The sequence below is a fragment of the Podarcis cretensis genome (assembly GCF_951804945.1).
Source record: "Podarcis cretensis genome assembly, chromosome: 3".
Taxonomy (NCBI): domain Eukaryota; kingdom Metazoa; phylum Chordata; class Lepidosauria; order Squamata; family Lacertidae; genus Podarcis; species Podarcis cretensis.
This window is the reverse complement of record NC_137172.1, coordinates 56,995,150-57,139,328: the sequence shown is the minus strand read 5'-3', so window position 1 is coordinate 57,139,328 and position 144,179 is coordinate 56,995,150. Positions and strand designations below refer to the sequence as shown.

Below are 144,179 nucleotides of genomic sequence, written 5' to 3'. Positions count from 1 at the left end.
ATAAAGGAAATAATGTATGCCATATTTGCAGTACCGATACTCAATATTTTAAACAATTTCATGCTATGCCTCTTTAAGGTTGAGCTATATATGTTTGTGCACTGCGCTAGAATAAAGTAAAACAAGCCAAGGGTGTCACTAACCACTGGAAACTGACCAATTCAATCCCACATCTGTCAACCTAAGCCCCACATTCACACAAGTTCTCTTCTGGTAGGCTACCCACCAAAATACCTTCTTTTTAACTTGGGTTGAATATATGTATTGCTTGGGATTGGCTGGATATGAGGAAAGTATAATTAGATGACTAAGGCTCCCTCACTGAGAATCTTGAAAACTGGTAATACAAACATCTTAGGACTCCAGTATCACAACCTGGGCAAGGCCCTTTGAAATTTCAAGTTTAGGTCTCCCACTCAGGCACGAGACAGGTTCCACCCACTCCTTTCATAGACCTGTTGGCAGCTAACTGATCAACAGATCTCCAGTCTAGCACATCAGGTAAAGGAGGAGAGCAAATGACCGGCCCATGGAGGAAGAATAATAGAACTGTATTATTGTTTATTAAATTTGTATACCACCCTTCATCTGTAGATCTCAGGGTGGTTCATATTACAATTTGAATAGAGTTGGAAGAGTGTTAGTAGTCAAAGCTATCTGTGACTCCCAACACTCTTCCAACACTACAATGTGAACCATCCTGAGATCTAAAGATGAAGGGCAGTATACCAATCTCACCTGCTATAGTGGGGAATTTTATGGACTAGAATATCCGTTTGGTGTCACTCAGCTCTTGTTTTATCATTTTTAGGGGAGATATTACTGGTTGATATTTTAGTGGCACTTGTTGCTTGACTACAACTGCCATCATCCCTGGCCATTGGCCATGTTGGCTGAGGCTGATGAGAGGCTATAGAAAATACAAAGCAAACCGAGATGGACCCATGACCTGACTCAATATGCGGTTAAGTGCATGCACACACATAGTGCCATATGCAGAGATCAGGCTACTCAGTCCTCATTCAAGTCACAAGCACCGCCCAGGCATTATAAATTAATTTTGTTGTCGAAAACATAGTACCTGGCAGGAAAAAGGAGATTACAAGATCACGGAATTCCACAAAACATCAACAACAATGTGGCTCACATCATTGCTAGTTATTGCATTACTCATGCCCTATTTCATGTGATTCTGGGTGTGTAAGGAGAACATACCTGGGCAGCATTCCACGTGTCCAACATTTCATTTAAACTGTGTAGGTGGTCACATCTACATGTGGAAGCAGACCAGGAAGGTTATTTATTTAGGTATTTAAAAGACTGGTGCCTCACCTTTTCATTTACCAGGATCCACAGGGCAGCTAAGCAATGAAACAAGACACGCCAATAAAAATTAGCATAAATAATAACCCTCACAGCAGAACTGGCAACAAAATAACAGGATTAAATGGGGGAAGTTAATGGTCTGTTATCCCCAAGTCCCCTCTCAAATGACAATCTTAATTTTCTACCTTAAAACCACACAGTGAAAGATGCAGGCAAACCTCTTTCTGGATTAGAAGTAAATGAGCTCTCTTTGGACTAACACAGAAATTACCCAATTTTTCTGATGGTTTCTTCATGAGGTTAAAAAGCACAGCTGGACAGCTATGGTGCTGTTCCTACCACCACCACCCAGGGCCCTGAACCTCAGCAAGACCCACTGGAGTACACGATTCCACAGCAGATGGTAGCATACCATCTGGCAAGCGAACACGTCCAAAGTTCCAGTCAGACCAGGTTCCAGCTTCTGCAGCCAATCCAAGGGTCAGGGCACCTGGAGGTCAACCCCACACCAGCAGTCCTGAAGAGCATGCTGGAACATCCAAGCCACATTCCAACCAGCTTGGAAGTTGAGCAGACACAGCACATCAGCTCTGCTTCCCTTTTATACTTTGCATGCTGACTGCAGCATCTGGGCTTGATGAGGCGTGTGACCCTCACCTGTTCCAAGCCTACTTCAGCTGAGGAATCACACACCTCCTCCTAGAGCTAGCACGCAAGCTAGTGAGCTGGACTGGGGGCCCTTGAGTGCCTCAGTCTCCTACAGTGTCCCTTCCACTTCTCCCTCCACCTCAGAGCCTGCTGTGTTTGTGGGTACAGGGGCAACTCTGGTTCTGGTGATGGGTCCTGCTGCTCTGGTTTTTGTGCAATGACCTCCATCCCCTTGCCATCCTCTGTCACCCTGTGACTACATCCTACACCAACCTCTCCTTCCCCATCCCCAGCTTGCCTCGGTGTGTCCCAGACCCTGCTACACCCCTTGCGAGGTTCCTCTTCCTCCTCCCTGTCATCCTGCCAGTTAATGACACCTACCAGTTCATGGCAATGATACTGATTTGAATGGTGCGTTTATCCAGATGTCTCTCCAAGCCTGATCATCTATTTACAACCAAGTACTCAGTGGCTTACAACAACCTTACAACTAGCCCAGTATCAACTACACCAGGCAGCTTTCATCAACTTGGTTCTCTCTGGATGTTACTAGACTCCCGTCATCCCTGACCCTTGGCCATATTGGTTGAGGTTGACTGGAGACCAAAACATGTGGAAGGCACCAGATTGAGGAAGGCTTGTCTCTATTGATTGGTAGCAATTCTCCAGAATATTGAGAGGGTATCTAAGTGGGAAGCCAGAATTGAATCTATCATTTTCTGAATGTATTCTACCACTGGCCCAGGGGCCTTCCCCTGATTGAGCAATAATTCCTTAGTGGCCCTATCAGGGGAAGAACTCTAGACAGCTACCATTCTATTTTTATTTTGTAGCCACTGTTGTAACAAGCCAGTTTGACCTGAAGCTGTATTTGGTACAGTTAATGAAAAACAAATCCTTATCCATCAACCAAACTCTAAATTCGGTCAAGTAGGTTTGTTTTTTTTAATTGTTACCAGGAATGTATGTCAAAGGGGAATCATTCCAAAAAAGAAAAAGAATAAGCAATTAAAAAAGCATTGGATACAAGAATTAATAAATAAAAGTCAAGTTTGAAATAGTTCCTGTTATAACTAAATACAGATGTTTACTTGGCGGCAATAAGAGAAGATACATTTGAACTCCTTTAAAAAATGTGGATGATGGCCAGCTAAGTTTTACTCAGAGTAGCCCATCAAAATTAATGGACCCAGGTTAGTGCATTGATTTCAATGGTTCTACTCTGAGTAAAACTTAATTGAATACCACCCTGTGCATATGAGATGAGATTCTGATACAGCACAAGCCAGGAAGTTTGTTGATCTTCTTCCAGAACCCTGTATTAGTTTGATTCTCGTATTATTATGATGAATATGCCCCTTTGTGCCAGTTTTCTTTTATTCAACTAGATTTGACAATAACAAAGCAAAGAGATTTCAGAAACCTTGGCTGCTATCCAGTGCACACTCACCTGGCTTCCTTTGTACTTAGAATGTGTATATATTACCTAGGCATGTATGCTCACATGTTAATTCATTTGTAGAAATAATACCTTTAGCCTCCCTGGCAAAGTGAAAAGTTTTCATGCAAGTTTAACATGTATTCTTTTAGCCTTTTTCAAGCAGTGCCACGAGAGGCCATTTTGCATGCTTTTCTAAGCACTTAATAGTCCTAGTATGAACATTTCCACCTCTTACTATTCCCCAAAGGCAAAATTAATAGGAAGCAGTGGAATACTGACAGCGTAATTCTGTGCAGTGGGTAAGTGTTTTTCTTGCAGGTAAAGGAAAAGTCTGGTTGAAGGCATTGCAATAATAATAATAATAATAATAATAATAATAATAATAATAATCTGATTTCAGATTTGCTGACCATATGAATAACCAGTAAAACAGCCAGTACACCCCAGCAAATAAAGGTGTTGATACCACACACCTGCAGCCAACACCCACCCCTGCCACCAATTGTGTGTATTGTCTTGGGCAAGACACCTCTAGCATCTGAAAATAGCAAGAATAGTGGCCTGCCAGACTCCAGTCCTTGTGATGAGGACCAACACAGTAACAGCACCATCCCAACCACATTTATTCAGAAATTACATTGTGTCCTACTGAACCCATTGCTTGCTTTTATTGCCTTCTAAGCCTTTTTAGGATTGGGCTGTAACAAACCACTTTACACACTGAAAGTCATATTGAAATGAAATCGACTAGCAGACACTGAATGCAAGTTGTGATTGTTCAGAGTCTGTGCAAATGAAGTTCAGCCTAACGGGGGAAAATTAAGCTTCCTTTCTGTCTGACCGGTACTGCACGACAACTGTCATCCTCGTGATCAGCAATATCGGAGCAATGATGATGCAATTATTTAAAAATATCCACTGCGTCCCTATGCTTATTCAGGATCCTTTCCAAGTTTTTTTGTTTTTTGTTTTATTTGTATGTTTGGGTGGTCTCTTAAAAAAAAATCTTATTGTGGATGTGTGGAAGACCCTTAAGCAATGGGAACATTTGCTCCAACAGCTGTCGCATCCACCCTCAGCCAGAAAACTGTTTGCTTTTGATGACTAGGGCTCTCTCTACCATCCACAAAATGCACAGCCATTGTTTTCAAAAGGCCTCTATTTACCTTGTTCGCATGGACTTGGCAAGGGTGTGTGCTGTACATTAGAAAACATCTGCCTTCTGTTTTACCGCCGAAAGCTCTTTACTATGAGGCATAATGATTCTGGGTGGGAGGAGATAGCTTGCTTCAAAGCAATTTTCTATGGGAGGGGGCCAGCTGTGGTTGGTTGGCTCGTTAGAATAAAAGAACGTAGAGTATGCACGAGAATTAGGAGCATTGTAAAATGTATACCCTGAGAGACCAGGAAATAATAACTTAAATTACAGTATCCATTTCCCCAGTTATAGCCTATTGACACATTGCTTAAAAGCTGAGGGGTGCCAGCTCCTTTTCTAAAGAGGATCCCGTTTAACACACTAAATATTAATCATAGAATCATAAAATTGTACAGTTGAAAGAGATTCTGAGGGTCATCGAGTGGTAGCCCCCTGCAAGGAATCTCAGCTAAAGCATCCATGACAGATATCCATCCAACCTCTGCTTATAAGCCTCCAAGGAAGGAAAGTCCCCCACCTCCCTAGGGAGTCTGTTCCACTGTTCCGTAGCTCTTAACACCAGAAAGTTCTTTCTGATGTTTAGTTGGAACCTCTTTTCTTATAACTGGAATCCATTGGTTTGGGTCCTAACCTCTGGAGCAGGAAAAAACAAGTCCATGTGACAGCCCTTTAGATATTTTAAGATAGCTATCATATCTCCTCTGTCTCCACTTTAGCAGGCTAAACATACCAAACTCCCTCAACTGTTCCTCATAAGGCTTGGCTTCCAGACCCTTGATCATCTTGGTTGCCCTCCTCTGCACATGTTCCAGCGGGACTATTACTTCCCTTGATCTATACTTCTGTTGATGCAGCCTAGAACAGCATTAGCTTTCTTTGCTGCTGCATCACACTGTTGACTCATGTTAAGCTTAGATGTACTACTGGCAAGCCAGGTGTCCCCCCCCCCCCATCTTATATTTGTGCAGCTGGTTCTTCTTGCCTAAGTGTAAAACCTTGCATTAGTCCCTATTTGTCCCTATTGACATTCTTTTTGTTAGTTTTGGCCCATTTCTCTAATCTGCCTCTTGATCCTCTCCATCTCTTCAACCCACCCTCTCCAAAGCAGGACTCACATTTCCTGTGGAAGTGATCGCACACTGTGCTTTGCATACTGTCAGTCCAGCTACTGGGGTGTATAAAACACGATGCTTGACATACAGCGGTGTGCCCAGCACAGTAACATCCTGCTTTGCTGTGGGCTAGTATATGTATGGGGAAGATCTTGTACATGGATCCCCCATGAATGTTATGTTTTGCAAAGTGAAATACAGTGTTTGTTTTAAAGCCGACTGCTTGCTTCTGTAGAGAGCCTGAACCCTCTTTCATATGTTTAATAGCCATAGGGTATACAAATTTAAACAAAAACTGTTGTACAGAAGGAAAAGGAAGAAAGAGAATAGATATATCCAGTAAGATGGGTTTCTCAGTGATATAATTGCATCAGGATGTGAATTAATATCAGTTTTGCTGAGACAGCAGAGGAAATTTGATTACTGTAAGAATAGCCTAACAAGATGTACCATGACTAAATAGTCCTGAACTAAATATACAATAGTAAATTGTCTTGCCAAGAAGTTAGAGTAATGTTTTCCACCCACTTTTATTTCTTTTTATGCATTACTTAAGCAAAAACCTTTGACAAAATGATTAATTTAAACTTTCTAATTAGTCCACCTTTATTCATGATTTCCTGCCCTGGCTCAGGGGTGCACATATATACCTAACATAAAAATCATTTCATCTAACCAAGGCTAGATATGCGCGCGCCCCCGCACCTCCGGTATCACATCCACAATGAATACGAAATGTCTCTGCTAATAGGCTGCCACTGTAATGCAAGCCAAGAGCAAATTGCTTCATGATTATTGTTCAACATCTAGTGATTCATTGAAAGCTCTCATCAAAGCCATTTAAAATTTCCCATTCAGTTTGAGGGGCGTGTGCAGGAGCTTGCATGAGTGTCATTACTCATGGAGGGCGAACTATGGTGTAGCTCACTAGTCTTCAGCTGGTGGATTGGGACCCACTAGTACAGTGCTTCTCAAATTACGGTTCACTGCTGTTATTGGACTACAACTCCCCATCACCAGTAACTAACAGGACCAGTGGTCAAGGATGATAGGAGTTGTAGTCCAACAACAGTAGGGGACCCAAATCTGAGAAACATCACACTAGTGGGTTGTGGCATGATCCAAGGGGGGTTGCAACAGGAGCACTACTACCATGCAAACATATGGTAAAAGATTAAGAAATGGGTCCCCAAATGCATGTTTGGGTTAAAGTGGGTCTGAGTCTGAAAATGTTGAAGATATGTGGTGTAGTTAAAGCTATACCTCAAGGCCAAAGTCCAGAGCCTCATAACTAGAGTTGCCAGACCTGAAGCCTCCAGATTTGCCTGCTATCTGCCAGGTGGTAGGGGAACAGCTTGAGGTCTCTAGGTATCCTAAGAAGATGAAAAGGAATTACCCCCTCACTTCAGCTGGACCTGGGAACACCCCCTTTTAGCTAAGGATTCTGTCTTCATTTCCAACCACTGGCATATTTGCTTGTTTCCTAAACTTTGTGTTTCTTATTTGAATGACATGCTCTGAGTGACTGTGGTCAATGCTTAATGCATCACATTTAATGACATCAGTGGGGCCCATCCTCTGTGACATTGCTAGGTCCCACACCCATGGCATCTCCCATGGTTTGAGCCCTGAAATATCAGGGTCCAGGATGCTCCTGACCAATCTAATAACAGCTTCAATCTCCACCAATCTAATAACAACTTGATTCAGGAAATGAATCAAGCTGGGGATCAACAAGCAGTACTTTAATTTCAGATATAGAGGGCATTAATTGTATCTGCTGTTAATTGACCTGTACAACATCTGTGTAGGTGGAAGAAATGGCAAAATTAGAGCAAACATTTGCCTCAATCCTGTTGCTTCCTCTTCTACTCCCACTTAGTAATATTAACCAATGAACTTCTCCCATCACACAGGAATAACTGGGTTAGCAGGGCCTGGGCAGCAAGCAGAAGTAGCAATTTAAAATTACTACCTTTTTTTTTTTTTTTTTTTTTTTTACTTCTACAGATAGTTTCAGTTAAACTGATTGCCAAGCTGTTTTCTTTTCTTTATTTCAAGGCCAACCGTTTTGCGTTTAACATTGTTGGAATCTGATTTTAAAAATGTTGCATAATCCTATCTCCCATGCATCCTTTCTTGTGGTGGAGAATCAGTAAGCTCAATGAAAAATGGGGTAACCAGTCCTGTGCAATAAACCCAGAACAGACTGTGAATCTACTTCCAGCATCTTAAATCATCATCATCACATCATCTCAGAGCATTACTAGAATGGAGGTGATATTCTTACAGCAGAGGCTTGAACTACTGATTATATTGATTCATTAATTTAGAAGCATTTCTAAGCTGCTTACTATTTAAAAATCCATAAGCAGCATGCAAAATTCTACCTGGAACATCTTTCTCTATCTTGCAGGAGGTGAGAGTTTCTTCCTTAGAAACCATTGAAGCTTTCTTGTAGGCACTGCGTGCCAGCCCTGTGTTACCCAGTAATAAAAATGTGTTGACAATAATGATTCTAATCAGAGCTTTTTTTTAATCTGGAACTCACTGGAACTCAGTTCCGGCAACGGTCAGGTGGGTGCCATTGCCATTATAAGAGGATAAGGGAGGAGTTCATTGTGAGTTCTGGCACCTCTTTTTCTAGAAAAACAGCATTGATTCTAATCATATAATAATTAAAATGAAACCAAGGAAAGTGGAACAGTCAGATGGCAAACACTCTATCTCCTAATGTAGATTTATTTATTGCCTCTGCATTGGATGGCTTATTGGAGCAGTGCTTGAGATTTAACTTGGGAGCTCCAGCTGGACCCAGTAAAGCTTATCAATTATGGAAAAATACTGACTATGGGTAGCACATCATAGCTGCACCATGTGTAGTCTTCTGGTTTCTATCCAAGTGTGATTCAAACATTGACTTTTATCTAAGCATGGAATAGTTTATAAGCATGTTATTTTGTGACCCGCCCCCCCCTTAAAAATAAAGATCAACTGAGGCAACCTTGTCATCGGTCTGAGTCTGTGTCTTTGAATGTAGCTTGATTATGACCTGATCTGATATCTCAAAATAGCTTCTGCAAGCATTTTCAGTGGGGGATCTCTTGTGATGTTATCTCATAAGCTTGCTCAACTGTTTATTACCTTCATCAGCCATTTTTGTGTTCAAGACCTACCAATCTCATGCTGGCCAGGGCAAAAGCAGAGGGGCAGAAGTTTTCTTCTTGCTGGTCTTTCTTTCTTTCTTTCTTTCTTTCTTTCTTTCAAAAAAGAAAATCTTCTTCATTGGATTCAAATAGGCAGGAAAATACATATGCAAGCTGGCATGGTCCCCCCCTTTCCATTCCAGGAGCATGTCTGGGGAACAATGCAGATTTGAATCTGGTTGATCCAAAGTCTCCCCCAGCTTGCCCTAAAACACCTTTGGAAGACCCCATTTTATCCCCATTATCAAACGAAGATCATGGCCACTGGTCCCATCACCTCCTGGCAAATAGAAGGGGAAGAAATGGAGGCAGTGAGAGATTTTACTTTCTTGGGCTCCATGATTACTGCAGATGGTGAAAGCAGTCACAAAATTAAAAGACGCCTGCTTCTTGGGAGAAAAGCAATGACAAACGTAGACAGCATCTTAAAAAGCAGAGACATCACCTTGCCAACAAAGGTCTGTATAGTTAAAGCCATGGTTTTCCCAGTAGTGATGTATGGAAGTGAGAGCTGGACCATAAAGAAGGCTGATCGCCAAAGAATAGATGCTTTTGAATTATGGTGCTGGAGGAGACTCTTGAAAGTCCCATGGACTGCAAGAAGATCAAACCTCTCCATTCTTAAGGAAATCAGCCCTGAGTGCTCACTGGAAGGACAGATCCTGAAGCTAAGACTCCAATATTTTGGCCACCTCATGAGAAGAGAAGACTCCCTGGAAAAGACCTTGTCTTTGGGAAAGATGGAGGGCACAAGGAGAAGGAGATGACAGAGGACGAGATGGTTGGACAGTGTTCTCGAAGCTACCAGCATGAATTTGACTAAACTGCGGGAGGCAGTGGAAGACAGAAGTGCCTGGCGTGCTTTTGTCCATGGGGTCACGAAGAGTCGGACACGACTAAACGGCTAAACAACAACAACATTTTATCCACACACCACCCTTAGAATACTAAAGATGGGTCAGCAATGACACAGTGGAGACTCTGACTGTGGACCACCACCATCACCACCACTGACTTATTTCTCCAACTCTTGAGAAGTGGACCCACAGCACTCTCACCCTCTCCGTTCCTTTCAAAGGGAGCATAACAGTGTTTGTGTGTAGGGGGGAAGCATTAACAATATGTATTTTAAATGGCTGAGGGGCCCTAACTCTTAAAAGAATTATGCTGATATTAAGTTTATATTAGTTTGATTTTATGGCATGTGCTTACTAGACTGCTAAATCAACTCCAGTGAGGACAGCCTAGAATGCAAGGAATTCTCATGCGGACACTTGCGCAAATAAATTTAAACTAGAGATTCAATGTTTGTGTTTCCAAGCAAGAAAAAGAATATCCAAAATATGTGTGCTGGAGATGGACAATATGCAAAACTTCAAAATTTTGAGTGTTAGCATTTGTGATAGAAACTGTGTTGTTTTTTAGATTGCATTCTTATGTGCTGTGGCCAAGAGAGATGAAGAGGAATAGTTGTGGAGGGTCATTTAATACTCAAATGTGACACCTAGGACTGTGCATTGAAAAGTAGATGAAAAATGGGGGGTGGGGAGTACTTGCGAATTGTAACAACATTTTAATTTTAAAATCTGACACACAGAGAGAAAGCAAAATAATTCACTAGCCTCTGAGCTGGTATGTAGTACAAATCTGAAACAGCTCTATAAATCTGAACAACACTTCATTCTATGGAATACAGAGCACAAATACAAATCTGATAGCTGGTATGGAAATCCTGAAAACATGCAGGCATTATCTGCACAAGTATTTAGAAGAGGAAGGGCTATGAACGCAAATCTAACTTCTGCAATACACACATGGCCTTGCTAGCAACATAACGTCCATCTACAGGTTCCTGCTCTAGCCTCCCTGAGTGCTTTTGCCTGGCTGAAAGTGTCCTTGAACTTCGATAATAATGCTTCTTGCTTGTCTGGATAGGGGAAATATATGTAGAAACCTGGGGCATTCATGTCATGGAATGTACCCTATTGTGTAAAAGTAAGAGTTGCACCTGCTGCTCCAACCACTTTGCCTCTAGCACTGCCTACCACTGCCATGTGGCCCCCAGAATGTTCCCATGAGCCAATGTGGCCCTCTGGCTGAAAAATACTCCCTGTCCCTGATCTGACAAATGGCAAAGTCTACCTTTTTACTGTGTCTTTTAACCTGCTGTGGATTCTTTCTAATACGAATTTCCCTGATTGTTTCTTTGACCACGTGTTTGGCCCAATTTGGCCAGATGCCACGATGCTAATAACCCTATCACAAAGCCGACCCTCCCTTGCCACATTAGTGAAGCAAATGAAAATCTTGCACACTCTCAGAATGTTGCAAGAACATCATCCAGGCCCAACATTGTACTGTACATATTCAAAAATGAAATGGTTCGAGTAGCTGAGATAAGATCAAATTCATTGCATGAATCAGTAGTTTAGCTGTGGGAATTTAGATCAGGTGGGGAATGGGATTTGGAAAGAGAGAGGATGGAGAAAGAAAGAAACAGTCTGGACAATGCATGATGACACCAATTTACTGTGACACAAACTTCCCACAGATTGGAACAGAGCTTCTCAGACATTGTATTGCCAAATGCAGCAAAGAAAATCCAGCTGATACTTATGTCAGCAGAAGAAAGGCTGTAGCTCAGTGCTGGAGCATCTGCCTTGTGTGAAAAAGGTCTCAAGTTCAATCCCTGGAATCTCCAAGGTCTTGCTTGGAGAGACACTGGCTGCAATCCTGGGAAGCTGGCACCAGTAACTGCAGACAGAGAAGCCCATACTGAGATAGTTCGGCATGGCCAAACTCAGCCCTCCAGATGTTTTGGGACTACAAATCCCATCATCCCTGACCACTGGTCCTGTTAGCTAGGGATGAGGGGAGTTGTAGGCCAACAACATCTGGAGGGCCAAGTTTGACCATGCCTGAAGATGAACCAATGGCCTGACTCAATAAAAGGCAGCTTACATTTTTCTATGAAAAAGAGAGCCAGCATGGTTTCTTCCAGATGTTGTTGGGCTACAACTCCCCACCCAGCATGGCCCAATGGTCAAGGGTGATGGGAGTTGTACCACAACAGTATTCTAATATTTCAATTAGTACCAACGTAAATGTCACAAAGCTGTGGGCAAATGTTCATGTTTTTCAGAACTCATTATCAGGCTGGATATTCAGCAAAACAGAGGAGCAGGCAGGTGAGAATAGTGTGTGATGCAGTTTCCCCAAAATCTGCAGTTTACAATAGTGTTAAAATGGAATCCAAGAGAAGTTATGCAGATATTTTTGTATTAGTCTCCCTGGATGCAGGGCAGGTTGCATATTGTGTGTGTGTGTGCGTGTGTGCGCGCACACACAGACATGCACACACACGCACACACATTTACAGATCCCATCTTTCTCCTGCTTGTGAAAAAATAAAATCTAATTTTTACTCATTTTCTGGTTGTAAACAGGAAATACATCTTATCTTTTCAAAATATAATCTTTCATTTAACTGGGGCATGTGCATTACATAATATACTTAAGCAGGTTATAAATGGGACATCTTTGGTATCTTCTATTAGTGTTTGTCTAATTCCTCTCTTCTATTATATTCTAATAGGATTAAGACATGTGGCCTTCAGGGACAGAAACCCATCCCTTTCATCCACCCTTGCACATGAAAGGTATCAATCAGAATAAATAAGTTTGGTTTTATATAAAAGAGAAATCCCATTCTATTATTACATTATCCATGCCCTTTCACTGGAACAAAAAAAAGGGGCACACACAGGAGCTTCTTCTCAACTTGTTGAAATGATAAAACTTAATTGACATGTAGTTCCCACTGCCTACATGGAACATGGCAAATGCTGCCTGATTTGGAAGAAGGGCTCAGCTCAAGGAGGGGAAGGGGAGTGGACTAGGAGAAAGTTTGGCAGAGGACTTAAGCCAAGACTGGGGTGACCCCAGTTCAAATATTTGCTCAGCCATAAAGTTAACTGGGAATAAACCAACCATCTTTAGTCAGCCTAGCTTACCGCACACAATTGTGGTGAGGATAAAAGGGGTTCACATGTAGAGAAAAGGCAGAGTATGATTGTTTATTACCTTTCCATTATGTTTACAGCTTTATGCTGCAATTCTTTGAGAATAAGCCCCCCTTCCTGCGTAATCCAGAAGGAATTCCTTCTGTGTAACCACACATAGGACTGGAATTCTTAACTAAACATCTTACTTATCTGAATTCACAAAACATCCCCATGATCTGCCAACATAATTCTTTTTAACACGACAGCTTTAATTCAGGCTTGTAATCTCCCAGCTGTTTGGGATGCACCTTTTTCTTCTTTCCTGATAATTCCATAAAAGAAGTAGGATTGCATTTGGGGGGGAAATCCAAAGTAATTACAGTGTTGAATTGTGAGAAGCAACTGTAGCATGCTGTATTCCGCACCACCACCCCAAAGCTTTGCCCACATAGTGAAGTTTAAAAGGACAACCTTCAAAGGAAAGTTATATAAGATGTAATCAACAGTTCCCCTTCCCATTTTATATTTTATCAGTGTGTGGACACATTCTTTCAGGACTGGCCCAAGATATTTTGGCACCTGAGGCACACCACCAAATGGTGTCCCTTCCTGCTAGGGAAGAAGTGGTGAAAGAAGATCTACATTAGGAGCAAGAGAGGAATAAAGATCTACATTGGGATCTGCTGCCCGTGGATCTGGTGGTCGGCTCACCCGGCCTCATGGGTGGGCCAGCCCTGCATTCGTTTTTGGTAGTATAAAAATCCAGGTTCACAGATGTATTGGCTAATTACCTGTGGCAATTTTTTCAGAAGAGATTCCAACATCTGTGAGTAACTGACCACACCTGATGCTCCACCCCTTGTGCTCTTTCTTTTCACACAAGGGCTGCCCAGGACCCACCTACTTACCACAGGGCTCTGCCCAATTAGTCAAGTGCTTCATAGCATTTTGAAAATACTTGAAAGGGGAAGCTCCTCCCTTAATTTATTCAACCCCAGTTCAGCCCCTCCCTTAATTTATTCCTCTGTCAGAAGGTGCCAACCCAATCCCGGCTTATGACATCATCCTCTCCTTCCCCACCCTTGCTTAATGTATACAATTGTATACACATTTGGATCCCAGTGCCTAAATTGAAAATGTTGTCTAATTTGGAGAAAGGGCCATTAACTCTGTGGTAGAGCACAGACATTGCATGCAAAATGTTCCAGGTTCTTATCTGCAAATCTAGAGAGCTATTGTCAACTTAGTGTGGATCAGAAATGGGAGCCTCCAGGTAGAAGTGGCCTCCAACCCCCCCCAGCCCCAGTCAGCATGGCCAATGGCCAGTTCTCCAACCAATATTTACACACACACACACACACACAGAGAGAGAGAGAGAGAGAGAGAGAGAGAGAAACAGAGATGCGGATAAAACACAGTGATGGAAATATCATACAAAAATATATTGTTAGGAGAAATTGCTTGCAGTAATGTGTGCATTAGTCAAAATTGTACACCAAAAGTTTTTGTTAGGAGAAGCTCACACTAAAATACTGAACAATTTCCATGACGGTTTTTAAAAAATCGCAAATTGCTGCAAAAATTTGGAGAAATAACTTTAAGACAGGAAAAAATGAGAAACGGAGAGAATCGAAGTTGACAGGTCCTGCCACCCCTACGGACTACTGATGTAGACTGAGTACTGAGCTAGACTGAAAGGTAGAAGGGCACCACTCTGAAGTCATTCTGCCTTCATTGTTTGTGTCTGCCGATGACTTTAGCCCTACACAGGGCTGGCCTGCTCATGAAGTGAGCTGAGAGCATCTCAGGTGGCAGATCCAGCCTCTGGCTGCTTGCTGCTGTCACCCACCACAGACTTCTGCTGCCACCACCTGTCACCTGCTCCTCTCTGGCCTCCTTTTACTCCCTGTGGAGAAGGTGATAGTGGCAGCAAGGGGGCTACAGAGGAGCAGGGAGCAGGAGGGGAGTTCTATGGAAGAAGACGTGGCAGCTGGGCTGTGGAGAAAGAGGAAGCACTTTCTCTTTTGCCTCAAGCAGCAAAATGTTCTGGCCCTACAGTCACTTTGCTAAGGAACACAACACCTTATTAAACACTGTTGAAACAAGGTTTGCTTTAAGAGAAACAGTACAAGCACTACACCTATTCAAAACAGGATCCATTTACATACCTGCCAATTTGGGAATGTTTCCATTCATCACTCCTGTTATTCATGTACATGTCGCCACATTAGATCAAGTACATTTTCCTTGCCCATCCCATCACTTTCTATTATGCATGAATCTGAAGTCAGCATATCTCATCACAAGATCACTGAAAGGCTTGGGGACATCCTGGGTACTTCATCTGCCCAGCCTACTTCCGAAATGCTTCCTGATACCATCTTAGCTGTAGCAATCAGCGCACAGATATCCTAGATAAGGCTTGTAGTGACACATCCAATTGTGCTTTACAGCTTGCCGTGCCCTCGCCAGTTATGTCCTTACTTCATATACAGATGAAAACTTGTGGGAACTGAAAGCTGAAGCTGAGTGTGGGATTCCATACCGGGTCAGGGCCAAATTACATGGGGTTTGATGAATCAGGGGAGGAAGGGTTAGCCTATGTTCCCTTCTGGGGTCCCAATCTGGTTAAGGGCATCCTGCACCTGCTCTTTGCTTGGGCAAAAGCTCCCATTAGAGCAAAGATCCATATTTACCTAAGCATGCAACCCAGTCATCTGTGGAATGTTGTTGTTGTTTAGTCGTTTAGTTGTGTCCGATTCTTCGTGACCCCATGGACCAGAGCACGCCAGGCACTCCTGTCTTCCACTGCCTCCCGCAGTTTGGTCAGACTCATGCTGGTAGCTTCGACAACACTATCCAACCATCTCATCCTCTGTCATCCCCTTCTCCTTGTGCCCCCCATCTTTCCCAACATCAGGGTCTTTTCCAGGGAGTCTTCTCTTCTCATGAGGTGGCCAAAGTACTGGAGTCTCAACTTCAGGATCTGTCCTTCCAGTGAGCACTCAGGGCTGATTTCCTTAAGAATGGATAGGTTTGATCTTCTTGCAGTCCATGGGACTCTCAAGAGTCTCTCCAGCACCATAATTCAAAAGCATCAATTCTTCGGCGATCAGCCTTCTTTATGGTCCAGCTCTCACTTCCATACATCACTACTGGGAAAACCATGGCTTTAACTATACGGACCTTTGTTGACAATGTGATGTCTCTGCTTTTTAAGATGCTGTCTACGTTTGTCATTGCTTTTCTCCCAAGAAGCAGGCGTCTTTTAATTTCGTGGCTGCTGTCACCATCTGCAGTGATCGTGGAGCCCAAAAAAGCAAAATCTTTCACTGCCTCCATTTCTTCCCTTTCTATTTGCCAGAACATATGTTTGTGTGTTTTATTCTGCTTTTTTAATTGTGCATACCACTTCAATGGCTTCATGTTGTGAAGCGGTCTATAAAATTATCATCATCATCATCATTTACATCATTATCATCGTCATCATCATCATTATGTTGTTCTTACCGACATAACAACACAACATATTGCAACTCCCTCTAACCTCTGTTTGGTACATTCTTATTGTTCAATGGCATGGATGTGTTTTTCTTTAATTTTCCACTTATCAGAAGAGCCTTGTCTAGCAGTGGGATGAAATTTATATTAATAAATAAAAATGCTCCCATAATTGAACTGGCAAAAAACAGGTAGGTATATGAGTGAGCAGCATTGGACAAGTCCCAAAATAGTATCAGTAAGTTCTTTTTTAAAAAAAATATGCACCCTGGAATGTATTTATTATAAATCTTTCCGGCCCATCTTTCCCAGTGACTATCTTCAAAGAATTTCATAAGACAGTGGCTTGATTTTAAAACTGTAATAAAAAAACCCAAATCAGAAATGGAAATAGAACATCTTTTTAAAATGTTAAATTCTGACCAGCACATTTTCAAATGTAGCACTTCAGATTCTGATGGTGAAAACTGAGCACAAATTTTGACATTTGCATTTCAAAATCAAACTTTGACATCAGTATGACTAATCCATGTAATACTTTTTCATTAGTTCCAAGGGACATTCCCTGATTTAAGTAACGATGAGAAGCTAACACAGCACTTATGAAGTACTGTTGCAACTCAGTTGTCAGAATCTATTAAATATTTCCTGATATTATCATATATTATAAAGATTAGAAAAAAGAACAAATGACATGAAATGAAATTGAAGCAGGACTTGTCAGCTTGGTCACTGGTGATGTCATAAACAAGAAGAAAAAGGTCTTCATTAGATTCAATCAAGCTCTGATAGAAGCTATGCTCACAAAGGAAGTGCTAAAATAGGTATGTATTTGCATTTACCAGGAACAAAATATGACAGTTCCCTGATCTAGCAACTGTGTGCTCCCCTTCACAAAGGATGACTGGGCCTCAACCCTTCTGAGTTAACAGCTGCACAGTGTTTGCATTAAAACACAATTGCTTGAAAAGGCCCCCATTCTTCATCCAGGAGGAGAAAGTATTTGAAGTCTTCAAAGCATTCTGGAAAATAGACAGATTTCCTCCAAATAAATGAGATTTTCACATCTTGTTTGCTCTATGTCAGAGCAGATCGGAGATACAAATGTGTCTGTTGCTGAGGTCACTGGTCATACTTTATGAGAAGAGTAAGCAGAGGTATTTCCTGTCTGAAAGAAGAAATGAGACTTATAAAATAGTTATTGCCTGTTGTGTAAATAATAATTGAGAGATTATGACATTAAGATATAAAATACTTCAGCCCTTTTCCCATGAAGCATCAGGAACTGGCACAATTAAGGCAGATGTTCCGAGTTTGAATGGTCATAATATTTGGCGCCAAGAGGTATAGACAGACATAGCCTCTGAGTAACCAATGGGGCATATTGCTAACAATTATTTTTTTGTGTTCATTATTACAAAGTATTTGGCTACTTGTTTCTTTTAGGGCAGAATGAACACCACCCATAACAAATGCTGTCCACTGAATCTTCATAATGAAGATTTTATTTATGTTATTAATTTATCTAACAGAATTTATATACTGCTTGATCATAATAAAACCTCAGAATGGTTTACAAAAAGAAATAAATAAAAGAAATTTAAAAGCAGGTATTTTAAAACTATCAACAACTAATTAAAATTAGCAATACGGTAGATTAAAGCACATGTAAATTCTGCACGCCTCGATAGGGTTGCTGAAACAAAAATGTTTTAAAGACGTACTGGAAAGAGTATAAGTGTTAGTGCTGCCACACTAAGAGATTAGTGTGAATTCTCTGAAATGCTCCAGAAAAGAGCCATGCCAAATTCACACAACTGGTCAGAATAGGCAAACCTCATCTCCTTCCATTTACATCTCATTTCTCATCTTCAAAGCATAGCTTTCCCCATTACATAATGGAGGTTAAGTCACTAACTTATTCTAGTACTTTTTAGCACCTCTATGCATGAGCTCCAGGGCCCTCCCACAGAAAACCTACTGGATCCAGAAGGCAACTGTTCATATCCCAAACTGGTAACATAGGCCACTATTGGTTGAGATATTAGTGATAATAGTATAACACCACACATTACCTTACTAGGGCTGTTGTGGTGATCACTGAAGTAATATTTGTGAAGGAGCTGTTGTCCTTAAGCCCATTTCCAAGGAAATAATTATCTGCATGGCAACCTTGCATCAAAAGTTGGAGAAGGCTCTCCATAATTCATTCAATGGGATGCCCTCTAGATCTTTGTTGGACTACAATTCCCATCAGCCCCAGCCAGCATGGCCAATGGCCAGAAAGATGGAAGATGTCATCCAACATCACCTGGAGGGTGCCATATTGGCTACCCCATTCTGTTTCCAGTTTTGTAGAATAGTTCAGAGAAGATCAGATTATGCTGGGAAAATCGATGCCTACAAGATGCTGGGAAAATAGATGCCTACAAGAATATGCTGAAGTGTTCCATTACTGCCATCACTACAAGGATTGTGGTACTGTGGATCAGGGAGGGAGGGAGTTGTCTCTTTCTTGTTTCTCCTCATCTTTGAGCAGTGACTTAGATAGTATCTTAGAATATCACTGGCTATTAGGCAGCGCAGTTTGTGAAATCAAGATCTGAGTCACCCCGTTTTAGCCATTGGCCATTTAGTCGTTAGTTCTGCCACTCAGCCTGCTGTGTCATCAAGACAAGGATTGGTGGATGCTTCATATTAAAGGATAGGGCATTTCCTCTTCCCCATGTGCTCTACACCAGGGATGTCCAACTTCCAAGAGACTGCAATCTACTCCCACTAAAAAGACCCCGGCAGTGATCTACCCATTGTATTGATGAAAGTTGTTGAGCTTTTTGGTCGGAGGAAGACCCAAAGTTGTTGATCGAACTGTTGGACATTCCTGCACTACACAATCACCCTCCGCAACCTTTACAGGTTTGAAGGTTTCACAAAACTGACCTCTCCTTCCTTCAGAGTGAATGTTTACTTTGAATCACAAACTTTGACCCACCAACCCCTTACTGGGTAGCTCAGAGCTTTCCGAACTTTTCATGCTGGTGACATACTTCTTAGACATGCATCATTTCGTGACACAGTAATTCAGTTTTACTAGGAAACCAGAGGTTAAACAAACCTCTTTCCAGGCCCAGGAGGAGTGCGAGGAGAGTTCGTGCAAAACACCTACGCACTGCAGCCGACACACTAAAGTGTCGCAACACACAATTTGGAAAGCCCTGGTGTAGCTGTTGGATGTATTCAGAGCAGGATTAGTGGTACCTTCGTCCTCTTTCAGACTTCATTTCTTCATGTGGAGGAGAAAACCATGCAGGCTGTGGAATGTTTTCTTTGAACGACTGCAATGCTGTGTACTGTAATTAATTTTCTTTCTATTATCGTTATAGAAAGCACTGCATGCTTTCTATATGCTTATCTATGCTTGTTTAAAATGTTTTACTGATTGTATCTATGCTTTACTGATAATTACCTTACGTATTCTAGTTGGGTTTTTTTTTAACAGTTTGATGTGTTTTAACAATAATTTTATTTAGGGAGTCTTGTGATTTAGTGGTTGATAAATATTTTTAAATAAAATCATAAATTCTTTCTACTTCATGTGTATTGTATGGGCCCAGGCCAAACCCTTTGGGATCTGAGGGCTTTTTAGGTTTTGGTCCATTTTTTATTTTACCATCTTTCTGAAGGTGCTCTGTACCTGGAAGGTGCTCTGTATGGTTCTCTTACAGCCCCGTACAATAGGTGCAGCATCCACCTGTTGCTCATAGGTTGGATGTGCTTGTGAAGTGAACTCTGTTCCTGCCATTCAGAGACATAAAGAACTGCATGGTGTGTGTGTTGACCACAGAGCCCTATTTGCTCAAAAGGACTGCATGTGTGGTGCCAAAGTGGGCTCTGGGGTCTATAGTCCATATGCACAGAGTTTCCACAGCTTTGCCTCAGAAGGAAAGAGACTTGCTTTTGCCAAAGACAGTTCCTGCTTGGATGGCCAACCTGCCCTTAGTAATGATGCACTCAGGGCAAGAGTTCAGGGTGCCATTTAGTAGCATAAGCTGGAGGAAACTACCTCCCCCAAACCAAATACAGGAAGGGTGCCTTACCACTGAAATAAGTGAATCAATATACATTGCCCACCAACCCACCCCAAGCAAGGGTAAAATGTTCGTCCTAGGCTCATATATCCAAAGAACATTTCCAACACCAACCACTTCCTTCAGTACGGCCACATTATTTGTTTGGGCAGATTAAAATTTATCCCTCCAGATTCTGTAAACAGACAATAGTCAAGTTTCAAACAAATCAGCTCATTAAATGAAGGTTGCAAATGAGACAGAAATTGCCTGCAAACATATGTAACCCAGGCACAAACAGACAAAATGAAAAGCTAACAAGGCTACAATTAGTTGCTAGGTGTAGGCAAGCATATGGTGAAGTGGGTGCATGTAAGACATGAATAGGAATAGGTCAAAGACCCCACAGCAGAGAAATAAGGTTTGCGATTGTTTATAATTTGAGTGATGCCAAATGGCTCTTTCTATATTTTTGTAACAGGGTTGAAGGTGGAAATGTTAAATTACGTGTCTTTTAATAAAAATATGCAAGCATATGATGAACATCAGCTCCCTTATCAGAGGACTGCAAACCAGTGAATCCAATTTTTAACAAGGAGGACAGCTGGGAAATTACAGACAGAGCCTAACTTCTATCCAAGGAAATTTAGTAGAAGCATGATTAAAGCTAGAATTGTCAAACATTTAGAAGAACAAGACTTGCTGAGGATGAATTGGAATGGCTTCAGCCAAGTGAGGTGTTGCTAAACTTTTATGATATTTGGGAGCCTCAACACGCACAGAAATGGGTGCACTGCAGCTTTCAAAAAAACTGTTGACAAAAGTCCTATTTGGGCATTTCTCCTGTGAGGATAAGCATGCATGGAAGATGTACTGGCAGGACCACCCACTCTGATGTGTCACCTTCCCCATTTTTACAGCTGTTTGTAAATTGAACAGCAGACTTCTGAAATGGGGACCCTCCTGCACTTGTGGTGGCACCACCAGGGGGGAGAGGGCATTGCCTCTAATAAGCTTTTGCATGTCTGAGGGAGAGAAACCAGCCATGTCAAAGGCCAAAGAGAGCAAGCTCTGGGACTCCAACCCAACTGTTAATAGCACAGAGCATTCAAGCACTTAGCTTTCAGTATGACTTGAAATATTTGGCCTTGATTCAGGTATGTTGGAACTCCAAGGTTTTGTTATCCAAAACTTTGAATCACTTTCATATTTATCTGATTATTAGTCTTGGCTGGCCATCAGTCAGGTTCCCCATGTGTGATTTAAGACCCTGACTATGCAGGATTTAGCACTTTGAATGAGGGAAATCTATAAAGACAGGGAAAGTGACATGTCAGAGGGTGCATGGTTTGCCAGTGCTTCCCTGCTCTTCTTTACATGATTGTCAGGGCTTACAGTCCCTCATCAAAGCATTCTGAATAAGCTTAATGGCTCTGTGAAAAGAGGACAGATCCTGCTTTGGATTCATGACTGTTTAAAGGGCAGAAAGCAAGCAGTGGAAATGAACCGCACACCCAAGTATGTGTATTTGGGACCAATATTCTTTAACATTCATGAAAGAACTAGTGTAAGACTGAGCAAGCAAGGTAGCTAAGTTTACAGACGCCAGTTAATTGTTCTAGATGCTGAAAACTTAGGTTGCTGAAAACTCATTGTTGAACAAACAACACCAGAAAAATCTCTCAAAATTGGGTGAATGGGGCAACAAACTGGCAAATGAGATTTGGTGAGTGTGCAAAGGGATGCATGTATTGGGGGCAAAAGAATCCCAGCTTCATATATGCGCTGATGGGGCATGAATTGGAGATGGCTACCTACCTACCTCTATAGCTCCATTAAACTCAGTGGGTCTCATTTTTTAGTACACATAGATAGGATTGTGCTGTAAGAGTTTTCTGGTCAAAGCAACAATACAGCCTCTGCTCTGCCTAAAGTTCACCTTGCATTTTCTAAGTCTCTGTGATCCACCTCTTGCATTCTTTTCACTGCCAAAATTTTTATTCCCTGACTGATTAGGGTAGCCAAGACTAATCAGACAAATATGAACATGATTCAAATATGAATGTATTTCAAAGCTTTGGATAACCAAACCTTGGCATTCCTACATACCTGAACCTAGGTCAAATAATTTAAGTCATGATGAAAACTGAGTGGCTGGATGCTCTGTGGTATTTGCAGTGTGGATCTGAACCTTTGGATTGACATGACTGATTCTGCCTCCTGCCTCAAGATATGCAAAAGATCATTGGAAGCATTCCCCCACTTTATTGCTAGTGTAAACTCCTGAATCCAAACCACATGCCTTACCCAGGGAGCCTCTGGAGGCCATTGCTGTCAGCGGTCTGGCTTGAACATTACTTAAACCAAAGTTTAAAGTAAACTATGGTTTAAAGTAAATGACCGATATGCTGCTGCATGCGGCTCAAAGGCCACCACAGTACTCCTCCCAGCTTCCTTTATTCAATACACCAGGAAGGAAGCATACCAAAGGCTGCCTTTTCATTTGTTCGTTCTTCATATTCCTCTGGTGGGGGAGAAGCAAAGCAAGGTTTTTGAAGCAGTATGGAGTAGCACCCTGCTGCTTCACATTACCATAAACTATGGTTTAATGAAGGGACGTGGGTGACGCTGTGGGTTAAACCACAGAGCCTAGGACTTGCCGATCAGAAGGTCGCAGTTCGAATCCCTGCAACGGGGTGAGCTCCCGTTGCTCAGTCCCTCCTCCTGCCAACCTAGCAGTTCGAAAGCACGTCAAGTAGTGCAAGTAGATAAACAGGTACCGCTCTGGCGGGAAGGTAAACGGTGTTTCCATGCACTGCTCTGGTTTGCAACATGACCCAGAAGCTGTACGCCGGCTCCCTCAGCCAATAAAGTGAGATGAGTGCCGCAACCCCAGAGTTGGTCACAACTGGACCTAATGGTCAGGGGTCCCTTTACCTTTACCTTTATGATTTAATGGGATGCACGCAACACTGTGTGTATGTGGCCGCTGTTGCTGTGTGTCCTAGTCCCTTCATTTCGCTGGTTATCTTTCCTTCAGACAGAGTTGTGTGAACTCTGTGCCCAGGGCATTATGTGGTTGCTGTGTTGATTAGCTTCCTTTCCTTGCCTTTGTGTGCTGTGCTCATAAAACAGTGGTTGTGAGAAGCATATGGGGATTTGATCCCCGTCTACAGAAATACCTGGGGACTAGTGGTATTGGGGTCACTGCAGGCTGTGCCACTAGAGCTGGCAGATGAGGGGCATTGTGTGTATGAATATAACATGCTTGCTACGTCATTGGAATTACAGTACTTCTGTTTAGAACAAAGCAGTTTGGAAGCTGCAGCTGGTACAGAATGCAGCAGCCAAATTACTGGGGGGGGGGTATCTGGCCAACAACATGTGACATCTGCACTGGCAGCCCATCTACTACTAAGCCAAGTTCAAGGTCCTTCTGCTACAAAATCGTGAACAACTTAGGCCCAGGGTACGTCAGGGGTGGCCTGGCCCCCCCTTTTTTTAAAATAATTTTTATTAACTGGCCAATCACATCAAATTAAATCACATCATATAAATTCCGAATTACAAAGCCAAATTTTTAAATTTTGTTGGGGGAACCCATACTTCAAGATCCAAAGGGGAATTCAGATCATCTTCTTATTACTGCGTTAATGTCCAAATCAGTCCCAATCAGTCCAAACAAAGTTCATAATTCTATCCAGTCTTATCTTGGTGTTGCCACATCATATCTTGTTCGTATAATTTCTCTTTTTCCTTTACGATCTCTTCTGTTAGTCTCCTTAAGCCGATAGCAAGTGTAATAATCCTGTGTGGATTTCCCGTTCCTCCACTAAGTCCAGATGGTTTCCATATATCTCCTTCGTAGATAACATCACTTTTTCCATCGTAAATTTTGGCATTTGTCGCTCTTAAGTCCCACCGAGGAGTTGATTCACGATATGTAAACAACTCTATTTCTCTCTTTCTCCTCCCAGACCCAAGAGCTCCCACAATGCCTCGGGTGGCCTGGCCCCTTATCCCAGCTCAGCCATGGAGATCATCTGCAGGAGCATCCTTGGTCATTCCTTGAACTGGTGAGGCTCATCTGACAACAAGAAGAAACAGATCCCTTAGTGTCATCTGCCCAGTATTGTGGAATACTCTGCCAATAGCAATTCTGCAGGCACTTTATGAAAAATTTTCTATTCCGTCAGGCCTATGCAGGCAATTATTTCCATAAGACTTGGCTGATTTCTGATTTTAACATTTTTATATGGTTTTTATCATATGGCTTTCTGTATAATTGTTGTAAACCACTCTGATTTTTTTTTAAGAATACTGGTATATGAATGTTTAAATAAATAAATAACTGTGTGAAATACTAGTGGCAATAACTACACAGTCTACATTCTTTAAAAGGTCAACCCTGATAGTTAAAGCCCTGTTGGGAAGCAAGAGTGTTAAACATGTGTTTCCAATGTGTCTGTATCAGGAGAGGTTAAAAGAAAAGAAAAAAGTTGTAAAAGCCTAAGGCATTTCCCCGCCCCCAAATGTTTTTCTAAATCATACAGTCTGTCACAAACTATACCAAGCCCCTTTGTGGGAGAGGGATTATTAGAGGTGGTTAGCAGAACAAGAAAGCACGTAGATTCAAGGTAATTAACCCTTACTGTTGCTGTGTCAGTGTTGCCAGCAAAGCAGAAAAATGTTTAAAGAAGTAATATAGATTGACACGAGAGTATTTTCATTGCTTTTAGCCAAAGGCTATAGCAACAGAAACATGCAACAAAACAGATGGGAGTAGCAACAGAAGATAAAACATTTGACACCAGCAATTCCACATTTGACGCCTCATTTTAAAAGCTGCAATGGCATGTAATTTTCATATTTTTAAATCTTCTGTTCCTACTCAATGCTTAAAACAAAGTGATGCATCAATACGGGGAAGTGCCATGCCCTCTGACCATCACCTGACCTTTTGGGATCCTCTTAGCTCCCACAAAGGCACATCAACTGGCTACCAATGCTATTTCATCAAGGCTGAACTGCTGGCCAGATCTGCTTCCAGGGCACCCCACAATGAAAGCCCCACCTAGGAATCTGATCGGGAACCCATAAGAAAAGGAAGCAATGGAGGCTTGGCCATTAGGGTGAATGGGGCACTGCCCTACTAACCTCATCCTGCCCTTGGCCAGACCCCACCTGCCTGACTTCTTACTTGCAACCAGTACAGGCGGAGCACTGCCTATCGGTTTCTTCTTTCTTAGCCTCAGTGTTGCTCTTGTGGAAGGAGGATGCAGACAAAACTAGATCGGCTTTGCTTGTCATTGCCTCTACTGTTGGTCTTCCTGGTTTCCGTTCTACCAGTCCCAATGGGCAGTGGAAGTAGAGAAAAGGTATGACAAGAATGAGAAACCAACTAGTATAGATGTGGGGCATTCTTTACTTATTGACAGTGATTGCCATTCTGGAGGGCGCCCCTCGCTGCAATGTGTCCTCAGCATGGGAATCGTCAGTGACCTCCGAGCTTGCAAGCATCAGCTGTGCTGAACTGCTAAATGTCTCATACTAAGATCGCTTGATATTTGGGTTTGCAAGGTTGTAACCCAGAGACAAATCCTTTAAATTCTCCGCTGACACAGGGAGTCCCCTGTCCATTTCTTGCTGTCAGGTTCTCTCATGCCAAACAGCAGTCAAGGGGTCTGGGGAGAAATGAGAAGCAGAGGCTACAGCCAGGGCCGGTCTACTCATTAACCTGAATGAGCCAGTTGCTTTAGGTCAGGCACCCCCAAACTCGGCCCTCCAGATGTTTTGGGACTACAATTCCCATCATCCCTGACCACTGGTCCTGTTAGCTAGGGATGGTGGGCGTTGTAGTCCCAAAACATCTGGATGGCCGAGTTTGGGGATGCCTGCTTTAGGGGGACAGCTGGAGGGGCAGTAGATCTGGACCCCAGAGAAGCACGCTGCTTGCCACCTCCTGTGACTTCCACTTCCTTGGAGAGTTTCAAGGTGTTGCAGGATTGCAAGCAGGCAACTTGATTTGTTATGAATACTGTGCCTCCACATGCATCCCTCTCTAAGACAACTGGGACCTGTAATTACAGTGAGAACTTGTGTCTTATTAGAGCAATAAGATTGCTTTGGAGTATATGAGGGCTGTGCTCTGAAGAAAGCAGTTAAGGCTGCAATCCTAGGCACACTTACATTAGCATCACTGTAGATGGTGTACATGCAGAGAGCAGCCATTGGGCTACATGTGCTTTGCAAGCTGGCCTCAATTTTGTTAACTATCTATTTCTTCTGCTTAGTGTTCCGTGAGAACTGATGGGAAAATGTGTCCCAATGTGCAGAAGATCTGGGAAGAGGTTAAATCAATTTGCTGCTTTCCTTTGAAATGATTAAACCTTAAAAAAATATTATTTGATATTTAATAAAGCAGCTTGAACTGAGATAGAGGGGAAGCTGAGATCCCACAGAAGATCTTTGGAAAAAGGACAGTTGGATGCTTTTTATCTCTCAAATAGCTTTATTGATCCCCAGCCAGGAAATCTTTCATCTTCTTTTCCCTTTTCAACAAATGTTAACTGTATCGCTGAAAAATATGCATGTTACAGCTTAGTAAGATATCTCATTATAAAACTTGGTGAGCCTTCATCATCGTCACTGAAAACATTCATGACACCCTTTTAAACAAGAAAAAAAATGCAGACAATCCATAAGGAATTAAGCCATGATCCCATCACCCAGTTAAATTCAGTCTGCATTAGGATCTAGATCAGCGGTAGTTAACGTGTAAACACCCCCCCCCCCCGATGTTTCTGGACTCCAACTCCCATCAGCCCCTGCCAGCATGGCCAATCATTAAGGATGGTAGTTTTAGCAACATCCAGAGAGCCATGGGTTCCCTCACTTCAGATCAAGATGTTAGCTGAAATATGAGTCAGAGGGAGCACCAGAGCTGCCCATGGCCCATGGATCCAGGCCGGCAAACCAGGTAAGTCTAAGGCAACTCATCAAAGGGCTAGTCCCCAATAATAAGGCAGAGCCTGTAGCCATAGTGTTAATGTGAAGACAGGCAGAGGCAGGCAAAATGAAGTCAAGATCAGACATCTGGTCTGAGCCAGATGAAAGAGCACAACAGAAGATAAGGTATCCATGCTTCTTCCTGTCCATTCTTCCCAGGACCATTTGTCCACCCAACCTCTCCTTCCTGGCAAGTAGTAGGACAAACACTCGCCAATAATAATAATAATAATAATAATAATAATAATAATACTTTATTATTTGTACCCCGCCCATCTGGATGGGTTTCCCCAGCCACTCTGGGCGGCTTCCATAAAAACCAAAAATACACTAAAATATCACAGATTAAAAACTTCCCTGAACAGGGCTGCCTTAAGATGTCTTCTGAATGTCAGGTAGTTGTTTATCGCTTTGACATCTGATGGGAGAGCGTTCCACAGGGCGGGCGCCACTACCGAGAAGGCCCTCTGCCTGGTTCCCTGTAGCTTTGCTTCTCACAATGAGGGAACCGCCAGAAGGCCCTCGGCGCTGGACCTCAGTGTCCGGGCAGAACGATGGGGGTGGAGACGCTCCTTCAGGTATACTGGGCCGAGGCCGTTTAGGGCTTTAAAGGTCAACACCAGCACTTTGAATTGTGCTCAGAAACGTACTGAGAGCCAATGTAGGTCTTTCAAGACCGGTGTTATGTGGTCTCGGCGGCCGCCCCCAGTCACCAGTCTAGCTGCCGCATTCTGGATTAGTAGTAGTTTCCGAGTCACCTTCAAAGGTAGCCCCACGTAGAGCGCATTGCAGTAGTCTAAGCGGGAGATAACTAGAGCATGCACCACTCTGGCGAGACAGTCTGTGGGCAGGTAGGGTCTCAGCCTGCGTACCAGGTGGAGTTGGTAGACAGCTGCCCTGGATACAGAATTGACCTGCGCCTCCATGGACAGCTGTGAGTCCAAAATGACTCCCAGGCTGAGCACCTGGTCCTTCAGGGGCACCATTACGCTATTCAGGACCAGGGAGTCCTCCACACCTGCCCACCCCCTGTCCCCCAAAAACAGTACTTCTGTCTTGTCAGGATTCAACTTCAATCCATTAGCTGCCATCCATCCTCCAACCGCCTCCAGGCACTCACACAGGACCTTCACCGCCTTCACTGGTTCTGATTTGAAAGAGAGGTAGAGCTTGGTATCATCTGCATATTGATGGACACCCAGTCCAAACCCCCTGATGATCTCTCCCAGCGGCTTCATATAGATGTTAAAAAGCATGGGGGAGAGGACGGAACCCTGAGGCACCCCACAAGTGAGGGCCCAGGGGTCTGAACACTCATCCCCCCCCACCACCACTTTCTGAACACGGCCCAGGAGGAAGAAGCGAAACCACTGTATAACAGTGCCCCCAGCTCCCAGCCCCTCTAGACGGTCCAGAAGGATGTTATGGTCGATTGTATCAAAGGCCGCTGAGAGATCCAGCAGAACTAGGAAACAATCCACTTCAGGTGGATAAAAGCACAAACTGTGGTCCAGCCCAAGTTACAGTGGTACCTCGGGTTACATACGCTTCAGGTTACAGACGCTTCAGGTTACAGACTCCGCTAACCCAGAAATAGTACCTCGGGTTAAGAACTTTGCTTCAGTATGAGAACAGAAATTGTGCTCTGGCGGCACGGCGGCAGCGGGAGGCCCCATTAACTAAAGTAGTACTTCAGGTTAAGAACAGTTTCAGGTTAAGAACGAACCTCCGGAATGAATTAAGTTCTTAACCCGAGGTACCACTGTATTTTGCTGTGTGAGACAAAGGATGAGGTGGCGCCTCTCCCCATTCCATGTACAAAAGCCACCCATACAGGCATTTCAACATGAGCGATAGGATAACATTTCCCACTGAACCTGAGTAACTCCCTGAACCTTAGGGAGTTCAATGCAAGTTGCACAGCACACACAGATCAGTCTGGTCTCCACCCCTCAGCATCTGCTGCCTGAGGCAGCCACCTCACTCTGCCTAATGGTAGGGCTGGCCTTGGCACCAAGAGCAGGATGAAATCTCAGCTGCTTTGTCTCCCATTTCATCAGTTTATCTGCTGATTCTGAAATCAATGGGCTATGGCATGCTTAATTCAGTGAAAGGGCATACATTGTGCTCTAGAGCAGTGTTTCCCAACCTTGTGCCTCCAGCTGTTTTTGGACTACAATTCCCATCATCCCTTGCCACTGGTCTTGCTAGTCAGGGATGATGGGAGTTGTAGTTCAAAAACAGCTGGAGGCACAAGGTTGGGAAACACTGCTCTAGAGACCCATATGCCTTCCTGGAAAATTGGTGGTATTGGGTGGAATTAAACATTGCTCTCCCTCCACCACGCACTGTTCTGAGCTCCTTTGGGAGGAAGGGTGGGATATAAATTTAATTAATAAACAATCCCTGACTTTTGCAAGGCTGGCATGTTACATAATGTTCAAAAGTAAGAATAACATTCATTTACTCTGCCTCCTTTTGCATCTGGCCCTGCACACCACTGGGAAACAGCCTCCAGAAGTTGCCAACAAATTGAATGCGGCCGTCAGACTCCAAAAGGTCATCTGCTCCTGCTATAGTACATAGGGCAGGGCATTGGCCAAAGGAACAATGGAAGAGATGGGCAAAAGAAACTGTGGGTCTATCATGTCTTCTGGTTTTGTGACTTTTAATGAGAAAAGCATTGCTGGGTATACAGGCATAGAGGAAGGGCTGAGTGCTGTAAAATGGGCCAAGCGGTTAAAAAAATGCATTAGAAAGGGTGGTGTACTTGAAAAATATGACTCCAATTGCATGCATGCAAATTGGGATTTGACAAGCATAGGTTAACAAGTTGGAAAAGTTTTTAAAATGCAATGGCATTAATATCCTCCTTAAATATCATTGTTTACTGAAACTAAATAAGGAAAGGAGACAGAGACTTGGGGATGTTTCCCTTTCTTTGCAAGGATGCCCTTGCTCCTATGTGCATGCGTACATGTTGTACTTGGGCTCTCTCACGTACAGGGGAGAATGTTTCTGGGACCCTTTCATAAAAAATTGGCAGCCAAACAGCACTGATACAACCATGGCTTCCTGAATCCACTGCCAGCTTCCCTGTACAGTGAATCATCCTTTGAGGGAGGTGGGAAAGGACTAGGGATTCCCTCTGCTAGCATTCTAAGAACAGTTTGAATGCTTTTGTAGACTAGATTATAACCCTAATGTGATTTTATCTTTTTAATTGACCAGCCTTAAAATGAGCGCTCACTTCCCAGGAAAGTGAAAAGAAAAGAATCAATCTGTCCATAGCCCTATTTTCTATTGTAGCATAACAAAGCAATGCTTGAAAAACTGCTTTCAAAGCTAAGCCGACTGCCACTCAGCACATTCTTTTCAGGTGTTCTTGCAGGGAATTACGCCTATATGTGCACACAGTCTTTTGCTGATCTCTGTTGCAACTGGGGCTGCTGTAAGGTCATGAAGAAACAGCAGTCTCGCCCTTGGAAGGGGTGTGAGTTGCCTGTAGGTAGTGATGTATGGAAGTAAGAGCTGGACCATAAAGAAGGCTGGTTGCCAAAGAATTGGTGCTTTTGAATTATGGTGCTGGAGGAGACTCTTGAGAGTCCCATGGGCTGCAAGAAGATCAAACCTATCTATTCTTAAGGAAATCAGCCCTGAGTGCTCACTGGAAGGACAGATCCTGAAGCTGAGGCTCCAATACTTTGGCCACCACATGAGAAGAGAAGACTCCCTGGAAAAGACCCTGATGTTGGGAAAGATGGAGGGCACAAGGAGAAGGGGACGACAGAGGACAAGATGGTTGGACAGTGTTGTCGAAGCTACCAGCATGAGTTAGACCAAACTGCGGGAGGCAGTGGAAGACAGGAGTGCCTGGCATGCTCTGGTCCATGGGGTCATGAAGAGTCGGACATGACTAAACGACTTAACAACAACAACAATATCTGTGGGCAAAGAAGGCACAACATTAGGGTTTTTCCCAATGCAAATTATAGCTGTGGTGTGGGGAGCAGCAAGGGTACTATATGGGGACAGAGAATGAGAGTTTAATCCCCATCCCACTGTAGTACTGACAAGAAGTCCCCACTACACCCAAAGCTATTTGCATCAGAAGACAAGCCTTCATGGGCACTAAGGGGGTGCTTGGCTCCAGGGGCAAATAGCTGCTTAAGGTAGGTGAGTCTCATTGGGATCATGGTGGGTGGGAAAGGGTTAAACTTTTCCTCCTGACACCCCCCCCCCCGGCTGTTGCTGCACATGCTGTTTGCACTTAAAGCAGCAGCAATTACTTTTACCTATGCAATTAACATAATGTCTAGTTTGGTCCTTAGGGACATTAATATCTGCAGATGTGCTCCACCATACAATGGAGTCTTCCTATTGTATATACTTTTCCTTTCCCCCATACAAATCATTGGAGTTGTATTTACTACACTGACATGACCAGAGAAAGAGGAAGGGTCTGCACTCTTGGAAAACAATTACATGACAGTTGCCCTTTTGTTGTCTTCAGTCCCACCAGCCAGAGTCAACTGGGGCACCATCTAATCCGTCTGCTTTTGGAACAAAACAAAATCCTCTAGTGCTAATCCATCACCCCATCAGCTGACATCCTGCATCTTTTTCCAACTGTTTGCAACTGCACTCCCAGAAGCCCTGTTCTCAGAATGCATTTAATTAAGGCTGGAGATTTCTGCAAGTACATAGATAGTATTTCAGCCCAAGCCCTGGAAAGGTCTGCAGAAGCCCAGACTACAGTCTTCATGTTGGAAATTTAACCTAATTCTGTGCATTCTGTGGCAATTTCAGACTGTTCAATTTAAACAGAACTAGGTTCACTTTGAGAAGAAGTGCATATTGAGCAATTCCCCTGATTTGTTCATACAAAAATTGCACAGAGGTTATACAATGTTGACACCAAGTGGTTGTTATTCTGCAAGCTCCATGGCATCACTTTTCTCACTGTACGATTTTTTAAGGCATTTCCAAAAAGCAGAAAAGTACTAGTTAATAATTGTTGTTTATTGCAGTGTACCCACTTGTTTGAAGGCTTATGAAGATGCACACTTCTTGCACTAAGCACATCTACCCAAATGTGTGAAAGATCTGTGCATAGACTGGAAACATCCATAGATATCCTAAGAGGACAACCGAGTGTTGGAAAAACACTCTGCATGCCTTTAGCAGAAGTGCCTGCTGTGTCCTATGATTGGTCCTGTTGACGGCAGTTGATGGACCACTGTGGATCACTCTGCATTTTAGCACATATGGACTGCATCTGCTTCACACCCTCTAAATGGCTGGTGTTGAGGTATCGTAGATTCTGTCAACATCCACAGGAGTTTCTCCTGAAGGTTGACTTTATCTGGATCAACAGAGACCGAAAATCATTTGAAGGGTTTGTAAGCCTGCTGACCCAGCTGGAAATCAGTCAGATTGAAGAAGACCCTAGCAACCGCTTCTTGGAAATGCACTTGGCAAGAATGACATGAAGGCTATTGGCCTGCAGATGGCGTTAGATCTTCTAGCCAAAAAGGAGAAGAAAGACTCCATCACAGGCTTCAAGACAAGAACCCAGCTGTGGTTCCTAGATTGGAACAAGATTTCAGAGCATAGCTGTCAACTTACAGATTTGAAAATAAGGGACCAGCAGCCTTGAAAATAAGGGACCAGCAGCCAAAATAAGGGACCTGCAGCCTCACCTGTTCCAGGCACTCCAGTCTTCCTGTCCTCCTGCAGTCTGGTCAAACTCGTGCTGGTAGCTTCGAGAACACTGTCCAACCAACTTTGTAACCAGAGGTTCAACTGAATAGAATCTGAATCACATGCACCACAAGGCCTATGCAGCCTCAACTTAAGATGGCTCCCCGGCCTGGCTTTGCACTGCAAAGTTTGCAGCAGCACATCCAACATTCAAAAAACCCCTCAGCTTGCATTAACTAGCCACACACAAGGCATGCAAGCTCCACTCCCCAGTCGTTCTTAGACTTCTTATTGGGTGAGCAACACAGCCAAGCAACACAGTTGAAGCCTCCCTCCTCCCTGGCCAGCAGGGAGGGAGGGAGAGGAGCTGCTTCCTTTGAAATTTAAGGGACATCATTTAAGGGACATTTAAGGGACATCCATCAATAAGGGACAGCAGCAGAATAAGGGAATAAGGGACATGGCGCTGGAATAAGGGACTGTCCCTTCAAATAAGGGACACTTGACAGCTATGTTTCAGAGACTAGCAAAAGAAAATAAAGGGAAGATCCATGTCTTCTTCTGTGGTTCTTCAGCTCTTGCCAAAGTCACCAAAGCTCATTGTGAGAAGTGCAACTTCCAATTCTTCAAGGAGCACTCGTAAGTAACATCCCCAGGCCATCCTGGACTGGGAGGTAAGGCTGCAAGTTATGTATGAGCTATGTATGATTTTTGATTTGTGGAACAAAACATGTGTTGAATAGTTCAACAAGACCCCCAGCAATTTTCAAGTGGTCCTTAGAAATGTTTTTGATAACTGCCGTTCTAGCAATACTTTGTGAATCAACCCTTTATCTGTGTTTGTATGGGCCACATTATGGAATCCTACCCCCAGCCATCCTTGGGTGGGCTCAAACCAACAACCTTCTGGTTAACAGCCAGGTGCACTGACTCTTTGCACCACTACATTTTTATGTGCTTTTCCCCAAACCAGCTTTGATGCACTTTGATAATAAAAAGAGAGAGTGACATAGCTGCTTTTAAAGCCACTCAATAAAGATTGTATGCTGGGTCCACACCTTGTGGGTTATTCTGCAGGAACTGGGTTGCCCTCAGCCAAAATCATTTTCTCTGGTTCCTGCCTCTTTTTAGGTTAATAGAGAAGATGTCGCTCTCTGTACTTTATCCCTTTATGTGCCTCTCGCACGTGGTCTCTCCATTCTCCTTTTTGTGTTGATCCTTGTGGAGGAAATTGGCTGGATTTTGAAAGTCTGTCAGCTTAATCAAACAAGCGCCAGTTTTCTACAGTCACAAAGCCTTCTCCTTTTCCCAGTCTCACAACAGTTTCTTTGATTGTCTTATTTATTTTCCTATGAGAAGATTCCACATCTGATCTCATGTAGGTGTCAGATGTAGATTGCATGTCATATAACCAGATGAAGTTGCCGCCTTGAGCTTTTGTACACTGTGCAAGATTCGGAAAACTCCTTTGCATTCTTTGCCATGATGAATAAGTTGCAATCTTCTCCTGCATTCAGTCCTTGTATTGGCTTAAAACACACGTATGACAATGTTCTGCAGGCCAATGGTTGGAGGTGTTTTCAATCCCGCTGAAATATTCAAATAAAGGAGGTGGTTCTTTCATCTATGGAACATAGGAAGCTGCCTTGTTCCCAGTCTGACTAGTAGTTCATATGGCTCAGTATTGTCCACAATAAGTGGCCGGAGACTCTTCAGGGTTTCTGGTAGGGGACATTCCCAGTCCTACCTGAAAATGCCAGTGATTGAAACAGATGTTCTACCACTGAGCTACAGCCCTTCTAGATGATGTAGCAAGATCAAATTGCTGTTTCGTCCATGTGGATAGAAATGACTTGCAAACAAAGCACTTATTTCTTGAAACAGAGTAGTTTTGGGACCCTCCTGACCAGGCAACTTAGAAAGCTTGTACGCTTTGATGCCTTTTGTATTTATTTTTTTTTTTAGATTCCCATCCATTTTACCTTTTAAATGCCACATAAATTCTGATTTGCTTTTTTATTATAGTCCTAGTCTTGACTTGTTCACTGCCCACGCACGATTGCCCCAGCTCTGTGCTACTAGAATTGCTCCCCAGGCAATTGATGCATATTTAATTTATTAGTTTTTATCCTTCCTTTGTACTTTTTTAAAAGCATGCAAGGGAGCTATCAATCCAGATCAAGTAAACAATTAAAAACAATCAAAACCACATTTTTTAAATTAAAAAAGTAAAAGAGAATTAAACACAGACGGATAGCAGATCAGGAACTAAAACAAGCTTTAAGCAGACAAGTTCTTGCCGAAATAAAAATGTCTTAAGGAGGTGATAGATGGACATTGAGGAGGGAGGAGGGAGCTCAGCAACCTGGCAGAGCCACGGAGAAGGACATCTTACCAGTCCCCACTAAACCAAATGCACCTTGAACACAGGCAGGGTGCACAAATAAGCTGATCTGACTGATCTGAGAGCATGGACAGGAACAATATTAGGGTCCATTCACTAATTTTTAAAGAAGATTATAATCCAATGTGGAGGGTCACAGCATAAGGCTCCCAGGACCATTTCCTGGTGTACAACTGGGAGAGACAGCTGTCTGAAAGCCTGGAGAGCTGCCACCAGACAGTGTACACAACACTAAGCTAGAGGGACAAAAGGTCTTATGGTTTATCCACACTTACCTTTTGCACCACTTTCTCCAGGCACAGGTTCGTACCTAAAAGCTCTGTGGAGTTTTTGGTTTTGGTTTTTTTGCTCCAGAGCTTTCCACGCAAAAACACACTCTTTAGCACTCAAGCGGAGCAAATGTCAATTTGGTTTTTTCACAGATTGAAGTTTGCTCTGATTGAACTTTAAAGAACAGGTTGTTGCCTGAAAGAGCAGAGGAAAAGTGTGGATTAATTTTATTCACCATAAAGCAGCTTCCTACATTCTTAAGAATTCAAATGGATTGAATGATGCTATACTGAGATATATATATATATTTAAAAAATGAGTTTTAGGCTCCGCGGAAGCCCAGAAATGAACTAGGCAGTAGACCATTAGGTTAAGGAGCAATGCAGTTGCCACCCCATTCTCCACAGATTTCCAAATGCAGATTTCCAAATCCATGAAGTTCTTTTATTAGATTTACTAGCAGCAGAGGCTAATGTGGGGAAGTGGAATTGACAGAAACAAGTTCCATTTTTGTGTGTTCCACCATTCTCTCATGGTAAACCATACCTGTACACCTGGGGCAAACTGTTTCACATGATTGAGTTGCCTGTTACTGCCACCCACAGGATAGCAAAGAGCACGGGTGCTTATGAGAACATTTTGGACATGTAAAAATAGAAGCACAATATATTGAAGTTTTTTTAAAAAATAATTTTTATTAATTTACAACAAAAACAAAAACACACAATAATTTCACATCCTATTTTTCACAAAGTATTTCTTTTCTGGACTTCCTTCAGCTTTTCTGTAAATCATCCATAAAGGTAAAGGTAAAGGTCTTGCGAGTTCCTGCGGGTTTTTTTCCCTTTCCCCCCCTTTTCTAAGCCGCTAAGCCGCTTATCCGCTAAGCCGATAAGCCGATAAGTTGCTAAAAGCCACTAAAAGCCGCTAAAAGCCGCTAAACCGCTAATAGCGCTAATCCACTAAGCCGTCAATGGGCTTGCTTCGCAAGACGAAAAAACCGCTAGACGAAGAGAATCGCGGAACGGATTCTTTTCGTCTTGCGAGGCACCACTGTATCTTGAAATCGCTCTTTGCCACTCTTTGAAAATCCTGTTCCCCTTAATTATGGGGATCGCCTGAAATAAGAATAACATCCTTGGAAGCACATTCATCTTAATTGTAGATATTCTACCCCAGAAGGACAGTTTCATTCTTCCCCACACCTCCAAGTCCTTTCTTATTCCATTCCACACCAGTTCATAGTTGTTCTTAAATAGGTCTATATTTTTAGAGGTTAACCATATTCCTAAATATTTCACCTTTTTAACCACCTCTATCTCTGTTTGCTGTTGCATTATTTCTATTACACTTTGGTCCATATTTTTCGCAATCATGATTTGGTAATAACAATAGAAGATCCAATAAGTACTGCAAAAGAAGTACTGGAGGAAATTGAACAGTTCCTCCAAACTGTTCGATTTCCTCAAGTACTTCTTTTGCAGTACTTATTGGATCTTCTATTGTTATTACCAAATCATCTGCAAACGCTTTGATGTTATATTCATTTTGACCAATTGTCACTCCTTTTATTTTTCCATTTTGTCTAATTGAATTTAAAAGGACTTCTAGCACCGTTATAAATAATAATGGCGAAAGTGGACATCCCTGTCTTGTTCCTTTTGATATCTTTACTTCTTCTGTAATTACATTGTTTATAATCAGTTTGGCTTTTTGTTCTGTATAAATTGCCTTTATTCCGTTGAAGAATTCTTTACCAACATCCATATGTTCTAGATTTTTCAACATAAAATCCCATGCTATGTTGTCAAAGGACTTTTCTGCATCCACAAACATCATTATGGCTTGTTTCTCATTCCTGGCAGACAGATATTCCACAATATTGATTATATTCCTTATATTATCCTTCATCTGCCTGCCTGGAAGGAAACCCGCCTGATCCTTATGAATAATTTCTAATAGTATGCTTTTCATTCTTTTCGCAAGAATCCCTGCTAATATTTTATACTCTGTGTTTAGCAGCGAAATCGGCCTATAATTTTTAACTTGTGTTAAGTCCGAATCCTGTCTTGGAATAAACGTAATATATGCTTCTTTCCATGTTTCCGGAATGTCTCTTTCCCTTAAAATGTTATTCATTACTTCTTTCTGTGGCGTCATCAAAACAGATTTCATTTCTTTATAATAGCTTGCGGTGAATCCATCTGGGCCTGGAGCCTTTCCCCTCTTTAAATCTTTTATTGCTTCTTTTATCTCCTCAATTTCTATTGGGGCATTCAACTTCTCTTTTTTTATCTGTCGGGATCTTCTGCACCTCTTTCTCCTTCAAAAATCTCTCTATTTTCCTCAAATTGTTTCTTTCTCTATTTTTGTATAATCTTCTGTAGTAGTCCAAGAACCCCTTTCTAATTTCCTTCAGATTGACTATCTCTTCTCCTTCCACTATGATTTTATTTATTGTATTCTGCTCTTTTCTTTTTTTGATTTGCCATGCAAGCCATTTTCTTGATTTATTCGCAAATTCGAAACTTCTCTGTCTTAGTTTTTTGATATTCCATTCCACTTCTCTATTTATTATCATTGCAAACTGAGTTTGTAGAACTTTAATGTTTTCTTTTATTTTTTGACTGTTTGGTTGCTTAATTAATTTTTGTTCATTGTCCATTATCTGCTTCAAAATCTCTTTTTTACCTTTTTCTCTGTTTTTATTCTTAATTGAATTCTGCTGGATGAAGAATCCTCTCATCACTGCCTTGCTTGCATCCCAAACCACATTTATCCTTGTGCCCTTGTTGCAATTGTCAACAAAGTATTCCATTAACCTCTTTTGAGCTTTTTCTGTAATTTTTTTATCATCTAAGAGATAGTCATTCATTTTCCATCTGAAAGTTATTTCCTCAAAACCTTTTAGTTCGAATTTTATTGGACTATGGTCGGAAATCACTTTCGGTTGAATTTCTATTTGTTGGGTTCTTGGAGTCAATTCATTCGAGATCCAAATCTGATCTATCCTTGACCTTGACTGGTTCGGTTCTGAGTAGTAAGTAAACTGTTTATCCAATGGGTGTCTGAGTCGCCGAATATCTATCAAGTTGCAATTCTTTATCATTGAGAAAAAGGATTTGGGTAGTTTCCCTTCTTTACTTGTTCCCTCTCTAAGTCTATCCATTTCTAGTGAAACCACTCCATTCATATCACCCATTAGTATAATTTTCTGATCCATGTGCTCAAATAGTTTTTCTTCCAAAGTTTTATAGAACTCAGTCTTATTGCCATTAGGTGCGTAGATCCCGACTATAATCAAGTTTTCTCCTTGCCATTTGATCCGAACCACTATTATCCTTCCTTCTTCATCTTTAAAGATTTGTTGAGCTTCAATTTTGTTTTTTATATACATAACCACTCCTCTTTTTTTCTCCTTGTCTGAAGATATAAATTCATTTCCTAATCTTTTGTTAATCAGTATTTTTTTGTGTCTTCTTGCCACATGTGTCTCTTGTAAACAAATGATATCTAAATTTTTCTTTTTTAGAAATGGTTCAATTTTATTCCTCTTTTTTATCATTCATCCCATTAATGTTCCAATTCCAAATTTTTAACGCCATGATGTCCTGATTTTAAATAAATTTTATTTATATTTCTGTAATTTATCTGTTTCTTCTTCTTCTCCTTCTCCTTCCTCTTCTATTTTCTTTCCATTCTCTCCCTCTTCTTCTTCTGGTTCTGACCCCCCTGGTGCTCCTCCGTCTGCTCCTTTGGTTTTATCCTTTTCTGTTCTTAATTCCTTATATTTTCTCAGAAATTTCCCAGTCTCCTCTGGGCTTGTCAATCTGTGCCTCTTACTTCTATACGCAAATGAGATTCCTTCCGGGAACTCCCATCCAAATTCAATGTTGTTTTTCTTCAGCGTCTGTACCAATGGTTTGTATGGGTCTCTTCGTTTGAGTAATCTGATTGGCATATCTTTGAAAATGATTATGAAGTTCCCATCTATACTCAATCTCTTTTCTCTATTCTTTTGTAGAATCATATTTCTCATTTCTCTATCTTTAAATGTAATCAAACAGTCTCCTGCAAATCTTCTTGCTTTGGTTGTTCTTACTCTCATTCTAAATGCATTTTGCACTGTTTTTGCCATTTCTTCTACTGGTAATTCCATCCATTGTGCTAATTCTGTTATCAATTTCTCTTTACTATTTTCTCCTTGTGTCTCTGGCACGGCTCTGAACCTCAGATTCACCTCCCTCTGCCTCAGTTCATTCATGGCTATTACATCCTTCATCTCTTCTTGCGCTTTACTCAATTCCATCATCTCTACTTTAATCTTTTCCTCCTCCCGTTTAACATCTTTCATTTCCAATCTTGTCTTCTTCATCCCCTCATCTAAAGATTGCGTTCTCCTAGACACATCTTTTATTTACCCCTTCAACTCATTGACTGTTTCATCAATTCTTTTATCCATTTTTCCAATCTTGTTATCAACCTGCTCTAATTTTGACTCCAATTTTTTTTCTCTGTTTAATTTCTGCAAACATTCTTAAAATCTCTGCTTTGAAATCTGCTTCTTGCTTAGACCTTTTCCTGTCTGTTGGTGTCCCCCCCCCCATCCATCCCTTTCTTTGGTGGATTTGACATTTTAATCTAACTAACCCAACAAAAAAATTTTTACGCAATAACCTTTTATGTCCACTAGTCTCCTATAACAAAATTGACACCTCTTCAAAATACCATAGACCCCTCCAATATTATTAAATATTTGTCAAATAGAGCAGTCTTTTATATACCTCAATATTTATCAATCCAATCTTCAAATTTTAAATTTACCCAATTTTCTAATTTATAACTTTTTTTAAAAAAAAAAAATTAACAATCAATAAATTGTATATGCAACCAAATGTCAATGCAGAGTCATCTTCTTGTCACCAATCAGGCTATTCCTCCTTTTGATTTATTTTGTTCTGCAAATTATGTCTTTAAGCTCAAATTCTATTTCAGTTAAATCACTCCAAATTTAAATTCTTCTGCGGTAATCCAACAGGGGATCTAAATCAATTTCCAAAAAGATAAACTTAGTATAACTTAGATCCCTCTTCTTTCAAAGCCGGACAACGTAAATGTTAAAGTAGAAAAAAATAAGATCCATCCCGTAGATGAAGAAGACAAAGTAATTAAGCCCTTATTGTCAGATTTGTATCCAGTTTTGTATCCAGTTTTCACCATAAAGTTCGGGAGAAATATAAGTGGCATGAAAATATAAGAAAATAAAATCCCAATTCCAATCCCACGAAGGGAAGAAGACAAAACAGTTGTAGATCCAAAATATCAAATTTACGTCCAATTTTATATCCAACTTTCAATGACCATCAATGAAGAAGTAGAAAAAAACAAGTTGTACCATCTCATTCCAACCACTAGAGGTCCTAAATCCGTGTTGGTGTGGCGTAGTTATAAAAGTTATAAAAGTTGTGAAAATGTCCCAATTAGTTGAAATCTCTTACATACTTTTTTCCTTCTTTATGACAAAGATTCAAAAGGAAAAAAGAAAGAAAATTAAAGCAACAAATAAAGCCAATCCAAAATGTGCTTGTTCATTTATACATCCTCTGGCTATTAACTCTGCTTAAAAGTTCTCAATGCAGTCGAAGGCTTCCCTTTCGTTTCACTGTCCTTTGTTCTTAAAAGTGAAAGTAGAGAAGCACTTCCTTCTTCTATTTGCCTCCTCCGTTACATCAAAGACTTCAATTTTTAAACAAAAAGTTACTTTTCTGTTTCCCCTTTCACTTTAGTATTGTCCTTAATATAGTGTATCTTCTTAAAAAGTTACTTTTTAGAAGAATTAATGGGGAAAAGAAACAGTAGCCGCTAGAGCAACTCACTTTCCTTTCTTCTGTTCTGCGTGCAGCGCTGCGTCTAAGCTGATTTTGGCTGACAGCTGAACTCCGTAAAAATTTCTTTCTCTCCGGAGCCTCCTTGTTGTTTCAGACTTCAGATTTATAATTAATTTGGAGCCGGATTTCTTTAATTTGAGAGTGAGGCGCTTCCTCTGCAAGCTCAGGGCTTCGCTATTCGGAGGTAGATAATGGCTTCCCTCGACCCGCTGATCCGCTCCGCCGTTCTCTTCGCTCCTTTTTGAAGCTACCTGACGGCTGGGCGAACCGCTTCTGGTACCGCCGGGAACCTGACCTTCTGGTCACCCACCAGAGGTATTTTAGGGGGCCACCACGCCCTGTAGCACCCCCTATTCCTCCGAAATAGCCCGGGATTTTCCTTGTGGTAAAATCCCCGCTTGCAGCGAGATCGCGCTCCACCGGAAGTCTTCCAATATATTGAAGTTTAAATGAAGTAGTTGGCACACTTAGTACCTTGGTTTTCTGTGAGGAAGAGTGTAAATACCATTAAGAATATATGTTCTTATTGGCTACTGGACATGATGGCTATGCTCTACCTCCATTGTGGGAGGCAATATGCCTCTGAATACCAGTTGCTGGGAATGACAAGTGAGTAGAGGGCCATTGAGCTCATGTCATGCTTGCAGGCTTCCCAGAGACCATCTGGATGGCCATTGTGAGTACAGGATGCTGGACTAGATGGGCCACGGGCCTGATCCAGCAGAGCTTTTCTTATGTTTATGCTATTTTGCTCTCGAGCACAGTTTCTATCAGTAGGAAACACTTTGTATGTAAGCTGTACCTTTTGATCACTGAGCATGACTTAAGAGCAATACAGATCAACTCAAAAGTAAGTGTGTATAGGATTGGGGCCTAAAGTTAATTATTCTTACGTGCAGGCAGATCTTTGCATCAAGATCCCCTGTAGTCCTACTTTAGAAGCACAACGATAGTAACAAGGAGGCCATACCGATCATGGTCTGGAGAGAAGAAACTGTTGACATCTTTGTAAGAAACAGCTCCAGCAATTCATTTGTAAAAGAATGAATTGCACAATCTGGAAAACCCTACAATGGAACACTCGGTTCTAAACACATCTTATTCTCTTCCAGTTACTCAAAACAAGAAAACCTAACAAGTATTTATTTCTCGAGGCAAAAATACCTTCACCATAGATGAAGCAGGAATTGAATCTGAGTATGTTTGATCATGTTATCTAAAGATTTCTAACAATAATTAGATGATGATGGAACTACATGAATTATTCATCCCCCGCTCTTTGGATCTTTGTGTGGTTCCTCCACACCCCACACTTGATCTTTCATGGAGCACTCTAAATGAAGGAAATCATTGTAGGAACTCAAGAGCCAAACTCAATGTGGACATTTGGTTCCAGTGCTTAACAAAGTCCACCTATGTAACACAAAAGTTTCAGGCAGGGCAGGAGGGCAGGATAGACATAGGTAGAAAGGGACTTTAACCCTTTGCTTCCTGTGTGACCCCAAACGGAATCTCTCTCTCTCTCTCTCTCACTCTCTCTCTTTCTCTCTCTCTCACACACACACGGCACCGGCTAATCACAATGAGAGGAAAGTTCCAATTGGGAGCTTTCTTCCTACTGTGAATAGCAGATGTGAGGGATGTGTAAGCGCTTATTCCAGTCAGGACCACAGCAGTAGCAAGGGAATAATCCCCACCCCGCCATGGTCCCAATCCAACTCTGGCCTCCTACACCAGATTTTAAAAAAAAATTAAAAAAACCCAGACACCTATGTTATGATTCCAATCCCTCCCTGACCCCAATGTTGGTTATTGGCAACACAGGATGGGAGGAAAATGTTAACCCACACACCCACTTTGTCAATGTGCCACAACCCTGCTGCTCATCCCTCTCTTTATGACTGTTACTTAAATTTTAAAAGACTAAACATGTTAATTTCATTCATCCAATGAACATCATGCATAATCTGGCCCCAGGAGAAGCAGGTTTGGAAGGGAAATTGAAAGTGTTCACCAGTGGTTTCTTTTAACTGGATAGGTATCGTCCTTAGACTCAAAACCTACTTTTGTAATTTGCAGCCCCAACAAAGTAAGGAGCAATAGAAAACAAAACCTCTAATTTTGAAATGTTCTTTCTCTTCCTCCTCCTCCTTTGAATGATCAAACATTTGGAGTTTTCTTATTGTCCTAAATAACAGACAATGACGACTCACCAGTTGCGTGCATGTCTTGGGTAATTTGTGGTCTATAGAGGTTGAAATGTAGGAGCTAGAGTAACCACTGTGCATACTTGACCTTTGATGGGCTGAGAAAAAAATCCCCAAAGCAATTGTTCAGAAGACATACACAGCTCTTTATGCTTCTATTTTGAAAAGAGAAATTGGCAGGTAACAGTGATTGTTTTGCTATGGTTTTAAAACTGCACCCATGATGGACTGACATCAGCATATGACATTGCATAAAGGCATACTGGGATTTTATAAACAAGAGCAAACAAGACAAAGCATATAATAGTGGATGATGCTGAAGCATCCTTTGAAGTGTGTCTTTTTAATGTGCATCTTTCAATCTGAATCAAAAGTTGGCAGCAATTCCTTAGCATCTCAACATAGCTATTCCTGGAGCCCCATAAATGGGTCACTGAAAACTAGGATTGCCGGGTTACAATCTAGTGCCTCTCTTACTCAAATGGCTCTCTTTGCAGTCACAGAAATAGGATCTGGACATGCCCAGGCCAATTCACTGAAGCTTCTAGAGGACAGATGGAGAACCTCTGGACCATGGGTCAAATGTGGTTGGCATGGCCTCACAATCTGGCCCAATAGCTTTCCCTAGTCCTCTCTCTGAGGCATCTCCTTCCCACAATCTCCCTGCTATACACTGACCATCCAATCTCATTCAAATAAACTGCCTTGAGCGTTTTTTGTTGAAAAAACAAGAGAATATCTTTTGGCCCTTAAAGCCTAACAGATCTGATTATGGCATAAACTGTCATAGATTAGAGTCTACTTCATCAGATACATGGTGTGTGTGTGTGTGTGTGTGTGTGTGTGTGTGTGTGTGTGTGAGTGTGTGTACACACACACACACTCGCTGGATCATCACCTTGTTGTGGTGAGTGGGCTCGCATGTTCCTATGAGCCTTGTGAGCGAAGCCGTCAGTAGTCACGTACTCCCAGCAGGGTCACCCAAGGAAGTAAGGTCAAAGGGGAGGAGCAGAACAGGTGGAAGAGAACAAGTGGCATGTTACAACAGCTGTGAAGGTGGATGAAGGCTGCAGTAGATAAGAATCTACCGGTCCGTCGTGATACTCATGCCATTGGAATAGAGCCTTACTGCAAAGACTGTGCGTTGGTCAGTGTGCACTGATCTATACACATAAAACAAATTCATGCACAGGCGTCTTCCCAAAACCCATCCCAAACCCAAACCTCAAAGAGTCCCATGGCAATTGGCAAATGGTAACGGAGGCAGGAGAGGAAGGCATGTTTGGCAAACCCTCACTGTGATCAACTCCTGCCCGGAAACCTATGTCCCCACTGTGGAAGGACTTGTGGATCCAGAATTGGCCTCCACAATCACTTATGGACTCACTGTTACAAAGTTGAAAACATTTGGAGAGCACCAAGATGGGGAACAACTGAATTAGAGGCAGAGTATATGCAAAATATTTACTTATTTATGTATTATTTATACTCATAGTCCATCCTTCGCTGGACAGTCCCAGGGCAGGTTACAACAATATTGCAGTTAAAAAACTGCATATTATATTAAAACCATAAAATAAATCAACAAAACTAACCAACAACAAAATAAACAAAGCAGAGCACAGAACAGCAATGAAGGAGGGGGGGGGGGACTCAGCCAGGCAACCAGTGACATGGGTTGAAAGGTGTGCATTGACCAAATGTTGAAAAGTATACGATGGTGGCAAGATGCATCTCAGAAAGGAGGTCACTTCACAACCTGAGGTCCACCACAGAGAAGACCCTCACATTTAGTACAAGCCCTCAAACCACAGAAGGTGGCAGCACTATTCACAGAGCCACCCCTGCTGATCTTTTTATGATTTTTATATTTTATTGCCTGTTTTATGTTTTTATATTGTTGCAAACCTCTGTGATATATTTTTTATGATACAGTGGTATACAATCAATCAATCAATGGTTTGTGCAGTGCTTTTTTTCTGGGGGATGCAGGGGGATGCATACCCCTAAACATTTTGTGAACCTTTGTACTTTTGTCCATTTACTGTATTTATTTTTTCCCATTTGAACTATAAAATGGTGATTTTCTTGAGTCAAAATGAGAGTATCCCTGAACATTTTTTTTTTTAGAAAAAAGGCACTGGGTTTATGAATACTGTCATTTCTGCTGTCAGATTTCTGTCCATTGATTTTTTTGCATATGTACTGACCAGTTAGTCCTATGTAGAATGCAGAAGAGCACTGCTGGCAGAGAAGCAAGTGAACAATCATCTGATGTCTTGGCTGACATTGTTAGGCCCTATAGTGGTTTCGCTTAGGTCGATATGAAGGTAAAGCTGGCATCTGGCTGCAAGATCTTGTTCCTATGTTTGCATCCCTGTGATGTGGCCTATGGTTGGGGAAACGACTGCATAGTGTCATAGTTAGTAATACACCTTATTTCAAAGGTGGGTGGAAGCTGTACACAGTTTAGCAGGAGCAAAAGGTGCTATCAGGAGTACTCCATTTTTCAACAGTTGCTTCCAAAGGACATCTTGGACAAACTAAGCAGCGTTATAATCACACCACCATGTTGAAATCACTGTTGTCACTGATTTAAAACTGACTATCCCAAATAACATCGAAGAGTAAACCATCTTAGCACTGGTCCCCATTTGAGACATTAAATATTTTCCCCTTTACTATAGCAGGTAATTTAGGACTGCTTGATTGATTTTTTTGCCAGTACTAGTGCTGCCACCTAGTGCATGAAAGTAGTGTATGAAATCAGTTGAAGGAACTAGGTACAGTATACTTAAACCTGAAGAAGAGAAGACTGAAGCAGGGGACAAGATAGCACTCTTCAAATAAATAAAGGGATTGTCACACAGAAGAGGGCAAAGTCTTGTTCTCTGCAGGTTGAGACCTAATGTGCTTAATTTGTATGAGTGCTGAGCAGCAGAAGAAATCTACTGATGATATAGAGCAGTTTGACAATGGGACCAATTACTGGCATATAGAGGGGTTGTGGGCGTCTCATTGCTGAAGGCCTTCAAGCAGGGACTGGAGAACCATTTGCCATGGAAGCTCCAGCTCCGGATTTCCAGAATTCACCATGGGGTTGGATTCAAAGCCAGATTCAGAGCCGGCTCCAGGTTTTTGAGGGCCCTTGCGTTGCCAAGTATCAATGGACTTTGGCCATTTGTGCCTGTCATGAGGACTGCCCACTCCCACCAAGCCTATAGATGATATACAAGGCCACTTTCAACTTTCTATGTAGTATGGGGTAGAGCAGATTCCAAAACAAATGCTTTGCTTACTTGACTTGAGATTTGACGAAAACACAACCCTGTAACTTCTCACTTTGCTGGGTGTGAAGCACTAACGTTCTTCCAAGGTGGGAGCCACAGCTGAAGGCTCCTCATATGTGTGATTGCCTTGGACCACTGCAATCAGTTTAATGCTATCTCCTTGCTTATCTTGTATATTTTATTCTCACACAGTTTTATTATATAGCAGAAAGGATTATCGGTGTCGTTTTATATTTCTCTCATATAAATTATACAAAAGAAACTACCCAGTCTGTGTTGTGTCTTTCAGAAACACTCCTAAACTATCAAAGATTGTCAAATGGGATGAGTTTAAAACAAGTGGCATTGGTAACATCTGCTCATTTCCTGCCAATAGCTCACAGAACCACCTATGGTTTTCCCTACTTTATTCTCTTCTCCTGTCTTTTCTTCATTTTCAAGCCTCCACCACTCATCACTTCCTGTTTTAGGCCACTGCCTTCTCTGTTCTTTCCCTTTTAACAATTTTCCAACCTTTCAGCCTGCCAGAATTCACTATTCCCTCAGCGATCTAACCCACCATCAATATAAAGCTTCTCCTGTTCTTATTGGACTCCAAATGTCCTTATTATAACCTCTCCTTTCATGAGCTCCTCCACATGCAGCTGCTAGGTGACCTTGGGCTAGTCACACTTCTTTGAAGTCTCTTAGCCCCACTCACCTCACAGAGTCTTTGTTGTGGGGGATGAAGGGAAAGGAAAATTTAGTCGCTTTGAGACTCCTTTGGTTAGTGATAAAGCAGGATATCAAATCCAAACTCTTCTTCTTCTTCTTTTTCTGTGCTCCATCTTGCGCATATGTTCCCCCCAGATTCTAATTTCTTGCTCCTTCACACCTCCAGCAGCCTCCATCCCTTAGCTTCCTTACCTCCCGGAATCAATTTCCAGTCAGCTTTTAAGTAATAAACCTCTCTACAAGCTGCCTCACCCAGGCTGATGTTCTCATTCCAGGGGCTGTGTAAGATTTCCCCCCAAACAAAACTGCCCAGAACTTGCTTCCCTCACATAAATTATAATAGTTGCAAACATTTTATTACTGAAAGCTTCCTTTCATCACCATTCCATAACATCCCAGCACACAAAAAATGTAACCACAGAATTTGCAACTCGGCAAGTCTCCAGGCCCAGATGGGCTTTCCTCCAAATATTATAAAGTCATGAAAGACTATTTAATTCAACCACTAATGGAGGTTTGCAATGAAATTATGGAGGGGAAAAGAGCGCCGGAGTCGTGGAAAGATGCTTACATCACTCTTATACCGAAAAATGAAGCGGAAAAGACACAGCTTAAGAACTACCGCCCCATTTCCCTACTTAATGTGGATTATAAAATTTTTGCAGATATTTTAGCTAAAAGATTGAAAAAAGTTTTGGCAGGAATTATACATAAAGACCAAGCAGGCTTTCTTCCAGGAAGACATATGTCAAATAATACAAGGAATTTAATTGATATTTTGGAAAAATTACAAGTTAATATCAATACGAAAGCAGTATTGATATTTATTGATGCTGAGAAAGCCTTCGATAATATCTCTTGGAGTTTTATGAAGAAAAATTTGCAAGGGATGGGGGTGGGAGAAAGGTTTGGGAACGGTATAGGGGCGATTTATTCTGAACAAAAGGCAAAGTTAATTGTGAATAATGCGGTTACAGAAGAAGTTAAGATAGAGAAAGGGACACGACAAGGCTGCCCAATTTCCCCTCTACTTTTTATTTCAGTCCTGGAGATATTGCTGAACATGATTAGAAGGGACCAACAGATTCAGGGTATACAGGTCGGAGTGAAACATTATAAATTAAAAGCCTATGCAGATGACCTAGTTTTGACATTACAGGAGCCAATCCCTAGTACTAGTAGAGCCTTGGAATTAATACAAGAGTTTGGTCAAGTGGCAGGGTTTAAACTCAACAAATCAAAAACTATGGTTTTAGAGAAGAACCTAACACAAATGGAGAAGGACAGGTTTCAGAGAGAAACAGGTTTAACAGTGGTGAAAAAAACAAAGTACCTAGGGGTGAATATGACTTCAAAGAATGTTAATTTATTTAAGGATAATTATGAAAAATGTTGGTCTGAAGTGAAAAAAGATCTTGAAATATGGACAAATTTAAAATTATCCTTATTGGGTAGAATAGCAGTAATTAAAATGAATGTATTGCCAAGACTATTGTTTTTGTTCCAATCACTACAGATAATTGACAAGATGGATTGTTTCAAGAAGTGGCAAAAAGAAATTTCTAGATTTGTCTGGCAGCGCAAAAAGCCCAGAATTAAATATAAAATTCTTACTGACGTGAAGGAGAGAGGGGGGTTTGCCCTGCCGGACTTTAAACTATATTATGAGGCGGCAGCTTTTTGCTGGCTGAAGGAATGGCTACTTCTTGAGAACACAGACATTCTTGATTTGGAAGGGTATGATAATGCTTTTGGATGGCATGCATATTTGTGGTATGGCAAGGATAAAGTACAAAGGTCGTTTAAAAACCATATTGTCAGGAAAGCGCTGTTTAATGTTTGGATCAGATACAAAGATCTTTTGGAGAATAAAACCCCAAGGTGGCTTTCTCCAATGGAGGCTAAGGCCTTAAAAAAACTTAACATGGAATCTAAATGGCCAAAATATTGTGAAATTTTGGAGCAGGAGGGAGATAAATGGAAATTGCAGAGTTATGAGAAACTTAAAGATAAGGTGCGTGACTGGTTACATTATTTTCAAATAAGAGAGGCCTATAATATGGACAGGAAAATTGGCTTCCAGGTGGAAAAATTGAAGTTGGAAACTGAATTATTAGAACCCAGGGTTAAGGTATTGTCGAGAATGTATAACTTGCTGCTGAAATGGAATACTGAGGATGAAACGGTTAAATCTGTTATGATAAAATGGGCACAAGATATTGGTCATAACATTATGTTTGCTGACTGGGAATGGTTGTGGACCACCGGTTTGAAATTTACGGCATGTAATGCCTTAAGAGAGAATATTATGAAAATGATGTATAGGTGGTACATGACCCCAGTCAAGCTTGCAAAAATCTATCACTTGCCCGACAATAAATGTTGGAAATGTAAAGAGGTTGAAGGTACATTTTTTCACCTTTGGTGGACGTGCCCAAGGATTAAGGCTTTCTGGGAGATGATTTATAATGAAATGAAAAAGATATTTAAATACACTTTCCTAAAGAAACCAGAGGCCTTTCTCCTGGGCATGGTCGGTCAACTGGTGCCAAAGAAGGATAGAACCTTTTTTATGTATGCTACTGCAGCAGCAAGAATACTCATCGCAAAACACTGGAAGACACAGGATCTACCCACCTTGGAAGAATGGCAGATACAAGTAATAGACTATATGGAACTGGCAGAAATGACCGGCAGAATCCGAGATCAAGGAGAAGAGTTGGTGGAAGAAGACTGGAAGAAGTTCAAAGTTTATCTACAAAATCATTGTAAAATTTATGAGTGCTAAGGGCAGTGTAAATGAAATGATGGGGATCCAGTGATTAGGATAAGGAAGTGTATAAAGGGAAAGAGAAAGGATAAAACGAATTTGAATGAGCTTGCTGAAAAAAAAAAACTTTTAAAGTGGAATACAAGAAGGGAAGGCGGGAGGAAGCAAGGAAAATAAGGTTTTGAAGACCATTAGAATGAACCAGAGTTGTCTTTTAATGCTTTTTTTACTATTATGTTGAATTTTCTGCATGTTTCTTTTTGTTTCTATGCTTTTTTTTTTGATATCGTTTGTATTTCTGATGTCTGTTGTTTGTTGTTCTGATTATATTTTGTGAAACTTAATAAATATCATTTAAAAAAAAAAAACAAAAAATGTAACCACAAATAAAAAATAACCATTAATTAAAAACAACAACAACTAATACAATGTTTCTTACCACCTAATGCTACACACTGTTTGGTCACTTCTCTAAGTGGAAAGAGTTGCCAAGTTTGCAGGGCAGCCTCCAAATAATGTTCTTGTCACAATTTTCTGTGCAAAGCAGTTCTGTGCAGCATGTACCAACTGTGAACAGCAAGAATCTATAACACTGAAGTGCTGTAGTGCTATATAACAGCTGAGGGGCTGCAGCATTGAAATTCCCTTTCCTAGGCAACTGTAGAAGGCAGTTTTACAGAAAAAGTTAAAGCTTCTCTCTCCTCAGTCCTCACTACTTGCCCTGACTCCAGGCCACCACCAACAGAAAGGCCCGTTGCTAATACATTCCCTTATGAGGAGCTGGCTTTTAACATCACAGCACTCTTTTAAAGCTGCAAAGGAATGTAAAATATAGCAGTCATTTGCTTGGCCTTGCGTTTAAAGATAGGCACTTGCTGATCTTTCCCCACACCCTTAAATACTGACTGTATGGAATCACTGACATTAAAAGAAATGTCAACAAACCTTTGCCAGACTCTCCCATAAATGTGAAGGCAGGTCAAGCTGTCTGGTAATGGAAGGAGCAGTGGAGAGGAAATAAAAGGAGGCCTTCCTGTGCCTGCCAAACCATTCATTCCTGAGTTATCTTAACAGTGTTTCCTGCCAACAAGGCAATGGCACATTCAGGGAGGGTTAAAAGGCCAGATTCTCTTCAATAGGGCCTGAGCTGATTAGAGCTATGATGTCAGAAGCCCTTTTCAGATCACCAACAGAGCACAGTGATACTGTGCAAGACTTATTTGGGATACACAGCAGTTTAAAGCAGGGGTGGGGAAGCTTGCTCAGTCCAAGGGCTGCATTGCCTTCTGGGCAGCTTCCAAGGGCTATGTGCCAGTGGGGTGTCAGGCCAGAGACAAAAGTGGTTAGAGCAACGAATGTGAATATGTGACCCTACCTGCCCGCAGACTGTCTCGCCAGAGTGGTGCATGCTGTAGTTATCTCCCGCTTGGACTACTGCAATGCTTTCTACGTGGGGCTGCCTTTGAAGGTGACCCGGAAACTAATCCAGGATGCGGCAGTGAGACTGGTGACTGGGAGTGGCTGCCGAGACCATATAACACCAGTTCTGAAAGACCTACATTGGCTCCCAGTACGTTTCTGAGCACAATTCAAAGTGTTGGTGCTGACCTTTAAAGCTCTAAACAGCCTCGGCCCAGTGTATCTGAAGGAACCCCATCTTTTAGCCCGGACACTGAGGTCCAGCTCCAAGGGCCTTCTGGCCATTCCCTCACTGAGAGAAATGGAGTTACAGGGAACCAGGCAGAGGGCCTTCTTGGTAGTGGTGCCCGCCCTGTGGAACACCCTCCTATGAAATGTCAAGGAAATAAACAACTATGTGACTTTTAGAAGACATCTGAAGGCAGCCTGTTTAGGGAAGTTTTTTATGTTTGATGTCTTATCATGGTTTTAATATTCTGTTGGGAGCAGCCCAGAGTGGCTGGAAAGACCCAGCCAGATGGGCGGGGTTATAAATAAAAGAAGAAGAAGAAGAAGAAGAAGAAGAAGAAGAAGAAGAAGAAGAAGGCTAGTTTCTGCACACATTCACACACACCTTTCTATCTTCCATTTTTCTGGGCATTATTAGAGTTCAAGGACAACATTCCAGTCAGGTAAAACCACCTGGAGTTCTGAGGAACAGGTATAGAGGCCTCACATTTGCTCCCTGAGCCTGAGGTTCTCCACCTCTTGTCTAAAGCATAATTCCAAGATGGGCTTGGTGCTCTACCCAGAACATTCCCATTCAAGTTCAGAAGACAGAGTCTGAATTAACACTTATGCTTTGTTTTCATACCCCAAGGAGCAGGACTGAACTCCAGGTGTATTACACACTGTTTTATGATGAGCCAAGCAGGACATTTATAATGCTTTACTGGGTCTGTGACTTCTATCACAGTGTGAAAAAGCACCTCGTTCCAGTTCCTTTGGGCAGCTGGCAGTCTTACTTGTTTGGAGAGTGTTAAGTTAAAGGTGTTGCAGAGTTGATCATGGTATAAGTTTCCAAACCTGGGCAGAAGTGCCTGAATGTTTGTAACTCACTCGGTTTTATGGCAGCAAGATGTAACCATGCCATTTCATGCAATCCAAGAGTGGATGGGGCTGCAGAGGCAGCTGTTTTATGCATCTAGCTCAGTATCGTCGGTTCTTCCCTGACTGGCAGTCTCTCTCTAGTTTCAAACAGGAGTCCTTCTCAGGCCTCACAGAAAGGGTTCGGTTTCTTCTGAGAGATAAACATAGCTTCATAACACACAGAGTGGCCCTGTATGCATAGGCTGGGGGGGGGGGTGGAGTCAGGAAAAAATATACAAAATCACTATAATTTTTGGTGATTCAGAGATTTAAACTGAAATCAAGTTGGATTTAAGTTTGTTAGTGTCTCTGGTAACTTCTCTCTCTTACATCATGGATCTTGACAAATTGGATTTTAAAAGGCAAAATAATATTAGAATTGGAGTTGTCAGAGATGCACAAGGAAAATTGTGCTTTTACGCTCAGGCACTTGGCAAAGTCTTTGCAGATTTTTATATGATGGATGGATGCTCTGTATTATTTTATTAATACTATTGCTTAACACAAGTTTGTCATGGTCTTTGGCTAGAACAGTAAACCTATGAACTGAATAGACCTACCTGGATAGGAGAACCTGGGACCTTGGATGTGCAAAGCATGGGCAGATGTAGCTCAGCCTCCTCTGGCAGAATATTCACCAACCTGGGCAATGCTGCTGCTGGAACCCACCACTAACCTCCCCAAAACAGTGCCCCAGGCCTCTTTTCAAGCACGGATGGCTGGATCTGTCTGTTTCAGTTCTCTGTGCTGCTCATTTCTTCACAGTTCACTTCTCCACATTTCAGCCACAATTTGAAATTAAAAACAAAATCCACATGGAAATACATCAACATTTTAGTACATATTTCTCCTAATACACATGTTTTTGTATGCAGTTCTGACTAATGTACCGGTACATATTTTTTTGCAAGCAACGTGCCCTAATGCATTGTTGTATAATATAATGCATTGTCCCTGGCTATTGACCGTGCTGTTTATGGTTAATATTTTCAGATAGCTTCACTGAGGACATTTCACCTTCAAGGGTGTACACAGGTGTAGATGTGCTTAGGCTTGCTCCAAAGGGCAAACACTGTTCATGCTGTCATGGGAACTGAGAAGGCTCTCCCCCTCCCACATTTCACTATACATCCAGATGCCAAAGCACCGGCGGCTAAATTCAAAGATACATATTTACACTAGGATGGGTGCAAAACTGGCTGCTTCCCTACATCAGAATGCAGCCTTTCCCACAGTGTTGGCTGGGAATGATGGGAGTCATGGTCCAAACTGTCTGGAGGGTATCTTCAATTGAAAAGACAACACTGGATATTCTTTAAAAATAACTTTTGACCCTCAAATCCATTGGGTAGTTCTCTGGTCCTTGCAGAACTAAGACACATTAATGTGACATGAGGTCCACCCGTCCACCCCACGCCACCCCTGCATTGTATCCTCACAACAACCCTATTAGTCTGAGAGATATGCTGTGTAAGCACTATAATATATACCTTGGAAGTCAAACAGCTTAGTTCCCAAATGTTTTGGCTCCAGAATGTTGCAAACCTGGAAGTGACTGTTCCAGTTTGTGAACTATTTTTGGAAGCCGAACGTCTGACAGGGCTTCCGCAGTTTCTGCACTTTGGTTTTCAAATGTTTTGGAAGTTGAACAGACTTCCGGAACGAATTCCGATAGACTTCCAAGGTACAACTGTACTTTGAAAGCACAGTCTTTTCCTCAAATAATTCTGGGCACTGTAGTTTACCCCTCACAGACTTACATTTCCAAGCAACCCCTGAGCAAAACAACAGAGCCCAGAATTCTTTGCATAAAAGAGTATGCTTCAAATGCACTCCCTGCCCTCCTTCTCTCATGGTCTGGGTACCATGTACCTAAATGTCCTCAGTCCAGCATACCTGAAGGAGCGTCCCCACCCCCATCGTTCTGCCCGGACACTGAGGTCCAGCACCGAGGGCCTTCAGGCAGTTCCCTGACTGTGAGAAGCCAAGTTACAGGGAACAGGCAGAGGACCTTCTTGGTAGTGGCGCCTGCCCTGTGGAACACCCTCCCAACAGATGTCAAAGAGAAGAACTACCAGACTTTTAGAAGACATCTGAAGGCAGCCCTCTTTAGGGAAGCGTTTAATGTTTAACAGACCACTGTATTTTACTATTTTGTTGGAAGCCGCCCAGAGTGGCTGGGGAAACCCAGCCAGATTGGCGTGGTATAAATAATAAATAATAATAATAATAATAATAATAATAATAATAATAATAATTAATGCCATCTTTGAAGGAAAAGAAGGGGGGATGAAATTAATGAAATAAATAATGAAATCAATTATCGTTTATTGCTTGAAGTCCTGAAATGGAAGCCAAGCTCCACCCCCACTCTTGAAATCTAGAGATACAACCAAGTTTCATCTTGAGCCCTCCAAGCAATTGCACTTTATGAGGGTGCATAAGCAGCCACCAGCACACACTAGGCTTAGTGGTTCTAGTTGAAGGATGGTTTCCAGGAGTGTCTGAAACCTTTTATCATATTTTATTTTGGAAACCATGACTAACTGGGACACGGGTGGTGCTGTGGTCTAAAGGGCTTGCTAACCAGGTCGGCAGTTCGAATCCCCACGACAGGGTGAGCTCCTGTTGTTCGGTCCCTGCTCCTGCCAACCTAGCAGTTTGAAAGCATGTCAAAGTGCAAGTAGATAAATAGGTACCACTCCGACGGGAAGGTAAACAGCATTTCCATGCGTTGCTCTGGTTTGCCAGAAGCGGCTTAGTCATGCTGGCCACATGACCCAAAAAAAACCGTCTGCAGACAAACATTGGCTCCCTCAGCCTGTAAAGTGAGATGAGCGCCGCGACCCCAGAGTCGTTTGCGATTGGACTTAACTGTCTGGGGTCCTTTACCTTTATCTTTTTTATGACTAACTACCATTTAAGAAAAATTGTAGATCTGAGGACTGAATTTTTAAAAATTGTTTAAAAACATTTTATATTGGGGAGGTTGCACGCCTGGCTCCCAGGCTTCCCCCTACACTCAAGGCAATGCAGGGTTCCTAAAGGGTTTCTGACTTCCTGAAGCTGCATTTGAACAAAGTATCTTGATTTCTGAAGGTGCTGCTAACTCCCCTTATGATGCAATGTGTCCCACCCTGTGCTAGTAGCCAGGTTAAGCAGCTGCCTGCCTGCCTGCCTGCCTGCCTTGAAGTGAGTTCAAGGAAACCTTGTCCTGTGCTTCAGTGTTTTATCCTGCTTTAAATCTGTTCAGGAAATTACAGAATAAACGCAACTGCTTACCAGATCAGCTCTGTATTCCAGTGGCAGAGAGCCACAGGTTGTACTTGTCAGAAAGAATATCAGAAAATCCCCAGACATTATAGCTCCCTTTAACCTTAAAGCCTGGAATGAAAGTGTCTGTTTCATGTAAAGAGATTTACTTGAAAAGATGGAACCTTGGTTGTACAACACATAGAGCTCCTAGCAGACCAGGGGTATAGTTTCAAGTTCCCTTATTTGGGAGTAAGTCCCACTGAACTCATTTGGTCTTACATCTGAGTGAACATATGTACAATGTACACACCATTCACTTTCAACATGACTGTGGGTATCACTGTGTGTGTGTGTGTGTGTGTGTGAACATCCTATGATCTGCCCACACTAGAAGGCATAGCTGCACAGATCCAGGAGACACAATTCACTTCAGTACCAACTTTTAAAATGTTTCCCCCCATTCAGTTGTTTCTGCTGCTGTTGCTGTAGTTTTAACATTAGCCTTCTGCTTCCACTGTCTCCAGACTCCACTTTGCACTCCATAAAGCCTGTTAGCACAGCCTGAGCCTGCATTGCCTGGCTGGTCACAAGGCTACTGATGTTGTTGTCAATTCCTTCCCTTCACTACTCTCTGATGAAAAGCAGCAATGAAAGGAGCGGGGGCAGCACAAATGCAAGCAGAGTTTCAAAAAGCCAGCTGCTATTCTCCCCCACACCCATAGCTCAAAATACAAAAACTAGGGTAGGGCTTAATGTAAGATTGCCAAGAGAGGCTTTCTCTTTCTTAGGCAGCCTTATCTTACTGCGTTTTCCTGGCCTCACCTCCAGATGGGAAAACAAAAGCATAACAACTAAAATGTATGTATCTGCTGCCCAGTCAACCATCAGCCACCCAGCTGTGCCCCAAGAGGCATCCCCCACAGGATCACAGCACAAGTAGCAATTTTTCTCCACATAAGGGATAGGCAGAGCATAAACACTGTGTGAAACTGATTTGGCACACCAGCACTGGCTGGAACATTCATGCCAGGTTCATTTTGGAGCCTCCCTTCCCCCCTCAAATTGTTCTTGTGTTGGTGCTGACCTTTATAGCCCAAATGGCCTTGGCCCTGTATACCTGAAGGAGCGTCTCCACCCGCATCGTTCAGCGCGGACACTGAGGTCCAGCTCTGAGGGCCTTCTGGCAGTTCCCTCACTGCGAGAAGTGAGGTTACAGGGAACCAGGCAGAGGGCCTTCTCAGTAGTGGCGCCCACCCTGTGGAACACCCTCCTAACAGATGTGAAGGAAATAAACAATGGTCTGACTTTTAGAAGACATCTGAAGGCAGCCCTGTTCAGGGAAGTTTTTAATGTTTGATGTTTTATCATGGTTTTAATATTCTGTTGGGAGCCACCCAGAGTGGCTGGAGAAACACAGCCGGATACGCACGGTATAAATATTTATTATTATTGGGCCAATCAGTTGTGCACAAATTTGCTTTTCATCTGTTTTATAGAAATAAAACCTTTCCAGCAACATAACATCACACAAATTCCATCAATAAGTGCAGCAACTAAAAGAGAATATGAGAATAAAACTCAGATGCGGTGTGACAGGGGACTGGGTGGGGAGGAACCAGCAACAAGGCTGAGGCCACACAGTTACTATTTCATAAAATGACCAAGTCAGATTTCTAGGAAAGCTACATGCTTGTATTATTTCACTTGGTAATTGATTCCATAAGCCTGCAGCTGCAAAAACTGCTAAAAACTGTTTCTAGTACATTCTAAGCGTACCTGGGGCATTCCATACCCTTAACAGTGTCCCCATCTGAGGAGTGCAGTTTCAGGGCAGCGATATATGGGGTGAGATTGTCCCTTAGGTAACACGGCCACAAGTTATTTAGGACTTTAAAGAACTGTGAACACCATGATGTTATGAACTGGTTACGAACTTACCAAAATTCGTTCCGGAGGTCTGTTCTTAAGCTGAAACCGTTTTTATCCTGAGGTATGCTTTCACTAATGGGGCCTCCTGCTGCGTGCATGCCTCCGGCACGCAATTTCCATTTGCATCCTGGGGCAAAGTTCGCAACCAGAAGCAGCTACTTCCGGGTTAGCGGAGCTCATAACCTGAAGCATTTGTAACTAGAAGTGTTCATAACCAGAGGTACCACTGTAGAACAAAAGTACCAGAATCACTGGTGGCAGATGTGGTCTTCTCTCAAAATTTCACACCAGTGATACCATAATTGGTTCTATACGTTTTGCAGTGCTGTTACCAGTAGTGATATGTGAGCAGCTCTTAATCATGACTTGTAAAATGAACAGAACATTTCCATCTTAAAAAGCTGACATTGATGGTTATCTCTCCCTGAGAAATGCATGCAGGTTAAAAAAATATTGCAGAGATGGGGAAGGGACAGTTCCCCAGAAGCTGCTGTCTCCCATCATTTCTGACCAGTAGTTATGCAGGATGGCTGGATGATGGAATTTGACAGTTCAGCAGCATCTGAATGGGCACCGGTATCTATTCCGCAAACCAGTCTCTTATATGATTGTTTTTACATCTGCTCCACACCCCATATTCTTTTAAGGCTGATCTTTTTGCTGACATGGGGTCCTTTGGGAAGAAAGTCAGGAAAGAAATGTAATAAACAAATGCATAAAAGTCAGGCTCTGAATTTGGTTGTTAGTGAGTGTCACTTATTCCATTGGATGCAGCCCTTCCGTTAACCTTGAGAAGGATTTAAATTAAAATGAGTTAAAAACAGGTACAGGTTTTCTTCTTGTTACCCACAGGATTGCTCACTAGATGGTGCTGTTGTCCTCACGACAGACCATTTAGGACTGTTTTCTGCATTGTCTTCATCTGCACCTCTTGCAGCGGTGTCTGGCAAGGATTCTAAAATTAACCACTTAACATTCCTATATTGCTGCAAACACCTTCGAAGTGTTTTGCATATCTTGTCAGTAACCCTTTCAACAACCCAGTTAAGGCTTCTTCCCCTAACGCACATGGAGAAAGAACTGAGAGCAGCCTGCCTGCTGCATCTACAATGGAATCATATTTGCGCTTACTCAGAAGTAAATTCCACTGTGTCCAATAGGGCTTTCTCCCTAGTATGCTCAAAATTGCAGCTTTGGTGAGCTCTTTGCTGAGCTCAGTATTTGAACTGGAAAGCCCCCGGTCCCACTGATACCACGACAGCTCTAAAAGCACTTATTAAATGGGCAACACAATGGAAACATTCTGATTAGTTGGAATCACTCTCAGTTCTGGCCCACAATTATTGGAGCAAGCAAAACCCTATGAATTATTTTTAGCTACTAAAGCAAATGTTTTGCAATACAAGCACCCTATACTTGGCTTATTCCACTACCCTTTTCCTATAAAAAGGCAGCAGCAGTACAAACTGTGCTAGGTATGGGGAAAGACCCAGTGATGTAATTGTGGTGGCACTGCTGGACCAGGACATGAGTGGTGATTTTATGCCAGTCTTGAGCTGGCAGTAATATAAACTCCTTCCTTATGGAAAACCGTACACATCTGATCCTATGTGCTGTGGAGCTGAGGAAGCAGCTCATCAGGTCAACACCATCATTTGTGCTGTGTTGCATCTGGTAGCTTACCCACAACTCACCCTACCAGTTAAAAGTCATAGTAGTAGTCTAAAAGCATGTACAGTGGAACCTCTGTGTTACATACCAACCTCCGTGCCAGCGCTTCAGGTTATGAGCTCTGCTAACCCGGAAGCAGATGCTCCCGGTTGCGAACTTTGCCCTGGGATGCGAGCTGGCGGAGCGGGAGGCACCATTAGCAAAAGTGTGCCTCATGTTAAGAACGGTTTCGGCTTAAGAACGGACCTCCGGAATGAATTAAGTTCATAACTGGAGGTACCACTGTACACAGATGAAAGAACAGCTAAGAATTCTAATGTTCTTATCACTACTTTCTCACTTGCAGCTCACAAAGCCAGCAGGATACCTCCACGCCAGTTGTTTCAATAATGTATAGTACTACAGTGGTACCTCGGGTTAAGTACTTAATTTGTTCTGGAGGTCTGTTCTTAACCTGAAACTGTTCTTAACCTGAAGCACCACTTTAGCTAATGGGGCCTCCCACTGCCGCTGCTGCATGATTTCTGTTCTTATCCTGAAGCAAAGTTCTTAACACGAGGTAATATTTCTGGGTTAGCAGAGTCTGTAACCTGAAGTGTATGTAACCCGAGGTACCACTGTATAGAATAAATATGTAAACAAATGATAGTCATATCAAACATAGACACTGTTGATATTTAAACCCAATCCAATCTAAAGCATATGGTTGTATCAAGTTCAACTCAGAACAGACCCATTGAAATTAATGGACCTACATTAGTCATGTCTGTTGGTTTCAGTGGGCCTATTCTGAGTATGAATTGTAAATGGAACTATATAAAAAGCATCTTTCACCAGAATGTTTTAATTAAAATTCCACCAAATGTGCCAAAAATCATGTAAACTTTTCAGTTTCTGTTATTTAGCTGCATTGGCCATTACAAAACTCAAAGAAAAATCATTACAGTCCAGAAATCTAAAATCAGTTAATAAAGTAACACTAAGGACTAAAAAAATAACAACTTCTGTAACGCTATCTATTACATTTTATTTATGACTTGGCTAAGCTATTAAAAATGTAGTAGCTTTGTTATTCTGAGGTCATTATTAAAAGGATTAATCAATAAGGTATTAAGTACTGTATCTTCTAGTGATTCTTTTATATGAACACACTTTTGTATATATCAATTGCTCATTAATATTAGAAATTGGATATCCAGCATATTTTCCCAGCTGCACTTGAAAGTTGCTATTGTCAGTGTTTGTAAAAAGCAAAAAAAGAAGGAAAGGGTTCTGACCTCCCTTTGTCTCTTCAGCCTGGTCCTCGGACCCTTGTCTGCATAAAAGAGTCCACGAGAATATGCTTGCAGAGTTTTATTCTTAAAAGTCTTTGTGCAAAACACGACTGAATAACTATACACACCAGCACTAACCAACCAACCAACCAACCCAAACACCAGCCTCAGCCAACAAACTAACATTTCTCACTTATATATACAACTTGGTGCAGTCATGCTGACCCAGCTTTATTCGCATTAAAGAAACAGCGGCCATTTTAGCCGTGACACCCCTTCTGTTTCTTAAATGAGAAAAACCCCAACAGAAACAATACATACATACATTATATACATAAACCCAGTTTTGTCATCAATTCATTATGGCATGTTGCTGGCAAAGGCTTGGTAAACAAATCAGCAATATTATCTTGTGATTGACAATACTCCAGTTTGATTACCCCATTCTGTACACAATCTCTAACATTCGCATGACGGATAGCAATATGTTTTGATGCAGATTTCATGATTTCCGAGCCCACTAATGCAATGCACGATTGGCTATCTTCATACACTTGGATAGGCAAATCAACTTTACAATCTAGATCTTTTAGTATCTGTATAAACCACAAGATTTCATTGCATGCTAGCGATAGGCTCCCATATTCTGCCTCACAGGATGAGGTCGCAACAAATCCTTGTTTCTTTGACCTCCATCCAATTATGGAATTGGTAAACATCATAACCATTCCACTTGTAGATTTTCTAGTAGCTACACAGCTTCTAGTTTTTCGTCTTTTGTACTAGATATCTTTAAACATACATTTAATGTCCCCTTTAGATATCTGATAAGCCTTTTCAAAGCACACCAATCGGCAGTACTGGGTTTAGATACACGTTGCCTCAGAACATTTGTAGCACATGCAATGTCTGGCCTTGACCACTGGCTTAAGTACAACAGTGATCCTATTTTTGAGTGATACAACTCAGGCTGATCAAATTCATCATCACACACTGTCTTTGGGAAATCTGGTGTCATGGGAGTCTGAACTGGCTTGCAGTTTTCCATGCCAAACTGCTCTATCAAATGAAGAATTTTCTCTTTCTGGCTCAATAGAAAGCTTCCATCAGCTTCCTGCCTTACTTCTACTCCCAAGTAATTGCTTACAGGCCCTAAGGCTTTAAGCTTAAACCTCTTTTCCAGTTCGCTTGTGAGCTTCTGGATCTCATCTGTGGAACTCCCTGCTACAAGCAAATCATCAACAAAGACTAAGAGCATTAGATATTTGTTGCCTGTCCCCTTGGTGTACAGGCATGGATCAGCCACACTCCTTTTAAATCCAAGTTTTACAAGGGCTTCATTTAAACACTGGTTCCAACACCTTCCACTTTGTTTGAGACCGTAAACAGCTTTTTTCAAATGCCAGACTGCACCATTCTCCTCTTCAAACCCAGGGGGTTGTCTCATTAACACTTCATGGTCTAAATTTGCATGCAGATATGCAGAATCAACATCAACATCAAAATGGTGCACTGCTAGTTGTCTTACAGCAGCAATGGAAAGCATTAAACGAAAAGTTTCACTCTTTACATTGGGAGAAAACACTTCATCATAACTCTCCCCTTTAATCTGAGTGAACCCTCTGGCTATCAATCTGGCTCGAAAACGTAGTTCCCCAGATGCAAGGGTTTTCCTTTTGTAAACCCACTTGCATGACACCACTCTGCCACCAGGTGGCGGCATTATGACATCAAACACTTTGTTACGTTTAAAAGAGTCAATTTCTTCTTTCATAGCTTGTTCCCACAAAGCACATTCCCCAGGGGGTAAGTCTAAGACTTCATTATAACTTTGTGGTTCCACACAATTCACATTGCATACTCTCACTCCTCCTAGGGTCAAACGCTGAGGAGGTACACCCTTGTTTGAACGTTGGGAGCGCCTAGGCACAACTACTTCTTCTTCCCCCCTTATCTCTGGCTCTTCTTCCTCTTCCTCTAGAGAAGAAGTATTATCTATTGCCACATCCTTTGGGGAAATCTGTGCCTCCTCCTCACCCTGCTCCTGTGTTGCCAATGGCTGAGAAGAAGCCTCTTCTCTTACTTGCAGGGGCAGTAGGCAATCTGGGTTGGCATGGATCGCAGTCCATCTGTCCTGGTCAGCAAAGTCTGTGCTTCGTGACAGAACCACACGTCCTGGGCATAAATTGAAACGCCACCCTTTGCCATAGGACTGATATCCCACAAACCGCAGTTTCTGCGCTCTAACGCCCCCTTTCTGGCGCTGAGCTTTGGGGATATTTACATGTGCCCAAGCACCCCAGTTATGGAGCATTGTCCACTCTGGTTATTTCCCAAACAACACACAATAAGGAATATCTTTTATAGAGCTAGACCAGGTTCTATTAATCAAAAAATTCGCGGTAAGAAAAGCCTCGCCCCACAGCCTATGGTTGTGGCCCAATCCTGCATCCACTAACAGGCAGTCCTTTACTGACTGTATTACAGCCCCACGTCTTTCACACAGACCATTTTCAGCAGGGCTATAAGGGTTAGTCAAACGATGGGTGTTCCCCTTACGTCGCAACCATGTCCCAAATTGTTTGTTCAGAAATTCTCCACCCCTATCTGTTTGCAACTGCACAACAGGCCGAGCGAAGAGCTTTTCAGCTTGGGCAACCCATTCTCTGAATGTGGAGAAACATTCAGATTTCTGCTTTAACAAAAACAACCAACTAAAACGTGATTTATCATCAATTACCAGAAAAGCATATCTGGCGCCCCCTTCAGTCTTCTGTGGGAAAGGGCCTATCACGTCACAATGGACAAGTTCTAAAACCTCTTTAGATACTCTGTCACTTTTAGAAGCCACAGGCTTCCTCTTAGATTTGGCCATTTTACATACATTGCAATCTAGGAAACAGTTACAGCTATTTACTTTTAGGTTCTTGCACACCTTTTGCATCTCTGAAAGCACACGGAAATTAGCGTGACCCAGTTTTCTGTGCAGTTCATGTACACAACCCTTATGAACTGGCAAATTATCCTGAACTACCTGGGCTGCTTTAACAGGCTTGTCCTGCATTACATATAACCCATTTTCCAACTTTGCATGGCCACATACTTGAGTTCCATTCTTTATCAGACAACCATCCTGTGTGAACTTAACACTATACCCTGCATTAATCAAACAGCTTACAGGCAGCAAACAATAGTCCAAACTGCTGACAAACAGAGTCTCTGGTAGAGTAGTGTTCAAGCACTGCAGGAAACATGTTCCCTGGCCATCAATCTTGCTTCTACGACCATCAGCAAGATAGATTGAGTCTTTTCCATCAGCTGGCTTCCCCAGGGTCTTAAAGTCCTCCCGACAGTTGCAGATAATCCTGCTACTCCCAGAGTCCAGCAACCATGTTCCTCGAGGTATCTTCCTCTCCTCTCGAGAAAATGCAGACACAAACTGAGCAGAACGCGTTCTTCTTCCCTGAAGAGAACCCCTTCTGCTTACATTTCTGCATCGATTGCTGTCTCTACTTCACGTCGTCTCCTGGAAGCCTAGCCCTACATTGACGTTGGAGATGCCTGGGTTGGTTGCATCTATAGCACCTCCTCACTGCCATGGCCAAGTCCAAACCTTGGCGTTGCTCCATTGGCAGATTCTGCTGCTGGCCCTCTTTGCTGTAACTCCTCCACTCTTGGAGTTCAGCCTGTCTATCTGACCTTCTTTCTGCTTCTTCGGTCAATCTTCCAACCACATACTCAAGGGTCAGATCTCGGGGACGCATACTCTCCATGCTGTTAATCACAGGCAACTGGCTTTCAGGCAAACTTGAAAGGATAATGTAGGTGTCAGAGCTGCCCGAGGTCCCAGCTCACAAAGGACCAACGCCAGTTCTTGTTACATACAAAAGTCTTTATTGAAGATCAGTTTCGATTTCAAAGCCGCGGCGCGCAGCTCTACGTCTTGGAGTCTAGACCGCTGAAGCTCCGTCTGAATCTCCTCCCCCCAGACACCAGTTTAAGACTCTAGCCTTGCTCCACCTCTTCCTTTGCTCTTTCCTCCTCTGGGTCCGCCTGTCCGCTGGGGTCTTGCCCTTTCTAGACTCTTCTGACGCTGAGTCCCGAGTCTTCCCCCTCCCTCCGGCAGGCTTTAGGACCTGGTTCCCAATCCGGGTTACCTGCTGTGCCGCGCGCCTGTACATTCGAACTTGGCGCGCGCGCCCAGCTGGCAACCTTCCTCCTGACCGTTACACTGCTCCTGTCACTGCTTCCCCCTTCGGAGAGGCTAGCTGGACCTGACCTCCCCTCCATTCCCTCACTCTGCGATGGAGGCGTGGCCAGCCCTGATTCATCTTCTCTCCCTGCTGGAGGAGAGGCTGGTCCTGACACATGGGACTCTTCCCCCCCCACTACGCTCTGGTGGAGGAGCTGGTCCTGATCTCTCGCTGCTGCTTTGGGAGTCCCCGCTGGCCCCTTGCTTCTGGTGTGTCCCCCCTGGGACCCCCCTTGCCCTGGCCGTCGGCACCCCCCTCTGGGAATCTTCTGATTCGCTGGAGAAGCTCATGGAATCTCTCGGGCCACTCTCATACTCCCCTACGCTGCCCTCAGATTCTTCCCCTTCGGTCTCCATTTCCTCTCTCCCCTGTGCCTCTGCTCCTGAGCCCCTGACAGTAGGTTTGGTCAGTCTCATCATAACGCTTACCTCTCTGTTGTAGTTGAAGAAACAGAGATTTCAGCATTTGAAGATGAGTTGCCAAACTCTCACCTTCTTTCATAACAGTCCTGAACAACCTTCTGGTCAGAGAAATGATAGTTCCAGCAGTTTCTCTGACATGCATTGCCCTTAATAAATTCCAGCACTCAAATGCTGTGCTGGCATTTGCTACATGCAATAACTGAGAGTTGCTCAAACACAACATAATTTGGGCACGAGCCCTTTCATCTAGCCGATTTTTCTCAGCAGAGTCCCGTCTCAAAACCTCAGTTTCAACACAGTCCCATAGTCCATCTCTCCTTAACAACTGCTGCATTTTAATTGACCAACTCAGCCAGTTGCTCTCTGAGAGAAGTTCAAAAGGGATGCCTCCCCCAATATTTACAACTTGGGAAGACTGGAAATCTGCCATCTCTGCTGGCGGTTGCTGAGCCCCTTCGGTGGGGCCTCCAGCAATCTCTCCTGACTCTCTCTTTAGAGTCCAACTGGATGGTCCTGGCTGGCACTCACCAGCTTCTAGCTGCTGCCTCTGTTGACCCTCAGGTCCCGCCTGGCTCTGCAACTGGTGTAGCCGCTCTGTCAGTCGCCTACTGTGGTCCTCTAGCAGTTCAAACTGTTCCAGTAGCCGACACTGAGTGCTTTGCTGATCCTTAGATCCTAGCCGCTCCAGCGTCACTGCAGACAGTTACAGCTTGCCACCAACTGCTCCAACGCACAGCCACTGGCTTCATACACCACCAGGACTCACCAGCTCCCTGCTGAGATGCTGTCAGTCATTTTGCACTCTGCACATGCTCAGAAACACTGGGCCCATAACCTGTCAGTGTTTGCAAAAAGCAAAAAAAAAAAGAAGGAAAGGGTTCTGACCTCCCTTTGTCTCTTCAGCCTGGTCCTCGGACCCCTGTCTGCATAAAAGAGTCCACAAGAATATCCTTGCAGAGCTTTATTCTTAAAAGTCTTTGTGCAAAACACGACTGAATAACTATACACACCAGCACTAACCAACCAACCAACCCAAACACCAGCCTCAGCCAACAAACTAACATTTCTCACTTATATATACAACTTGGTGCAGACCGCTGAGTCATGCTGACCCAGCTTTATTCGCATTAAAGAAACAGCGGCCATTTTAGCCGTGACAGCTATCCTCTTTATCATTTAATCTGCACACACATAGCACAAACAGAGTTGCATAAAATTGTGCCTGGTGTGGAGAATGTGGATTGGGAGAAGTTGCCCACATTGTTCCTTTCTCATAATGCTAAAACCTATGGACATCCAAGGAAGCTGAATGTTGGAAGAGATTCAGGACAGACAAAAAGGAAACTATTCCTTCACAAAGCACATAGCTGAGCTATGAATTTCACTCTAACAAGAAGCAGTGATAGCCACCAACTTGGATAGCTTTTAAAAAGGGCTTAGACAAATTCATGGAGGATAAGGCTATCAGTGGCTACAAGCCATGATGGGTTTGGCTGTACCCTCCACTGTCAGAGGCAGTAAGCCTCTGAATACCAGTGGCTAGGAATTATATGTGAGGAGACCTCTATGGGACTCAGGTCCTCCTTGTGGTTTCCCATGTTAGCCACTAGTGCTGGCCATTGGTCTGAGCTAACAGTGTTGTTCTTATGCTAATGGAAGGTAGAAGGCAAGCAGCAAACACACCCTTGACAAGCCCAACATCAGGCATCTGGTACTGTACTTGGTGCCCTTAGGAGCCCAGCAGCAGTTCAGTTCTGTCCAACTCTGTCTCCACAAATGCTGCTCGGTTGAACACATGTAGCTTGGGAGGTGGTCTCCCTCCCAGTTCTGGTGGCTTTTCCCATTCAAAGCACCCAAGGAAGACCCCAGCTATAACACAATCGCCGACACCTTGAGAGAAAACATCAACCAATCATTTGGCAAATGAGCTTGACAAAAAGGATGGCTGCCTTTTGGTTGTTTTAAAAAATGCATTTTTGTTGCTTCCTGTGTTTTTGTTCTTACTGAATACTCTGTGCAGAAGAGTGTCTAAAGTTTTCTGTTGTAACTATTCAAGATTGTAACATTCAGACAAACCTACAATTTAACGATGACTGCAAATCCAACTTACGGTGCCAGTTACCCAGGAGTAAGTGCCGTTAAACGCAGTAGGACTTAATTCTTGAGAATACATGTGTGGCACTGCAAAAATGGTCACTTTTATAAACATTGTCAAGAGCAGATTTAGAACAGCTATATTGTAACGGCATATCCGGTAGGGATATTGCTGAAAGAGCAATCCTAGGTGTGTTTATGCAAATACCACTGTCTCCAGTAACCCTTACTCCCGAGTTAGCGCATTCAGGATTGCAGCCTCAGTCTGCAACTCTCCCCCCCCCCGCCTTTGCGTGCGGAATCCATCTTGAATTCAGCTCGATGGGACTTCTGAGAGGGTGGGAGAGCAAAACGGCGCAGGATCCAGCAACAAGGCTGGCGGTGACAGCTCTCTTGCCCCTCGCATCTTTTGCTACCAACACAGGGACATTGTGCGCGCGCCTCCGTGCCCAGAGCTGACCAAAAGCTGCGTTCCTTTCTGCCGCCGCCGCCCACCAAGCTGCACTACCTCCTACTTCCCTGCGAGGGGAGCTCGTCCTCAACCCTAGCTGCCTGTAGTCCGCCAAGGGGGGGGGGTGGCGGAACTCGGGACGCCGCTCTGCGTCTCTCGCTTTCTCTGGTGACCCGCCGTTCCTCTCGGCTGTCTGCCCGGCGTTTCGGTCGCCCGCTAGGGGCCGCTCTGGCCGGCATCTCGGCTGCTCTCGGAGAGAGAACTGCGCTGCTGCTGCTGCAAGCGAGCGAAGAGCCCTCCCGACCGCCATATTGGTGCCCGCGCCGCAGCTATTGCGTGTTTGTCCCTGCAGCGCCAGCGGAGCCTGCCCCGGGGCGGCCCAGCGGAGCAAGGGAGGAGTCCCCTTCCCTTACCCGACTGCCCGCCCGCCACCCCGCCGCCGCCATGGCGACAAGGCCCGAAGGCCTCTGAAGGAAACCGGCCGCCGCCACAGCAGGGAGCAGAGCCGCCGTCCCCCCTCCCGCTCAGCTCGTCGCCAGCCTCTTCCCTCCGCCACAACATGGAGGCCGTGAAAGCCTTCAACAGCGAGGTCTGTGCCCAGGGGCGGACGGAGGGCGGCAGGGGCCCCGCTTCTGGTCGCCGGGGGCAGGCCCAGGGGCGGGGAGGCGCCGGGTGGCCTCTCCCCTCTCGAGAGGAACGAGGGAAGGAGAGGCCCTCGGTGCGAGGGAGGGGGGAGGCGGTGGGGGGGGGAGCTCTCTTCCTTAGTCTGGGAGGCCCGGTTCCTATATAAACGATGAAACACCGGCGAGGGGAGGGAGGAAATTGGGGAGAGGTGAAAATAAGAAACCGGCTGCTTTCCCATTCTGGCCCGTGTTCTCCTGACTCCCCTGCTCCCCTTCCCCTTCTCTTTCTCTCTGCCCCGTTGAAATGCTGCCCTGCCCGTCCTTGTTTAAATACTGCCCGAGCACCTTCCGTGTGTCGCCGCCCCCTCCATCGTGACTGCCTACATTATGTCGGGGAGGGGGGAGGTTAATAAGCCGCCGCCGCCGCCGCCCTCCCCCTTCCCTCCATGATGCTCGTCTATCTCTGCTGCAGTCAAAACTAAAACGCGCTGTACCAGCCTTTGCTTTTGTAGTTTTGGGATATCGAGACAGCAACACTGCAGATGGTGGAAGAGGCCTGATAAAAGTCTGCGTCTCCGTTAGCCTGTTAAAGCAACAAGCATCACATGCACAACATTCCCCCTCTGCCCAGGAGCATACCGAGTGGGTTTGCTGCTCCGCATGCAGAATATTATTACACCAAATAGAAGGGTCAGGGGGTCAGATGGTTACAGTAGAAGTCGTTGGCCTGTCAAAAACAACAACAACACCTTGCTAATGAAAATGAAGGTCTTCTTTTTATGCACGTTGGAGTTTGGTTATGTCGCTTATTTTTGAAAAATATTTGGTCTGGAAAGAAAGGAAACACCAGTTGATGAGACGTGTCCTTGAATAAAATCAGTTTTTCACAATAAAGCTGCATTATCTTAAAACTCTCCAGTTGTACAAACAGCATGCAGCTTTGTTTAGCAAAGTGATTTAATACTGTTAAAAAGTACGTACATGTTTTTCAGGGGAAATAAGTAGAAAGAAGAAACCAAACACACTTTTATTTACCAACTAGGGGCTAACGTTCAGAACTGCTATACTGGCATAAGAAGAGCTGCTGTATCAGGCCAATGGCCCATCTAGCCCAACAACTTGTTCTCACAGTGGCCAACCAGATGCCTGTGGGAAGCACACAAGCAGGACCTGAGCACAAGAGCACTCTGACTCACTGGTATTCAGAGGCATACTGCCTCCCGACAGTGGAGGTGGAACATAGCCATTGTGGCTAGTAGCTGTTGGTAGTCCTATCTTCATGAATTTGTCTAATCCTCTCTTAAAGCCATCCAAGTTGGTAGCCATCACTGTCTCCTGTGGGAGTGAATTCTGCACTTTTGACTATGCACGGTGTGAGGAGGTACTTTTTTCAGCAGAGCTACAGCTTTTAAAACCAGTATGTGTATTTAGTTTTCAAAACAAACCTACATCTGTGAATATGATAGTATTGCATGATACAATATTTTGAAAGAGGGCATTCGTGGTACCTTATATGGCAAGGCTGCAATCCTGTGTACCATAATTCAGGAGTAAACCCAATGGAACCCAGTGGAATTTACATCTGAGTCAACAAGCATAGGAATCGGCTTAAAAGCTGCAGTTGCAGTATAGTTTTTTGCATTGAAAACAGCGGGACTTCACAGAAAAGTATGATTTGAATTGGACTAAATAAAAATTACATAGGACAGAAATTAAATACCTCAGAACTATATATCCTTTGAAGTCATCAGTATAAAACGTTTTATATGTCCTGGTGCTTATAATGTTAATAATAGTTAAAATAATTTAAAATAAGTTAGAATGATTTCAAGTGTTCATATTTCTTCACATGTACTATTAATGGCTATCAATGCAGTCCTATACAAATCTTCTCAGAAGCAAGCACCAATGAGTTCAATGATATTTACTCCCAAGTAACTATGTATAGGATTGCAGTCTTATGTTTGTACTTTTATTCACTTTTTCTTGGAACTATTGCATTCAATGGACTTCTGAGCAGGCATGCATGTAGTTTTAGCTCAGGAGTTCTCAAATATGATTGCCAGAAATTATATTTCAGTGACCAGCAGGGAAAGCTTAGAGTGTACTTTAAGAGTATTCATAAATTCAGGAAGGCAGTGTGAGTTTTTTTGCATTCTGCTCACAATCTGATAGTGACACTGGCATCAGGAAGTGAGGGGTCAGTCTGGAAACCTGTGCAGAGGCCTCTGAGGTGACTCTCATTTTAAAGGCACCTGACAGACAAATGACTTAAGTTGTTTTTGGAGCCTCTGGAATTCCAGTTCTTGGAATTATTGTTAAAACAACGCAAAATACCTTCCACCTCTCAAAAAGACAGAAAAGAAAATGGAAAAGGAAAGACACTGGAGCAACCACCCTCAGTTTAATACTGCATTCCCTTTTATTTTGTGGATAAATTGTTACCTACTCTGTGTTTTTGATATCCCAGGTTCTTTTAGTGTGCAGTCAAAAGGTATTGTTAGAGTAGTCTGTTAATTGCATAATACATGAAAATAATATTTGAGATAGGTCTTAAGAGTTCAGAAATTTCACAGTGATTTGGAAACAACATTATTTGGAAGCAAATAATATAAACATTTTAAATTGTACATTTTTAGAAGCTGGAAAACCTTTTTCTTCATTGATGTAGATTCTCCAGCATTTTGTCTGATATTATAACCTGATACTAATTTCTTATTGAACTTTAGCAGAGGAGCAGTACCTTTAAGCATTCTAGGAAACTGTCTGGACATCAATGACCTGCCATTTGTGTATTTAGATAAACTGCTGGATTTTTAAGTCCATTATCACAACAGCTTGAGGGCATTTATTCAGCCTTTCAATTTGTATGTAGCATGTTGCTTGTGTAACTTTGTGCTACATATTTCAGATGGTCGATGAAGTCCAGTGGAAAACTTCATGTTTCACATTGTGAAATTGTCACATACAAACAACATCATTTAACAAATGTATGTGTGTATAAGTTTGGCATCTGTCAGCAAATACATGCAAGTGGCAGCCTTATAAGATTTGTAAGGAGATGTGGGGACAATTTTTCTATCACTCACATTACATGACTCTTAGTTAGTTCACATGTACCCCAAATACTTTTCTGTTCAATGCCATCTGCAGCTGCATTGCAGGTTATTATTTGTGGACTCTGCTTTGTCTCTGTGCATAAAAAAGAACAGTGAATTGAAAAAGCAAAGCAGAACTCAGTTGGATATATGCATACTTGAGAAAGCACTATTTTACTTAAGAGTTTGGAGATGAGGTTGTGACCTTCAGGGGAACAGGAGCAGCAATAAGCAGTTATGCTGCTTAGTCTTCCAGTAAGCATGCCTTTTCACAACTTGTTTCCTCAGTACTCCATTGGTAATATTTAACAGTGTAATCCAATACCTACCTACCCATAAGTAAGTCATACTGAATTCATTGAATTCTACTGCAACCTAGGATTCTGCATATTCTGACCATTGGCAATAGTTCTCCCACCTTTGGGCACTCCAGACACTTTTGAGCCATTAATGAACAATAAAACAGATGTAAGATAAGTGACCTTCATTTTTTTGTCCTTTTTAGTAACTGGCTATTCATTCTTTGCTATTTCTTGGGTGGAATTTTGTTATTATGTCTGAGCCATTTGTGGCAGAATTAGGTGGGGATGAGGCATTTATTATAAGACCTGTCTAATTATGTCAAGTGTGAGTTGGTCAGGTATGATTAGATTTTTGACTGTTACACAGATCTTTATGCAGAATGGAATAATTAAAAGGCGGTAGTGGGCTAACTTACAGATGCTTGGCCCAACTGAGGCTGATCTACAACAGTTATGTAGCCAATCAGAATGTTAACAAGTTGAAGTTAAACTGTCACACAGTCATAGTAGTCTCAGAATATTTTGCTCCTTTTTGTTCTTCAACAGACATGTTACACACACACCACACCAACTACAGTTTGATTGCTGGCTTGGAGCTTTCTCCCATTCTGCTGTGTGATACCACAGTAATTCGTTTGGTATTGAAAGTTAGCAGAACAGTGCATAGTTAATGTCACCTTCTGCCAGTGAGCCCTGTTCATGCTGAATGGGAGTTGGAAGTCAGTAGGGATGTAGTTACCTTGGAAGCTGTTGTCTTCCAGTGATAATTGATTTAAAAAATAAAATAAAAAATCATGACTTGGACAGGCACAGTCTCTGTTGTCCTTTTGGTTCCTACTGAGACCTTCTTCTTTCAACCGGCCTTTTGTGTTGTGAGCTTTTCGCAGCCTGCATCTTTATTGGAATTGTTTTTAAAGTGATAATGATGATGATGATAATTTTATTATTTATACCCCACCCATCTGGCTGGGTTTACTACCCTGGGTTCCTTTGGGAGGAAGGATGGGATATAAATTTAATAAATCAATAAGATGAATTACTCTCTAGATGATTATAAGTTTAGAATGCTTCAAGGTGTAAACAAATAAGTTTGTTGTAATTGCTGCTTCTGTTCCAGGAGGTAAAAATATATATTCCCACTAGCCACTATTGGTACGGCTGCACATCCCTTTCTTCTTTAACGCTATTGTAGCTACTGTCCCATGTGAAGAGAAGGCAAATTTACAGATGATTTGTCAACGTTGCTTAATTTTTTGTTTTTGCCTTTTCCCTTGAAATCTTAGATTAGGTGCAGAATTTAAGAGAGGAAATCCTTCTCAATTTTCCCCTTCTCAGAAGCTCATAATACTACATATTATGAGACATGTCACAAAGCACAATTCTAAGCTATGTGCTTAGAAATGCTGTGAAAAGCGTGTTTTACAATTGTGACAAGTTGTGATTTGAATTAGGACAAGAGCTCCAAAAAAATCTTACAGCACTTTCAAAACTTAGCGTGACACCTAGTAATAAATGCAGTAATGCAGTAGTTTGAGAGAATAACTGCAAGGAAATGCAGTAGTTTGGGAGAATTATTGTCCCAAACTATTACATTGTCTATGTTATCAGGAATAAATGAGTGAGTGGGTTATGTCAATATCAGATAAAAAGTTTAGTACAAAAGTACCTATAGACACAGATTTTCCAAAAGTTATAGTTACAGGCTTCTAGGAGATTCAAGGATCTGGAATGTTTTTTTCCTCAAGCATTCCACTCATCCAGTTCTGTATCAATTATCCTGCTATATTTTTATGCTACAAATACAGCTGATAGTATCTGGCTAGTAGGGAAATAACTTTCCGGTTTTGGAGCTCTGTTTTGAAAAGATAGCAATAATTATAATAATTACAAAAACTTCCATAAAAATATTGTCATAAGTAGATTTATGACTTGAGACAAATGCTGTATAACTCAGAACACTATGGTTATTGTTAGACAGGGGAATGCCCACTTATGCAGTAGGTCCATTCCTGGCTGCTGTGCGCCAGGTCCCTTCTGTTCTGTTCCGTCCCACCCCCTTTTGGCACAGAAAACTGTATGTTTGTCAGCGCTCACACGCGACTTGAATGCACGCAAATGGGGAGTTGCCTGTAGTGGAGTTTTAAAATTGAAGGTATCATAGACAATGCTTATCTGGAACTCTAGGACTAAGCCCATAGGTGTGAAGAACAATCTGAGTAGCATGATAATTGCTCTATGTATAGATGGGAGAACAACCATTTTTTTGTCATAACAAAAAACTAACTACTACTGCTGCTGCTACTACTAATAAAAGTGTTTCCAGATGCACGTTTGGTGGGGCTGCGAGAAAGTTAAAAAATACTGGGGATGTATCCATGAGGAATTAAAAAAGATGCTCAAAATTTCTATAGTTAAAAAGCCAGAGGCATATCTATTAGGTCTAATTGGGAGGGAGATCCCACAAGAGAAGAAAAGAATATTTTTATATGCAACAGCAGCAGCCAGGCTCTTACTTGCAAAGAATTGAAAAGGAAATTCTATTCCCACAAAGAAAGACTAGATTTTTAATTTATCTGAATTTATAGAAATGGCAAAATTAACAGCAGCCATAAGGTATCAGACAAACCAGAAACTAAGGGTAGAATGGCAGTGTTTTGAAGAGTACAGTGGTGCCCCGCAAGACGAATGCCTCGCAAAACGGAAAACCCGCTAGACAAAAGGGTTTTCCGTTTTGGAGGTGCTTCGCAAAACGAATTTCCTATGGGCTTGCTTCGCAAGATGAAAATGTCTTGCGAGTTCCTGGGGTTTTTTTTTTCCTTCCCCCCCTTTTTCTAAGCCGCTAGGCCACTTATCAGCTGATCCGCTAAGCCGCTTAACAGCTAATCCGCTAAGCCGCTTATCAGCTGATCCGCTAAGCCACTTATCAGCTGATCCGCTAAGCCGCTTATCAGCTGATCCGCTAAGCCCCTAAGCCTCTAATAGCGCTAAGCCGCTAAGCCGCTAATGGGCTTGCTTCACAAGACGAAAAAACCGCAAGACGAAGAGACTCGCGGAACGGATTCTTTTCGTCCTGCAAGGCACCACTGTATATGAGTAAACACTGTTCAAAGGAAATCATGTTGGTATGTTTAGACTAAAGTTTGTAAAGTAGACCTAGGAAAAACTAATATATTCAGAACATTAAAGATGAGACGTATAAGATGCAATGTAACTAAGAATTTAAAGTTTAAGGGATGATGAGTATTGGAGGAGGGAACTCATACGAGGTATTAATATTATTCTTTTCTTTTTCTCTGTTTTTATTTCAGGGATATTACATGTATTTTTGTTGGTGCGAACGATTACTGTTTGTTTGTCTGTGTATGAAACAAACAAACAAATAAAGTGTTTCCAGATTTCTCACAAATCTGTTCTTTTTAAATAATTTTTATTAGTTTTCAATTAGTTTTGTTAGTTTTCAATAGCCTCATTATATCAATGCCGAATTACAATACAATTCCCTATATCAATCATTCAAATACCAAATTACATAATTTAGGTGGCTCCCCATGTTCTAGAATTGATGGTTTGATGATTTACTTTATTTCTACATTCCAAAATCTTATTGCTTTCAATTATATTCCAGTCATAATAGTAATCCCTTATGCAACAGCTGCAATATTTATAACTTCTATTCATATTGACACATTCAATGATTTATAAGTCTACAAGTGAAGATCTCCTACTGTATCCTTGTTCCTCCTGTGTGTAACATTTGTTCTGCCCATGTTGTTTCTTCCTGTCCTTGTAAAATATTACAGTGAGGGGGGAAAGTATTTGATCCCCTGCTAAATTTGCCCTCTGACGAAGAAATGACCAGTCCATAATTTTAATGGTTTGTTTATTGTAGCTATGAGAGACAGACTAGCAACAGGAAAACCCCCAGAAACCCAGAAGACAAAAGTCAGAGATTGATGTGCATTATAATGAGTGAAATAAGTATTTGATCCCCTATCAACCAGCCAGATGTCAGGCTACCTGGTATCTTCACTGTATGTAACGAGCTGAGATTAGAAGCACCTGCTGTAAGGGAGAGGTCTTACCTGTAATCCCAGCTCATTACAGTACCTGTACAAAAGACACCTGTCAACAGAAGCAATCAATCCAGCAGATTCCAAAGTAGCCACCATGACCAAGACCAAAGAGCTGTCCAAGGATGTCAGGGACAAGATTGTAGACCTGCACAAGGCCGGACTGGGCTACAAGAGTATTGCCAAGCAGCTTGGTGAGAAGGTGACAATAGTTTGTGCAGTAATTCACAAATGGAAGAAACACAAAATAACTGTCAACCTCCCTCGGTCTGGGGCTCCATGCAAGACCTCATCTCGTGGAGTTGTAATGATCAGGAGAACAGTGATGAAGCAGCCCAGAACTACACGAGGGGAACTTGTCAATGATCTCAGGGCAGCTGGGACCATAGTCGCCATGAAAACGGTAACACACTACACCATGAAGGACTGAGATCTTGCAGAGCCCGCAAGGTCTCTTAGCTCAAGACAGCACATGTACAGGCGTGTCTGCAGTTTGCCAATGCACATCTGAATGACCCAGAGGAAAACTGGGTGAAAGTGTGCTCAGATGAGACCAAAATCAAGCTCTTTGGCATCAACTCAACTCGCCGTGTTTGGAGGAGGAGGAATGCTGCCTACGACCCCAAGAACACCATCCCCACTGTCAAACATGGAGGGGGCATATTATGCTTTGGGGGTGTTTTTCAGCTAAGGGGACAGGACACCTTCACCTCATCGAGGGGACAATGGACAGGACCATGTATAATCAAATCTTGGGTGAGCACCTTCTTCCCTCAGCCAGGGCATTGAAAATGAGTCAAGGATGGGTATTCCAGCATGACAATGACCCAAAACACACGGCCAAGGCAACAAAGTGGCTCAAGAAGAAGCACAAGAAGGTCCTGGAGTGGCTTAGCCAGTCTCCAGACCTTAATCCCATCGAATATCTGTGGAGGGAGCTGAAGGTTTGAGTAGCTACACATCAGCCTCAAAATCTTACTGACTTGGAGAGGATCTGCAAAGAGGAGTGGGACAAAATACCTCCTGAGATGTGTGCAAACCTGGCGGCCACCTACAAGAAACGTCTGACCTCTATAATTGCCAACAAGGGTTTTACCACCAACTACTAAGTCATCTTTTGCAAAGGGATCAAATACTTATTTCACTCATTATAATGCATATCAATCTCTGACTTTTGTCTTCTGGGTTTCTGGGGGTTTTCCTGTTGCTAGTCTGTCTCTCACAGCTACAATAAACATACCATTAAAATTATGGACTGGTTATTTCTTCGTCAGAGGGCAAACGGGCAAATTTAGCAGGGGATCAAATACTCCCCCCCCCCTCACTGTATGTCTATCTTTACCGGTTGTTGCTGCTATCTGTCATGCCTTGCGCAGAGCTGATGTCCAGGTGTTATTCCAAAAGTTTCTCCCTCACTCAGTCCTGTGCTTCTTGCAATAGTTGCAAAAGTCTCCTGGCCCAGGAAAATCCGTTCTACCTAGGAATCTTAGTGCTTCCATGAGATTTAGGAATATTGCATCCAAAGGTGCCTGCAGAATGTGCTTCCACTTGGGAAATGGGACTCCCACTTCCACTCCACCCTGTGCCCCCCAAATCTGCAGAGGGTTGGGGGACCCTCCAGAGCACATCCAGAGGGGTGCAGGGGGCTGTAGGTGGAAGGAAAGGAAGTCTTATTGTGTGAGTGGATGTCTGCTCATCAATGTAAAATGTAATGTGTCCATTTTGCTTTTTTAAACACCTTAAATTGGTGATTGGATCAGCAAAAGTTATGAAATAATATATTTCTATTATTGTGATCCACACTGAAACCATTTGTTGATGAAGAATAGGATATAAATTTTATCAGTATAATTAAATGGAACAGCTTTTTGCATATTGGCCCAAATATTGTCTATATATATAAAATATATATATTAAAAGTTAATTCAGGGTTTCTCCATAATCTAGAAAGAGAGATTTATTTATCTAGGGGCATTCTTAGTTGTCAGTGGCTCCCATAAAATTCTATGGGGCAATTAAATGGACTGCAGTCTCAGACACATAGAGGTGGGCAAATTGTGGAATTCAGTTATGTCTGCTTAAAGTTCTTCCACAAAAGTGATAAGCTCCGGTGATTTATGAAAGAAGGGAGACAGGATACACTTGGCAGCATTGATTGGTGGGGGGTGGGATCTGTACCTTCTTCAGACACCAGGGTCATTGAAGGAGAAGACAGGTTTAGTTTCTCCTCTAATGCTTTTTTTCTGATTGTGCCTTTTTATTTGCTCCAAAACAGTGAATGATTCTATTCACCCTTATGGCAAAAGTAGAACTCTCAGTAAGCTTCATAGCTTTGCAGGGTGTTGAACCTAAGTTTCCCATGTCCAAAGCCAATACTTGTTTACTTTCCTATGCTGAGTTTCTCCTTAGGTTAGCTTCTTTTTTCCCTATTTTGTTGTTACTTTTTTGGTTTTTGTATGTTTTCATTTTTTTATTTTTTTGTATCTTTGAAAATCTGAATAAATATTATTTTTTTTAAAAAAGGTTAGCTTCCTTTCCCAGGTTCCTTTGGAGAACCATCTGTTGGTATTGTGCTGTTAACATGGAAATTGTTTGCAGGCACCATTTACAGCAATCTTTTTTCTTTCTTTCAGCTCTACTCGCTGAATGACTACAAACCTCCTATTTCAAAGGCTAAAATGACACAGATTACTAAGGCAGCAATCAAGGCTATAAAGGTAGGAAACTGGTTTTACTGCTTACGTATGTCTCTTAACTGGTAGTGGTCTTTGTTAGTGCACTGCAATGTTTATAATTTCCTGATCTTTTTTTAAAAAAATAATAAATTTAATTTAAAAGATCAGTGTCAAATAATGATTACTTGAGCTGTAAAAGTTCTGGGGATTTTGAAGCCATGGGAGAAAATAGGGGTTTTGCCTTACTAGCAACCAGCAATCAGTTTATTCAGGGTAGCTTAAAATGTTGAGCAAAAGGTATTGGTAGGTATCCTTTATTTATGGGGAAAACAAGTAGATACTTAATGTTCAACCCAGATGAGTGCAAGTGCAATATCAGCAGGTGGAGAATTCCACAGGCCTCCTTAGAGCCATGATTTTCATCCTACTCTTGTTCTTCACCTTACCCCCTCCAATATGTATGTGGGTGTGCATTTAAGTAGTCTTAGGGGACATTGCAAGGAATAGGATCACAAGTAATTTGCATGCTGCCCGTAGAAAGGTCTGAATGGAGGATTAGAAACATTCCCACATTCCCTGCCATTCCCCTACCCATCTTGAGCTGATTGCATGTTCTCAATGGGGAAAGGATTGGGATATATTGAGTCCTGTGGGAGTCTTCAACATGTGGTCATTGTGTGCTTGATTAGATTGAACCCAGAAAATGTATAAGGAAATCACTAAACAAGAAGGGGGGAGTGAATTATATATATATTTAAACCAATGAAAAAATATCTTCTTTTCTTTTAGTTCTACAAGCATGTTGTACAAAGTGTTGAAAAATTCATACAAAAAGTAAGTTACCAAATAAAATCATATTAGTAATATTTTAGTATCTTGATCAAATCAATTGATAGATTGTTAAAGACAAATAAAAATACATATATGCATAAGAGGCACTGACGTCAATAATTACTTCAGAGTATGTGCATAGAAATCAGGCTAAAAATCTTTATTTGCACGATAACTACTATTATGCTTCCTTTCCTTTTTCATGTTATGATAGGTGTTTGTTGCATGTTGAGAGCTAAATATGAATTACTTTAACTTTCATATGTACTGTTCATTTCACATCATTTTGATAGCAAAACATCCAAGAAAAATAGTGTAAAACTTTCTCAGTAGCTGAAGCTGTTGCATGGAAGCATTGTTTTCTGTGTTGTGCGCAATGTTGTGCCATGCACCCAAAGTATAGTCATTTATACAACAAGTAAGGAATAAAAAAGGACCCCACTGCTTTTTATTCTTAGGCTGCTATTGGAAGAATAAGTTGCTGTAGCTTAAGATACTTTAATTTTAAAGATTAGGAGGTGCTTCTGACGTCCAGGTCTCCTGGCTTAGCAGAGTTAGGATGGGATAGAGATGCTTTTCTGCTAGCGGGCGGCGGCTGCTGCTGCTGGTATATGTCTGACCTGGAAACCACAGTTACATGCACAGAAACCTCCATGGGTATAGATCTACTTACCGCATTGATATCAGAGGTAGATTTCAAAGTGGGATGTTCTGGTGTTGACCTATAAAGCTTTAAATGGCTTAGGAATGCCTCAAGGACCACTTCTCCCCATGTAAACTGACCTGGACCCTGCAATCATCATCTTAGGCCCTTTTTCAGTGCATCTTCCGTGAGAGGTCTGGAGAGTGGCAACACAAAAACTGGCTTTTTCTGCTGTGGCTCTCCACTTGTGGGATGCTTTCCCCTGAAAGGCTTGCCTGATGCCTCCATTACATATCTTGAGGTGCCAGGCAAAAACATTCCTCTTCTCCCAGGCCTTTGGCTAATTAAACAATCTATGGACTTTTAAACTGTTGGGGTGGGGGTAGTTACTGGTTTAATTTGCTACTGGGTTGTGCATTTTTGTGGTTTTATATTGCAAACTACCCTGTGATCATCGGATGAAGAGCAGTATAGAAATGAATGAATGAATGAATGAATGAATGAATGAATAAGGTAACTCAAAGTCCCTTCATTCTGCAGATAGTTTGAAAGCTTGAACCCTTCATAGGAGAAGGGCCAGAACTCAGTAATAGAGCATCTGTTTTGCATGCAGAAGGTGCAAGGTTCAATCCCTAGCATGTCCAGGTAGGACTGGGAGAGGACCCTGCCTGAAACCTTGAAGAGCTTCTACCAGTGAGTGTAAACAATACTGAGCTAGATGAACCAATAGTCTCACTCATTATAAGGCAACCTCCTATGTTCCTATGTAAACCAATAGGAATAGAACTTTTTTATAAAAAAAAAGAGAGAGAGCTAAAGAGAAAGAAGAATCCCCACCACATCCTGCCTGTCATTATTTTTGCAGTTACCCAGGTACATTCAACTGTTGAAACAGTATTGAAATTAGGTCAGTTGTTTTAATTTGCTATTATTGTTTCTACTACTTGCAGATTCACATATAAAATGGCTGTTTTCTTTCTATATTCCTTCATAGTGTAAACCAGAATACAAGGTGCCTGGCTTATATGTCATTGACTCTATTGTTCGACAGTCTCGACATCAGTTTGGACAAGAAAAGGATGTGTTCGCTCCTAGGTTTAGCAATAACATAATTAGCACTTTCCAGAATTTATACCGTTGCCCTGGGGATGACAAGGTATGGTGATCATCTCTATTCCCCTTCCTCCCAGACAGTCCAGTAATTAAAGTTCAGCATAGCTAAATTTCATTTTAGTACTGTGGGTGATAATGTATTTCTTGACAATGTCTCTGGGAAAATAGGCAAACATTTCCAGAAAGAATTTGGGAGAAAGGTGTAGCAATCATCGATAAGATTTTTAAAATAGTGACTGGAAATTTTGTACTACTATTTGTGGAAAGTGGGAAAGAAGTATAGTGATTTTTATGTATTTTAAGTACAGGATTATCACTGTTCTCTACACCCTTACATTGTTATTATATCATAGATATTATTCTTATATAACGCTTTTGTTTATTCAAAGTGCTTCAGTTGCATAATAATAATGCTGATGATGATGATGATGATGGCATGTTGCTCATGACTTATTTTTCAAATAAGTCATTCCTTGGAGGTTTTAAATCGGAGTTTGGTTGGTCATCTGTAATAGATACTTTAGCTGAGATTCCTGCTTTGCAGCGGGTTGGACTAGATGACTCTTAGGTCCCTTCCAACTCTAAGATTATATGAGAGAGGAACTGTTAATTAAGGAATAACAGCATAGTGGCTGTTGCCTTCATCTGCCAGAAAAAAGCCTTCTCAGTATATCTTCTCAACAACCCTAAAAATATTAGCAAGCAAAAAGAATCCAATGGTGTTATCCACATAGGGTTGTATCCAGTGGAGTCCCTCCACTGACAGAGGGCTTTGATCAAGCATAGGCTTATGTCAGTGGAATAATGCATTCATCTCTTTATCATGCAGCTTAATGGCACAACTATTTATATTAAAAACAGAATTTAGGATTTTTTGTTTCATTTCCCCAATTTCATTCAAGTCAGCCTAGCTATAAGCATAATGTGAAGCACATCAGTCTCATGTTTCATCTTTCATATACGATAGGGGTTGTATCTAATGGTGTCCTTCTGCTTGCGCTTTGATCCAGTTGAGGCTGGATCAAAATGGGGAAGAGGTGATTTTTGCCACACAAAAACCCCCCTTCCATCTCCCATTTGCTTTAGAGTTTGTGGACCCTTTGGAACAGCATGGGAGGGAACATGCAGGAGGGAGCTTCAGGTTAAGGGGCAACTGATTTTTTAAAAAATCCTTCTTTATATCCGATAACATTGTGGGTTTCTTTTGAACAATTTCCTGAAACAGTTTGGAAGATCAGAAGCATGGCATAGACTTATTTGCTGCCACCGCCGCCTCTTGCATACTGGTTCCTTCATTTATTTCCAAGTTGCTGTAACTGTAATTTGCCTTGACATGCAAAGTAGATGAGTCACAACTTCCAGGCTAAGGGTAACCAGCATGGTGCACCCAGATGTTGTTGGTCTGCAGATGCTATCAGCTCCAGATAGCATTGCTAATGGACAGGCATGATGGGAGTTATAGACCATAACACCATGATTTGAAGCAGGTTTGGCATGCATGTGATAAAGCAACCTAGAAATGGTAGAGGGAATTGACATTCAAGAGGGAAACTGGGAGCACACAAGCCCTCAACACATTTCTTCCAAACCATATTCTGGAGAATCATCCAAATCCAGCCATCTATTCCACACTTAGTTTGGAACAGTAGGGAGTGTGTATGATGTAAATTCTAATATAAAATGTTGTGTTACCCATGCTTCCTTTTAGAGTAAAATTGTGAGAGTGCTAAATTTGTGGCAGAAGAATAATGTGTTCAAAAGTGAAATTATCCAGCCTCTATTGGATATGGCAGCGGGAATTCCTCCTCCAGTCGTGACCCCTGTCTTGCCTGGGACAACTGCTACTATGAGTAACAATACACCAGGTAACAAAAATGTTATGAATGTTCTCCATTGTGAAAAACTGTTTCTCCATTAATACTTCGTCATGGTTTTAATTTTGCAAAGGCTGATATATGACACTTGCCTGTTTTATGTCTGTAGGAATGATGAACTTCATATACAGGGATTATTTTGTCCAGTGTTTTGATATTTTAATCCTAGTACTGTATCTTGTTCTTTCAGGTACTACTATAATAAATTGTAGTTAGTTGATAAGGAAAAGAAGTTTATTTAGTAAGGACCTCATACAATAGCTCTTCTTAAAAGGATTTGAATCAAATTATATCTCAGTTAATGTAAGGGTGGAGAACCTCCGGTCTAGGGGCCAAATGTTCTGACCCTTGGGATTCTCGCCATTCCATACCTCCTCAGGCCATATGTTTTTTGTTCTTTGCTGCCTGAAATTTGATCTTGAAGTCTGGTAATTACTCTTGCTTGCCTGGTTGGTGTTTAGAGAGGGATGTGTGTAAACATATCCAAGGCTTTCATATAGGGGTATGAAATGATGGTGCCAACTAAGTTCTCTTTGCTTCAAATTTGACTGGTTGATAATGATGAGATGCCCTTTCTGTCTGATGGTTTTCAACTGGTATACTTTTGTGTGCATTGTCGAAGGAATAGTGTTACTTTGTGCTGCTCGTAGTCCTTGCCTGTAGGATTATCATATGGGTCAAGTACAAGTTGTCATCCTAGGTAGCTCCATTAATTTTTATTTTATTTTTAATTTAACAGTTTGTATACTGCTTAGTCACAGTCTTCTCAGGAAACCCAGTAAAATAAAACTGGAAATGTGTTAAAACTTGAAAATCAGAATAAGTCAATTGTTGGGGAGGCCTGGCTTTCACATGGTTTGCTGAAGCTCTGTTTGGAGAGAGAGAAAATTTTGGTTGATTTGTATTTTCGCAATATGCAGCTATTCTCTTTACATATATATGTTCACAGCCTAGGCTAAAAAAACAACAACCTGGCTCTTGTATGTCTTCTCCCTTCCCTTCCCCATTCATTCTCTTTACATACTTTTTATTACATGCTTCCTGCCTTTCCCCTTGATTTCAGGAACGCCTGTGACACCTGCTACACCAGCCAATGTGGTCCAAAGTTTACCTGATCCTTGGGTGTCTCAGATAACTAATACAGATACTCTTACTGCTGTAGCACAGATCTTGCAGAGTCCACAAGGCCAACAGGTAAAGTGTGTTCGGCTTTAAAACAAAATCACAGAATTGGGTAATTAACCTCCTTACGTATATGTTTAGTTTAAATTGTCCATGAAAGGTCCAAGAGTACTTCTCCCCCCCCCCACTTTAATTTATTCTTGATTTGTCAAATGCTGGTATTGGATGTGATACTGAATGCCAGCATAATATGTATGTCCCTTGTATGTCCGTATGTTTCCAAAAGAGTAATGCATGAGATATCCCTCCCTGATTTGACTTGTGTTTTATGATTTGTAAATATGGTTTGGACCTGGTCCAACTGGACCCGGGATTTCAGGGAAACCTCTAGAAATCCCTTTGCATTGCAAAACAAGAACAGTTGTAACTTTTCCTTTTTTACATAGGAATATGAAATATGGAGACTTGATAGGCCGTATAGAGGAGTTTAACTCTGTAAAATGTTATATGGCTATCTCCAGGGGTTTTCATGTTAGTCATCTTTAAAGTTTACATTTTTTAAAAAAAAGCAAATAAATTTTCAATAAAAAACAGTGAGTGCTCAATTATGTCAATTTTCATGCTCCTATGTTTGCCCTACATTGATAATAATGGTAATGCTAAGTTAAGTAGACCATGTCCACAATGATAGGCTGGCTGGCTGATAATAAATTGTAATTATTAATGATGGTGATAATTCTTCGCTATGAGAAGAGACTAAAATAAAAAAAGACAGATAACGAAATTTTCTTTTTGTTTTAATGATGGAACTGGCATTGATTGTAAAAGGATAGAAAATAAACACAAACTGAATGAATGCCACCCAATCCCACCAAACACTTCTTAAGAAACAGAAGCTACAAAAGAGTTGTGCATTTAAAACTTTCACAGACACATAAAGTAATTGAAGAGTGTTGGGTGGGGTAATAGCATACTAGGCATACCCTACAGCTCTCATTAAGCATAGTTCAGCTCCCCTGTTTCCCCTTTCACCGCCATTCTATGGTGTTGTAATTAATAATTGCAGCATTTTAGAGACACACTTTTTGACTTTTGAGAGTTTTGAGCTACGCATCGACACAAATCTGTACAAATTGATTGAGGCAATCTTATCCTGCCTGTAGTGATTTGTAACCGCTTCAGCCTGATCTGGACAGGATACACACCGGCCTAAATCAGCTCTTGGGATTTGGCCAGACTGGGTGCAGAGCCCTGATATCCATCTTTTTCCTTTCAGCATTTCTCTGGAAGCAGTTCCTGTTTTCTGAAAATTGTCAAATTATATGTTTATTTTATAAATGTGTACATAACACTAGCAAAAATGTCATTTCTCTCTTCTTCCCCTCATTCCAGCTTCAACAACTAATACAGACACTGCAAATGCAACAGCAGAAACCACAGCCGTCATTACTTCAAGCCCTGGATGCGGGTCTCGTCGTTCAGTTACAAGCCCTCACTGCACAACTTACAGCCGCTGCCGCCGCTGCCAATACACTTAACCCACTAGAACAGAGTGTCTCTTTTAACAAGGTAGAAGTTGATCTACCAAGTTTGAGAAAGGTTGCTAGAATTTGAAGAATATATTTCCATGGATTTTGTTTCCTTGTTTCCCTTTTGCTTTGTTTTTAAAATAGATTTTTAATATCTTCTAAATCTTAAGATGTTAATAGAAAATTTTTATTAAAATATGTCAGCTTCTTAAAATTTTTTAGGAGTGATATGCTGAATCTTTCATCTTCTTTCAACGATATTGGCCCTGATCTAGAAATATGTTGAACAAATCAAAGGGTCAAAATGTCACATAGATTGAAAGAGAGATGAGCCTGAATCCAAGCCCCTTCCTGATACGGGGATGGTGGGGGTATCTGGATGCAGTTCCCCATACCTGCAATCAGATGATCCATATTCACACCATGTCTGGTGCTTTAATATGCAGTTATTGACCCAGTGTTGGGAATTGCATGTACAGACCTGGATGCTGGATCACTGAACTAGTTTTTCATCAGATCTTCTACTTTTTAAAGGTAACAGACAGTTGAGTTTGTTTCTTTCTTTGCAATCCCATGAGCTTACTTACGACTGCAGTAGGCTATTTTATGCTGACTGGTCTAAACCTTGACCTAGCCATATGAAGCAGCTTACCTGTACATAATTCTGTACTGCTGGCACCAGCTTTAAATTGGTTGGTGGTTGCTTATGTGTCAGTACACCAGCATAAACCTGGGACATAGATCCCTGATTCAGTAAGGTAACCCAATTTAAATATACCACTAGTTTTATACATAGGTATAGGTAAAGGTAAAGGTACCCCTGCCCATACGGGCCAGTCTTGACAGACTCTGGGGTTGTGCGCCCATCTCACTTAAGAGGCCAGGGGCCAGCGCTGTCCGGAGACACTTCCGGGTCACGTGGCCAGCGTGACATCGGTGCTCTGGCCAGAGCCAGAGCCAGAGCCGCACACGGAAACGCCATTTACCTTCCCGCTGGTAAGCGGTCCCTATTTATCTACTTGCACCCGGAGGTGCTTTCGAACTGCTAGGTTGGCAGGCGCTGGGACCGAGCAGCGGGAGCGCACCCCGCCGCAGGGATTCGAACCGCCGACCTTTCGATCGGCAAGTCCTAGGCGCTGAGGCTTTAACCCACAGCGCCACCTGCGTTCCCCATACATATGTATAGGTAACCCAATTTAAATGGGGCACTGGCTGCATTTGTTTGAGGTGTGCTGGTTTTTTCTAGCATATCAAACATCACATTTAACCCAGGCATAAGATGTAACCATACAAATAACTAAGTTGTATTCATTAGTCTCATGCTATTTATGGCTTATCTGTATTACCATTTTCATATGCCAAGTAAGTAAAATACATACAGACATATGAAAATGTACATTTCCAACAGGCCAAAAATAAACAAGTAAAGCTAGTGTGACTTCCTTTTAACATGCCATCTTGAATAGTTTGTGGATATAGTGCATTTCTAATGCATTGTTTGTTTTCTCCTAGAAGCTGATGGATAGGTTTAGCGATTTTGGTGAAGAAGCTGACATTAATGAAGAACCTAAAAAAGAAACTCCAACTTCCCAAATGTAAGACTTCACTTCGTTTAATATATCAAGTGGAAATAGTGTGAAAAGTAGACTTCCTGGTTGGTTGGTTGGTTGGTTGGTTTGCTTGCTTGCTTGCAAAGCGGAGGGGCTGCATGTGTAGACAGAATGCTCATTTCTGTATTGGCCTATTAAGCTCATAAGTGATAATCTAAAAGCAGTATTTAATTAAGAGCACTTCTAAACCACTTTATATAAATGTACCTATTTTATATTGAAGTACCTTTGGGTGTACCTATTTAGATTCCTTTTTTTCAAACTTTGTTAGGTGGGCAAAGGCAAAACAATTAGTTGCATTACTTATTATAACATCTATTGCTATGTTTGTCCCAGCAAATTAATAAGACTTTTCTTTACTTCAGATTTTCATTGGATTTAAATCTCAATGGAAACTTCTCAAATGAGTTTAATTTTCATTGAAGCCTTTTAGTTGCAGAGTTCGCTGCTTTTGATATTGTTCCTATTACGCTGAATGTTGCTTGTTTCAAAGTTGCTGGTCTTTTACAAAAAACAATTTGCCAAAGCAGATGTTACAATCTTGTACTCTGTTCTTAAAACATATTTTCAAAGTCCCATGCTTCATTAATCTAAACGTACATAGAACATTGGCTTGGATACTAACTTCCATGGGTTGTGTTCTTCTCTGTTTTACTCTGTCATATTGTATCAGTGAGTATGTTGCAAACTTCCTTGAGCAGTTTCTTTTGAACGAGAAAGGAGTGGTACGAGTTACTTTGATAAATACTTTCTTGCTTCCCCCTTCCTACTGGAGCCCTTTGTGCTGCCAAAAGCTGCTTCCTGGGGAGCCTTCTAAACTAGCATAAGATTTGGCCCTCGGAGTTGTAACAAGAGCAAGAATTCACGAAGGCCTGCAACAGCATCTTTGGGTCAAAGCTATTATTGTAACCTCAAGTCTATAGCAACAGATTGCAAATTAGTGCAAAATTCAGTTGTATTACTGAATAGGGCTGGGTGATACCTGATTTTCAACATCATGATATATCACCAGCTAAATATCACAATATTGTGATATATATCTGTGGTTGAGTGCCTTGCTGTGCCTGCCTGTGGTCAGAGGGTCCCACTGTATCTCCTCGCAGCTGCAGAGGGCGTGCTGCGCTTCCTTGTAGCAGCTATGGGCCTTGATGAGGCTCCCTGCGGCAGTGGAGGGCCTTAAAATGTAAGGAAGTAGTAGATTTCACAAAAATATTAAATAAACCTCCATATAATATATTTAATATATTTTAAACTAATTTAAGAGTAGTTTAGGTGATTTACTAGTCAAGTTGCATCTGATTCCCCACTCAGAGGTCTAAGTGGAATCTGTGCATGTGTAAGCCCCACTGAGTTCAACTAAACTTACTTCTACTTTCCTGGGGGTAAGCCTCATTGAATTCAGTGGGGCTTGCTTGTGAGTATGTACGCATTTGCCTACACTGCTTACCAAAAAACACCCTCCCCATCATTCTCACATACTACCCAACCTCCCATTTCAGCATAAGGCAGCCAGTTAATCTACTCCCCTCCACCACCACCACACAGAAGGCCCCTCACAGAAGCCCACATCCCACCAATCTCTTCCTTTTTGTCAAAGGGAGGGAGGGAGGGCAAGCAAAAAGATAGTCTCATTTAAATTTTTAAAAACCCTTCCTTTTTAATATGGAGGAAAGCTATTTAGGGGGAACCAACAATCAAAATCCAACCAGAAAATGATAATAAAACTCTTCCTCCTCTTTTTTTTCACTGGTGGGTGTGAGTGTGAGGGAAGAAAGAAGTGCTTTCCAGTTTTTTGGTTACCTTTTTTACTTTTCCCAGGATATTTGATTGTCTAGCTGGGGGGGGGGTCTCCTCCTGGATTGTTAGCAGACTCTAAATAATTAGTTGAGCTCTAAGTGGAAAGATACCATGAAGCTGAAAGAGTATGCTGGTTTGTGTGAGGGCTTATCATCATTTCTTACAGGTTAGAGTGAGGCATGAGAGAGCAAACAAAGCAGGAGACCAGGTGCCTGCAAATAATCTGCAAAGTATCTGTAAAGTATAGGTTCAACTGAGCTACCCCCTGGGAAGCTGTCAAGTCTCCACCTTTAGTTCACCAGTATATTGCCTTGTTGAAACACTTACCACGATATGGCGATTTATCGCACAGCCCTATTACCGAACTTGTTTTTGTATTAAAGCAATCTATAAGATTATTACTACGTAGTAAGAGGTCGGTTGACTGTTCTAATTGTGTGTTTTAGGCCTCTTGTATCTGAATCTGTGAACAACTCACTTTTTCACCAACTAGCTGAACAGTTACAGCAACAAAACCTAGAACATCTCCGCCAGCAGCTTCTGGAGCAGCAACCTCCAAAGGTATAATATTTTGTTTTTTGGACAATAGGTGGTCATCTTTTTAGTATTATTACTATGTTTCTAGTTAGCAAAAGTGAGTTTTACTTTAATGTTCTTTATCATAAAAGCAGAAAAGCATTATAACTTACTTTTAATGTTTTTCACACAGTGAAGGCAGCAGTACAAAGAGGCACACATGCAACTGTGTGTGTATGTTTGTTTTGAAGTGATTTCTTCTGATCAGTTGCCACCAAGAAGCACTTCCCTGAGATCAAAAAGTGCTTGGGGATGAGGGTTTGGTGAAAGTGGCTTAAACGCAAACTGGAGTATGTAGCAATATCCCAATGACATTCTCTTTAAGCAGCTTTCAAGTCCAAACTGGAGAGCCAGTGTGGTGTAGTGGTTAAGAGCGGTAGTCTCATAATCTGGGGAACCAGGTTCGCGTCTCTGCTCCTCCACATGCAGCTGCTGGGTTACCTTGGGCCAGTCACACTTCTCTGAAGTCTCTCAGCCCCACTCACCTCACAGAGTGTTTGTTGTGGGGGAAGAAGGGAAAGGAGAATGTTAGCCGCTTTGAGACTCCTTCGGGTAGTGATAAAGCGGGATATCAAATCCAAACTCCTCCTCCTCCTCCTCCTCTTCTTCTTCTTCTTCTTCTTCAAGGTTCAAACTATTCAAGTGGGGTGGCAGAAGGTTATGAAGAAAGGCTTGCATAATTTAGGCCTTTTTTCCTAGTGTCATAACCCCGAAATAATACTAGTAGTTAACATCCCTTCATAACTGTGAATTTGGAGCATAGCAGCCCTACTTTGTAGATTTACATAGTTTTGCAAAGGACTTGTACAAAGAGTATCTGAATTGACAGACTAGGAATAGATTTGAAAGAAAATGGATTGTTTCAATAAAAATATTCTGATAGCAGAAACACCGCTAAAGTGGGAATTAGATAATAGTTATAAATACGTTGGGGGGGATTCTGACTTAGAGGCGTTCAGTTATAATCCGACAGATCATGGCTTTACCCCATTGGCTCCTCAGCCAATCACATACACCAAAGGTCTGAACCTGCTGTTCCTCTTGTACTGAGCAGGATTATGATCGCAACAATACATCATCAGTAGGGTAAAACTAACCTCTCTCAGAACGGTCTAGTTATAAATTGTCATCAAATGAAATACAGGGTTCGCATAGTGAAAAGGTGTTGGCAAACTTTGAGGTGGATGAATTAAAAGTCGTATATTGCTGAACAGAGTTGTAATGTTGAGAATTAGTTTAATATTGGTATTCTTCAGTACTGGTTTCATTTTTCAGGAGAATTTTTTTTCCTCCATTTTTCAGGAGAAAACCTGAGTAGATTTGCCACTAGATGTCACCAAGCATTGACATCTAACACACATCTAACATATCCATCTGGATTTATGAATCTATGCTCTGAGTGGCATTTGATGGAGTCATAATTTTAGTCTCAAAAAGCAGAAAATTTGTTAACTTCTCTTGTGTAACCGATATATATATATTGTAAACCACCCTGTGATCCTCGGATGAAGGGCAATATAGAAATTTAATAAATAAACAATAAATGTAATTTTTGATACAGCAGTTCCTTAAAATGCAGAACTATGCATTCTAAGTTCATCTTACAATATTTTTCGCAGTTCATAATATTAATGTTTTGATTCCTCACTAGAATTGCAACGGCTCTTCTCTTGGTTTTTTCACATAATTAGGCAAAAACAAACAAACCAACAAATATTCTAATAATGATACAGTTTTATGCCAAATTGGGCTGCTACATATGTACAGCATGCCTCCTTCTGCAAAGCCAGTACAGTTTCAGGTAAAACAGATGGAAATATTAACCTTGCATAATTTCTTTTTGCAGGCAAGTCCTGAGGAAACACAAGAAGGGAATTTTGGTTCTGAGCATTCAGCATCACCTTCACAAGACAGCAGCCACCAGCAGTTTTTAGAAGTAGAAACAAATCTTGACAATTCAATGGATGTTCAACAACAGGTGAAATATGCTGTTTCTGTTTACATCTATGAAGTGTGATCTCTGTGGTTACAGTTTTACAAGATCAGTAATGTAAATTTTGTAAAATAAAGGATAAATGCACTAGCCTTTGTTAGGGTCTTCCTGGGCAGCAGTATGCTATAGATATGATACTGGGCCTAAGAATTCTTCCCCATTCATTGAACAGATGGTTGCTATCTAGTGATAATTTCATGAATATGTGCACCACAAGAGAATAACACATATACCCTCAGATTCTGCATGTGAGGATTTTCCCACATCACTCTTTTCTGCGTATAGAACTGCAATGAGGAATAAGACCTTCATATGCAAGCTATTTGTGCATATAGATTGCTTTTGCAAAATTATTGTGAGCATGTTTTCCTGTACTTTGGTGTGAGCCCCTCTTTCTTCTCTATTCAGGACATGGACATAGATGAAGGTCAAGAAGTTGTAGAACAAGAGGTATTTGAGCAAGAGGAAAAGAAACCTGTAGTTCCTTCAAGATCAAGAACACGTTCAAGATCCCGCTCAAGGTAATTTTGTAATTTTCTTAATATAGTAGTTTTTTTTGTCCCAAAGTTCAAAAACCAAAATGAGTTTTGTGCTTTTCTTATGAGTGTTCTTTTAGCAGCATTGAACCAATTATTTTACAGGTCTCCAAGAAAAAGAAGGTCCAGATCACGATCTGGCTCTAGAAAGCGTAAACATAGAAAGCGTTCGCGCTCTAGATCAAGGGAAAGGAAGAGGAAGTCCTCCAGGTCCTACTCAAGTGAAAGAAGAGCTAGAGAGAGGGAAAAAGAACGACAGAAAAAAGGGTTGCCTCCTATACGGTCAAAAACACTAAGTGGTAAGTCATCTGCTTGCAGTTTAACATTTCTAATAATAAAATAATATTTAATTTGTTATTAGTCATTCTTTCAAAAGAAGCAGAGGGTTGAGACTGATTTCTTGGGACATTTTTTCCTAACGTTTCCTAATTCACTTTCCTGCAATGTGTTTACGGTACATATTAGTTTTGGCATGAGATTTTACATGCTTTATGGTAGGGGTTAGTTAAGAGTAGAATTCTCTGCTTAAATTAAACAATTGTATTTATTGGTTTGATGCATTGCATGCCCTGTGCAAGGCCCCAACTTGCTTTAGCTTGTCTGTGGCAAAAGCCTAAAGGTTCCAGCTTAAGTGAACATACGCAACAAACTCTTAATTGATTTATGCAATATTTGTCTTTACAGTCTGCAGTACTACACTTTGGGTTGGTCAGGTGGACAAGAAAGCCACCCAGCAAGATTTAACCAATTTATTTGAAGAATTTGGACAAATAGAATCTATAAATGTAAGTGAAATAATCACCATATGTCTTTTTAAAAATAATATAACCTTGTTTGAACAGTTGTGTACTCGTTAGTAGAAAATAAGGGTTAGTACATAGAGGTAAGGGATGTGGGTGGCATTGTGGGTTAAACCATTGTGCTGCTTGGGCTTGCCGATTGAAAGGTTGGCAGTTCGAATCCCCGCGACAGGGTGAGCTCCCGTTGTTTGGTCCCAGCTTCTGCTAACCTAGCAATTTGAAAGCACACAGTGCAAGTAAGTAAATAGGTACCGCTCTGGCGGGAAGGTAAATGGCATTTCCATGTGCTGCTCTGGTTTCGCCAGAAGCGGCTTAGTCATGCTGCCACATGACCTGGAAAAACTCTCTGTGGAAGCTGACAAACGCTGGCTCCCTCAGCCTTTAAAGCGAGATGAGCGCCGCAACCCCAGAGTCGTTCACAACTGGACTTAATTGTCAGGGGTCCCTTTACCATTACCTTTTTACATAGAGGTAGCTGTACTTCCTAACTAGTTCTAGAGGAATTTAAGTGGAGTTCTGCTTACTCAACAAGGCAGGTTTGCCTGCCTCTCCATTGCATCTGCAGCTCATTGTAGTTCTTGAAACGTCACTCCTGAAAGTCAGGTTGACCCTCCAGAATGGCATGGTGGGTGCTGAAGGAGGGGAAACTGACATATAGTGTGTGTATGTGGTAGTGGTGGAGACTAGATCACAGCTGAAACAGTGTTGTGGAGTCACCTTCTTGACACTTGGTGTCACTGCTGTGTACTGGGGCAGGGCAGTGGTAAGGTCAGAGCCTTGTGAGCACAGGATTGGAGTACCAGAGACTTTGACTGATGCACAGCTCTGCACATTTTTAGTAAGTGGCAGCAACACCAGAGTTGAGAGGATAGCACCGCCCCACCATGATGGCTATTCCTGAGTGCTATCCCTTAGTTTACACTTTACTATTACTTGACTCTTGCTTATAGATGATTCCTCCCAGGGGCTGTGCATATGTCTGTATGGTTCATAGACAAGATGCCTATCGTGCTCTTCAGAAACTAAGCTCTGGATCCTACAAGATTGGATCTAAAATTATTAAGGTACATCTTCATATTATTCATCTTCAAGATTAATTATAGTAATTGTTTGCTTTCATAAACAGTGAAGAATATAAAATTTCATGGTTGGTAATACCTATAGTTACTGAGAAAAAATAGGAATTTCTTGATACTCTGTAGAATAATTTTCTTGTCAAGACAGTGATTAGAATTACAAGTGGAATATTTCAAAATGGGAAATCAACAGGAACACAGTTTTAAAACACCAATTAATATAACTTTATGGCTGGTGGTAACAGTATCTGCATTAGAGCATCATTTGGGGGGGATTGATATAAGGGAAGAATTTCAGGCAAGTACAACACAATAATTGTAGAGGACGAAAGGCTCAAAGAATTTGGTCTGTGCTAAATAGCTTGATAAAGAAATTGTAGAAAGTATAAGAATTCATTTTAATTTGGATATATTGAAAGTTTTGCATAGCGAGTTCTTCCATCTTATGAACAATGTAATAGGACTGTTGGTTAGTATGTTTGAAAGGAGATCAAAAGCCTGGTAGAAATGTTTGTTGTGATTTATTTCCATAACTATTGAATTGTATTCTATTTTCAGATTGCATGGGCCTTAAACAAAGGTGTGAAAACTGAATACAAACAATTTTGGGATGCAGATGTTGGAGTTTCATATATACCTTGGGAAAAAGTTAAATTGGATGATTTAGATGGCTTTGCAGAAGGAGGCATGATTGACCAGGAAACAGTAAATAGTGGTAAGAATGGTTTATTTATTTTCATCTTTTGTTACAGAAAAATGTGTTTCCGAGATACTAGATGTGCCCATTAGAATGATAATGACAGGTGTTTTGTTATCATACTAATTAAGGGGTAGGCTAGCAGTTGGCAGTCAGACTGAATTATAAGTGTCCAGTTTCTAAAGACACTAGAAAATTTATATCTTGCACTAGAATGATTGCCAGACTGAGACTGCAGTCCTCTATACCCTTCTTTGGCAGTAATCCCATTCAGCTCATTAGGACTTACTGAGTAAGCTTCTTTAGGATTGATTGACAATACTAAACTAATTCACTAAGGAGTCAGTTCCATAGGGCATACTTGTATTTACTTCTGAGTAAACATGTAGGATTGTGCTCTAAAACTTGCCATATTAGATCTTCTAAGGATGGTATAATAAAAACAACTCTAGTTAATGTTTTTCAACAAACTGTCGAAACGATATAAGAATTTCTAAAACTATCAGGACCAAATTGTTGACTGCCTTCACTGTTGATTCATAGAGCAAGCTTAGTAGTTCTCATCTAGCTGTGCATAAAAGTTTTCATGAATTGGCTATGACCGGGCGGTTTTTCTGTGCATATCTCCTTATTCTCTAGTCATTAAAAAGATTTAGGTTTCATGGAAAGTATTCTGAAAATGTTTTAATATTTTCAATTTATTGTGGTAGACGATGAAGTGTTTGAATTGGGCTGTTCCTCTTTCATAAGACTCAGGCAGGAGCAAAGAATTGTGGGAGGTAGACCACTGTTTTGTTGGCTGTTATTCAACTGAGCCCTCTGTAACACCTTTCTTTGTTATTCTTAGTTACTTGGCAATCTTCATCTTCTTAATCTGTTTGTCCCAATACTTTGTCCAGTCTTTGTTACTGTTTGCTGTCTGCCCTTTGATTTGTCCTCTGCTGAGGTAAAACAACCCCCCCAAAAAACCCTGTCTGCCTGCTAGATGTCTTTTGCTAACCTATGTTCAGTGTTTTACTTCTATTTCCAATTAATTATTTACTTTTGGTCTTTATTTCCTGTTGCTGGCAGTTGCTGTTTCGGTGGTTGGACTGCCATTTTCCTCAATGATTTTTGCGCCGTGGGCTACCTGTTGCAGCAACCACACGCTGCTTCCTTAACAGTTTCTTACTGCATACATTATATGACATTATTATTTCTTTTGCATTACATTGTCAGGAGGTGGATGCTATATATGCCTGAATTTTATTATGGGGAGTTGCTTTTCTTTACTCTTGTTCTTGTTCACTTGTTAGCCGGGGGGAGGTAGGCCCTTGTACTTAATTTAGTTTTAGATTTTTGTGACCATGCTCCTGCTTGGCGCGTCTTAAAAACTGAGAAGCGGTCTACCTCACACAATTATTTGCTTCTGCCTGAGTCTCGTACAAGAGAAACAGCCCAATCCAAACACTACATCATCCACCTAATAAATCTGCTATTCAGGTAAGACCAATCGTCCCTTTCTTTCTTTATTGAAATACTAATTAAATCTTATTATCTTGTTTCTTTTCTTAAGAATGGGAAACTGCAAGAAGCTCAGAGACCACAAAAGAGCCTGTGCAAACAACCCAGACTACAACAGTTGACAAGACCACAGCTGTAACAACCCAAACAGAAACTTACACACAGTCTGTCACTATGCTACAGGTTAGTATTGGACTCAATTCTGTCTTTGCTTTTCTCATCCAGGAAAGGTAGTCAGACATGGAATGGGTTATATTCTGTGTCAGCAAGCAGGACTTGAAATTTTCTGGTTTCAAAAGTTTTTACTCTACCCTTCTTGATTATTGCTGCCATCTAGCACAAAAGCCTGACTTTTGCAGCCTGCAAAGCCAGGCAGTTTTTGCTTCCCCTTTTAGCAGAAGGTTTCTGACCCCCTGCAGTTTGTAGGAGAAGTCCCCCTCATCCCCCATACCATTTGAAAAGAAGAAAGTGAAGAATTTATACTTCTGTTATTGGGTCTTGGCATGGGCATAGTCAGGCATTATGTTGGGGGGGGGGGGACAGAACTGAGTTATCTGTGACACGATTGGTCAGTTAAGCATTTTTATTTATTTTCTTGATTGGGGCAGCAGCTGCTCCCAACCGCAACCCCTTGGCTATGCCCATGGATGTTAAAGCAAGTTGTCCAGGAAGGTTGCTATCCAATAAGCTGAAGGGCTGCCAACTGCAGAAGGAAGGGGATATACAGTGGTGCCTCGCAAGACGAAATTAATCCGTTCCGCGAGTCTCTTCATCTAGCGGTTTTTTCGTCTTGCAAAGCAAGCCCATTGACAGCTTAGCGGATTAGCGCTATTAGCGGCTTTTAGCAGCTTATTGGCTTAGCGGATAAGCAGATAAGCAGCTTAGCAGCTTAGAAAAAGGGGGGGAAGGGGGGGAAAACCGCAGGAACTCGCAAGACATTTTCGTCTTGCGAAGCAAGCCCATAGGAAATTCGTTTTGCGAAGCACCTCCAAAACGGAAAACCCTTTCGTCTAGCGGATTTTCCGTCTTGCGAGGCATTCGTCTTGCGGGGCACCACTGTATGCTAAAACAGATGGACTATAGGTCCAGCCCTCAAGATAGCACTCAGCTAGTAAGGGACCACTGATATAGCCAGTCTGGCAAAGAATGAGGGCTCCCAATCTCCCCAGCAGCGGTGGGGAACGACCTGCTGCCCGGGGATAGGGGATGACAGTAGAGTAAGCCCCCCAAATAGAGACAGTGGACATTCCATCCCCCCCATCTTCCATTATAATTTATAAGTCAGAATTAACTCACCTCCAACTCAACACACTTTCCCCAAGGATGATCAGGATCAAAATCACTCTAGCTTTGATGATACAGAATGAAACCCCTTATTCTCATCACCAGTGGGCAGATCGGAATGCTCCAGAAACAGGAAGGTGTATAACAGTCTCCTCCAATGCTTCCTGAGCTTGCTGAGCACCCAGGTAACATGGATCACATCATTGTGCTCCTTCTTGTTTCTGGAGCATTCCTGTCTGTTCACTGGTGGTGAGAAGAGGTGCTTTGTTTAGAGCTGCTGTCTGATCAGGGGCTAGAAGGCTGCCAGAATAGGCTCATGGACCAGCATTTTGCCACCCCTGATTTACAGTAAATCTCTCTCCCTGCATGCTCACTTTCCCAATGCTCTAGTTAGCTGTGAGTTGAAGAAACACCCAATTATTAGTACTCCATAATTATGAGTATCTTTTATTGTCTATGCAATGTAAAGTGACACTAACTATACACTTTTAACCATTTTTATGTCTAAAGGTTGTGCATCTGAAGGAAAGCACAACCTGGATATATATATATATATAGAGAGAGAGAGAGAGAGAGAGATGATTATTATTATTTGATTGATTGATTGATTGAATTTATGTACTGCCCTATACCCAGAGGTCTCAGAGCAGGTCACATAAAAGATCAACATAAAAATCACAATATATATAATCAAAATAAAAATAACAACCCAATAACACCCTAAAATATGCTGCAGGTTTAAGATGGTCTGAAGAGATATTTATTTAGTATATACATCCCTAAGTCTGAAAGCAGGCCTAGCATCCAGGTGATGATTCTTTCAGTGCTGAAAGATTATGATTGTCCTTTTCTGTGTGGAGGTCCCACTCACAGTCATTAGCATGGGCACTTATTTCAGCCTCTTGACAATCACCACAAAATGGACCAGAGGAAATCCTTCAGTAGAGTCGAGCTCTAAGCACATAGTGTTAGTTTTATTCAGCTCCGGCCCTTGAGCTGATATGGCTCATCTTGCCTTGAGCCCAGCAGAGTAAACATCCCAGAGTCCTCAAACGAAAGGATGAAGCAGATATGGTGCTACATTGTTGTTGTTGTTTAGTCATTTAGTCGTGTCCGACTCTTTGTGACCCCATGGACCAGAGAACGCCAGGCCCTCCTGTCTTCCACTGCCTCCCGTAGTTTGGTCAGACTCATGCTGGTAACCTCGAAAACACTGTCCAACCATCTCGTCCTCTGTCGCCCCCTTCTCCTTGTGCCCTCCATCTTTCCCAACATCAGGGTCTTTTCCAGGGAGTCTTCTCTTCTCATGAGGTGGCCAAAGTACTGGAGCCTCAGCTTCACAATCTGTCCTTCCAGTGAGCACTATGGTGCTACATTGCCAAGCTTTATTTCTAACCTATGCTGAGAGCATACAAATATACATCTTGTCTCTGTGAGAAGCAGAGAGCAACTCCCAAAGAAACGAAAGATCAAAGAAACCAGTGAACGTCACATCCAGTCTCCCTTTCCCGTGAGAATCCAACAGTATCTGCACTGTGGAATGAAAACAAAGTCCCATGACTTGCAGCTGCTGCTCAGTGAGGGAAACAGAAACTAACACATAGGTGGTAGGCAAGTGTGACAAGAATCTCCTCTGAACCTCTGAGGATAAGTGGTTGCTTTTAGACACCCAGTTCCTATTTTCTCTCTGGATGAGTTTGAAAATTGGATTTCCTGTGAATTTTCATTGTACACTAATGATGAAAAGGCAATATTCCCTGCCGGTCGTATGTTATTAGATTCTGCTCTGCTCACTGCGGGGTCTCATCAGATCTGGGAGTTTGTTTTTGTGAGTTTAATTGTTTATGTTTTTGCTTAATTATTTCAGGGATCTCTTTTTCTCTTGCTTAGTCATTTGTTTCTTTCAATTAACCAAAATACCTTTGAGTTAGCTTTTTGTGTTAAGGACTTTCTGTATTCACTTAAGCTCCAAAATGTTGGGAAATTTCAGCCAATCAGACATGATTTTTAGGCAATATTGATACAGTACAATAGTGCTGGTTGGCTGTTAAGTGACAGAGTAGGGGACCCAAAGTCCCAGATCACTCTGTTCAGTGGAGGAGATCAGAGCAGTGTACAGTAGATTTAGTAAGAAGTGACACTGCAAGATGGAGCAGGCTTAACAGCCTTTAATTCACATTTTGGAAGACCATAGTTACTATTGTCATTGTGTAGTTTTTGATTCTAATTATTACTTACACATCCCAATACTAGGCATGTTTTCCAGAGGAAGTACTGCTACATTCAGTGAGACTTACTTCCCAGTAAATCTGCATAGCCTTAAAATAACGGGATTATGTAAATATTGAAGACATACTTTACTTTTCTCCTAAACAGATTCCAGTAGCTCCATCTGTGCCAGCAGTTAGTTTAGTACCACCAACATTTCCTGTTACAATGTCTGTCCCTCCTCCTGGCTATAGTCCAATTCCTCCACCTCCCTTCATGAGAGCAAGCTTCAATCCTTCACACCCACCTCCTGGTAAGTTACCTTTATATAATTAAGACATAAATTTATGCATAAATTCACATAGATTGATCTGATTAAAAGATCCATACTTGGATGTAAACTTCATTGAATCCTGTGGGATTTGCTTCTAAGTATGCATACATAGGATGGGCTGTTGGAGTTAACTGACGTATGTTTATTTAACTTGTAATGCTTAAATGATACTCCTTTATTTCATTAAAATTTATACACCACTTGATTGTAAAAACCTCAGAGCAGCTTACAAGAAGATGAAACAATAAAATAAAAAACCCCATACAACTGCACTTTAAAACACAAAAGATGCAAAACAGAATATATTGGTTTAAATAATACCGCTTGCTCATAATTTTAATTCAGCCGAGCACTTGCAAATACAGTTGTACCTTTGTTCTCGAACGGAATCCATTCCGGAAGTCCGTTCAAGTTCCAAAAATGTTCGAAAACCAAAAAGCAGCTTCCGATTGGCTGCAGGAGCTTTCTGCACTCTTATATCAGAAGCCACGTTGGATGTTCGGCTTCCCAAAAAAGTTCACAAACCAGAACACTCACTTCCAGGTTTGTGGCATCCGGGAGCCAAAACGTTCGAGACAAATTGTTCGAAAACCAAGGTACGACTGTATGCAGTGAATGTTGTCTTCTATACAAATAAGTTATTCAGATCACTTTTGCTGGCTTTGTCTATTCAGATTTATTCTTTGTTTCTTCTAGGTTATTTGCCTCCCCCAGTTCCACCACCTGTTCCACCGCCGGTAGTTCCAACCCGTAAGTTAGTTTATATCTTTCCTTCTTGTGTCTTCAGTTAGGCAGTGCTCTTTCACCAAACTCCAAAATGGCTCCTACATTTAGAGGACAACTTAAAATACATTTGGTATGTTTGTTGGAGGGAGCTACTGATGAGAATTTAAAAAAAAAAAACATTAACTGTGTTGTGTATTTATATTGGAATATGTCCTTTGTTTTTAATTGTATAGATCAATGGAAATAGTTGTAGCTCAGAAGAAACTTGCCAGCCTCTATGATAGCTACTTTGATGATTTGTTTGCTTGTAAGGTGAAGGCAAAGTAAATGCGTGTTCATTTTGTGCTGCTGTAAATGGTAGCTTGATAATACTGCAAATAGCATATTTAGTCTATAGTTTAGGATTACCAGATTTTTTTATTACATCATTTGCACATACAACTATATGAAAAGAATTCACTGTGATACTGCAACATAAGCTACAATCTTTAACACTTCTACTAGGGCGCAAATCCTATTGAATATACCAGGACTTCATTGTGGGTAGGCATGCATAGGGTTGTAAGAAGTTGTATGTGTGTTCTGTTTTACAGCTCTTGTACAGTCTTCGCTAACAATTGCTCAAGAGTCAATGAAAGATTATAGCAACCTTGCTCTACCAGTTGGTACTGTTTCTAGTAGTCTTACCACCCCAACATTATCTGCTGGAAGTGCTTTTACTCCTCTGTCAAGTAACAAGTCAGATTTAGATGAAAAAGGATCCCATCTTGCAGATCTTCAGATTTCATCAAGTGAAAACAGAGCTGGTAAGTAGCCCAATGAAACTTTGCTCATAAAGTTTGTACAACTACAGTGGTGCCCCGCAAGACGAACGCCTCGCAAGACGGAAAACCCGCTAGACGAAAGGGTTTTCCGTTTTGGAGGCGCTTCGCAAAACGAATTTCCCTATGGGCTTCCTTCGCAAGACGAAAGCCCATAGGGAAATCTCCGGGACAGCGGGGAAGCACAGCGCGTCTTCCCCACTGTCCTCGGACCTCCTCCGAAGGCTGGCGGTGGGGCGGAGAGCCCTCCTCCCGCCGCCAGCCTTGGGATGGCAGCTCCGAAGGCTGGCGGCGGGAGGAGGTCTCCGCCCACCAGCAGCCTTCGGAAGGCTACTCCGAAGGCTAGCGGCGGGAGGAGGTCTCTCCGCCCCACCGGCAGCCTTCGGAAGGCTGCTCCGATGGCTGGCGGTGGGGCGGAGAGACCTCCTCCCGCCGCCCGCCTTGGGATGGCTGCTCCGAAGGCTGGCGGTGGGGCGGAGAGACCTCCTCCCGCCGCCAGCCTTCGGATGGCTGTCCTGAAGACTTGCGGTGGGAGGAGGGTTTTCCTTCCCACCGCCAACTTTCAGAATGCTGTTCTGAATGTTGGCGTGGGGAGGAAAAACCCTCCTCCCACCGCAAGCCCCGGGAACAGAGGAGAGCGCTGCGCGCCTTCCCCTCTCTTCCCGTACCTGTCCTGAAGGCTTGCGCTGGGGAGAAAAGCCCTTCTCCGCACCACCAGTCTGGCAAGCGGTCTCCATAGGAACGCATTAATTGATTTTCAATGCATTCCTATGGGAAACCGTGCTTCGCAAGACGAAAAACTCGCAGGAAGAAAAAACTTGCGGAACGAATTAATTTCGTCTTGCGAGGCACCACTGTAGAGTGGTCATTTCTGCACGGGTATTCTGAAGGGGTAGTTATTGGAGTAGCTACTGGTGCCAAGGCCACATATTGTAAGGTGCTGATCAAATAATAAAATGTCCCCTGATTTTAAAACTCACAGTGCATAGCTTAGCTTTCTACATGACATGTTGGTTTTGAATGTGCAACAGATGCAGATACAGCTGCTGAAACACTGTGTTTCTCTGAGACCAAGAAACATTTTGCTTCTTTTTCCTGGAGGAGTAAAAGATGGATTCATAATGTCTAGAGCTTCATGCTATCTCATATGGAACATAGTTCCTGTTGTTTCCTACATTCTGGAGTGTTCTACAATAAGATCAGAGTACATGTTACTTTCATTAGCGTTGCAGGCCTTTTCAGTAGCATTCATGTGTATTTCTTGTTCCATGTTGGCATTTTACAAAGAATGGCACCAAATTTTTAAATCCCTTTCTGTATTCTTTTATATTTTATCTCAACTTACATGACTAGGTAGACAGGGAAATATCTCCTCTTTTGCTTTTGATTGTGTGACGCCCTAGTTAAAATATTTTAGGAGTATTTTTATTATTATTTCAAATCCTGCTTAATTCAGTCTGTCCCCAAATTTGAGGTGCTGGGTTTACTTTTTACAAATATGATTTCAAACAGATAAGAAGCCAACTGATAAATGTTGATCTTGGTTTAATCTAACTCAGAGATGAAACAGCTACAGTTTCAAGCAACACAAGTAGCTGATTAAAAAAAGAAAATTAGCTATTTCATAGTAGGTACTCTTTTTTTCTGCTGACTTAAATTTTTGTATTTGCCTTTCAGTTCCAGATGATGTTTCAAGCAGCTCTGGACTTACTGGGGGAATGCAGCCACCAAGTGTCTCAACCAGTTCAGGGCTTGTAGGGGGAATACAGCCACCTAGTGTCTCAAGTAGTTCTGGGCTTGTTCAGCCAGCCAGTGTGTCAAGCAGCTCTGGACATTTGACAAGAGTTCAGCCACCTAATGCTTCAAACAACTCTGGGCTTTTGACGGGTGTCCAGCCTCCAAGTGTCTCAAGCAGCTCTGGACTTCTGGCAGGACTCCAGCCCATGACTGTCTCAAGCAGCTCCAGCCTTCTAATGGGACTCCAGCCACCCATAGTGTCAAGTAACTCTGGACTTTTGTCAGGAGTCCAGCCACCTATAGTGTCAAGTAGTTCTGGGCTTTTGGCAGCACTCCAACCACCTATTGTATCAAGCAACTCTGGGATTCTGGGATTGCCACCACCGATTGTCTCAAGTAGTTCTGGACTATTAGGATTACCACCACCAAATATTTCAAGTGGCTCTGGACTTTTAGGGTTACAGCCACATGCTGGAATTCAAAATGTACCCCATTTAACTATTGCTAGTCAAAGGTTGCCTGGAATGCCTCTAGTAGATATCCGCTCAGGACTAATGCCACAGCCACCTGGGCCACGATTTCCTCTCCTGCAGCCTGGAATACCACTACAGCATAGCATTCCTCCTCCAGCAATCCTTGACCCATCCCTTCCTCCGCCTAGAGCTTTCCTTTCCGGAGATTTGTTTACTCAAACTGAGAGACCATTTGGAACTTCCGGTAGACAAAGTGTTGATAACATGTCTAACCCAGATAAAAGGTTGGCACTTGGAGATGACAGCATTCAGCAAGAAGGAGATAGAGACTATCGCTTTCCTCCAGTGGAAAATAGGGAGAACATTAATCGGACCTCTTCAGTGGATATGAGGGATTCAGTTGGAAGGCCACCACTAGATCCAAGAGAAAGTCTAGGAAGACCTCCAGTAGATGGAAGAGAACATCTTGCCAGGCCACACATAGATTTAAGAGAGAACTTTGGAAGACCAGGCATGGAAGGACTTAGTAGGAGAGACCATTTTGCTTTCAATTCAGATAAGCACTGGGGACAAAGAGGAGATTTTGATGAAAGAGAGCATCATTCATTTCCTACATTTGGTGGTCTTAAAGGCTTCCAGGAAGACCGAGAAAGGTATCGTCAAACAAACTACAGATTTGAAAATCGAAGTGGCCCAACTTGGAACCGGGGACTTGAACAAGACACTCACAGAGACTTTGATGATCGCCGAAGACCTTGGGAAAGGCAGAGGGACAGGGATGACAGAGATTTTAATTTTGGCAGAGAAATTAATGGAAACAGATTTGGGAGAGAGAGAATACAGAACAACTGGATACCCCCTCCACATCCAAGAGCATTTGAATTTTTTGAAGGTGGCACATCTCAACAAAAGACTGACAGTGTGCCCCAAGTTAATGGTGAAAATGCAGAGACAGAGAGTCAGCCACCTGCAGCGCAAGTACAGGGTGAACCAGAACTTTATGAAAAGCTGGCAACTTCAAGTGACACAAAAAAAGAGAAGAGTGACACAGAAGCTGAATTAGAAAGTGAACCAGTGGTAGAAAGCACAGAAACTGAGGGGACATAATCATCACTCAGTAGGTAAAAAGATACCTTTTGTAAAGTTGTCATCTCTCTCTGTAATAGATGAATTGCTGACTGGACCTTAGTAGTTCACTTTTGTCTGCCAGAATTAAGTTAATCTAATGTTCATGTTCATCTTTCACTTAAATAGCTGTACAACTGACCTGTATAGAAAATTGTTCTTAATTTGAACATGGTAGGTAAACTTTCCTTCTTTTCTTTTTTCTTTTTTCTTTTTTCTGACAAAACGCAAACTTGCCCCACTTGCTTTTACTTCACAAGGATAAATAACAGCTTGTCAAACAAACAAAGACTTCCTATGGAAGAAATGGAAATTTTTAGATATTGCTATTAGGTTGGCCATGGAAATTGTTATACTTGAAAACAGGTGCTGGTGTTTCTTGTCCAGGTTTTTAGGCTGCTGCAGAATTTTAAAGCATAGGCAGAGCTGTGATACTATATGTTCCTACAGTTTGGCCAAAATGAAAAAAGGAGCATAAATAATACAGAGAATGGTGTGTTCTTGATATTTCTGCATTATAGTCTCTTATTTCTCAAAAGTACGTGTCTGTGATTTGTTGCTCGTACTGCAGTGGGTTAAAAAATTAAAAAAATAACATACATTTTAATGTTTTTTTTAGATGCCAATAAAGCATTATTTGTTTGATAAGCATTCTAGGTATTGTATTTTTTATATACAATCTATAAAATCCTGAATGAAATGTGCTTTAGCTAATTGTTGCAAAGGTTTATAGTACTCTTGTAAGACCAGTGCAACAATTAAATATGCTACAAAAGCATATGCCTTTCTACTTAAAAGTAAATCATGGAATCGCATTAGTTTGTGTATAACATGTGTATGTAAATATTTGTGTAAAACTGTATGTAGATACCACTGCTTCTGTGTGTGATTGTGTATGTGCACACACTCACAGAATAATGTAGACAGTTAAATAAAACTGAAATGGAATTAGGTTATAAAATGAAAAATTGTCTTTCACCTTCTTTAGATAGCAAGAAGATGATAAAAGCTGATGTGACAGGTTAAATCAAATTAACATTTGCTCTTCTAAATTATGATTGCTTTAGAAGGTGGAGTCCAATATACTCTGAAGGGAGGGTGTAAAGTAAGATTTTAGTTGTTTTTTTTAAAAAAAGTGTGGTTATGTTCGAAGCAAATATTGAAGAAAATGTTTGAATTGTCCTTTTTTTGTAATAGTTATAGTGTTCTGGATAGAAAGTGGTAGCATTAAAATACTTTGTGATTATCTTCTTGCAGTGAATATCTGGTCCATGGTTGTTGCCCAAAACATAATTGAACCTCTTTAAGAACAAAATGAAACAAAACACTATTAGCTTATAACAAATAGCTGGCCACTTCAGATCATCCTGGCAGCAATCCGATATATGCTTACCTAGGAGTGAAACTTTCTTCTGAGTAGTCATGCATAAGATTGCTCTATTACTAAAATGGCTACCATGCCAGTAATTAGCATCTTATATCTGTTAGATGAGGCCGCAAAAAAAATCCCAGGTATCTGGTTGTCAATCTCCTTAAATATTAGGTACTACCATCTAGTAGTTTATATTTTTAGCAGACCAGTTTCTAAAAATTTAATGCAGCCCCAAAAATGTGATTCTTTGTACTAAAAGATGAAAATATTTGTAGGACCTGTTAGTTGCCAAAAAATAGACAGGTTGGCATCGTACTGTCACATGGTCCTTTCTTTTTTAAAAAAGCAAACTTTATTTTCTACATTTCTTATTCATCCTCTCGCAATACAACCTGGTAAAAAAATATGGGTGGAACTCCGTATTACTCCCCTGACATTTATCAGTAGAATGGAAGGCTATTTGAAGCAATTCCCCCGTCCTGCATAATCCTAAAGTCTGTTCAAGAAGATTGGGAAACCTTCTAGACCAAATTAGGGAAGCAGCGCAGGCTAATGGGGGGAAGAGCAACCACCACAAATTGTCTTCCATTTTGCTGACAGATGTCGTCTGTTAGCAAAGCAATGCTATTTGGATCCCACCTTTTAATAATAACGTTGAGAGTGTTGCAATAAACTAACATTTTATGTTGAAAATAATTAGAGGGAGAAGCAATTCGGGTCTTACAAAGTTAACTTTTTTCCCTAAGAAGTTGAAAGAATGCAATACTTGAAAAGAGTCCGTGAATAACTAGAACACAGCCATTAATAGAAGGTATCTTTTTGTTGCCATGATGTTTGGTAATTGCTGTTTGGGAAGGGAAATCCAATTTACAGTTACATTGCTGCTTAGGAAAGCTTGAGTTCTCTATCTTTCATTCCAGAACGGAAACCTGTACACTATTGTCTGTTGATACACATTAAAAATGCACCAGACTGTTGATGGTCTGGCTGTTAAAATGGATTCAGATTCATTGGACTTGCACATTTTAAGGTAATTTTCAAATTGTAGTGAAGGAATTGGGTCACTTTTATTGACACACCAGTGTGATCCTGCATGTAATCCTGAAGGGTTTTCGTGTGCTAATCTGGAATAATGTAATAGGTTGAATGTCTTTGCATTTCCCTATTTTGGGAGAAAGATTGTTAAATATTCTTGCTGGAACTGGTTTTATCCAGATTCCATCAGTCTGGATGTTTGTCAAGTGTTAGATTCTGGATAGAAAGTTTAGCCTAAGTGATGAGCCTTGATAGGCAATTCTGCAGGTCTTTTAAGACTTTAACAGTTAAAATAATGAATGTAGCAACACTGGTATTAGTATTTAACTGATTAGAATCTGTACATCAATACAATTGCATACAGAATGTTATATTTGTGAGTACTGTCGCTTATTATTGGAATAGGCTAAGTAAGAAAGACAAGACTCCTGCCTTTTATTATTCAACATTATGTATGTTTTCCACCAAAGGTTTTAGTTATGGTTAAATTAGTCTTGAGTTGTGGCATTCTGTTAAGACAAAATTCAAAAATTGGGATCCAAGTCTGCTCTCTGAGTCTTCTAGTTGAAAGGATCTGTTTTGTTCTTTGTGATGCTAGCTAGAGTCAATAGCTTTAGTATAGTGACTAATCTGTCAATTAGATCATCAGCTTTAATGGCAAACTAAAGTTTTCCACCCAGATTGTTCAGTAACGTTGAGGAAGTGTTGCTGGACAGATCTTTCTTCCCTGTTATTTTCCTGTTATTTTGTACCCACACATAGCAGATATTTTGCATTTTAGGTTGAAATTGCTAAGGGCTTTCTTTTAGTAATATGACACAGTCAAGTGAAGCAACTGGCAGTATTCTTTCACTGATGGCATAATGGCTTTTAGCATGTTAAATTTGACTGTGATGTGGTGTTATAATAGGAAATATATTCCAGATTCCAAAATAGGTAGAGAAAATATTTTGCAGATTTAATTGATCAATAAAATTATTCTCCTACAACTCAATACTTTGACAGCACTGCATGAGGATTAATTAAATATGCTGTTTCATTCTGTTTAAAATAAGCTAACTCATATTGACCAGGAATACACTTGGAGTATTACAGCTGACAGTCCATGCAGTATTTTGCAGTTTCTTAGGAAAATGCATTGACAATCCCCAGAAAGTAAATTCTCTTGGTTAAAATTGATCTTCACTCAGTGACTGCATTTGAACATACATAAATTATCTCGACATCTGATAGGCATGGTTCTGATTCTGTTGCAGTTCATAAACCTGTAAGTCATCAGTAACACTTTGCATAGTTCCTATAATTAATGTAAAATCATATCCTCATAATCAGAACTACTTTAAACAAAGTGCATATTTGGATTATTCATCTAAAACCTCTTGTTTCAAATCACAAGTGATTAAGCCAGTAGACTTATTTTTTAAAAATATGTAAGCTGTTTTAAGACATCAGTCAGATTATTTAATAATAAAACTTGATTTTCTTTGTTTCCTGGTTATTACTCTTATAGCATTGTTTGTTCAGAACTAACTCCATTGAGTTCAGTGGCGATTGCAGTCTTGGCATTCAATGAAATTTAACCTCGGGGGCTTGGGCTTGTTCACTTTTAAATTAAGCTATCTTGGTCTTATTTATGGAGTACAGCTGATAAGTTTTTGCAGTCCCTACAAATGTGATTTTCAGAAATGGCATTTTGAAAATGATAAGCAGATACACCGTATTTTTTGCACCATAACACTCACTTTTTTCCTCCTAGAAAGTAAGGGGAAATGTCTGTGCGTGTTATGGAAGGAATGCCTACGGGTGGCATGCCTACGGATTTTCCTCCTCTAAAAACTACGTGCGTGTTATGGTCGGGTGCGTGTTATAGAGCGAAAAATACGGCAATTGTTCTTGAACAGTTTCTCAGGCAAGGAAGAACTGAGCTAGTTTACCTCTGACACCCACAATTTCTGAATTTTTTACTTTTGAAAGCTCTTTTGCTTTTTACCTCACTTTTCTCCACCTGGTCCTCATGTTTGTTGTAAATCATACCCAACCATGGAATGACCTGAAAAGTGAAAATGATGTAACAGCAATTTTCTCATGCTAAGCACCGAATAACCTTTGTGTATTTGTACTTTTGAAACACTGCATATTTTTGTAACAGATCAGTTCTTCAGTTTACCATGAAGCTTGGGATTGGAACCTTTAGAAGCATGGATAGATGTAAAATTTACAATCCCAAACTAGATTTCAAAGCTTGTGTAAGCATGCAACATTTCTTGTGTTTCCCTTTCCTGTCCACTTTCAGTGCAGACAGACATTAAAACTACTGTAGAGTTAAATACATGGCATGCAAACAGCCCCAGAGACACAGGGAAGAATGGTGCGTAGTACATGCTGGATCACCTGATTCAGGACTTCAAAGTATATATGGGATAAAGTATCCTATTTGTTGGAGTAGTCACAAGTGTTTTTCTACCAGACCTCAAGCGACTCTAAAATAGAATTAGTTGTAAGTGTTGCTGCTGTCCTACAAAGTTACACATGGTGACAAGATGGAACAAATGGTGAATGGAAACTACTCTTATATGTTATTTTACTTACGTTTATGGCCAGTGCTGAAGAATTTTCTCTTAATGCATTAGAAAAATAAGTAAAATACCATAGGACTGCCATAAATGGAATGTTTTGAAATACACTTGCACTGTGAGCAGAATACTCTTGCACTGATTATGACCTAGAACATTGTGTCCTTAGTTTAATTCTGCCAAAAAATACTTTCATTAACATGAACCCAGTGTAGGGCATTTTTGGTCCACAGGCATAATTAGGTCCACCAGGCCACTGTAGCCAAGCAACACCCACCAGTGCCATTATATGATGCCAGTTGTAGGACAGGTAAGGATGTAGCTGTCAGGCTTCTGACATGCTATGCAAGAGGCTTGTGAAACTGTGTTGCACTTATGCACAGCTGATTGCTGCACTTACAGAGCACTATGCATAGCAAAGCCCCTCATAGTGCTTTTCATGGGCTACACCTTTACCCACATGGTTTGAAAGTAAGTTGTGAGCAAAAACAGGTCACCTGATGTCAAAGCATCAGATGATTAACAGCTAGGGGGGCCTCATCCACCTGTCAGACTTGGCCTGTGGGTGGTGGGCTGAGGGAGATAACTATCTGGCCTACTAGTCAGATCCAATTCCTCACCCATGATGTAAAGTAATAAAAGTGCATATAAATGTATACTAAATAAAGCATACATTTATTTCCATCAATTTAAAGGCTGAGATAAATGCATGAATTTTTGCAGTCAAACATGCAGCTGTTTAATTTTCGTAACAATGCTCATGTTCAATGCAGCAACAAATGGATTAAAACATTGAAAATCACAACTCCAGTTAAAAACAGCACAAAAAACTAACTAAAGCTTTTTTAAAAAATCCCAAAACAATGAAATGCAGAGGTTAAGATGTAAAGGGGAGGGGGAATACATTTAATACTCCCATCAGCGGTTGGCGCTGTGGTCTAAACCACAGAGCCTAGGGCTTGCCGATCAGAAGGTTGGTGGTTTGAATCCCCACGATGGAGTGAGCTCCCGTTGCTCGGTCCCTGCTCCTGCCAACCTAGCAGTTCAAAAGCACGAAGTGCAAATAGATAAATAGGTACCGCTCCAGCGGGGAGGTAAACAGCGTTTCCGTGCGCTGCTCTGGTTCGCCAGAAGCAGCTTAGTCATGCTGACCGCATGACCCGGAAGCTGTCTGCGGACAAACGCCGGCTCCCTCAGCCAGTAAAGTGAGATGAGTGCCGCAACCCCAGAGTCATCCACAACTGGACTAATCCAACCCAACAGGATAGTTAGTTTTTTTACTTTCCTGGAGTAGATATGTCTATGCTATTCAGTTTTGGCAGTTTATGCTTACAGGACGGTAAGGAAATACAGAATCTTACTGAAGGAAAATGTTGAGATTTTCTTCTTTTTTTTAAGTGGGGAAAACATCATGTATGGAAATACAACATTGACAAAGGTGTCGCTGTAACCAGGCATCTGTAACCAGCTTTAGCTAAGGGCCCAGCCACAATTTCTAATTGAAATCTCCAAAATTTGGAGCTGCTCCAGGCTGTCTTTGTTGTGTCTGTGGATGGTATTTAACAACTGCATCCCATCAGTGCAATGATTTTTGTTTGCACAATAGCACTCCCCCTGTGTGTGGGGGGGGGGAATGTTCCGTTCCGCAAAAAAAAATCCGTGCGCCAGTGGAACAAGAGACTTAGCACTGCATTGGATTCTACCCAGCATCTTTTTGTTGGCGTTACTACACTTCTGTTGACCTGCTTAAAGTGCAGGCATGCTTGCTTCTCAGTAAGGGGCGGTTTTGGAGCTATGTGCTTAGAGAAGCACAGAACATGGTACCTCTGTTCTAAATGGCTTTGAGAAGAAGTACTGGTATTAAATAAGCTTATTGCTTGTGGGGATGTTTTCAAGTTCTAGGCAATGTGGGGGCTAAGGAGGCTGCTCCTCCCCTCCTGAAGAAAAGCATGTAGGATTGAAAGGATGTTTGAGCCTTTTGTTAGTCACCTAGCCCTCCTCTGCAACTTGGTCCCCTCTGAAACTTAACACATTGTTAATAATTAAAAAAAAACCTCACATGGATTTGCATATGCTAATGTATATGTATAGGTAGAATTTCAGAAATAATTACTATTAATGTAATTAATGTGATTCAACTGATAGGTCCAGTCAGCAGAAGGACTTCAACTTGCACAGTGGTTCTCTCCCCACTGTGTCCCATATGAACTTCTTGGCTCTTTTATTATGTCTCTTTGCTTTGCTATCACCACAGCCCTTTTCTTTCCAGCATTATAGATGGTTCATTTTTCTATCTTTTCTTGTTTCCCCATTACCAATGCTTGTTCCTCCTTGGATCCTGAAAGTGCATACAAGAAATTTAAATATGGTCCAGTTACTCAGATTTTAATTTTGATGTGGAGGCAAATAATATTCTTTGGCAGATATTAGCTATCATAGAGCACCGAGGACCTGAAAAAGTATCCTGTGATCACTGGTGCAATGAGGATCCCTTCTCCAAGATGTCTCTTTTTCTGAAAATCCTGGGTTTCCTCTGCTAAAGTTTTGTAAAACTGAAGATATGAGCTCTAAAACATCAGATTCTCACTCACCATGTCACCAACTTCTCATCAGTAATTATAGTTTCTCTTCAAGAGTTTGAGATTTTAAAAATCACTAGTAGAATTTGGAGTCAATCTTTCCTCTGCGGTTTTTGTTTTAAGAAGAGACAGGTGGACACCAGCTTTAGAAAACATGCAATATCCCTGTTGATAGCTGAAATGCTATTGTTCGGGGCTCCAGTCAGTGTGAATCAAGACACTTGTAGCTGTGCTTCAGATTTGGAGATGGGAAGGAAAGGAAAATAGTTACTAAGTTTTTGCCTGTATGCATTCAGCATTCTGTATGTCCTAGAAACTCTCAGGACCATTTAAAAGAAACATGCAAACTAATATACTTCTGCATACCTGTTTCCCCAAGTACAGGGAAACCACTATTTTATTTTTGGGTGGCCTCATTTTGCTTCCTGACTGATAGGTGCTTAATTACCTAGTTCAGTATTGGAAGGAGTAAAACATTTGAATTACATTTAATGGTGGTAATTTTATCCATTTGTGTCACCTGAAATACATACTATAGTCTCTGAGTTGCTCATCTGACTAAAAATATTTCAATTAAGTTGATGCCAATAAATCCTGTGCTATTAGAGAACTGTTCATGAATTCAAAGTACAGACTCATAGAGGAGGCTATTCTCTATATCAGAGGTTGTCCATACATGCCCATTTGCTTATTGAATCTATCTAAGTCAGTGCTGTGGGCTGCTTTCTTAGGAAGCTTCCCTATCCTGTGCCCATAGATCCATGTGGCTTTCTCCATATGTGGTTCCTGATCTTTTATTTTATTGGCGGTGCCAGGAATTGAACCAGAGACTTCCAAAAGCATGTGCTCTGCCACTGAGTTATGTTCCCTTCCAGATGCACTTGAACCCGTGGGGCTAAGCTCCTTAGAGCAGGGATGGGCAACCTAAGGCCTGTGGGCCGGATGCAGCCCAATCGCCTTCTCAATCCAGCCTGCAGACGGTCCGAGAATCAGTGTGTTTTTACATGAGTAGAATGTGTGCTTTTATTTAAAATGCATCTCTGGGTTATTTGTGGGCATAGGAATTCGTTCATCCCCCCCAAAATATATATATATATATATATATATATATATATATATATATATATATATAGTCCAGCCCACCACATGGTCTGAGGGACAGTGAACCAGCTCACGGCTGAAAAAGGTTGCCTTAGAGGGTATTCTGGCTCTTACACAATCTGAAAACAAACCTTTTCAAATGTAAGAATAAAGTGTGTTTTTGCTATTTGGGAAATAGCATCTGCTATCTGAATCATATCCGCAAGAAGTGCACAAAAGATCCACCACTGTGTGTAAATTTGGTTGTGTCAGATTGTTGGGAGACATGCGACAAGCATGTAAACTGTTAGGAATTATAGTTGATTCATCAATACAAGGGAACATTGGATAACCACAGCATTGATTCCCTAATATGAGATGCACATGAAAGGTGACTAATGAAAGTTGTCAAATTGCTCTTGAAAGGGGTGTGTAGATGATGAAGAAGTGAAGCAGTTAATGTGGATGTACAGTTGGGAGTTTTTGAAAAAACTGAGCTTGCTTTTGGTTCTTTATCTGGCTTCATTATACTTAGAACAAGTACACATGGCCACCAGAATGCTATGTTCTTCAGGGCTATTTGTTCATTTTGATACTCCCTGGTGCATGCAAACCATTTCCCATTACTTGCTGTCCTACCAGTCGTCATTACACTGGTACCTCAGGTTACATATGCTTCAGGTTACATACGCTTCAGGTTACATACGCTATAGGTTACAGATTCCGCTAACCCAGAAATAGTGCTTCAGGTTAAGAACTTTGCTTCAGGATGAGAACAGAAATCGTGCTCTGGCGGCGCGGCGGCAGCAGGAGGCCCCATTAGGTAAAGTGGTGCTTCAGGTTAAGAGCAGTTTCAGGTTAAGAACGGACCTCCGGAACAAATTAAGTATTTAACCTGAGGTAGCACTGTATGTCTGAACCAAAAGAAAGGGCAGCTTTTGTGACACTTTAATCAGCATTGAAAGAATATTCTCTTACTATTTTTTAGGGTAAGACAAAAGGCAACAAATGTTCCTGTATTCAGGAAAGGACTTCCTAAACGGGAATCCATTTTCCCTCAGTGACATCGTTTTAGTGCATATTTTCTGATTGACCAGGATAACCCGTGTAACTAGTCCAGGACGTACTGCCCTCTCTGACTTAGTTGTGTTGCCCTCCATCAGGTGGCTTTGTAGCTAGCTAGCCCAAACTGGGATTACAGCATCATGAAATCATTGTGTTTATTATATTGTTGCTGATTGGCTGGGATCACTCTGGAAAAGAGAGACCCATAAATGGTAATTGAAGAAGCATCATATGGGGGTGGAGGGTGGGGAGCAAGTGCCCATGGATAGCAGGGATGGATGAGTAATCCATTTAGTCCAAATACTGAAGCAAAGTGACCTAAATTGCCAGACTTGCTTATAGATTTTGGTTTTTGTGCTGCAGTTTTTAGTCCAAAAAAACAATCCATTTTAGGGGGGGAAATGCATTCGAAAGTATACAAAAGGAAGGGGGAAGACTGCATGCAAAATGCCTATATAATGTGACCAGTTTAAGTGTTTCATGGTTTGTTGGTTTTTTTAAATGTACAAAACTTGGGATGGATGAACCTATGATTGAACACACTCAGAACTGATATAGAGTAAAAATAAACTGATGTGTCCATTTGTAAACAGGATCAAAAAAAGGTGAAAATGTAAAGGGTATGTCTACCCACTGAGAGTGCTACTTTCATTTTGAAAAGTGGAAACAGAAATTTTCAGCACAGTGCTAACACTACATTCCTTCAGTAGCCTATAAACGCAAGAGGTAGGTTAATGCCAGCTCACCTGTACAATGTTTGGCTAAAAATAGAAGTGAAAGAGCTTAGTTTTGTTGTAGCTTATTTTTGAAGGCTTTAATTTTTTTTAAGAAACATGATAGGCAGCCAAGAAATGGTACATGCCTTTTCTTACATTTCCATTCCCCCTTCCACCCACAGTGTGCATAGCCTAGCATTATAATCAAACCAAGTATGCATTAAACTGTCATCCCTTAAGGGGAAAAATGTCTTCTAATGTGGCCTGAAAGTGATCTCAAAAGCAATTCCTAAGTTTTCAATTGCTTCTTAAAATATAGCTGCTGTAAATTTTGCCCATAATTGCCTTCCACGTTTTCATGAAATATTTTCTGTGCAGTAAAATAGAATTCACCTCACAGTTGTAAAATGAGAAGCAGGGGCCAGCAGGAAAGATTGTTTTAAAGAATTGGGTATAAAGAGGAGACCCTTGGTTCAGTTGTGGGAAAATTGGGATATTTATGTTAAGAGAGATTTTAGACTATATAAAATGATTGTATCAGTGATACAATTTCATGGAAGAGACATTCACTAAAATTATGTGTGTTAGTTACAAAAGGAAATTGACCTTCATAGCTGTGTATCTGCAGCTCACCTAAAGATTTACTGGTGATGTCTTATTCTTAATATATGGAATTACACTGTAATTAAGGGGAGGGGAGTTTCAGTTGAGCTTACTGCAATATGGCAGAATTATCCCTCCTATTCAGGCAGTACCATGGAAAAAGCATAGAATGGCAACTAACAGAATAATATCTAAGAAATGGCATGCCATTGTCCAAGCTATTAAAGCAGTTTTAATAAGAATCCAATGCCTGCATCTAAAACTCACTCCAGTCTATATCATCTGTTTTTCTGGCTATTCTACACTGTCTTATAATTGCTCTTCTTTTACAACAGTAAAAAAGAAAGGAGATAGGGAGATAAAACCATAAGGACAGAAAAGAAAGGTAGCTGTAGTGTAGTGTGAAGAAAAGTAAACTGGAAATAAAGCTGTACACCCTCTTCTAATCTTTTACTCATTCTGCATAATTTTTCATCATTAACAACCTGATCTAGTGGAAGGTGCACTTGGTATCTCTGCCATTCACCACTGACTTCACACAGGTCACTGTGACACGACCCAGTGCCAGTATGTGTTACATGTCTCAGTATCTTCTTCCAAAATAGCCCAAGTGTTTCACCAAATGCAATAGCACTTGCTGATCCTTTGGCATCTTTGCACAGCTTTTTTAAAATCTTCCTCTCCAATCCAGATACCAAAGTCACGTGTTGGCTGTCATTATATTCAGCAGCATTTCCAAGCAGCCTTTGAAGAGCAGGATTGTTCCATTGCTGTCATCCATTTTAGTTCATCATGGCTGCTCTCATGTTTGCTGAAATTGATGGTTCCTTGGATCTAGCAAGACCCAGGCTAACATTTTGAGATGTGATTGTTGAATAAAGGACATTTTGAATATTCTGGTATAACGTAGCACACATCTGTATGGTATCTCAGCTCTTGTCCTAGATAGATACCAAAGTATATCTCTATTTGTCAAAGATAGCCAGGATCCAAAGGCTTGAAAGCAACATTCTGCACATGTACCAGAACTTTTCAGGCTACTCCTTTCCCAATGAACCTCCCCAAACTCTGCTCTTGAAGTTTAGTGGATTCTTCTCAGCCACATTTGATGCTGTGTAAGGGGATGAAAAAGAAAATGGACAGCAAACTATTTTGCTGTCTGACCTAGGACACAAGAACTTTCTTTATGCCACATCAGACCATTGGTCCATGTAGCTTGTTACTCTCTCCACTGATTGACAGAAGTTTTTAAGGGTTTCAGACAAGAGCCTTTCTCAGTTGAACATGGAGATGCTGGGGATTGAAATGTGAAGCTTTGGCATGCTCTACCACTGAGCTCTTCCCCACTTCAAGTTAATCAGACGTTGACTTAAAATTATCCTGTATCAATATAAGCAGCCAGTCTCTTGGGGTTCTTTAAAAATATATTTAAAATAAAATAAAATAAATGAACAGTAGCACCTTAGAGGCCAACTAAGATTGTTCTTTAAAGTTACACCTCAAGTTACAGTGGATCATTGCATGCTTGCACTGAATTTTGAGCTCCATATAAGCTAAGGGGCATGGAATCTTGTTTATGCTGTCAGCTGTAAATTAATCACTTCATTATGTAATCCAGTTAGATACTGAGTTAATTGGAAAGCTGGTAGTATCAACACACAGCTTCTCATGCAAATAAGTACTTTATTGTTTTCAGGGCTTAACCCTTGACTCCTTTGTGCTCTTTTTTGGAAGATTCTTTTTATTCATTCATTTTATTTCATTCTGTTTGTGGAGTGCATCTTATGGAACATCTTGGAGCAATAAAAATATCAATGATAAAGGAACACAATATATATATCAAATCCAATACCTGGGGGGGGGGGACCTCTACTTAAAAGACCTTTTGAAATAGGAAGGTCTTCACTGAAAAGACAAAAAAGACACCGCTGGTCTGATATGTAAGAGGAGGGAGTTCCAAATGGCAGGTGCCGCCACACTGAAAACCTGATTCCAACATGTGGAACAAACCTCCTGATGAGATGATTTCAGCAGGATGCCTCCTTCAGAGCACAGTGAACAGTTGGATGTAAGCGGTGAGCCCATCTTTTAAGAGGACAAATTTCATCAGTACTTCTGTCAGCATTGAAAGGCACTAATAAGATAATAAATTGAATTAATGTGACTTGAACAAAATCAAAGCTGTAAGACACTGTAACACACATTTCCAGGAATTCTGTAGATTTAGTCTCTGATCAACGTGACTTGCAATGATCACCTTATTATTAGCAAATTTCTGCTTTGGTTGTAAGATAGGAGATAATAACATCCATTTTGCGTTTTTTTAAGACTACATTTCTGCAGCATACTGGTGGTGTGGGGTATTAATATCAGGTTTGTATAACAATAGATATCTGATCAGATTTAAACAGTAGTTTAAAACATTAGACCACTGCAAATTATTTCTTGTATTGACACAAGGGATTTTAAAAGAAAATCACAATTGCTGTCTCCCGGAAAGCAACCAATTCAAAATTGCTTCGTGACAACACAGCTTAGAGATTGCAGATTAAGCAATATATAAATTATTGAAGTAAATGGACAATAAATAAAATGACAAGTAACCAGTTCCTTTAAATAGCATTCTTTGGTTTATTCTGGACCCCATGCTATGTCACAAATTTTGTCAGTTTGTTGAACCCTCAAACTTTCAAATTTTATACTGTATAAAGATTTTGTAGTGCTTAATGAATGCTTTGGTAACAGTACAACAGCTTTTCACCAGTGATCTGGTTCAGGATAATATAATCCCCAAAAAGCTCCAATCGTGTCCTGTTAATACTTTCTATATCTTACCTTGAAAGCTGTGTGGTTGCTGCCACTACTGTGGTTGCTCCCAAACCGCCCTCCAGAATAATTACATCTGTCATTTTTTGTTACTCTTCATATTTATACCCTGCCATTCCTCCATTAGGATCCCAGGGTGGTGCATAGATCAGCAAAGAATACAAATAAAATTACAACCTTGAAAACCTGCAATAGTGTCAGTAAAATACAGAATTCGCAGTGCAGCTTTCAAAGGATAACAGGTCATCAGCCAAACCCACCCTTCCCCAAAGCCCCTGGATAAACAAGTGGATCTTTAGCTTCTGGTGGAATGATGTTGGTGTGGGGCACAAGCACATCTCTGTCGGGATAGTGTTTCACAGTCAGGATGCCACTACAGAGAAGGCCTAGCCCCATGTCGCCACCAGCTGGGCCAGTGGGAGACACTGTTAGTTGTGTGGTTGTGTATTACTCTCCTTACAGATCTGCTTAATGGCTCAGATACTGTTACCACTGCATGTAACTATACAATCTACTATTGTCACATAAGTAGGAGGTGTAAATGCTGCCAGGAAGCAGCTTAGGAGCAACTTGCAGGAGTAGAGGCAATTGTGCAGCTAAAACAGTGTATAAATGGCTCCAGAATGGGGTCTGTTTGCACATAATGCTAAAATCATGGTTTGGTACACGGGTGGAGATCCTGTGGGCCTAATTAGGTCTGGCATGGGTCCCAATTTGGCTGGCGTGGCTATTTCCCCAAATCCCTGTAACCTGCCCCACACCTGATGTCATATGTGATGACAGCCAGAAATGCAGCTGCCAATGAACAATTGAGAGCCTTACAAGTGCTCCCTGTTGTGCCTTGGCAAGGGAGACTCGAAGTCAGAGCCAAGCAGGTGATTGGTGGTGACAGCAAGCCAGCAGCGATCAGCAGTTCAGTGGTGTTCACCACCAGGAGCTTCATAGCATAGCCAATCCCAGCAGATTTCTGTAAACTCCAACCCCTCCTCAATTCTGTATTGTATTTAGATGGGGAGCTGATTTCTACCAAATTTATTTTAAAGTTTCGAAGAATCTTGCATAAACCAGGAATACTGGTTTACAACATTGGTTTCTTAAACAAGCCAGCTTCATAAATTATGTTTTGAAATTGCTTGACTCAACAATTAACCATCATTTATTGTAAACCAAGATTCCAGATACAATGGAACGGTCTTCTTTTGTGTGGCATTGCCCTTTCAGGATTCTACTCTGAGAAGAACTAGCACTGAATACCACCCACATGCTAGAATAGATGTGTGCTGATAGTTGGGAGGGGGTATAATTCTGGAGGCTTTTGCTGAAATGAGAGACAGGTATGGCTTGCGAAGTGTTTCTGTTTTTCTCTCATGCTCTTTTCACAATTCCCTATTTCCTTTGAAAGAGATTTTTTTTAACAATGTTATCACCGCCAGCAGCAGCATTGTAGTAGTGGGGTTAGAAATGTAGCCTAAGAGTGTGTTTGTTGCTCAGTTCCCCATTTACTTCAGGGGAAATTTTTTTTTGTTACCAATATCATCACTACCACCATCATCACTGTAGTAGCACCGGGGTTAGGACTGCCGCCTGGGTGTTCTACTTCATGCTTTTGCTATCCATCATCTTGGACTATATCATCCTCATTCAACTCAGTGTTGCAGAATGAATGTTTTGTTAACATCATTATTATGCTCACAGCACAGTATAGATGACTTATTGAAATTAATGGCCCTAACTAATTAATTTCAGTGGGTTTACTCTGAGAAAAACCATTGTGCGTGTGTGCATGCATGTGTGGATTTTTGTGAGTCTCATAACTATCATCACAGCACATAGTTTAGTTAGATACTAAGCGTTTGTAAAAATGCAATCATTAAATGCTCACAGTATCTTTGTAAGGGATGGATATGAGGAGAAACTTCCTGATGCCATTGACCAAACCCCCACAACCTCCTAGCCATCCTACCAGGTCCAGGGGGCAGCAGTCACCACAAAGTAAATGTGGCAGAAGTCCTCCGAGGCATGTAGGAGAAGGGGAGGGAACCTGTAAGCTTGATCCTTTGTTCTACACAGCACAAAGCGTCCTGTTAAGCTTATTATTTATCTATCATGTTTTAGAACAGCAAGGGGGCCAAGGAGGAGTTCTCAGTAGCTGCCAGTATATTCTAGAAACACTTTCCTAAAAAGATTAACCAAACCCAAATCCGAGCATTTTCCAAAAATATTGCAGTATCTTCTTATTACTTCCATTGGTTTCTGGCAACCAGAGAAAGGATGGTAAAGAAGGTGGAGATTTAACATTTGTAAGGTTCTGTTTATTATATGCTTACGGGTTGCCTATTAAATGTGGAAGAACTGGAACTCCAAAAGAAATAGATTGATTGAATGAAAGACTGGCTGGTGTAAGGCCACAAACTTGGTGGTATTAAGATTTCTTTATTTACCTCTTAAATTGAAGTTGCTAGGCAGTTTGGTGCTTTCTAGTTATCTTACTAGCAAATTATTATGTACACAGTGCAGAATAGCAGCAACTTTTCTTTTTGATGTACAGGAGAGGGGTCCCATTTCTATGAGGGGTGCGTGTGCGCCCACTCCTTTTTGCTCTAGATGAGTGACGTTCGATAAAAGATGTAGGGCAGGGGTTGCTGACATGGTTGGACTGCAGCCCCAGTCAGTATAGTCAGTTGTTAGAGATGATGAGAGCTGTAGTCTCAGAACATTAGGAGAGCACCACATTGGTTATTCATGTTTCTACAAGTCAGAAATAACATATTCTTTACATATACGTATGTAATACATGTTTCACACATCCTCGCCTGTAAGCAAGCTTTCAGCAGCTATAATGACAATTTACATACATTCTACCCACCCAACACTTTTATATCTCTCTACCCCCCCACCCAAGCCACGGCTGAGGACAGTATCCCCACTGTGTATTTAAGATTGTAAGCAATTTGGTAGCAAGACTAGTCTCTTTGGTTTATGTAACTCTGGAAGGTGTTGCATACACTATTAGTGTAATGCTAATAATTCAAATTCTTAATAAATGTAGGCAAGCATAGTAGTTGGAGTCTTGCAGTGCTCATTCTTGTTCCCCCAATTTTATCCCAGTGGCAGCGGTCTGCCACACAGCTTGTCAGAAGTCTGGAATCTTTACGGATCACATTTGCTTGTTACCTGTGTGCATACAGTCTTGCCAAAAGCCAGAAAAGCAAATTTTACATCAGGTTATATCTGGTTTTTTTAAATAATAATAATAATAATGCAGCCACACAAAACTAAAACATGAGTAGAATTGGTAGCTTCTATTGTTAATCTTAGCAGTTTTGCGTCTTGCCTTTTTGCCACAACTAGAGGAAGATGCTCCCTGCAACTTGATGCTCTTTCATCCTGTACTTAAGATGATAGCACCCTTGGATGCCAGCAATAAGGTGCTAAAGGTCTATTATTTTGTTGTACCATGTGTGGAGAGCAGTATTTTCCTCTTCTTGAGGAATGCTAGCTTCCGTTTTGCATTAAGCGGGATGGAAAACTTGTGCCCGTTCTGATATTTTTGGATTTCCTACTCCCATCAGCTACAGCTGGCATGGCCAATGTAATCCATTAACATCTGGAGAGCCACTGGTTTCCCATCCCTGCCTTAATGGGACTAGCTGGTTAAAACCTCTAAATGGCTGACTTCTCATTCCACTTCCTCATTCAAAGGCTGCTGCACTAGCATTCCCAGCAGTTTATTAATCTTTCACTTCACGTTCTTGAATTCAAGCCTCTTAGTACCCATTCTTCAGATTCAGCTGTTAGCCTTTCTTGGGCTAGGATCCCAATACTTAACCTTCTGTGGGATTAATAACATAGGCTTCTTTTGTCATGTTGCACGAAATGAGACTGGAGAGGCCAGGCACAGTCATTCCTCAAGGTCTCTTCTGGACCCCGATCTCTGGTACAAAGTGTTGCTCCCCTGAGGCCGCCAACAATATACAGAAATTTCAGCTGGGCTTGCGAGTGGCAGGTGCATTTAACCACCATCATTTTTGTGGGGACTTGTAACATTTAGTTTGTTTCATAAATAGTTTGTAAGCATTAATTGCAGTAGTTTAACATGGGGACATCTCATTTCTCACATATTCCATCTACTTTACTGACTAGTAAAAGGAAAAAACTGCAAGTGTGGCTTGATTAGAGCATCTGACTAGCTTTTTAACTGGAAGGAATTGTTACTGTCTTCACACACGCACACCCAGCAAATGACAAACTGCACTATTGATACTAGGATTTGGGATCTTTCTTTTTGCTCCCCATCATCTTGCCAAGATTCTGAAGCATGCCACAATCAGAGAAGAGGAAGAAAAGAAAAACAGGAAGCAAGAAACAAATACACTTCAGAAGCAGGACACCAGGAATGTCACGAGGCTCTGATGTCTGGGTCATCCAATACAGATTTGTAATGGTGGGACGGCTGCTATACACTCTACAGGTGGGGCCAGTTCAAAGTTGGCTGCCCTTCACAGCATTATCTAGACCCCATTGATGCTTAGGGCTGGGTATGAACAAAGTGCATACATTATTGATTGATTCATGCATTAACTATGTTTATGCCACTCAGTTGTAGCAAAACCTTTTAAGCAGTTTACAAGAAATCTTACAATTGTCATTGAAAAGGACTCTTTGATCCTCCATTACAGACAATTTGTGTTCTGGTATGACCCTGGGAGAGGCATACATAAGACCGAGGTGAAAGCATAATGCCTTCCACATGTTGGACTCACATTAGCCACAGCCCAGCAAGGTTGATGATCAGGAATGATGCGAATTTCAGTCCAATCAATATCTGGAGGGAAGCCTGTCGGTTGCCACTGATGTAAAGGTTGCAACTATCTCTGAATCAACAGATAGTTATGTTGTGTTGAAAATGACATTCAAAAGCAGCTGCAGTGGTTCTTTTGATGCAACTAATAAATTATTGGCCTTTAGAATATTTTAAAAGTCTGTACAGTATTTCTCACATACGATATTTGCCTCCAGATTAACATCTGGATTGCCACATGTGGATGCTATATTTAAGCCTCAGGGCCCTACAGTGGACCCTAGCCTAGAAGCATCGGAAAAGGGTATTTATAACCAGATTCATAACAATTTAACCCATAGTTCCTATGACTGCAGCTATATCGATCCAGATTGAGAGCTACTTAATATATGATGTGTGCCATGTGTGTGTTTTATCACAAATATTCACTGCAGAGACCAAGAATCAACCATACATGCATTTCACTCATATATGTTACACATATTTTGGATGACACAAAATATGAAGTGGTACTACGTGTTGAGCAGTAAGTGAATATGTGGCACTGGTCAATTTATTGCATACTCAACATGCTACTACAGATGTAAAAAGAAGCTTTCTGTTTCAAACTAAGTTGCACAATAAGATTCTAGCTAGACTAACCTGTCACAAATGCAGTTGGGCCTAAGATTTGTCATATAATGGACTTCAAACTCCTAAAAATCCAATCAAAACCACTGGATTTAGGATAATTGGAGCTTCACAGCTCGGCTTCACTAGAAATCCCAGGTCTAGCATTGGGACCACATAGCTGTGCTTTGTGGTTTCCTAAGGCCTTGTAGCAGGGACGCGGGTGGCACTGTGGGTAAAACCTCAGTGCCTAGGACTTGCCGATCGCATGGTCGGCGGTTCGAATCCCCGCAGCGGGGTGAGCTCCCATCTTTCGGTCCCAGCTCCTGCCCACCTAGCAGTTCGAAAGCACCCTTAAGTGCAAGTAGATAAATAGTAGATAAATAGGTACCGCTTTATAGCGGGAAGGTAAATGGCGTTTCCGTGTGCTGCGCTGGTGCTGGCTCGCCAGAGCAGCTTTGTCACGCTGGCCACGTGACCCGGAAGTGTCTGCGGACAGTGCTGGCTCCCGGCCTCTTGAGTGAGATGGGCGCACAACCCTAGAGTCAGACACGACTGGCCTGTATGAGCAGGGGTACCTTTGCCTTTAAGGCCTTGTAGCAGTACTTTGCCTAAGATCACAAGCCCAGAAGCAGGTCTGGCCAAAATCAGTGTATTTCCTGGCCCCAGTCTTATCCACAAACTGTCAGGTTTTCACAGAGCTGAGCCAAGACATGTGGTATTTGTCCACATACAGATGCTGACTAGACTACAGCTGAATCTTACTTCAGCACTGGTGGCAGAATATCATCCCCCACCACCACTAAGAAAGCAGGCAAGATTGAGCCCAGAAGAGGCTGTGTCCCAACAGAGTGGGATGGCTGTCCCTCAACATCTGAAGCAGTTGCCTGGGGTTATAGGAAATATGTGTGAAGTGGCAAAAGAAGAAAGGAAACAAGAATGAGAAGAGCAGAGATTAAACAATGTAATCCAATGCATGGATGCTCAGAAGTATCAGTTTTACACACTTAATCTGAGAATAGGTACCACTGAACTCTGGGTAACTCATTTCTGAGTAGACATGCCCAGGTTTCTGCTGCAAAAGGTGTATTTGAATGTAGCTCCAGTTCAAGAAACTGACTTTCGCTAAGTGCACTTAATAGATGTATGATGAAAAGGATGTGCCTGCAGTTAGAAAATGTTTTTCAAAATTTAACTTATTTGAGATTATCACATCTCAGTTATGTTGCGAATGCAGCCTTTTGCTACCCTGTACATTAAAAACCGCTTGAAAAATACACTTTAGAACAAAGAGAGCCAATATTGTACTCTTGAGATGTTGTTGGACAAACAGAGTTGTTAATTTGTTGTTTATTTTGTTGTTAAGTTGTTTACATGATTTTGTAATTTTTGCACATTGTTTTTCTCCATTTATTTTTATTACTTTGTTCCACAAATTAATATAGTCCCATCATGCCTGAATATTGGCTCTTTGGCTGAGCCTGATACTAATCATAGTCTAACACCTGGAGGGCACCTGGTTGGCTGCACCTGTTTTAGAAGAAATCATTGGTAGGGTACCCCAACATGACTCAGCATTAAGTCAAAACATTTAAATGCTCCTTTAATATGAAAGATGTCTCATAGAAAAGGCCTCTGATTACAATTACGACAGCTCCTGTTGTCACAAAACATTCTGATACAAGAAGGCTGAAAGTTGAGACATTTTCAGGATTTACAAATCTTATCTACCTCGTCTCATCTTCAAAGTGTTGAGATAACACAACTCAGATTCATTTCAGAACATGTTCCCCTTTTGCTGCAGGTATGAAGAAGACTGGATGCTCAGGCATCCCTGGCTCATGAGAACATCCTTGGCGCTGTTAGCCAAGCGACTCTCTCCGTATCAGTCTTCCCACCTGCAATTTGGAGATAATAATACTGGCCTGTCTTAAAGAGCGGCTGTAAAGATTGCTGAAATGTCTTGACCTTTATTTATTTATTAAAGTGTTTATTTGTGTATTTGATTTCTCACCCACCCTTTACCGCAGATGTGGAGAATCTTTGGCCCTCCAGATGTCACTGAAATCAGCTCTCATCCCTGGCCATTGGCTGTGCCTGCTGGGACTGATGGGAGCAACATCTGGAGCACCACAGCTTTCCTACACCTATGGGACCATATAAGGTCCCGGGGCAGATTACAACTGTAAGCTATGTGATTATAAAGTGGGGTGGGAACAACCATAAAACACGAAAAGGGTAAAAACACCTAAAACAATTCAATATATAAAAATAGTTCCAGTACAAATGCAGACTGGGATGAAATAATTGTTGAAAAAGAGAGGTCTTCAGTAGGAACCAAAAGGACAGTGGACATGGCACCTAACATGCAATAGGAGGGTATGCCGAAGAATTCTTGACACCACACTAATGGCCTGTAGTGCATCTCATGATAGCATGTTCAAGAGGTCCTCTTTTGCAGAGCACATTGATCAATTGGGTATATAAAAAGGGATTCAATATTTCAGCATCTCCCCAACAGCCAGAGAGCATTCCATGACCACTGAGTGTGCTCAGGCTTCACGATGGGGGAGGGTTCTCCCCTTAGAAGTCAATTTTTCTAAACTTTTTGTACTTTTACGAGCCTTGTTGCCCCCTGCCCCTAGTGATGTCTCCCACTTATGATTGGTGCCTTTTTCTTACATAAGCAATGGCACTCAAAAGCTGAACGCTGGGAATAGTCCCTATAAGGGAGGGTCGTCTTCTGACTTTAGTGTGATTTGGATGGTATTTTAGTGTAAAAGTGATCAAGACTGAAGACGGCCCAATGGGTTGCCTAGTCTAGCTACCAGCTTTATTCTACCTTCCTCACTTTATTCTGTATAGATACCACACAACTGAGAGTTGAATGTGCCATCAGCAAGAGGATTTAGGTATCTGGTCTAACAACTTGCCTTTCCTCCACCTGTATGCTAAGAAGCATCATTATATTCATTTTGATTTAGGGTTGGAAATGTAGGTTTTGATTAGCCATTCAGGCAGGACCTTAGAGACCTAATCCCAATGCAATTTAGAACAATTCACAGTTGACCTAGAGGAGGTTCATAGCTTCTGAGACAGAACGAAGTGGGCTTCTAAGGACTATGAGAGTTCTTTTGAATCTGTGTACATTTTTAAAAGGCATCATACATTGAATTGATATGCCATCTGCTTTCATTTTACATCAACACTGAAATTGTATTACTGAACTTTGTAAAACATGTATGATAGATGGTGCGGAAAAATAAAGTTTGAATTGCGTACACCAATGTATTGTCTCAATAAAATTGGACTTCAAATGTTGGAACATATCATCTTTTCTTTTGTACGGTGTATGAACACCATTTCAACTTTCGCACTTCAGAAATCCCGCTCTTAACACAAGAGACAAGACAGTATCTGACAATTTTACCTAATCCCTATTTATACTTATTTGAAAGCAAGTTTGCAGAACAAAGTGGGACTTGAGTAAATATGTATAAATGCACACATCCTATTGATGAAACATCCTATTGATGTTTCTGAAATGTGTTCCCAAGTGCATGTGCTTAGGATATTTACCCTTATACATGCTTATTCATAAATACTCTGTGTTCAGTGACACTTGCCAAAGAGGCTAAATATGCATAGGGTTGCAGGCCCAATGTTAACAGTCTTGGCCCAAGCTTTCTTTATCAGTAGAGAAGTGCTTTGGTTGGGGCCAGCAAGCGGCTACATCAATACAATTATATATATATATATATATATATATATATATATATATATATACTTTAATGTGATGTTATAGCAGTATTCAGTGATATTGCACCAGAACTTCAGGCAGCTAAGATAGTATAAATATTATGAATGATGTGTTATTCAACATGCATTACCACCCAAAATTCAGTAAAATGTTATTATTACGGATCAGACTGGAATAGATACTAAGTTCCTATTCAAATATTTAGGATGGGGGGAGCACCAGCCTAGCCCCTATGGGCACTGTGGCACCTGTGAAGGCCTTCATTGGCATGCCTGATTAGAAACCAGAGACTTGGCCCTTTCGTTTATTTTTTAATAAAAAGTAAGGCTCTAGCCATCTTAGAAAGTTATAAAGCAAAATATGCAGTTTTTCTTCTGAGTGGTTTTTGGGATGAGCTATCCTGGCTGCCCCCACTTCTCAGTGTTTGTGGCCAAACAGCAGGGCTGTGGTTGATAAGTGAGTTGCCAGGAGATCAGGCAATAGGAGTCCCTGGGGTTGCACAGAGCTGCTGTTTCTCCCTCTCTTTTAGTGCACTTTTCCTGCCTCTGTCTTACTGCCTAGCTCTTGGAATCTTCATAGTTTGCCCTTCCCTTTTCCCAGCAACCAGGATGCATCTCTTCTATGGAGGGTTAATCTGAGATCAGGTACTCCCTAGAAGTTGTTTTCTGCAAATACTACTACACAATACGTGTGAGTAGATGCTAAAGAATATGCCTTGTCCCCAAAGGGCAAATGTGAAAGCATTGCAAAGAAGCCTAAGCATGTATCCTGCTCTGCAGGAAATAAAGACTAGGCAGTTGTTAAGATTTCACTGTACAATGGTCTACATGTGTACTCAGAAGTAAGTCTCCTTGTGTTTAATGTGGCTTACTTTCAGGTAAGTGGGTACAGGATAGCAGCCTAGGTTTTAGCATTGAGGCGAAACAGGGCTCTTATGCCTTTAATAGCTGTCTGGCAGGAATAAATCCAACATGTTAAGCCTTTTATAGTATGGAAACAGTTATGGGAAAAGCTTCACTAGGACTACCACTTGTTTTATGTAATGCCATGCTTTCCAGAACAATCTATTTGTGTTCTGCCAATGCCCCATGGCAGCCAATTTGTGACTGGTGCCCCCATCACACTGTCAAAATTCAAAATCTCCCCACTAGTCCTAAAAGGTTGCCAACCCTAATTTAGTCTGATCATTCCTAGAATAGTAGTAGTAGTAGTAGTAGTACAGTGGTACCTCGGGTTACATGCGCTTCAGGTTACATATACTTCAGGTTACAGACTCCACTAACCCAGAAATATTACCTCGGGTTAAGAACTTTGCTTCAGGATGAAAACAGAAATCGCGCAGCAGTGGCACAGTGGCAGCAGGAGGCCCCATTAACTAAAGTGGTGCTTCAGGTTAAGAGCAGTTTCAGGTTAAGAACGGACCTCCGGAACGAATTAAGTACTTAACCTGAAGTACCACTGTATTTCAATTTCTATCCTGTCCTTCCTCTTGAAGGAGCCCAGGGCTGCAAACACATCAATATAAAAACATTCTAAAAGCATTCTAAACCCAGTCTAAATCATCCTCCCAGCCAGTGATTTGCCAGAAACAATAAACAATGGTTTGCCTAAGAATGTGGGCGGAGCAAGATATTTTTGTATGTCATGAAATCAGAAGCAGCTTCAAGTATCTCTTGCAGTTGGAAGAAAACATATGACGTATATAACCTGTCATAATCTTCACTCACCCTGGTTATCTGAATCCATGATTTCTTCAGTAGTGTGAGGTTTGACTTCAACTTCTTGCAACCGTCCATGACGATAGTTCAATCTTCTGCATCAGCATTACCAGAAAAGTACCAGGAGTATCTTATACTGCCTGAAGGAAATGCCTGATAATAACTGATGAGAGGGGAAAAAGTCAGTGCAGGCTGCCCTGCTTGCTAGCACACTCGTTCATTTATTTATTTTTCATTTCTTATCGACTTCCTTCCATCATGGAATCCAAGATCATTTACATGTGGCTCTCAGCTGGTCACTAATCCTAGCACTGGCTAGTCCCAGACCTGCTTAGCTTCAGGAAGTTGCTTTCAAATCATACCCTTTAAACCATACTCTGTGACTACATTCTTCCTTATAAGAACTTGCTAGTGTAGAAAGTCCATAGGACCCTGTCTAATGGTAGCAGAGAAAACCCCATCCCTTCGGAGGAAGATGTAATTGGTCTGGTGTGGAGCAGGTGTGCCAGAGCTCTTTCCCTTGACTATAAATTATTTGTTTAGAATCAAGTTTAGAATCAAATGTTTAGAATCAAGTTAGTTGCATCTGCTACATAGTTTTTCTGTCACCATTTGTTGGTTGTTTGATTGCCTGTCCTTTGCCCTGATTAGAGCACAGGGCAGCTAACAATGTTGCTGAAAGCCATAAAAATGTAACAAAATAGTAAGGCAGCAGTTAGAATGACAACAAATTCATGCCAGCTATAAAAATAGTAACATGAAACAATATATTCTCTCAGAAGTGCTGTATGGTTAGTCATCATAAAATCACCATCACTAGTGTGGGGAGTTCTTTAGCGGTGGGGCTGGCACAGAAAAGGCCCTGTTCCATGTTACCATCTGACATTCCTCAGGTCCTCCCTCCCTGAAGGTTGTTTTTTCCTCCTTAGTTCACTCAACATTTTGTCTGAGCACATTCCCAGAATGTTCTCCGTAATACTCTTCTGCTGTTAGTGCAGTATGTTGGTGTGGTTTAATCTGCAAATTAATTTAGAATGTAAATTAATTTAGAAGTAGTCCTACGGCCACTTACTTGAGCGCAAGCTCCATTGAACTCAGTGGGGCTTACTTCCAAGTATGCACATATGCATAAAATGTAATTCAAAGGTGGAATTGATGTCCGGAGGAAATTTCCAAAAGGTGGCACTTTGTCCTGGATCTTAGGCTAGTCAATTGAAAAATTGTGGTTTTGGGAAGGCTGTCCTGGTTTTTGCTTTTTGAAATATGGCAACCCATGGCTAAAATTTTGCCTGTTTCTGAGTTTCAAAGTTTGTTGTAGCCATTCTTCATTATTTTTAAAAAGAAGCAAACTTACTTCAAAGTAACTGATGACATGCAGAGACTCATGGGGTATTTAAGCATGTAGTAAAGTAATTTTACCCTTTACTAGTTCAGCCAATGTCAGAAACAAAAATCTGTGGGTGAATATTTTCATATGTAAAAAGTAGTGGCATTAGCTGGCAGGATCAGGGGAGGGTTTGATTCTTCTAATTAAATCTTTGACTGTTTTCTAAATTTATTAAAGCATCATCTTGCTGCCTTTTCATCATAATGTAATTCAGAGCAGCTGACCCAAATTATAAACCAATTAGAGCTGTTTTCTAAAATAAGCAGTATATAAATTTTGTTAAATAAAAATAAAAGAAAAAGAGTGAACCCAAATCGAAACACAGATATAATTACAGCAGGAACTTTAAAGTGTGCAACCAGAAATTAATCAAACCTGGGATATATTGTCAGCTTTATGGTGGCCTGACCTCTTACCCTGTTTTGACAATGGCTAATATTAAGGATATTAATAGACTATACTGGTAGTCAATCAGCTTTGTTCCTAGGAACTCCTGGAAGCTTAGTGTGATTCTTTGGTTTGAAAGCAAGTGCCTTAGAAAGAATAGAGATGAAGTTTATAATGGAATGTTTTACCTTAACTCTGTTCTTTGTAAGTTGTATATTTGTTAAGGGTAGTGAAACGCTTTTCCTTTGTGAGAATACAAGTACAGTGGTACCTTGGAAGTCGAACACATTAGTTGTTGAACGTTTTGGCTCCCGAATGGCAAAAACACGGAAGTGGGTCTTCCGGTTTTTTGGAAGCTGAATGTCCTACGCAGCTTCTGTAGCTTCCAATTGACTGCAGGAAGTTCCAGCAGCCAATCAGAAGCTGTGCTTTGGTTTTTGAACTGTTTCAGGAGTCAAACAGACTCCCAGAACAGATTAAATCCGAGAACCAAGGTACCACTGTAACACCAGATAAGCAACCCTACAAGATCGCCGGAGCTCTTTCCTTTTGACTTGGTTTTATTTTTCTCCCTGTACTATTTCTCTTAATAACATCCCTCAGGATTAAATTTAACAAGCTCGCTATTCATTCTTTGAATAAGTACTTGGCTTTCATTAAAACTTACCTGTCAGCAATTAATCAGACATCTCCCAACACTTGAGGTTTCTGGGAGGGAGAGGCTTACGTCCTGCACTTACGCCTTCAGCTACGGTTAAGACCTGCTAAGTTCCCTCTTAGTCATTTCCTTTCTAATAAAAAGAGTCTTTCCTTATTTGAAAATCATTGCATTCCATCAATGACTCTCATTGGAGGTTTCTCTACCACTTCCAGGTTTGCTGTTAACTTTAAGATGGCACAGTTGTTATAATCCTAATAATGTTGTTTTCTTTATATTGTTGTCGATATTTCTGACAGTACAGATTCAGGACTGGTGGCCTCGAAGCAGTTGAAATCTTCGGGGAGTTGGGGAGGGCCTTCACAAATTATCTTCTAATAAGTTTTTGATTTTACCAACCAATAATTTTCATAAACCAAATCAATATTATTTTGATCTGTTGTCACAGGGTCCCTAAAAGGAGTGGGGCCCATTGGTTGGTGCCTACTTTGCCTATTTGGTAATCCGGCACTGTACAGATTGTAATTATGACAAATACGAGTAAGATTATTTCATTGACAATGACCACTATAGAGTTTCATATAACAGCTAGGAAAGTTTCATTTACTGTTCAAACTATTTTCAAACCTTCCATTTAAATGTATTTTCTGCCATAGACTATCTATCCATCCATCCATCCGTTTGTTTGTTTGTTTGTTTGTTTGTTTGTTTGTTTGTTTAATAATTGCCTCTCAAAGCAATTTCCAAATATATCTTAAAACAACTAAAAAATAGTTTTGAAAGCAGTATGACTAAATATAGGTTTTAAAAAACAAAACAAGATGGAAACCAAAGGGAGAGAGAGACATTTTAACCCAAGTGGAAAAAGTTGAAACAAAAGTGTCTTCAATTGTTTACGGGGAGTACAGACAGTGGGCACTTGTTGTATCTCAGCAGAAATGCTGTTCACATTTGCTTCAACTGGTATATCCTCAAATGTGTTATTAGGGTGGTCAAGTATCTTACATACAGAGGATGGTCCTCTATTTGCAGGGTTGTCTTGTCTATGTCTGGTTATAAAAGGGGAGGGCCTTAAAGAATCTGATATTGCAAACAGAGGAGGCTCACAAGTCACCCAATCACAGTCTTATCTGTTCGGGCAGGATGCATTTTGATTTAAATTATAGTAATAGATCCCAATTTACGTATATCCATAAATATAAATAAGCATATAATTTGCAAGTACTAATATTTGGGAATGTATAAGTAGCAACCCTAATTGACATCCCCTGAGGATACAGACTTTACATATGCCACATACAGTGAAAAAAGCTAGATGGTAAGCATTTTGTTACTTTTTGAAGATGTGAATGAATTCACACATCCATCTCTTTTCAATGTTGGATGCAGACAGTGCCTTGTCTGCAGAGGAAAACATACTTGCTACAATTTTATACTGGACTCTCCTAACACATTTTTCTTCTGAGGTTAAGACCATTATTTTTAATTCTACACTGGAAATGAACCAGATTATATCACTTCTATTTTCAGCAGCAGAAAATACATGGAAACCAAATTTGAAGTAGCTTAGGCAATGCACATTTTGTGTTCCATTTAGAATCCTCTCACCATTGTTTTCATAGGAGGAAGGAGCCTGTCACAAAATTACAGTCATCACATCTAAACCCTCCTGTCAAGATATACCCCAAGGGTCTGTACTCCTCCATTGAACTTTATTTTGCCATGATGCAGCAACCTTGATAAAGACTGCCTGGAAAACTAACCATTTCCATTGGATTAGGCAGGATATAAATGTATTAAGTAAATACAGACTAATCTGAGTGTAAAGCAGAGAACATAAGTGATCAAGGCACAGTCTCTTTACCTGCAGGTTAATAGTTCCAGAAAGTTACTACAGTGGTACCTCGGGTTACAGACGCTTCAGGTTACAGATGCTTCAGGTTACAGACTCTGCTAACCGAGAAATAGTACCTCTGGTTATGAACTTTGCTTCAGGATGAGAACAGAAATTGCGTGGTGGCGGCACAGCGGTGGTGGGAGGCCCCATTAGCTAAAGTGGTACCTCAGGTTAAGAACAGTTTCAGGTTAAGAACGGACCTCCAGAACAAATTAAGTTCTTAACCCGAGGTACCACTGTACTTCAGTTCTTCCTAGCCCTGAACATGCAAATCCTATTTACAAAGTTATTTCCACCCATCATGCCACTTTTAATTGCAGCCGCCCCTGCAACTCAAGGGGAATAGAGAAATATTTTCTGTAGGCCACAGAATGAACTAATAGAATCCATAAAATGTTTTACATTTTTACATTGGATAATTTTCTACCCAAGACATCACTTACCTAGGCTTCCTTCTGAGTAGGCATATAGGACTGCAGCTATGTTAACAGGCCCATTGTAGCGCTTGATTCAGTTAAGTTAATGTTCTTAAACCTAAATAGCATATGCCATCAACTCGTAGATTTGTGGATGCTCCATCTCAGGCAGTGATCCTAACCAGAGGGCAGGATTCCAGCCCAAGGTTGAAGGGAGGGGTGTCACTAGACACAGGTGTTAGAACCATAACATCACATGCCACTAATCCCAATTTGTGATCCAGCAAGCAAGCCATGGTTAACAACCATCTGGTTCCATCAAGGCAAGAAGCAAATAAATATTGAGTCTTAAGTAGGACTGCAGCTTCCTTTGAGCAGCTAGCTCCATCCTTTATGTGCTGTGCTTCTACCCATGTCTGCTTTAGGAGCCTTTGGTTTTTTTTTTTTAACATAATATTTATTGAGGTTTCAAATAAGACAAATAAACAAAAAAAACCAGAAAAAACACACAAAACAAGTATACTTTCAGTCCTTATTTTCTTATACCTTATTTTCCACGACTTCCCCTCGCCTCCCCATCTTGTATTCCAATTCCAAATGTTAGTTCAACAAGTTCTTACCCAATTTTTACCTTATTTCATTGTTATGCTTAAATCCTTTTAGTAACAGATTTCAACTTATTTACCTCAGTTCTTCTACTTAAACCCTTTTTCCAAGGTCGACCCAGATTCCCTTCCACGAATTTCCCAATTTTATATTAATACCAAACCAAAAATACAAAATAAGAAATATATATATAAAAAAAATTTATACAACCTTTGGATTCATCAAACCCCACCCTCCCTTTCCCGGTTTCGATCCCCAAACCAATGTCCATCAGTCCATCTGCTATCAGCCTGGCGATCTCACATCAGAGGCTTTTAAGTCTCTCTCAGTTCCTCTTTGCCGGTTCTTTGAATAGACCTTCATATTAAACCCCGAATCTCGGAGGAGCACAATCCCAAAAAAGTCCATATTTCTTCCGGCCAGACCTCCATATTTGAAAGAATTCATGAATTTAAATGTCCCAAACGCTCGAACTTCCATCTTATTCAAATTTGTAATCCATAAATCTTCAGGTCTCCATCTAGGTAGGTCTCTCCATTCTTCATTCTCCAATTCAAGCCAAATCTTCATCATCCAATTCTTATTTTCCTTTATGACCTTCCTGCCAGGCCTCTGGCCTTCCTTAGCCTTCTGCAACATTATAACTCCTCCTTCCTTTCCCTCCAGATCCTCATGTATCTCTTCCACTTGTTCCACTTTCTCAAATTTGTCAAGTTTCTTTCCCTGCTCAGCTGCAAGATCTTTTGTTTCCGCTACAGGGGCTTTTGGTTCAAAGACGAAAACTTGAATCAAGTCCTTTCCATTTTCAGTAAAATTGTTTACTGTTTCATTCAGTCCCATGACCCCTGTAGCCAAAATATTACTTTGTTCTTGGAGCTTTCCCAGGAGATAAAAAGTTTTGTTCAACTCAGTGAGTATTTTTCCACTTCCAGCCATTCTTGCAGTGTCCCAAGACCCCCTCTAGAGGGATTGTGGATATTTACTATCCTTCTAGTTCCAGTCCCAAAAACAAAATAGCTTATTTTTCGACAATTTATAACCAAAATGTAGCAAATCCAACTGGCAAAGGCAGCAAAAACAATGTTACTTTATATTCCCCAACTTTGACAGCTAGTTTTGACAGCTGTCAAAGTCTTCTGTATCTTTCCAACAGGCTCTCTCACTGATCGCTCCCGGGTCCCGGGGGGTTGCGCAGCTCTCAAAATCCACACATCCTCCAGCAAAATTACTTATACTGTCCAATCGTGAAATTAATAACTTTGTTCAGTTACAATAGAAAATATTCTCTCGACCTTAGTTATTTAGTCCTTGTTTTAAGTTGTCTACAAGATGGGGAGACAGACTTCCTTTTTGTATCTTCCCCGATCGTGCCAAATTCAAAGAAAAAATTTCCTTTTTAAGTCCAATTTCTATATTACTCACGGGTTGTTACTTTTTAGTCTGAATGTTCTCAGGAAGAAGTCAGCGCTCTCTGTCCATGGCATGCGGCTTCACTCAGCAGGGGAAGCAGAGGACTCTCAGCACCGCGCCGCTCCCGTCCCCCATTCCGAAGCCTTTAAAAAGGCTCCTTCGCAGGTCGGGGGGCACAAATGGTGCCCGCCGAGTCACCAAGTCCACAGGCTTCCGCGCCTGTGGTTTCTAAGGGTCCCCGCGTCGCCGGCGCGACAGAAGCCGATCCCTACTGAGCCGATTCCCTCCGGAGCTCGGCGGGAATCCGCCATTAGACGTTGGCGCTAACCCGGAAGTCCGTTGCCGCTAACCCAGAAGTTGCTTTAGGAGCCTTTGACTCTGATGGCATGGGGAGGTTGGGGTTCTACTATGGACTCTGATCTGGTCCTTTGAATTTGAGGATGGTAATGTGAATTTTTCAAACATTACAAGCTTGACATTACAAGCTCCTCTGGTGCTGAAAGTCCTAAGTGGGGCAGGAAATCAAATACTGACAAATAATGACAGTGGAGCTTAATCTTATTGATTCCAAATTGAGCTTCCCTTAGAGCATGATCAGCACAATACTCCTTTCTCTCCTCCTAATTGTGCTCTGGTGATATAATTGCGAAGCTCCAAAATGATTATTGTCATTTTTTTATTATTATTACAGTGGTACCTTGGTTTAAGAACAGCTTAGTTTATGAACAACTTGGGTTAAGAATGCTGCAAACCCGGAAGTAGATGTTTTGGTTTGTAAACTTTGCCTTGGAAGCAGAACGTGTTCCGCTTCCTGTTGAGTGTAAATTGAGTCCCCCCGCTGCTATGGGAAAGCACACCTTGGTTTAAGAACGCTTTGGTTTAAGAACGGACTTCCAGAACAGAAAGTTCATAAACCAAGGTACCACTGTATTATTAAACCACCCTTCGCACTAAAGTCCCAGGGCAAGTTGCAATATTAAAACACAATACTAAAAACAGTTTAAAACAACTCAAGTTTCCAAAGCTAGGGTCAATGAGTGCCTATTTGGTAGATCCAGGGTCATACAGTAGCATTGGAGCAATTGCCAACTCTTAACAGTGATTATATATTAACTCTTAACATGTAACATATATACTTAAAAATGAACCCACCATTAAAGCAATTCTCTGCTTATCATTGCCAGGCTCCCTTCCCCAAAATAATCTTCATAATCTTCTGGAAGGTATGCAAGGCCACACCATGCAGAGCCTCTGGAGGGAATGAGATCATTAAAAAAAAAAATCATTAAAAAAAATAGAGTAACAATTGTCTCTCTACAACATGCCCTCACTTTTTGATCTTACTACAAGATGAGCATCATCAAGAATCTGCCTGCATCTTACCACAGAGATCATTAAAACAAGGGAAGAGCAACTCATGTTGGTCCTCAAAGATATATATATATATATATATATATATATATATATATATATATACTGTATATAAATCCAACATCTTTAATTATGCCCAGAAGGATACAATGGTGTATTGTGCTCCTATAAGGATGTACACCTCTGGGTTCTGCAGCAGATGTATCCTCCCAAGAACTACCAAAGAGCATTTTAGTTAAGCTTTTAGTAGTTACCATATCGTCAATTGTTGATACAGGTTCGGTGGTATTTAGAAGAAGCATCAACCTTTTTCTTTTATTGGTGTGATACCATATTCTACCATTTCTGTCCTGTATTCTGCATGGGTAATCTACTATATGCGGTCCTATTTAATAGAACACTTCCTGTGGGTTGAATCCAATGCTAGTTCTAGTCAGAAGTAGACCCACTGAAATTAACGGACCTGACTAACTTAGGTTCATGGATTTCCATGGGAGACAAGTTGGGATTGCAGACCTGCTAATTTACTATTGACTTCCTGCAAGCCAAGGAACTCTGAGCTGCTCTCTCTCTCTCTGAGCTCCTCTCCTCTCAGCTTCCTGGGTGCTGAGGCACTGACCTCTATTTTTATTTACAGTATTAATTAAATTTGTATACCTCCCTTCCTCTGTAGTCCTCAGGGCAGTTCACAGCCCTTGAGCCAAAGGACTGTGCTAGGTCAATTGTCTCAGGTGGTTATGTTGCAAGAGTAGGGCTGTAGCAGCTTTATGACCTCGGTAGAAAGGAGGAGATCATGCTAATAGGTGCCCCTCTGTAAAAAAAATAACAGTTGCATATGTACAGAAATATGCAGAAATAAAGAGGCTGACAAAAGCACTCTTGAGCTGGTTTTATTGAGTCAAGCAAGACCGTAAGCTGTCATTATGGAGCAATTTTTCAGAACAGGAAATTAACCCAAACATTTTAATGTGCTGTGCAGCATTACTTCTAAGTGCATGGGTTTTTAATAGATCTTAATTTTCTTTGGAGAGTTGGCAGATTCCTGTTTGTTTAAACATATTCTTTAGATTATGTTTCAGATATTTTAAACTTTCCAAGGGGAATTATTTACTTGCCGTCTATCCCTGCCCAGTCTCGAAGCCGTTCTGTCAAGTGCTTCCTTGGCACGTTTTATTCTGCACTCTGAGGTTGATTGAACGGGAAATGCCTTCTGATTTACATTGGAATATCTTTGGACAAAGTAAGGGCTAGGTTCTTGAATGCATGTCTATTTAGTTGTTACCCCGCCTGATTCTGAGGGCTCTGTTGACATTACATTAGTTCAAAGGGTGGATTCTGAAGCACTTATGGTGTAGCCTATCAGACCAGCAAAGCGGGTGGGTTACAGGGAACTCCTTGAGTAGAGTTACAACTTGTGGGACACCCTCTCCCTCTAAGCAACCACAAAAGAAAAAGGGGTTGTGGGGTGGTTCCAGTGATGTGGGAGCAACAGAACTGTGGCTATGCAGCAAGGGTAGGAGACCGTCATCATCTTGAGGACCTCATTCCCTTCTGGGCAAACTTCCAGGGCCCAAATGCCTGTGGTGGGCAGGGCCAGAGGCAAAGGAGGGAGGCAGACCAACAAATGTAAATTTCACCATTGTACAATAAGCTAGGTTTTGCCCATACTCTGTCCTACATTCAGGCAAGCAAGGGTCATTAGCAGAGTTCAAGGGCAGATTTTAGCCAATCAAAAGGACTCGGGATCTGAAACAGACCCAGGGCCTGGGGGAAATGCCACAGGCAAGATATAGAGCCATGGAGAACCACATTTGATCCCCATGAGTGAAGCTCTCCACACAAGTATACAATATATACCGTATGGGATTTGCTCAGATTCCTACCTGTTCATTGCTGTCGCCACCAGCCTGCCAGGTGGGCCAAGGTGTGTTGTACCACGGGCACTGTGTAGCTTTCCAGGTTTGAATGTGTTGGACCAGTGTAACAGGACCCTCTCCCTGATTGTGGACATTTCTGGAATGGTTTAGAGCACAGTAACCTTAAGTCAAGGTCCCAGGATTTGTGTCTCAGATAAACTCAACTGTCACATGCCTTCCCACCAGGTTTTCATTCCAAGCTGGATAAAATACACAGAGTGCTTTTGTTCAAAGACGATAATTTATTTCATATTCATTTGCAGAAGAGACAAAAAAAATAATAATAAACTATATGCAGATGCCATTTAATGAGTTAATGCAGTACCTAGATGATTCAGGTGAGGCAGGAGTCTGCAGTGACGTCATCAGCATCACTGATTTTGGGAACAATTGTGATGGGTTTATATTCAAGCTCTTTGGATCATTCATTTCTTAGTATGATGGTCTTCTTTATAACAACCCACTATTCTTTGCTGAATTAAAGTATGAATAACAGAAAGTTTTGGAAATAATTTAAGCTCACCCCTTAGAAGTGTGTCTTCTAAAAAATGTGTAGCAATCCTGCAGTCAAAGTAAGCAAGAAGAGATATCTGTTCAGTTTAGTCTGGAGAGCACAGAGAAAACAAATAGTATCAATACATAGACCAGCCTTGTAAACAAGTCCACAAAATTTACTAGCCTGCCAGCCCTCACCTGCCCCGGCAAAACCCTACCCTGTTGAACTATCCTGTCAGTGCTTGGCACAAGAGGGGCAGATTTCCCTGCTCTAGAAGACTGCTTGGTTTCTCTTGTGGTCACAGAGAGAGGACTGAGTACCCAACCCCTCTTCTGCCAACCCACTCATTCACTTACATAGAATTCCATACACTCACTTATATGCAATTTCTGGTCACCTATAGCAACCAGAAGCGAGGCTTAAACACAAGACTGTACGCGACTTCAGACATTATTATTAGCTTGCTGAAAACATTAAATACTAACCTAGGGAATTTTCTGTATTTGCTTTTGAATGTTGAACCTGTTTTTCATTTGTTTTAAAAAAGCTCAAAACATGCGTCCAATGACAATTAGTAATTATTCCTTTTGTCAACAGGCAATATGATGAAGGATGTTGTGGCAGCTTACCGGGTGCTGAGCTTGACAGAGCTCAATGAGAAGAACTTCAGTGTTCTTTTGGGAATCACATCGGATCTTGGTTGCGAAGTATTAGAAGGAAGGAACCTGGCGTTATATGTTGAGGAAGCGTTGTGTGTCAGAGCACACTTTTCAGTAGAAACCAGGGATTACGAATGTACCTACCAGTATTACCTGTCTGAGGCAGGCTTAATTTTATAAATTGAAAGCAATAAACTCTATGAGTTTTTTTTAAAGAAAAACAAAGAAATCTTTTTTTGTGTTTTTGAGGATGATCTGCTCAAAGGAACAGTTGTTGTTGTTTTGCATCCAATACAGAGAGAGGCTCTTCTGCAGGACCAGAAGAAAACACTGGACTGTAAATCATAAACTAAAACCCACTTGCATCTTCTAATGCTAGTCATCGAAGGACAGGTTGCAAGAAAACAAAAATGCTACCGTGTCAAAGGTGTTCCATTTTCTTTCAGGACATGTCTCTACATGTGTTCTTAGGAGGCTCCATTTGATGTAATACCACATGTGCAATCATTGTGTAGACCTTGAATTGTGACTGGTGCCCTCAGTTCTGGACGTTTGCACTGACAAAGGTGTAATGCCAAAGCAGCATCATGTTTTGTGATCCATTGAAACGCCACTTCCTAAGCCCTTAATTCCTGGCACAGGAAGTCTTGGGTTCAGGGTTTAAGGCCCAGAGGACACTTGGGTATTTTCAGGTTGATGAGCCGAAAGGTCTTCTGAGTTTCAGAAGAACTGGAAATTAAAACCCCAGGGCCAATATTTGGCCAGTCTTGTCCTTCGGTTCTCTATTAATAACTAGAAGACTAAGCTCTAAAAAGAAAAGTAATGATGAAATTGGGAAAGGGTGGGAATTAAGTAATTTTAAAATGCACTCAGCAGTCAAGAGTTTTCATATTCCTAATTAAGCACCCAAAGAAAAGCTCTACATTTCAGGCTCAAACATGTGGACTTGGTTTAATGATCAACTCAGGTGGGGTGGGGGGTGGGGAGAAGCATGATCATAAGCCATACGTGAAAAGGTCATTTTTGTCTATCTGCTTATTTGTGTTTTGTTCTCTCAGAATGAAAGGGCCAGTCACTTGGAATGTTGTAGTTCATGGTCTCTTGAAATCTGATTAGTCAGAATCGTTCAGCAAGATCATTCCCCTTATGCTGTACCTGCATGGTGACTGCAGCATTGGACCTGTATAACAATAAACGAAAAAGAAAAGTTTTGATGCACAGTTTATTATTTCACCATTGACTGCATCTTGTAAAGCATGGCTTTTAAATCTTACTGTGTGCCTTTGTTTAGTTTCCCATGCTGTGTACAACACTTTGGAACATAGATCACCTAGTGTGTGTTGCCACTCTCCCTAGGTGAGCAGTCAAAGGGCAGACGTCATCTGCAACCCCCCCCCCCCAATCTACTACCACTCTCCACAGAAACAGGTCTGCGCTGTTTCTGTTATATTTTCTGTGCTGTGCTTGATACACTCATGGCTCCTTCTGTTTCTGTCTGAGTCTTTGTTCAACTTTTACAGGGCCAGTACCATGTTAAGGCTAGAAAACAGACAGACACTTGCAAGAACAGATACAGGTGACATACTGTGCTGTAATTCCCTAGCAAGGAAAAAATGGTCTGCAATAGCCTTTTCCCCATGAGCCATAGTAGGGCGATACTTTTATTAGGATCAGCTGAAATGTCACAAAATCCAGAGTGCCTTTGGCCGCTGTTTTGTGACACTTTAGTTAATGCTGATAATGGTGTTGCCCTGCTTTAGAATTTTATTTTTCTGACACACCAACACAGAGCAGCCTATGCCTTTTGTGAAAAACTGTGTGCCCATCACTACCATTCTTCCCCAAAGACCTACAGCTGCAGGGGAGTTTGGGGTAGGGGGGGGAGGGTGTTCTAGTGTAGCACCCTGCTTGTGGTTAACGCTTAGCTGGAATGAAATATTCAACGCAGCAATAGAGAAATTAAAATAGTAATTTATTTGTCAGACAAATAAATATGAGGCACAGTGGTATATGGTTACCAAGCTCTGGCCTGGCCTCCTGCCATTCTGGCCAGCACTTATATTTCCTTAATCCAGCCCCCTTGCTCCTCCTGTGGCTGCCTCTGTCCAATCAGCCTGGTTGAAATTCCTATTGGCTGTTTGCTAGAGCCAATCACAAAAGATACACCCATTTCCTTCTTCCCCTTTTATGGAAATCAAAAAGCTATATATTCTTCTATCTATAAATGACAAATAAGTAGTAATATATCTTACATGTGTCTCAACAAGGAATCTTAATTACCAGCTCACCTCTTGCCCTCCTTGCCCTATTGCCTTCCAAAACAGATAATTAATCTTGAATTTTTATCTTATGCATATGTCAAGGATTTAGTTCACATCAACATTGAGATCTCCTTCATTTGAAGGTTTCTAAACAAAAGGCCTGACAACCATATATCAGGAGCGCTCGA

At 41.4% G+C, this 144,179-nt stretch overlaps 1 protein-coding gene and 1 long non-coding RNA gene across 5 annotated transcripts; both read left to right on the top strand.

The window, feature by feature from the left end:
- Positions 1-69,042: 69,042 nt before the first annotated feature.
- On the top strand, positions 69,043-142,939 carry SCAF8 (SR-related CTD associated factor 8). 4 transcript variants are annotated; one of them, XR_013837555.1, is made up of 22 exons: positions 69,043-69,203; positions 79,341-79,424; positions 80,172-80,216; positions 81,851-82,012; positions 83,678-83,834; positions 84,907-85,037; positions 86,358-86,534; positions 88,007-88,089; positions 90,348-90,462; positions 92,324-92,455; positions 92,879-92,991; positions 93,112-93,305; positions 93,691-93,791; positions 94,757-94,870; positions 95,441-95,597; positions 97,135-97,265; positions 100,743-100,887; positions 101,605-101,658; positions 102,228-102,440; positions 104,133-105,786; positions 108,083-108,192; positions 141,669-142,939. XR_013837555.1 is itself a non-coding variant. In XM_079971501.1 (21 exons), exons 1-20 carry the CDS (start codon positions 69,174-69,176, stop codon positions 105,770-105,772), a joined length of 3,978 nt encoding a protein of 1,325 aa, XP_079827627.1. In that variant the 5' UTR covers positions 69,043-69,173; the 3' UTR covers positions 105,773-105,786; positions 141,669-142,939. The 4 variants fall into 4 exon arrangements, 3 of the variants coding, with proteins under 3 accessions (XP_079827627.1, XP_079827628.1, XP_079827626.1); XM_079971501.1 differs by lacking the exon at positions 108,083-108,192; XM_079971502.1 differs by lacking the exons at positions 108,083-108,192; positions 141,669-142,939 and having other exon boundaries at positions 88,010-88,089; positions 104,133-107,038.
- Positions 102,621-103,318, top strand: LOC307213585. The gene is made up of 3 exons (XR_013837590.1): positions 102,621-102,679; positions 102,740-102,756; positions 102,935-103,318. It is a non-coding gene; the product is annotated as an uncharacterized lncRNA (long non-coding RNA).
- Positions 142,940-144,179: the final 1,240 nt, after the last annotated feature.

What these genes read in the sequence shown, in the direction of transcription:
- SCAF8 (XM_079971501.1), top strand. Translation starts at nt 69,174, where the DNA reads ATGGAGGCCGTGAAAGCCTTCAACAGCGAG. An exon ending in CCAGGAAACAGTAAATAGTG is followed by an intron (nt 95,598 to 97,134) that starts GTAAGAATGGTT and finishes TCTTTTCTTAAG; the next exon opens with AATGGGAAACTGCAAGAAGC. An exon ending in ATCAAGTGAAAACAGAGCTG is followed by an intron (nt 102,441 to 104,132) that starts GTAAGTAGCCCA and finishes TTTGCCTTTCAG; the next exon opens with TTCCAGATGATGTTTCAAGC.